Here is a 115,756-nt window from a genome sequence, read left to right as displayed (position 1 = left end):
TATGAGTGGAGCAAGGACTGGGGTGGCAGTGGGGACAGGCAGTGGGGATGCTCTGTGCTGTCCTCACACAGTCCCAGATCCCTGCTTCATCCTTGTCTCTGAATACTCCTCCAATGGGCCTTTTGGGAGCAATCCCATAGCTCCATCTTGCTCTCCTCTCCCGTTTCCCCAGGAGGGCACCAGCCGTGGCCTCAGTGGGCAAAGGGTTCTCAGACTTGCAGCCCAAGAGCCCCGCAGTAGCCACTGGGCACCTCTGCCAGCCCCAGTATGGGATGCATGGCTTTGGGATTGATGCCATCCTCCAGCCCCATTCCTCTGGGACTAAAGCTGTGAATGGGACCCACAGAGGAGGAATGCAAAGGAGGAGGCCCAGCAGCAGCAGGAGGAGATGTCCCCCAAAGCTGCTGAGAGGCTGCAGGGTGGAGAAGGACATGCAGCTGGGGACGGTTGTGCCACAGGGCTGGGGACATGGAGGAGGCTCCCATGCTTCATGCTCCCAGGAGCTTCTTGACCATGTAGCCTGGCATGCTGTAGAGGAAGAGGGCGACCATGACAAGGAGCAACAGGGCCAGCACGATTTTGATGATGAGCCACTTGTAGCGTGTGCAGATGAGGTATTTGATGGACTTGAGTGGGTTCAGGAACCAGATGAAGGACGTGTCCGGGCGGCTGCAGGGGAAACAAACAACTCATCATTAATGCCATTGTCATGGAGAAGGGATGCATGGCCAGCAGTGCAACAGTGGACATAGTGGGCAAGCCCTAGGTATGCCTGCAGAGTTAAAAGAACCCAGCCAGGATGAGGAGGGTGGACAAGAGGACTCAGTACAAGATGTGTCAGATGGAGTAATGCAGGTTTGTGAGGGAGCATGAGGATTCCAGCTGAAGCTGGGATCTGGTGGTGAGGACTGGAGGGGAGGAAGAGTTGGTGGGAGGCCACAGAAAGGGGATGGAGCCAACAAGAGAGGCAGAGCAGGAACAGAGTAAGGAAAAGCAGCAAGTCAGTGAATGGTAGGCACTAGCGGAGATGGCTCTGCTCATGACCCTCATTCCTACTGGAGGATTCCAGTGAAAACCTCCCTTACCTCCCCAGGCCTGGCTCCCACCCCACAGCACCCTGGTCCTGCTGGGGAGCGGGGTTTCCCACTTACTTGGGTTTCTCCAGTGGATCAGGCTCATTTCGGGCCAGCCCAGCGGGGGATTTCTCTGCCTCTTCTGCTGTCAAAAGGTGCAGCTCAGCCTCGACTTTCCCCTGAAGGGAGCAGAAAGTTGTGCTGAGACCTAGGAAACGCGCCCCACCTCAGTCCCCAGGGACATGGTGACAGAGGGCACCTGAGGGATGCAAAACGCCTTCATTTCCCCCATGCTTACAGTGACCTCCAGCTCATCATTCTCATCTCTGGCCACAAACGGCCACCAGCCCTTCACCCGCTTCTGCTTGAAGATGGAGATCATGGGCAGCTCCGCCTCATTGGTCACCATCTCCAGGCTGCACTGTTTCGATGTCTTGGCTCCTCGGGGGAAGCGGTTTAGGTCCAGCTCGATGGCCCCTGGCAGGAGAAAGGGGAGCACAGATGTTGGCACCCGCAAAATGCTGAGTCTTGGCTGGAGGTGGGCTGGGCAGCATATTCTCTGGAGAAGAGAAGGCTCCGTGGAGACCTTAGAGCAGCTTCCAGTGCCTAAAGGGGCTGACAAGAAATCTGGAGAGGGGCTTTTGACAATGGCCTGTAGGGACAGGACAAGGGGGAATGGCTTTAACCTGACAGAGGGGAGATTGAGATGAGATCTTACGAAGGTGTCCCTGCCTGTGGCAGCGGAGACAAGGGCTCTCATCCTGTGTGCTCTTAACAGCATCATCTAAAGGGGTTGGTAGGATGTTGAGGATGTTGTGGACTTAGGAACAGAGATGCCCTTCCAGGTTCTGTTCCTGCATAGGCTGTGTCCCATCCCACACTGCTCTTTACCTGTCCAGCCATGGGTTCCTTGCTGGCTGCCTCATTGCCCCAGCTCAGTGGACCCTCACTTACCAAGGAAATCGTCGGCCGAGAAGTGATCAGCATCCCAGACCTGCAGAGTGAGGCGAGCTGGGATCTTGTATTCAGTCTCATCCCAGGAGAACATAGACTCCTTCTTGGAGATGACTATCTTCTCCTCCGCCATCAGGTAGTCAAAAGGGAAAATATAGCGCCAGTTGAAGTTGCCTTCACCAGTGAGTGAGTGGTAATGGACATCTGTGTCTTGCTTGTCCTCCTGTTGACCCTTCAGCCACCTGTGAAGCCCAGAGGGATAGCAGACATTATAGGAGGTAGGAGTGGGCACAGGACTATCCTGTCTGTGCAGCCAGGATGCCTCCAGGACAGACTGGAAGGACTTAAAGGTGTGAGCAATGGGCTGGTGCTGCTCCAGCATCTCCAAAGGGCAGGATGGGCATTGGGGGTAGGAGGATCATTTCGGGCTGGCAGGTGGCTTATGGTGTGTTTAACAGACTGGTGAGAAATCACCCCATAGACACCCACCAGCCCGAAATGCTGATGCATTGATACGAGGTCCTGCGAAGAATTTGGCTATGGAGGTGTGGGTCCCCTCATCTGTGTACAGGTAAGTTTTGGAAGGGGCTTTCCCCAGCTGCTGGGTGAGAATGAAGCGGAGATGAGAACTAACCACTGTCTGGCTCTAGACGCTGGAATTGGAGGCTGTAGGGCTGAAATGCCAAGTAAGGTCATCAAGACAAGGTCAAAAAGTGGAAGAGAGGCAGGCATGAACAAGCAGAGAGGCCTTGGCTATCAACCCCTGACATAGATGTCAGACATCTTCTTTTCTACCAGGAAAGCATCATCCAAAACCACCTAATTGGTGTTCCAGATTATAACCTGCAGCTGAGAGCTGGGCAGCCAGGCCAGGCACACACAGGGGGTCGTGCAGCCAAGAGGTGAAGAGGCAAGAACCCAGCAAAGAGGACAACAGCAGCATTGGTGCTATCTGACCCTGAATCATAATCCATGTTGTACCTTCCTTCCCACCCCAAAACCCCCATAGGAACCCCAGAAAGCACAAGCACCCAGCCCAGGAGAAGCAGAGGAGGTGACACTGGCAGGCCAATGCTGTACCTACCCCCGGACAAAAATGTCACTGGATTTCTCGCCGGTGAAGTAGTCATCGTCCTCCAGGATGACCTCGTCTGTGTTCCACACTATCACTCTGAGCTCGTACCTGGCAGGAGGAAGGGAAACAAGGAGGTGAGGCACAGGGGAAGGGGCAGAAGGGATGGGGAGACACTGCCAGAGTGACAGAGGAGATGGATTAAACCCCTAGGATAATAACCAGGCATAACCCTGCTTGAAGCAGGCTGTCTACCTGCAACCCTCTCATCCAGCTCATAGAACTGTAGAATAGTTTGGGTTGGAAAGGACCTTCCAAGGTCTTCTAGTCCAACACCCCTGCAATGAGCAGGACATCTTCATCTAGATCAGGTTGCCCAGAACCACATCCAGCCTGGCCTTGAATGTCACCAGGAATGGTGCATCCACCACCACTCTGGGCAACCTGTGCCGGTATATTACCACCCTCATTATAAAGAACTTTTTCCTCTCACCCAGCCTGAATCTCCCCTCTTTTAGTTTAAAACCATCACCCCTCATCCTGTCAGAACAGGCCCTGCCAAAAAGTCTCCCTCATCTTTCTGATAGGCCCCTTTTAAGAACTGAAAGCTGCTCTAAGGTCTTCCCAGAGCCTTCTCTTCTCCAGGCTGAACAACCCCAACTCTCTCATCCTAGGAACATCTCAGCTTCAGTTCATGGGGAAGTCATCTCTCTATGACTTGGGATCTCTGGAAATCCCAGCATGGTCAAGGGATGCAGGCAGAGGCCTGGGCTCGGCCATGGAGCAGCAGAGGAGAAGGGAGAAACAGGGTTCCATCCCCAACCTCCAGTTTTCCATGGGGTTAGTTGCCTGGGAGGTTCCTTACTTCTTTGGTTTCCTGGGAGAAATATCAATGGCAGGACCAGGTGCTGGCATGTCCATGGGGAACATGTCCACCCACATCTCCAGGCGGCCCTGCAAGGTTGGAGAGGCGCAGTCAGCTCCCCTTGTCCCTCGCAATGTGCAGTCCCTCCCTCCCTTGCCCATCAATATCAGTCTGGCCATGCCAGATGTGCTGCACCAGTGAACCCTGCCAGATTGTTGAGCAGGGCAGCATTCCCCCATGCAATGAGTTCTTTCCCCCTGCCTGCAGAAGTGTCTCATGGCATGGTGTGCTGCTGAGCTGCATAGGATGAAGGGACTTCGGGGTATGAAATGGATGCAGGCTGGAGCAGGAGAGGCACTGATTTAGTCTGCTATGGTCAACAAGTTAAGGGCTGTTGATGCCCAAGTGCCACTCTTTGCAGGATGCCTCCCCTGCCTCTGCTGCCCACAACAAAGTGGGTTATAGCTGGTCTACTGAGCTGAGCATCTCTGCTCCCTGCTCAGAGGGGCTCTGCAGCATGGGCAGCCTCCACCTCTGCTCTGGATTTTTGAGGACCTGCTCGATGCCCGGCTTGTCGGGGTTCAGCAGCGGACGTGTCTCCACATGCTCGGGGACCAGCTTGCAGCCTGCCCATGGGATGTCCTCCCAGTGACGCAGCACAGCCAGGGCCAGGTGCTCATCCGTCTGCTTCTTCTGACCTGTGTGGGCAAAGGGAGGGATGAGCTGGGCAGAGACACCAGGGACAGAGAGGACCCTGTTCCTCTACCCCTACCTACTCCAAGGGTGCAGCACTGCCTATTAGCTGTTCTCCATTTCCTTCCATACAGTTTGTCCTACAGCCAACACTTCTTAACTCCTCTCCTTCTCTTCTCTCTTCATTTACAGAAGGTCCAGATCCCCTGACAGTCTACCTTTTCCCAGGCTTAACAAGCTCCACATCCATCTCCTCCCCTTCTGCACCCCTCCTGGCCTGCCTTCATCTTTCTTTGGCACATCTGAGTGTGTTGGGACACAACCACTGTTTGGGGATGTAGTTACATGGAGAACAGATTCCTAAACCCTGGGAAGGACAGAGCGGGCTGTTGTCATTGCTCTTTGGGCATATGCTGCCAGGAGGATGTTTTCAAAGGCTGTGACATGGACACTCATGAGCGATTCTGAGAGCAACCCTCTGGCCTGGGTGGTCTATAAGACTCTAACTGATCTCATACTGGAAGGTTCATTTAAGGTGGTGGATGGAAAGTGACTGCAGTGCTGCTCTGGGGGGATAGGACCACTGTTTCTGTCTCCAACCCTGAATGATGAGGGGACACCCCAGACTCCTGCTTCCCTCCACAACCTTCATCCCATGTGGCAGATACCATTTTCATCCTCAATCTCAGTGGGGCCAGTAAAGACCCTGTTGGCAACTTTTACTCTTCCTCCTGGCCCATAGTGCGGCCCATCCACTTTGCCATCTTTGCATAGCTTGGACAGGATCTGGGAGGGCTTCATGGGGTCACGCCAGGTGTTGTAACCATGTCTGTGAATAGGAGGGCAAGGTCAGTGAATCAGCAGAGAAATCTGGAGGAAAAAAAGCATTTTCTTCCCCTCTGCCAGCAAAACAAATGTTGCCATGAAGGACCCAGGATTTACAGGGAAAGGATCTGAGGCAGCAAATGTGAAACTTGAGAGCAGACTAAGTACCTCTATGCCACCACTCTGTGCTTTGCTAACACCCTTCCACCCCAGCCCTTTTACTCTGCGCACCCCACTTGACTCCTGATGCTCAGCACTGCTCCTTTGGCCCTGCTGCTATTTCAGCTCTGACCTCACCCCTCTGCCCATTCCTGTGAGTGCCCCTCAGTTCCTTCCTCCCTGTCCTGCGCTCCTTACAACCCACTCCATTGCTTCCCTGCTGTGCTGGTCACAAAACCTGTCTTAAGGGTGAGGATACAGCACAGACTCCTCTATTAGCAGGCAGTAAAGGAGGGAGATTCCTGCAGGTCTAGGCTTGGCATGGAAGATGAGGCAGGTATGGGTGCAGGCAGAAGACTGGGCAGAGACAGCATTGCTCGTACATGGAGTAAGTCTGTGAGACTCCACAAGTAGCTCGGTGCTTGCTGTAGTAGCGGTTCTCCAGATCAATCTTGGTCTCTCCAATGAGGTCGTCAGTCCCCACCAGGTCCCAGTCGTACACGGCCACTGTCAGCATGGACTCCATGGGGAAGGTGGCCTCGATGTCAAAGGATCTAGGCCAGGGGAAAGAGAAAAGCTCTTGAAGAGAAAAGGCTTGGCTGCTACTCAAGACCGACATATGGGTGAGGTGGGTCTGCTCCGATCTATGAACAGTGTTTAATTTTCGTCTACTGCTGCAGGACATTCAAGGTAGGGGCTTTAAAACTCTGCATGGTTTGTTTCACATCCAGCAGCTCTAGACAAGAGGTAGCACAGGTAGATTGCTTGACCTGAATGTCTCAATGGCCCTGAAAGAGAGTTTATGCATCACTGGAGAGCTAGGCCATACTCTCATGATTCCTAAAGTACACTTAACCTTAATCATAGAAGGTTTGGGTGAGAAGGAACCTTAGACCTCATCCAGTTCCAACCCCCTGCCATGGGCAGGGACACCTTCCACTAGACCAGGTTGCTCCAAGTCCCATCCAACCTGGCCTTCAACACTGCCAGGGATGGGGCAGCCACAGCTTCCCTGGGCAACCTGTGCCAGGGCCTCACCACCCTCACAGGGAAGAACTTCTGCCTAAGATCTCATCTCAATCTCCCCTCTGTCAGGTTAAAGCCATTCCCCCTTGTTCTGTCCCTTCAGGCTCTTGCAAAAAGTCCCTTTCCAGATTTTTTGCATGTTTATCAGATACGTACATCTCTTAAACACCCTTTACTATATACAGCTGGCTGAAATGAGGATGCCTATGCTGCTTGCAAGAGAAGTTCTGTGTGATGAGTCCCATCTATTGATCTCAAGCAGCTGTGTGTGTGACAACCAGGGTGCAGGTCCAAGGACTAGCAAGGTTGGCTCAGGCTTTGCTCATCACTTTCAGGTGCAGAGAGGTAACAGGCCTGGGGCAACTCACTTTCCAAAGACAGGGTTCAACTGCTTGGAGATGTAGTTCTCCTTGTCTTTGATGTCAGTCTTCCCCAGCTTGATGGCAATGTAGGGGTCAGCTTTCCCATTGATGTCAGCCGGGTGGAGGTCCGTGGCCTGTAGAGAAGAGGTGAGATATATCAGTGCCATCTGCTGTAGGGAAGAGTTCAGGGATGGCTTCATTCTCCATCCTTGAGATCATCTGGCTTTGCCTGGCCATGGGCATGCAGCTAAACACTTTGGGCTCCCTATATAGAGTGTCTTGGTTTAAACTGCGGATAAATCCTGCATTGTGTTAATCCCTGTCCTGGTTTGGGCAGTGGTTTGGGGCTGGCTGTGTCTCCTCAGAGAGACATAACCCCAGTTTCCTTTTGCATCTCTTTCATCAGTGGAAAGAAACAGGCTCCTCTAAACAAATACCCAGAGGAACAACATGATCAAGATATCAAGAAGACCGTTCCCTTCCCCTCTTGTTCTCTCCATACTAGTGCCAAGGGCTTCTGGCTTCTCCCCATAAAGGAGATAAGTATCCTTAAACTCTCCAGTTCTGACCTCCATTATGGCACACAACAGCAGGTGCCTGTGCTAGGACACATTCAGCCCATCCTAGTGGTTGTTGGTGCTGATCAGATTGATATCTACTGTTGCAGTCTCAGTCTGGTGGTGATCTACAAGAGAGTTCTTGCCCCACTGGACAATGGGATGCTGCACTAGATGGAGAATCAGGTTAGTGGGAAATGTAGCCAAAAGTAGGTTCCATTTGTAAAACACTGGAACAAGGTGCAGCCTAAGTGCTTCCAGCAGGACTGAGATCCTTTTCAAGTGCCTGGCTACAGTACCCCACTCACATGCTTCAGGTGACAAGGATGACTAGTTTAGGGGTCAGGAAAAGACTTTTCCCAGAGCATGCTCCATATATAAAGAAAAGTGCATTAGCTGGGTCAGATCAATAACCACACAGCACGTGTTCAAGGAGGTGCCATGCTCTTCCACCAGATCTACTAGACCCTGCTCCCATTGCTCTGCAGCAAAGCATCACTGAGGTGTTGTGGCTATGGAAGGAACCAGCATCTCACAGTCTGAGCTGATCCAAATTATTCACTTGAGTTAAGCACTATGACAGACATTCTGGTCCATCCTACACACCAGAAGATAGGTCTCTGGATCTGGCATGAGCTTGGATGCATCTTGCTCCCACTGCTTGGAGCACACAGCTATGGAGACACTAACAAGTACCTGTCAATGAGCTGCTTCAGTCCTCATGCTGCATCCTGGGCCCTCATGCGCTGAGAGCTAAAACCAACACCCTACAGCTTTGGGACCATCTCCTGGAAGGGAGTGCAGGATTATGCCTTGCCACACCACACTGTTATACTCACCCGCACAACATAGACTCGGACCAGCACATTGATAGGGTCGTTGCTGGGGATCCCCTGGAACATGCCGAAGTTGGGGTCATATCCTGCCTCCTTGGTGATATCATCTGGGAGAGGCATTTTGTAGACACATATGGAGCCCTGGTGCAAGGCAACACACAGCCCGATGAGAGTCCTGCTGCCCGGGGCTCAGGGTAAGCAGATCCATCCCAATCCACCCTTCCTGAGGACCCAGACGATATCCTTGTTTCTAGCCATGTGTTGGAGCAGACAGGCCAGACCTGGAAAATTCCTCCACCTCACAAGCACCTCTTCAGGGGTTGCAGCCATGAGAAGAGAAATTGGACAGAGGAAAGGAGGCCTGCAGAGGAATCAGGCCAGCAAGGTGCTTGTGGGAGCCTGGCAACCAAACTCACTTTGAACCTCCCCACGATCCGCTCCTCTTCTGTTGCATTGTCGTCGTTGTCCCCGATCTTCCCACGGAGCAGGTTGAAGGTGTGCAGCCAGTCTTCAAAGTTATCAAACTCTGTTTCCAGCTCTTTGTTGAAAACCTGTGATGACAGAAGGTTAAAGGAGGGGAAAGATATGGTGACTGCCCAGGTCAAAGCAGAGGGAACTTGGACACCTCTGCTCCCAGTGTCCAATTCTCTAGGAAGTGAAAGGATCTCCAGGGTCATTGGGTTGGATCTTGACGCCAGAAGCATCAAAATAATGTACAAGAGGGAAGCTGAGTGGTCCTCTCCTCTGTGCAAGACCCAGGCTCAACACCCTGCTGGACACCAGAATCACAGACTACATTAATCCTAATAAACATCATGGGTGAGATGAACCAGACTGCACCAGAGCCCATTCTTGCCCTTTGTCCTGGCTGGGCCTGCCGTAGCCAGGCTGGAAAACTCTCCTTTTTAGCCAGGGCACATCCAAGCTTCTCCAAGGATGATCCTGTCCCAGGGCAACCCCTTTCTGTAAAGCTTGTTATCTCTGACTCCTTCAAACTATGGAGAGAAGCTGGCAGTCCCTAGGCACATCTCACCTAGGGTTAGATAACCCATAGGTAGCTAAGGTGCCTCATGCAGGGTTGACCTATCCTGCTCTGATTTCCAGGTGGCCAAACTGCCATCGGGCTAGAATTCCAGCCTGGCACTGAGCAGGCAAGCCCTTCTCCTTCCCTGCTGACACACATACCTTCAGTTCATCAATCCTAGGCTTGTTCTTCTTCTCAGGAAGCTCAGGGGCCGACTGTTGCTTCTTTTTCTTATCGTCTTTGGGTGCCTTGGACTTCTCTTTGTTCTTTGCCTGAGCCTTGGAGCCTTTCATGGGAGAGTCATCAAGTTTGATTTCTGAGTCTCAGGGGAAGCGGCAGGGTGGGAGCAGATGGAAATGAGGGTGAGGAGGGGTGGAGGAGACAGGGATGGGGGACTTTGATCGAAGTCCTTCAGACAGGAGGAGCATGAAAGCTGACAGCAGCTACTGCCTGCAACTCCCATCCCATCCCAGCCCTCTCCTGTCTTCCTTTGACTCTGGCCACTGCTGCCCAGGTCACGTCATCTCTAGGATGGTCTCTGTGCAGAAGTCATTTGGAGGACTACAAAACAAGGACACAGTGCTAGCCGCTGGCTGCCTTGAACAGCAGTGAGAAGACCTGGTCCTGCCCACTGCATCTCCTTTTTGCCCTTGTAATGGAGATTTTGCCTGCTATATGCAGTCTAAAGAATAAAACCCCAGCCTGGGTATTGCAGAGGGGGCAGTCCTTGATGCTCAGCACAAGCTGCTGCCCTTAAGGTGGTGCTGCTCATGACCAGCTGCAATGACACATTGTTGGGGTCTGTATTGAGAGCAACCACCAGCCGTGGACATCAACTACACTGGGAACAGATTGTCCTGAAAGGTACATTCAAAGAAGACGTTTCCCACACCCTCTACAATCCCTGTCCCTCACTGCCTCTGCCAGCTTTCATGTCTGCTGGGCAATGCAGATGGGGACACACAGATGACAAAGACTTCATGTGGAAGAGGAAAGGAGGAAGGAAGGAATGGGAGTGCCAAGGGGAAATGGATTTTTCACAGAAGGCAGAAAGAAAACAACGGGAGACACAAGACACCCCCCAGCAGCCCTGCCATGACAGCAGTGCCCCGGCATGACAGCAATATGGGGACAGCAACCCATGGGGACATGGAATGTATGGAGGGTATGGGTGAAAGTCCTCAGGGAAACCCCTCAAAGCCCCACTGGTGGGACTGGCAAGGAGCCTCCAGGATGCAAATAGACAAAGTCACCCTTGACCAACACGTCCCAGCTCACCAGTATTCTTGGCCCACACCACTTGTGCAAAACTTGTCTCACCAATTTTAAACATCTGCAACACCCCAGCTGAGCTACAGACCCCTGACTTCCTTCAGAGAAAAATGAATTTTGGCACAATTCATCTTACTGTAACATAGTAAAGACAGGTCACAGAACTTTCCCTAAAAGTGTGTATTTTTCTTCACTGTCTCTGCTAGAACAGCAGACAAGGAGGCGTCTACATGAGGGTAAAAACAGTCAGATAAGAAGAATCCCAGACTTTCTGTCTGGCTGAATATTCCTATGTAAAACTGAAGCAAAATAAAAAAACCCAAAGTACTTCAAGCCTTCTGCAAAACGAGGATGGAAATCCTCATGAAGGTGAGTTAGAAGTATCTATTACTTGGTGTGATCAACAGAGTTCAGGAGCAGAGTCTTATAGCTACCACATCTGATTGGCAAAAGCAACAGAGGATATACAACACACTGTGAGCACCTACTTTGGCAGAAAAGCAGCAGCAGGCTCTGAAAGGGATGCTCAAGCACCAGAAGGAGCCCTGGTCCTACCTTTCCCTGCCATGCTCCCTCTCTTGTTCACAACCTGCTTACCCTCTGCCATCTCCATTTCTTCCTTCTCCTCTGCTTCTGCTGCAGCTGCCTCCTGCTGCCGGAGTTGCTGGGGGAGAAACAGAGAGGACAAGGAGTGGGTGCTTGTGCTGGGGTCTCTGTGGTTGCTGGGAATACCTAACTTGGGCTTCAAGGCCAGGTTGGATGGGGCTTGGAGCAACCTGGTCTAGTGAAAGGTGTCCCTGCCCGTGGCAGTGGGTTGGAACTGGATGAGCTTTAAGGTCCTTTCCAACCTAAACCATTCTCTGATTCTATGAATCCTGCTCAGCTCTGCCAGTTGTTAAAAATATCCTTGCTGACAGTCAGGCAGGGTTAGCAAGGAAAGTAGCAGAGCCTTTGGAAGCAGCTGGAAATAGGTGAGACCTCAACAGGCAGGAAACAGCATTTTCCCCTTCCCCCCTACAGACACCATTCTCTGCTCTGCACCCACCTCTTTCATAGTCTCAATTGAAGCAAAATACTTGGACCACCAGTCCAACATGCTGTCATCCGGCTCCTCCTCTTCTACTTCCTCTCCTCCCCCTCCTCCTCCTTTCTTCTTCTTCTTCTTTCTCTCTTTCTCTTCCTCAGACTTCAGGGACAAGGGAAGCGAAGACAGAGAAGAACAGGGATCAGATGCAAGCAAAATATCTCTTGAAGTGCAAAGGTGGTGGGTGAGGCATCTGAGAAGCCAACCCCTCCATGCTGGGTTGCCTCATTAGCACTTTCCCCCTTTACAGCCGCGGACACTAAGGCACAAAGCAGCAAAGCAAGATGACCAAGGCTCCAGAGGGACACAGTGTCAGAGTCCTGATATATCCCCTCCTTTCCATCATCCCTTCCATCCAAGCATTTCCCAGGCTACCGCTCCTGAATCTTACATGATCGCAGTCCTCCCTGTGCCCCCCAAGTACCCTGGGTCTACTCAATGGTGCAATAAAACCTTCTGCAGGGAGTATCAGGTTGTGTTGGGAATAACCAGCACCTCTCCCACAGGGTGCTGCCTGTCCCTGGGACAGCTGGGTTGAGAAGTGCTGGCCCAAAAGAGCTTCCCAGTGAATAGGAACCAGGCCACTGCATATCTGTCAGTGAGACAACGCTGCTCTGTCTGTGCCTTGGGGTGAAAGGGTGCTGGTCGCTGCCTGTCTTTTGGTTGGTGAGGATGTATGGTCCATTGAAAGCTGCCCAGAAGGGTTGGATAGGGATTGCAGAGGGTTGGGAGCAGGGATGCGGAGCAGATCCATCGCTTACCACATCCACCTTCACCACTGCATCGGAGTTCTGCCGCCGGTGGTGGAAGCGAGTAGGGAGAGGGAAAGCCAGTTAGCAGCAGAGCCTCAGCCAAATACAAATACACACTGGCACACACATGTTACGAGTCACAGACAGCTCCCCAAGCATGAAGGAATTAAACACCTTGAATGAAGAGCCCTGACTGGGAAAGCTCTGCCTGCAGGGAAGATGTCTGTGGTGATGAACCAAACCCATCTCCACATGGGAGATATCTCTGTCACTGCTGAGGCAGAGCAACCATCCCAGACAGTGAGAGATTGGGTCTGGAAAGACACTTTGGCATTCAGCATGGGTAACAGCTCTCTGTGCTCTTGGAGCATTTCTTGTCCATTTTAGGAATGCCTGCAAGCTACTGTGGTAGATTTCAAGAAACATGTGGGCACTGGGGCGCTCCAGACACACTCATGCACGCATGTCCTGTTGCATGAAGCTGTGTGAGCAGAGGTACCTGATACAGCACATATGAGGGATTCTACATATAGGTACATATGTGAAAGGGCCTTCACAGCGTGTGTATGTATCTGTACATGTGTGCTTGTGATGCTTTGTATGTGCCATGGCCTTTCTGTAAACGCACACACATGAGACGCCACGGGTATTTGGAGCCCACAACATGCCTGTAGGCACACATAGGTTGTGTGTTCATCTTGCTGTAAAGGGCCTCCTGCAAAAAGAAATCCGCTTCTTCTTGTGAGGAAGCTCTTGAGCCTAGGGGTATGAGAAGGGGCTGGAATTCCTGTTCTGGGCAAGCAAATAGGCACAGGCACATTCAGCATGGGAACAAAGCCTGATGCCTCTGGGACACATTGGCTGTCCAATGCACACAGTGCCAAATTTTCAGGGTAAGCACAAAAGGTCTAAAGAGCTTTGGCTGCCTCAGGCTGATTCTGTGTGCCTGAATCAGCTTGATACCGTGTGCATCTGCTGTGTCCTGTGTGGCTCAGACTTGCTGCAGAGAGGTTGTGCAGTAACACCACACTGACCACCCATGAACGGGCATTTCAAGGAGTTGAACAGGTATTTCAAAGAGCTGATGTAGCCATTTGAATGTCTTGAAACTATTGCAGGAAGGGAAAAAGGGAAATCTATGTGAGCCTGGCTGCTTGTAGAGACTGTGCAGTGCTTTGAAAGGGCAGGGTTGCTACATATGGGGAAATTCTGATGGGTCGCTTGTGTCTGCATTGGTCACAGACAGGGACAGGGCTGTGCTCATGGGTGCTCATTCCCCTCTGACTATTTATGAAGGAAAACATAAAGATGTCTAATTTGCATAGACCAGGACAGTTCTCTAGGCATCAAGCTCCAGCTAATTTCAATCAGGACAGAAAGAGGCAATTTGTAGGACTATGACCCAAGGCCCTTCATTCCAGGCATCAGCCCAACCCCATGTACAGCAGGACAAGGTGGCCTCTGTTTGGGTGGAATCACTCGGAGGTCAGCAATTCAGTGAGGAGAGATGCTAAAGCGCTGCTGACATACAGATACTCACAGCTTCCAGCTTCACCATCGTCTCCATCTTCTTGATAGGAACCTCAGGTTCCATGTTGACAACGATCTCCCCTGTGGGGCGAGACCGATGGGCCCTGTTGGTCATTGCCACATAGCCGTTGAGGTGTTTGGCTGGACAGAGAAGAGAGAAAGAGAAAGAAGAGAGAAGGAAGTGTAGAGGAGAAACTGAGAGCTTAGGTGAGATCATATAGGACTCATGCAAGAGTGATGTGTGCCCAGAGAAGAGCAGCAGTGGAAATAAGCACAGACCCTTACAGCACAACTAAAAAACCCCTTCCATAGCAAAGGAAAGCAAATGATGAGAAAGGATTGGGGTTTTCCACCTGCACCAGTGTCCAGAGGAGAAGAGACAGAGAAGGTGATTGCCCCAAAACTATCAGCTGGTGTGGACACAACCACAGGTCCAGACCTCTGGCTGGAACCCAGGATGGGCTCTGGCAATCCCCCACAGACCTCCTGTCTCTGTCCAGCCAAGGGTGCCTCGGCTTCCAGCAAGGACTAGGAGGAGATCAGCAATCCCTGTGGCTCACCAAGCCCTTGACTGCTGTGCTGGGTGCAGGGAAAGGGGCCTTGCTGTGGATGTGGATGAATGGGGTCGTGGCTGGAATTGAAATGGATTGAAATGGAATTGAGTGGCCTCAATCTGTAGCTTCATAGTCTTCACTCAAACAGCAGCAGTATGGCAAATTCCCCTTCCAGTCTTGAAGAACATTTGGGGAGTCTAGAGTCATGAAACTGCAGAGGTGTTAGTGATGAACCAACCTTTCTTTCTTACAGGTTTGCAGTTACTGCAGTGAGAGCCACAGATGAAAACATCAGAGGGGATTCATGGCCTCACACCCTGTGGCTTCTCACCCCCTTGACCCAGATCCAGAACCACTGCTTGCTTAACCAACAAGCATAGTCCTTACAATCCTCTACCCATCTCTTTCTTCTCCATGCACAATGCCCCAGTGACCCATACCAGCCAGGTCCTCCTGGTCCAAGCCTGGTACCTGTCATATTCCAGTGCTGGGCTTTCTTATCTGGTGGGCGGTAGATGAACTTCCGTAGGGAGCTGACAGCGTGGGACCCCACTAGGGTGTAACGCCCGAAAGCCCGGCAGTCCACCACGCGGATGTTGAGTGGAGGGTGGAGCAGCTCGTTCTCCGGGAGGTCCTGGGAAGCAAAGGTGTGCTGCTTGTCAAGGGATGGCAAGGGGCTGTGGGATGCCTGCTTCGGTGATTGGAACTAAAACAAGGATCATGCTGGAGGAAGCTAGAGCAGCTCCAGCAAAGCACAGAGTGGTTTGGGTTGGAAGGGACTTTAAAGCTCATCCAGTTCCAACCCCCTGCCACAGGCAGGGACACCTTCCACTAGACCAGGTTGCTCCAAGCCCTGTCCAACCTGGCCCTGAACACTGCCAGGGATGGGGCAGCCACAGCTTCTCTGGGCACCCTGTGCCAGGGCCTCACCACCCTCACAGAGAAGAACTGCCTAAGATCTCATCTCAGTCTCCCCTCTGTCAGGTTAAAGCCGTTCCCCCTTGTTCTGTCTCTACAGGCCCTTGTCAAAAAGCCCCTCTCCAGCTTTCTTGTCAGCCCCTTTAGGCACTGGAAGCTGCTCTAAGGTCTCCCTAGAGCTTCTCCAGGCTGAACAAGCCCAGCTCTCTCAGCCTGTCTCCATAGGAGAGGTGCTTCAGGCCTCAAAGCATTTTTGTGGCTCACTCCAACAGCTCCACATCTTTCTTATGTTGGAGACTCAGAGCTGGATGCAGGACTGCAGGGGGATACTCATGAGAGTGGAGCAGAGGGGCAGAATCCCCTCCCTGGACCTGCTGGTCATGCTGCTCGTGGTGCAGCCCAGGACACGGTTGGTTTCTGGGCTGCAAGCTTGTGAAGCTGCATGTTTTGGAGCCCTCAGAGAAAGGCCACACCAACTTGGATGGTGCTTGTCATCTGTTGCTGTAGGGAAACTGAAGCAAGGGGCTAGGAACCATGATTTCAGATCCAGAAAATCTGGGCTTCAGCTAGGAGCTCAGAGGGAAGAGGAAACACTCACCACTTCGAACCACTTGACCAAAGTGCTGAAGTTGGGGTTTTTCTTGTAGTTTTGGATGAGGGCTGACTGGACCCCCTTCCCAGCACACTCAATGTCCACACGAGGCCGGTCCACCTGGGCCAGGTTCACTCTCTTCAGATCCCTGAGCCCCCAAAACAAGACCTAGGGAAGGAGGAGGAGAATAAAGAACATAAATATGAGATGGAGTGCTCCATGGATGGAGCAAGGTAGAGTCAAAGCAGTTGGTTCTCTGTATCCGCCAGGAGCAGTGACACTACTAATGTCATTGCCTGGGCAGCGGTGGACCCCTGAGGTATCTTCTCTTCCACCATGTGGCTCAAGGCTGCAGCAGGGTCCCTCTGCCACCCCACATCTTATCTATAACAGCCTAAGATCTCCAGCCTGCTGCCCTCGACACTCCCTTTTCTTCCTTTCTCATCTTTTTCTGCCATGGAACTCCATAATTCAGAACCAGACCAGCCCTATCCATCCACAGTGGCTCTTGATTCAGGACTGACATCTGGTGCAGCCAGTACAGACAGATCCTTGCAATGCAGACATCTGGTCTTAGTGCCCAGCTAACCATCAGAGCTTCAAAGATTCCTCCTGTTCTTCCAACACCAATGGATGGGCTCTCCTGCCCATGCAATGCTGAACATTGACATTTGGTGCTCCAAGGCAATTACCTCCACTCTATATTTACTCAGCACTGGCCGAATCCCCAGTGGCACTGGCAGGATGGGGCCGCGGTCCATATCCGTGGGGCCGTCGATTGGGGGCAGGTCTGACTTGCCCCCAGGGCCAATCTGGAAGAGATGCAGTGTGGGTTAGGATTTGTTCCTTTGAGCTGGTGCTCAACTGCTGGGAAGCTGGCTTTTTGGCAGTCCCTGGTCTCGTGCATTGGGTCTGTGCTGTCTCAGAGGGTTCAGGAGCAGCAAAGGGTTGCTGAGTGTCCAGCTGACCCCACAGTCCAGGGACTTTTGGAAAAGGTATATACATGAGTGGAAGGTGCTGGGAAGCGCTGTGCCTCCTCACAGGACAGACCCAGCAGCAAAGCAAACTTAGCCTACCAACACATCCCAACCCCAGGGATGTTCCTTTTCTTCCTGCAAGGAGTTGCACCTGCCTGGGCTGAGTACAAACTGATGGAGAAGTGTTCCGAGAGCTTAGCCCAGAGCAGGTTTCAAGTCCTGTTTCCAAACCCAGGGCAGATCAAATATCCCATATGAGCTGTTCCCCTCTCACCAGGTTAGTTGCTGTGATAAACCCTTCTGGCTTTTCTAGGATGTGTGAACTCCTTGCTCTTTGCAGCAGCTAAGATATACACGGATGGGTTAAAGCCCTGTTCCCTTGCAACATTCCATCCCATCCTTTCCCTCCCTCAGTGTGGGGTGGCCTTGGCAGCGGGTACCTGGAGCAGCTCGAAGGCAGCCAGCAGGTCGCCTGCAGTGGAGTTGCCACGGTAGATCTGGTAGTACTCTAGCTGTGGGGGGAAGCGTGGGGGACAGTACTGCTCGTCTGACATCTTCACCACTGGCTTCGCAAAGGTGCGGCCCATGAAGTCAGCTTTGCCCTGCGGAGGCAAAGAGAGCACTGGGGTTTGCTGACCCAAGTCATGGCCATGAGGTCTCTCCAGTTAGCCCCGCAGCTCTCCCCATCGTGGTCATTACAGGACTAGCCCACTGCACCTGGGACACCAAAGCTCAGTGACTGCTTTCACTCCTGGCTTCTTCAGACAAGGTGGAGGAGGTGGCTGAGGCTCAGCATTGAGGCCAGGGCTGAGCCACTTTTCAAAAGGAAAAGACTCTTGTAATGTCGCCTTGCCTCCAGCCTCACAAAAGCTCTTGCTTCACACTCCGAAAATAAGATGTCATTGCACTGAATCTGAGATCTAATGAGCAGCAGAGGTTGATCGTGCCATGGGAGATCTGGGGGGGAATATCTTCCAAGGGTCGGGAGAAAAGCTGCTTCTCGCATCCTCTGCACTACTGGCTTGCCTCTGAGTCAGGGGTGATCGCAGCACCTAAAACCGTAAGCATTTTCCTTTGCTGCGATTCCTCTTACCACTGTGTCCTGGTCATAGATCTCAATGACAATTATGGGAGGGTCATCCCGCATCTCATGAGCTTCTCCATACAGCTCCACATTGTCAAAGACAAGCAGCTGGTCCCAGGTTGGGCAAAGGGTCTCATTGAGAACCTGGAAGAATGGCAGAGAATTATTGCTCCAGGCAGGGACTAAGGGCCCGTGCAAAGGCAGCAGACTGGGCACTGGTCTGAGTTGCCCAGCAGCACTAATGGGCTGCTGCATGGTTGTTTGTTTTAGACTAGTTAGGTATAGAGTATCTCCCAGGGGAAAAATCCCAACAGCAGGCAAACAGATGTGAATCACTGCCAGTGTCCACCAGGCCTGCTAGTGTTTGGCAGCCTTCAGCCCTGGGAGGGAGACACAAAAACCACTCCAACATGCTCCAGTTTCTCCTAACCAGGCAAGTGAATCCCCCCCGGGATGTGGGAGAGCTGTGCGCTGAAGTGGGAGCACATGTTGTTGTCGTGAGACAGCCTAATCCTTGATTTACTGGCAGTCATGAGACCTGTGGCAGGGGAGCAGGATGAAGAGCTGATGGAACATGCAACACCAAAGCTCAGCTCTCCAGGTCAGGAGATGGTGTTTACCTCAGTGCATTGGCTCTGGGAGATGAAGAAGACTCGTGCAAAGGGGTCTGAAAGGCCACTGCTGTCGGCTGCAAATAAACTTCGGGCTTGGTACATGTGGGCTCGCAGCTGGAAAACCTGCTTCTCTGCAAGACAGAGGGTGAGACAGCTTGATACGCAGCACTGCAGCCCAGCTGTGGGGCTCAGCCTGCAGAGCGAGGTCTCAGGGGCTTGCTTTTTGCTCAGGGCCAGCACTAATGAACGATATAGGCTCAAAGCATGAGTCCTGAATGGGCATGGGGACTTCCTCAGCATCCATCTTGGCATGTGCAGGATGAGAGCTATGAACAGGGTAGGGAAGAGGGTTCATGATTCCCATACCCCATCTCCCCATCGGAGCAGTGGGAGACCTCAGACTGGGACAGCTGGAATGATTTCCCCCTTAGCTCCTGGAAGCCCTAGGTCTAAGGGCTGCCTAGCCAGGCTCCCTCTGGCCCTCTCCGTATCCTGTCTCTAGACCCACTTCAGGCAGGAAGTTCTTACTGGTGTAAAGGAGGCTGATGGGTGGGAAGGATGGCAGGTTTTGGCCTCTGGCAATCTTCTTCTCCTCAAATCCACAGGGCAGGCCACTCAAGAAGTCTTTGCGCTGTTTGTTGAGGCCCAGCCACAAGTATATCTCCATCTTGGCCTGAACTGTCCACCCAGCAGGTCCAAATCCCCTCTTCCCAGGTAGCTAAGCACAAAGGACAGAAGAGTTTACATGGATATAGGGAAGGACTTAGAGATGGACAGACCACTTTTTGCAGCATTCAGTTCCTTCTGATGCATTGCTTTTACCACTGTCCCTTCAAAACAGGGACCCAGCCTTCATCATTTTAGATCATGACGCTACCCTGGCCCATGCATTCTTTTCTTCCCACCATGCTGGCATCCTCTTTCTAAGCCAGCATTTTCTTTTGTGGCAGCCGGATCAAACACATCTCCCCTTCCAAACATTTCTCACCTACTGGACGGGGTAAGACCAGTGGCTGATGCTTCTTAACTTTAGACTTCCACCCCTACCAGTAGAGCAGGGGTCTATTTTGTCTTGTATACAAAACTAGGTACACTGCTCTCTCATCTTCATCTCCCATCCTCCCAGTGTGTCCTTCCTCCACCTCCCTCCTCTTGGCTGCAGTTCCCCCGGGAAAGGCAGATCATCACCTTGAGGAAGATGGTCTTCACTTTGGCGCAGTCCTTGCCCATCTCCTCATCCACAATGGAGTAGAGGATATCCTTGGAAGGGACACGGGCATAGGCAATGCGCTTGTTGTTGCTCATCATCCAGATGAAGATGTCAGGAATACTGTGCTGGGGCTATGAAGAGCAGCAAAGAGCTCTGTCAGTGTCTCAGCTCTTTCTGAGCACTGAGGCACCAGCACATCTGGAGACCTTCTGAAGGCAAATTCAACAGATGCCACAGGAGATTGGTGTACCTATTGCCACATTAGGGACACTGAAATGGTTTTGAGCCTCCCATTGCAGAAGCTTGTCTGCTTAAGGAAAGCTGCTCAGCTAGGGTCAGCAGGGTGAAGCCAAGCAGGAAACAAATTGGGATTTATACTTGTTCTAGTTGAAAAAAAAAACCCACAACATTTTGAATTAGAAGACTAAAGATTTTTCTCCTTTCTTCATTCAGCGGACATGGGGACTGTAAGGCCAGAATTCTGATTTTCAACTTCAATCAGAGAAACACCGCTGATAATTTCTCATGCTTTCCAAAAATCTGTTTATATTTAGACATTCTAAAAGGCAGCAGCTGCAATCACAAACTTCCCTCTGAAATCTACAAGGTCATTTTATACCAAGTAAGATTAAAAAGAATTTATGAAACACACTATTATGTAAGAGGTCTGCATGGGAAGTCTGTTTTAAACTCCTTTCAGCTCAATATACTGCACACACTACTGCATTTTAACACTGAAATGCCAAATTACTAAAATCTCTTCATGTGAAGTCCGGATACCAGAGCCTCTCTGGGAAAGGCTTTGCAACTTTAGGGGAGAATCCCCGTCCCCAGAGGGCTGTGCCGTGCAGGGGCAGGAACCAGGATAGCACTTGCTAAATGGATACATTCTGCACATGCAACCAAAAAGGAAAATTAAACCCATACACAGCTCCTCAGAGAGCCGCTTACCATTACCAAGTGCTTCATAAATGTGAACTAGAGGAAAAGAGGCAAAATCAAATGGAGCTGATCACCAGCAGCGTGACCAGCAGGTCGAGGGAGGGGATTCTCTCCCGCTGCTCCACTCTCATGAGTGCCCCCCTGCAGTCCTGCACCCAGCTCTGGGGCCCCAACGTAAGAAAGATGTGGAGCTGTTGGAGTGAGTCCAGAGGAGGCCATGAAGATTCTCCAGGAGCTGGAGCACCTCTGCTATGGAGGCAGGCTGAGAGAGCTGGGCTTGTTCAGCCTGGAGAAGGCTCCAGGGAGACCTTAGAGCAGCTTCCAGTGCCTAAAGAGACTGACAAGAAAGCTGGAGAGGGGCTTTTGACAAGGGCCTGTAGGGACAGGACAAGGGGGAATGGCTTTAACCTGACAGAGGGGAGATTGAGATGAGATCTTAGGCAGAAGTTCTTCCCTGTGAGGGTGGTGAGGCCCTGGCACAGGTTGCCCAGAGAAGCTGTGGCTGCCCCATCCCTGGCAGTGTTCAAGGCCAGGTTGGACGGGGCTTGGAGCAGCCTGGTCTAGTGGAAGGTGTCCCTGCCCGTGGCAGGGGTTGGAACTGGATGAGCTTTAAGGGCCCTTCCAATACAAACCCCTCTATGATTCTATGACAGATTCCCTGTCTGGACAGGTCCCATCACACCTTACAGTCTAGTTTATGTTCTGCTGTGATGAGCCAAGGCCAAGGAAGTCCTTGCTGTAACAAAGGATATGTAGTCGAGGCTGGGAGCCTGCCATGGGAATTAAGAGCAGAAGGTGCAACAGCTGCAGCTGCCATGAGGGCCAGTATCCTCTTAGTGACTGACCCAATCCTAAACTGTAAAAATAGCGGAGGAAAGGTGTATTTCTCCGAAGGAAGGAAAAAATAATTTGCAGCTACAGCATCCCTAAAAATAGCAGAGGAATGGTGTATTTTTTTTTTCTGAAGGGAGGAAATATATTTTGCAGATAACAGCATCTTTTTGGAAATGCTGTGAGCACCTCTAATATACTGGGCTACTATCTCTTACCTGTGAGCTGGAGTGAAGCAAGAGTATGCTGCAGCAGCAAAAATCAGAGGGTTTGAGTTCTGTGAGAGGACAGGGTGTTATCCCACAGCCCTTTGAAGAACAACTCCTTACCCAAACAGGATCAGAAGCAGCTCCCTGCTGCTGAACTTAATGCTGGGTTGATATGTGCCACCTTCTGATGACCAGTTCCCCAGCGAACTTCATGGCTTCCCCATGGCTCAGGCTGCCAGGAATGCGAAAGGCCCCAGCTCTGTTTATTGGCTGGGAGGAAGGGGTTTTAACTTGGTTTAGCACTAACTTGTTCCAACCACACAGGAGGCATGTGGCAGGGTGTAGACCTGAAGTGGCTCCTTACACAAGACCTGTGCTATTGGGGACCTCTCCTGCCCATAGGGTTTGCAGACAGGTCTCCATCCATCCCAGGCTGCTACCACCATGTGCTTACTCAGCTAATCTCTGTATGTGGAGGGACTCACCTCGTCTGCCAAGAACCGGAGTTTCTGCAGGAAGTTTTGCACCAATTTCAGCTTGTCTTTCATGGTGTTCTTCTTCACCTGCGACCTCAGAGTCGTGGCTTGCTGTCCCATGTTCTCCTGCGGTTAAAGGGGAGCCCAAAGCTTCATGTGAGCAAGAGCAGAAGGGAGCACAGAGAAGGGAGCAGCACCAGGCATGTCCCCAGCATTTGGGAAGGGATGGTGAGGAGGCAGATTCTTTAATCCCACCACATGCATCCTGATGATGGCACTCCTGACACCTGTTTGTTAACCTTGGCATGATGCAGGGAGGGCCCCTAACAGTGCAGAGTATCTGCTATAGGAGAAGATGCAGAGGGTAGGAAGGTGTCACCTGTGCTTAGGGCATTTTGGGGTGCTTCAAGCCTGGACTATCAAGGATAGTCTCTCCCTTTCTGCTGACCCTGCTGTAATTCAGCACTTGACCATTCAGGAAAAGGGACATGGAGGCTTTCACATGTTAAATTCATCCCTCCGCAGGATTCAGATGGCTGCTGAATCCAGTGTCCTTTTCTGTGCCAGCTAAATAAGCTTCCCTGGTCTTTGCACATCTCTTTTGCACATCTAAATCCTTTGCAAGGAGCGGGTCTACCAGTCCCAAACACCTAGGCCTTATCTATCCCTGGAGCAAGCCCCCTCTGAATTCCTCCTTCCTCAGCCATTTGATAGCAGTGTAGCTCCTCCCCTGTGTTCCCATATTTCTTTCCAAACCAGAGTGTGGTGGAGGGAGGCAGCAGCATAGACCTAACTGCCAGCTAGGACCTGTGCAACACCCAAGTGGTCTTGGGCTCCTCTATTCAGAAATAAACCTCAAACTCTCAATCCAGAGGCACTGGAAATCAGCATGCCTATGGACCAGAGCTCCCCACCACATTGACAAGGTCTGGACCTTGCTCATGAATCCTCCTCCCTGCCTGGCTGAATCCCACTCACCAGCTCCCGCATGCAGGACTTGAGCCTCTCCCGGTCCAGCCTCGTGCGTGAGGAATGGTGCTGGTCCTTGTCAGCCAATGTCACGAAGTGCCTGGTGGGAAAGGTGGGCAGCATGAATCCTGTGGGATCCTGTGTGCTTTCTGCAAGGAGCTGTGGCTTGGTGGATCTCTGCCAGCAGCAGGGCACGTCACTGGAGGAAAATGCCCTATTTCCCTGCAGCCCACAATGCAATCGTGGCCTGTTTGCACCCAATGCTGAGTGTCACGCATGGGGAGTAAGTGTCCCTTGGGTATCAGCCTGTGGAGACCACAAGACTGAGGCTTTCACAGCTGGTTTGGGGTCATTGAGGTGCAGATGTAAGCATCACCTCACCCATGCTCCAAGTCAGTAGACAGAGGATATAGCATTGTGCCAATGCAATGAACTACTTGCCCATCATCCAGAGGCTAAGGCAAGGTGAGTTTAATCTCAAAACCTTGCCCACAGCCCTGCAGGAAGCAGTGATATGCAGTGTGCCACCTCTGCCCATCTTCTACTCACAAGCATCCACTGCTCAGCTCCTCAAGGACCCCTCGGAGCCGGCGCTCCGGATGCGGCTTCTCCGTCTTGATCATTTCCTGCACGTCGTTCAGCCCTTCCTCCTGCAGCATCAATGGTGGGAGCAGTGAGGGGTGGTGGGACAGTGGGCAAGGTCCCCACTGAGGTCCAACCACACATAGAGCAGGCCTGTGGGATGTGCCAGTGGGAAACATATGGTGCTACTCCAGAACTGCCAACCTCTGGGCTCAGGTCTGGCACACATTTGGCTGCAGGGACCTGGCTCTGATGGGAATGGCTCCACTGCCCTCCATGTGACCAGCTGGACAAACTCCACACTGCCTTGGCTGGACCTGCCAGGCTCTCTCTCTTTGCAGATCCTGCTGTGACCCTGAAGATGTGGAGCTGTCAGAAAGGCTCCTTGGGAATTAGCTGAGAGTATTAAGGAGTCTTCATCCTGCCACACAAGTGGTTCACCCTCACAGTCCAGCGGGACAAAGCCTCCCTGCCCCAGCTGCCTTCAGTGCGGACACCTGTGTCCAACCCATAGATAATTCAGTGAGCCCCTAGGATTTGGATATTCACCTTATGGAGCATTTAGAACTGTGATACTTTCCCCTTTCTGGCACAAGTTTGCTTGTGGGTCCTTGCACTGCGTGTCCCTGCTTTGTGGCAAGCTGCAGAGATGCACAGAGAGCCTGGAAGTGCCTCATACCAGCCCCATGTCCCAAGCCATCTCCTTTCCTCACTCCCCAGCATGTACTGACCAGCTTGTCTGCAATCTTGTCCATGATGTTGGCATTATACAGTCTGCGGCGCTGGTCCTGCCACCAGCTCTTGATATAGATGCAAGGCTTTTTCTCAAAGTACGGGAGGTGAAAGTAGTTCCTGCAAGAGGAGGCAGAAGTGATGTTCCATGGTGGTAATGCTCCTGGCCAGGAAGAGTGCCTGTCCCAAACCTCTTCTGGGGAGGCAATGCCATGATGGGGGGTATAAAAGTGGTCAGGTGTGGGAGAGAGGGAGCTGAGGTGAATTGCACCCTGAAGAACAGAGGCTCCATCTTTCCTACACGCTTCCCAATGTGAGACCCAGGGTGGATGGGTGCAGTGCCCAGGGATGCTCTAAGGGCTGGAGCACCTCTGCTATGGAAGACTGAGAGAGCTGGGCTTGCTCAGCCTGGAGAAGGCTCCAGGGAGACCTTAGAACAGCTTCCAGTGCCTAAAGGAGGTGACAAGAAAGCTGGAGAGGGGGTTTTGACAAGGGCCTGTAGGGACAGGACAAGGGGGAATGGCTTTAACCTGACAGAGGGGAGATTGAGATGAGATCTTAGGCAGAAGTTCTTCCCTGTGAGGGTGCTGAGGCCCTGGCACAGGTTGCCCAGAGCAGCCGTGGCTGCCCCATCGCTGGCAGTGTTCAAGACCAGGTTGGACGGGGCTTGGAGCAACCTGGTCTAGTGGAAGGTGTCCCTGTCTGTGGCAGGGGATTGGAACTGGATGAGCTTTGAGGTCCCTTCCAGCCCAAACCATTCTGTGATTCTGTGATTCCACCTGCTGGTGGGATGGAGAGGTAATAGTCATGGTACAGTTAAAGGAAGGATGACGCTGAAGAACAGGTTCATCTTCTTGGATGCCTGAGCACTGTCCAGGAGCTAGGACCCATCCAGTCCAGCCACTGCAAATCCTTCTGCACCTGGGATCACCCTTAGTTAAAACACAGCTTCAGCTCATCCTTTCCAAGCCATCAGGATGTTTCCAGCCAGAAGATGTCAGCAGAGCCCCACAGTTGGTCATGAGGCCCCCAGCACCCTGGGTAAACAGCATGAGAGTCAGAGCCCAGGGAGAGGTTCCCCAACCATCCATGCTTCTCATCCCTATTTGACATTCACCTTGATAAGGAGCCAGTAAACAAGTCAGGGAACCCAAGATAGACTTTCATCTGGAGTGCAAATATCTTCAGTTCAGTGAGGTTTGTTTCATTTCCCAATTGAATTAAATCAGGCAGTTGTATTTACATCTATCTACAGGTATAACACAGCTAAAATCCACTTGAAGAACATCACATCAAGTTAATCCAATTAGCTTTCCTTAGTACTAGTCCTCTGTATTCAAATCCAGACTGTGACTGAAGCCCAGCCCAGCCATCCCAACACGTGTTGATCCTGTTCAGTTTGGGGCATTCTGATCCAGCTGCTTGGGGTGGAAAGCACCCACCAGCATCACATTGTCTGGATCTTGCCTGTATTTTAGGCAAGTTGGATGGGGCTTGGAGCAACCTGGTCTAGTGGAAGGTGTCCCTGCCCATGGCAGTGGGGTAGTGGTGTGTGGAAGTGGATGAACTATAAAAAGTTCCTTCCAACTTAAACCATTCCATAATTCTATTTTATATGTCAGGCATATAAAATATGAAATTATATATATATATTATATATATATTATATGCATTATATATATTATATTATATGCATATATATATATAATATATATATATGCATAGAGAAAGCACAGATGCAAAGCCCAGACCTCTTCTTCCTGATGTGGAGTGATCCTAAGGAAGGACCCATTTATAGACTGGTTTCCTGTATGTACAAAGCTTGTATGTACAGAAGTTAAACTGATTTTGTTTTTTTCAGTTCCCACCAGTGATTTTTTTGAATCCACTGGTTAACTTTGTCCCTATTTGCCATAGGTGAAGAACACTGAAGGTATTGATAGCCTTGAGTTTTGGGTGCACATCTGGCCAGGTGGATGAAGGATGTCCTTTGTAGGGTAGCTTGGGAGCTGACTTCAGCCTTTGTTGGAAATCAGAGAATCCACAGGAATGCTCAGAACTGTAGGGAATGGAATGGGGGTTCAGCTAGCAGACTGTAGTATCTAAGGCAAGGTATCTACATGTGGTATCTAATCTCCCATTACAGGGCATGGAGACCTTGGTTCCCATGCTGCTCCCATGTCTGTTGGCTGAATGAATCCAGGTGGGAGCTCCAACACCTGCAGACCACGTCTGATTTGAGTGCCACATCTCTGCGCAGCAGCACTTCAGTAGCCAGGTGGGCATGCTTACCTGTCTGTGACCAGAGGCTTCATGGGTTGAGATGAAGAAACAGAGACCATCTCTCCATCCTCATCACCTTCATCCTCACTTGAATTCTGGAGCAGCTCAGACTCCTCCTCATTCCCATCCCCACCCTCTTTCTTCCTCCATAGGATGGGTTTGCTCATGCCATCAATCTGGTTCCCATAGTTACCTCAAGAAAGAAATGTTAAATAAACTCACAGGAGTGTAACTGCAGTCAGGCTCAGTCTCTTGGCTTTAATTCAGGTTGGGGACAGAGTTTTTTCTAAACTGAGCACCCTGCTTGTCTAGTATGTGTTGGTATTAAAATGGGGAAGAAACCCTGATAGCATCCTTGGATCCTGCATTCCCCACCAGGCTTGCTTCAAAAGCACCCTCCCAGAAAAACAACCAACCTATTGTGACTTCAAAGTTGATGGGTTTGTCACCAATCTTCCTGTCGATCATGGTAGCTTCCAGGAATGCTCCAAAGAGAAAGAACTCCTCCATCTTCCCAGTGCAGTTCTGCTGGAGAAATCACGGGGAACAGGGTTGATGTCAGCTGGATGCAGGTCCCCTGGGACAGAGGGGTGCAACGCCTCTGAGCACCCTCATGGGCTCTGTGAAGGCAAGGTGCCACCATCTGGGCTTTCAAGGGGACCATGAGGGTTTTCTCTCCTCCAGTGTGAACCATCTCTAGGGTCATTGCAGGGAGAGTTTAATTAAAAGATTTTAGCCTAACTTTTAAATGTGTTGAGATCAGTCACCCCCTGCATGAGAGAGTGGCTAAGGGACATTCAGGAATACAAGACTGAGTTCACTCACAAATTGAATTAATCAAGCCACACTGCACCACTCAGTGCACCCTGGAACACTGTGTTCAGTTTTGGTCTCTGCTGTACAAAAAAGATGTGGATGGGCTGGAGAGAGTCCAGAGAAGGGCCACAAAGATGATCCAAGGACTGGGTGGCCGTGTGAGGAAAGGCTGAGAGAACTGGGCTTGTTCAGCCTGGAGAAGAGAAGGCTCAGGGGAGACCTTATCCCCATGTTCCAGTATTTAAAGGGTGACTACAAGATGGAGACTCCCTTTTTAATAGTGGTCATGTGGAAAAGATGAGGAGTGATGGGCACAAGTTACTAATGGGGAGATTCCGGTTGGACACAAGAGGAAAATTTTTCGCAGTGCAAACAACCAGCCATTGGAATAATCTCCCCAGGGAAGTGATGACTCCCAGTGCTGGACATTGTTAGAGTTCAGCTGGACAGGGTGCTGGGACATCCAGCCTAGGTCATGCTTTGCCTAGAAAGGTTGGACCTGATGATCCTTGAGGTCCCTTCCAAGATGGAATTCTAGGATTCTGTGATTTGCCTGAATGCTTTTTCAGAACTGGAAGGGCTTTGTTTCCAGGTAGCTTCATTTCCCTGGAGCTTAATTAAGGCCACTTTATTTCTGAAGGAGAGCTTTCAGACAGAGGGTGCACTGCCATCAGATTTTTCCATTTCTACTTCACACCTTTGGCTCATATGGATCGACATATGTAGCATCCCCAGGTAGGACAAGCCTAGATCTGGCTGTTTATGCAGAGCACAGACAGCAGCCTTATGGGCTCCATATATCAGGGTTAAAGCTGTGGGGCTTCTCTTATCAGGGAACAACCATTCGATTTCTCTGACCACTTCCACCCTGCCAGAATGGCTTGGGAAGTAGATTAGATTTTTGGTTTCTGTTTGAAACCTATCTTCAGGATAGGAGTGAGACAGCTGTCATTAGGAGATTGCTCTCTTTGAGTTGTCTAACTGCCAGCTGGAAAAAGATCTCTATGATGCTCAGTATCCTCCTTCACTTGGATATTCCTTCTAACCAGCACTCCTGAGAGAGGTGAACATGTGAATGATAATAAAATCTGAAATTTTTGCAAGATTTTATTCCATCGTGCTGAGGACAACACTAAATGAAATCTTTGGTTAGTGAGACCAAGGATAAAAACCCAAGAGGACTGAGACATAAGACTCACCACTGGCTGCTGTAGGGTTAGGGATGACTTACATCAGCAACTGATGTGGCCTGCTCAACTTGCACCTCAGTGGAGCTGTTGATCTCTGGGTTGGTGGTGTCCAAGATCTCCACAGCAAGACTCATCAAAAGCCTGGCCCGGAAGGAGACGCCTTCACCCAGGCCCTCATTCAGCTCTTGGTGCTCATCCATCAGGGTGTAGTTTCGAGTGGAGCCATACATGTTCACCCAAGCAGGGCCAAAGGTGGGCAGGAAGCCTGCAGCAGACCAAGCGTGCATGTAGGGAAGGGCGGGAATGAGAAGGAGGGAATGTCTTTGCCTCAGGTGCAAACTCACTCATGGATTGGCATCACTTCCCTCGTCTGTGCATGGTGATGCAGGCTGGAATACGCATGTGTGTGCATGGAGGTGCATGCTTGCAATCATACATGGTGACAGTTTTGCAGTGGTGGAGGCTGTGCAGTACACCAGCCCAAAGACAGAGGGTAACAGAGGTGAGTCTCCCATTGGGCAAGTTATCCAATGTGAGAGTCAAGAAAAAAGGAACATCCTATTAAATCCTTTTCTAGAGCTTGTTTTGTTTCATGTTGGTCCTATATGCGCTGGTGTGTTCATGTATGTGTGAATGGGGGAGCCTGTCAGATACTCACCCATTCATGGCAATGAATATTTTGAAAGTGCAAATTGTTCTTGGGTGTCTGTTTTCAGTTATTGGACTGGAGATTTGTGACAGGGCTTGGTTTTCAAAGAGTGTGTGTCCAGTGACCTCAGAAGACCACTGCAATGAATCAAGGTCTCTCTGGCTGGGAACTAAGAAGCAGCTATCTCAGGGGGTGGGAAAGGAACTTAGGCTATTTTGCTAACTCTGCAAAAGGGATATCTCTCTACCCTGAAGAAGGTAGCTCAATCTGCTCCCCACCTTAGCTTTACCTTTGTCTCCTTCATTAGAGATCTTCCGCAGATCAATGAAATGAGTACCAATGGCCACATCATTGACTTTATCTGAGTCTCGGATCTGGATCTTTATCCGTTTGCACAACGGGGGAAACATCTCTGTGAAGATGATTTGCTCATTCCAGAGGGGCTCATAGCTACTTTTTTGTATGGATGTCTTCCCCTGCCAAGTGGGAGGAGATAGATGTTAGAGAGGGGTTTGAGCTCCCAAGCCATCCACCATAATCTGAACTGCTGCCTTGCTAATGACCACTGAAACACATTCTGTCTTGGGACTCTCCTCTCCAAGGTAATGAGCTCCTTTCCTCAACTGGAGAGTTCTGCAAAGCCATCATGATCTGAACAAGGGAGAGGAAACATAGCAAACAAGGTGGCTTTACCATGCATCACAGCATCTACATGATAGGACAACCAAGATAATCTCTGGCCTCCTGTACAATGGCTGGTCCTGCTCATGTTACCTCCCAGGGTCACCCTGGTACCACATGCAGCTTGCTCACCTTCTGCCCTGCAAAAACCACCTGCACATAGGGGTCTACCAAATCCTTGTTTTCCCCAGTGAGAGCCTTCTTCACATTGGCCATGATGCTAGTGTTCATACGGGGCAGTCCCTCTGCTTGATAGATCTTGATGTAGAAACGAGCCCACTGCCTCTCTGGAGGGACACCATCTGGGAGGAGTAGGTTCCTGTAACACCAACAGATAGGGTTGGAAACAGCTGCTGGGGCTGGCAGGTTTGTCAGGAGGCTTACTAAAGAGGGAGAAGATATCCCATTTTGTGAGCACAGGCTCTGTGGAAGTGCAAAGATGACCATTTCTGCAGCCACACATTTTATTGCTGTCCTGTTTCTGCCCAGCTTCCTGTTTTGGGATGAGGAATGGTGACTTCATGATCAAAATGAACCCCTTCATGAGTATTCTTGAGGTGCCCCTGGGACAATGTGCATTCCATTGAAGGGATATAATTATTGTCAATGGAGTCTAGAGGACAGTTAGACTCAGCCTAATTTAGACACCTAAAGCAGGCCAGATGAATGGGATGTTAGAAGAGCCTGCTTTCTTCATCAGGGTGCAAGCGGAGCTGGGGCGATTGTTTTGGGGAAGAACACTGAACTCCATCAAATTGGTTTTCCTCATATACGTGGCTCTCTTTTTTGCAGGGAAGAAATGAGAGCAAGAGGGGATGGTGTGAACAAAACGATTTCTAGAGGAATTGCTGGGAAAAATGAGATAATATCACCACTACAGCATGGAATGATGGCCCAAAATAGTTTAGGTGGTGCCTCAAGCTCCCTGGTCCCCAGCAAGTCCACAGAGCTGCACTGGTATTTTGCCACTAGTCTGGGTTTCTGACTACGTGGTGAGAGACTGACAGGTAGGCTTGAAAGCCTGTGGTTGCACTTGGAAACATTTGATTAGTCTGAAATATTTGGGGGATGGAAATAAGTTTTAAACTCTCATGATACTTCTCCCATGACCTTTCAGATTCTTTGGGGAGTCAAAAACCCCTGCCCATCCATGCAGCCTGGGAAACCTCATCCAAACCGCTCTGCTCTGCCCTGGCAGCAGGTTATAAGACTCCATCCCATCGCCAACAGGAGCATTAAGTAAACACTGGGAACACCAAGTTGGTTGACATCAGGCTGGTGTTAAGCTCAACAATCAGCAGATGGTCTGACCTGTCAGAAATAACTGGTCTGTACTTGATAGCATCTGGATTTGCACCAGTAATCTGCCATGTGTTCTCTCTTTCTCTCTGAAAAGCAACTTATTGCAACTTATTGGTCCTTTTGTTTAATTGTACAAGGTAGGTGTACTAGAGAGGATGCAGGCCTGATGTGCTCCTTTAACAATCCAAGGTAAAGAGATGTGAAAAGTCATTCCACAAAGTCTATGTGAAGCTGGCTCTGGGGATCCTTACCCTTCAATGTCATCTTCCTCTGTCTCATTGGCTTTGTGTGGTGTCTTGATGTTGTCCCCTTTCCCTACCACAGCAATGTCACACTTCAGGTAACCTTTCAGCCCAGCGGTGAGATCTTCAGGGTCAGAAAGAATGGCCCATTTGTGGTAGAACTGGTGCTCTGGAAGCAGAGAACAAGACATTTATCAAATGAGACAGCAATTACCGTGAGGACAGAAAACATCCTTCCCTTGAGTGGGATCTTCAGATGTGAGGAATTCAGACAGAAACCCTGAGAAATTCATTAGGAAAATGGGTCTCATGTTGAAGACAGAAGTAGTGGGATAAACTGTCCAGGGTGTGGTGTGGTGGTGGATTCTCTGACACTGGAATTTACCATCCCTGGAGGTAGGTATTTAAAACACACGTAGACGTGGTGCTTAGGGACATGTTTTAGTAGTGGACTTGGTAGTTTGTTAATTGTTAGGTTAACAATTGGACTTGATGATCTTTAAGGCATTTACCAACCTAAATGATTCTATGTTTCTATGCCTATAAGGTCTCCAACGCTTTTTAAATGATGTTAGAAAGATGTCATCCTTCTGCAGAGCAAGGAATCAGACCAGAAGCAAGCTTAAGGTCCGCCTCATCATCTGCTGACCTAAGCCATTCAGGACTCTGGAGGCTTCATTCACATCTTATCTCTCAGGCTTATTTACAGGGGCAGAATGCTGCAACAGGTGTGATATAGAAGCAAGGTAAAAACCGAGAAACACAGCAGTGATTTTGGAGGTGTATTTTCTGAAGGGGTGTTGTGTGTTGACCTCCATCATGCTGCAAGCACCAGGCCCTTACATGGCAAGCAACATGACAGCAGCTCTAATCAACCTCTTTCTCTTCCCCATTGCACACTAGACATCTTCCTTTCTTGGTTTATGCCAGACGCAGAGGGCAAGATCCAGTCCATGATCTTCAGCTATCGGGAAGATTGGTATGTTGCCTAAGCAGGCTGCCTTGGGCTTCCTTCCTCAGAAGGTCAGTGAATAGGGACCAGCACATGCAGAGGGCATCACAGCCTCTTCCTGTACCACCTTATTTCAGTCTGGGATATCCAACCTTCTCTGGAGGTGTCGAGTGCTCTTTCTTGACGCTAGAGGGAGCCCAGGTGATGTGCTTATGTCTAAGGTACTAACATTAAGTTAGATAAGCATCACCCAAGGGAACTAGCACCTGCCTGGCTACTTGGTAAAGACATTCATTCAATGGTGCAGGACAACACAGGACAAGCTGTAAACAGCATTTACATACCAGGTTGGGTATAAACAGTTCCTACATCCATCTTGAAGGAGCCTACCAAGGTCCCACTGCGCAAAAGGTTTTTTGAGTGGATCACCTGGAAATCAAGATGGGAAAACAAATCAGACTTTTCCCATGCCCTGGGAGCCATAAGGCTCTTCCTAGAGATGTTCAGTGTCATATGGGAAGGGAGCTGATGCATCTTCCTTTTTTCCGTGCAGGACCTTGGCCTGTATAAGGGCACTAAATGGCCCGGTGGGGTTGACAGCTCTTGCTTAGTGATACTGGAAGCATATACTTGTATTTAATACCAGAAAAAGAGCAAAAAATAAACAATGAAGTTTTTCAGCCACTATGGCAACAAACACTGGGACATTTATCTGGAGGATGAGTCTTTAGGATGCTCAAAATCTACGGTCTAATTCCCTTTGTGGGAGAAATTATACAGCCAATCTGTGCATGGGATTGATACAGATACTCCTAATTAGTGTGCTTTGGTCAGTGAAACTGCAAATCATGTTCATCACCCTCCTCTCTGGCTGTTGGGGGGGGCTGCAGTCTCTGCTTTTGCCTCAGCATTTACAGTCCCCGATTTCCACAACAGGTCTGCCAGTATCATGCCCTAGGAAATCCTCTGGCAGGCTCAAGAAGGTCTTTCTTCTCCCCAAGCCTAAATACACCCCATGATGAATTTAGTTCTGCCTAGCTCTGTAATACCAGACATCATCCACAGAGGGAGATGGCAAATGCAGGAGTGCAGCCGTGTGGACTCAGCAATGAAGGTCAACAACTGAAAGAGGGACTGGGGGTCTGCAAGAAGAGGTGAGGCTCGTAGGACTGAACACTTTGACTCCCACTGGAGGTCTCACATTAAATCATCACTGTAAATCCATCCCCAGTGCATATGCAGAATGGGCTGGTTCCTTCCAAATCCCCATACAAAGGACAACACAACCATGCTCACTTACGGACAGCTTGATGATCTTGTCGAACATGACATCTGGCGGGACATGGAAATCGAAGACGAAGTACTGAAAGGGAAAGAGCAGTCAAGACAGCAGGACAGCTTGGGCGGCTTCCTTTGGGATTGAAAGGCAGTATTACAGTGCATGCTGCAGCCAGCGAAGCTGTGACTGCCTGGAGAAGCATTTTGCAGTACATGCCACAGCAGAGATGCATCTGCATGAGCCCCATCACTGACAGCCTCTGCAGTCTGTGGAGCTAGAAAGAAGCAGTAACTTAGAGAAACTAGCACAGAACAAGGGAGTGCACTTGTTAACATTTTTGCAAAATACCAGAGGGCAAATCTTCATTTCCCTTTCTGCTTTGTTTGACATTTCATCTTATTCCAACAAGAAATGACAGAAGACAAAAAAGAAAACAACCTAAGTGATGAGAAGTAGCATTTAGTTGATTATGGCAATGTAGACCCTGAGAAAGGGGCAGGCATGAGCATCACCAGATGAGAGACCTACCTCATTGTAGTAAGGGCAATTGGTTGACTCCTTCATGGACGTGTATTTCTTTTCCTCTCCAACCTCCACGCAGACCACGGGGTCCATGTTGAGCCCAACAAGCTGCCGGGCCTCGATGATGGTGATGCTGACCTGTGGAGCGGTATTCGTGTACCTTTACCTCCTGAGAGCAGCATCAAATGACGCTCGCTGCCTTCACCCCCCTCTCCTCATCTCTCATTTTTAAGGGATTTGCAGTGCAATGGCGGAAACTCTGGGGTCTACTGGTCACACCAAAGACACCGGGCTGCTTAGAAAAAGCCCAGGCAAGCTGCAAGAGAGTGTGGGATGCAGGAGACCCTGAGCATCCCTGTTGCTTCATCCCCAGAACATGGGTGGCTTCACACAAGGTCTAAAGTCAAATAGTTTAGCTAAACTGTGAGAGTGGACCTTGGTTGGTGATACCCTGATGGCTTCACTTAGTTCTGGTAGAAGACACTGTAGGTCTCTTCCAACTGAAATATTCTATTATTTATTCCTTCTGCAGTATTCCCCACTATTTCCTGGCCCAACCCTCCTATATACATGAATAGACATGTGCCATTATATTTAAATGAAGTACTCCTCTATGTGGTATATGAAGAATAAATACTTTCAACAGAATCACCCAGGTGAAGCATTTGCATATATTTACAATGCAGAAGTCTGTCATTCACAGTTCAATCCACCTTGTGACATTAGATTAATACTAGGTACTTAGCTAATATCTAAATTACTTCCTTGCAATATTACATTCATCTAATGAAGGTGTCCCTACCCATGGCAGGGGGTTGGAATTAGATGAGCTTTAAGGTCCCTTCCAACACAAACTCTTCTGTGATTCTATGATACTATGAAATTTCTTAACTTTCATTAAAAACATAAGGTGTAATTCCATGCAGGTAACAAATCTTTTCAGTTTCCAGCAGCCATTTTTCTGTTATCTCTAAGGATAAATTTGGGGAAATTTTGTTTTGGTAACATATTAAGAGGCTTGACTTTCAATCAGATTTCTTTAAAAGAGGCTCAGATTCCAGATAGGGTGTAAGAGATAAAGTCCTTTCCTCTTAATTCTCAGATGTTCCACAAAATCTGGTTGTCAAAGGAAAGCAGATATATGGAGGTCAGCCAGGCACGTGCATTGCTCATGAACCAGCTTAGAACTGCAGATCCTGTTACATGCCAGACATTAGCCATGCCCCGTAATGCCAACCTTGTGGTCTTCCTGTTTACAGTGACCAGATAACAACCTTGTGTTCCTTCTGCCTCTTGGCTGAAATTTGTTTTGCACCTTCCCCTCTTCTCTATGATGTTCTTTATGTTTTCCCCTCCTGTACCAAGCATGATCACTCCCTGTAAGCCTCTAAATTTGGTCTGCAGTGGATGCTGCAAATGATCTGCAATAAATCTCTAACAAAAAATCATTACTTGCAGTGTTCCCAGATGTCCCCAGGAGCGTGTTGCTGTGCTGAGAGGTGTGAACAGAAAGCTGAATTGCTGCTGGATCAGCATGACTTGGTGAAAAGGAGAAGAGGAATTTATGAATCACACTGGCACCAACTAGTATCATAAAAGGGAGCAGCATGGATCCTCTGAGCCTTGGGAAACTGAACATCTGGTTCTTCTAATTCTGGATACAGTGGCAGGAACTGAACAGGACAACAGCAGCCACGTATCAGCCTATCTGAGGAAATCCAGTGAGCAAGAAACTGCGAGACAGGGCTCACTGATCTTGAATGCTAAGCAGCATATAGAAAGGTCTTGGGAAGTAAGAGAAATGTGTTGAACACAGCCTGTTTCAATCACAGATTAACATGGGCTTTCTGGGCTCCACATGATTGAAAGCAAAACCACTTAATTAATCAATCTTGACTTTATCATAGAATCATAGAATTGTTTGGGATGGAAGGGATCTTCATTCAGTTCCAATCCCCTGCACTGGCAGGAACACCTTCCACTAGACCAGGTTGCTCCAAGCCCCATTCAACCTGGCCTTGAACACTGCCAGCGATGGGGCAGACATGGCTTCTGTGGGCAACCTGTGCCAGGGCCTCACCACCCTCACAGGGAAGAACTTCTGCCTAAGAGCTCATCTCAGTCTCCCCTCTGTCAGGTTAAAGCCATTCCCCCTTGTCCTGTCCCTACAGGCCCTTGTCAAAAGCCCCTCTCCAGCTTTCTTGTTGGCTCTTTTAGGCACTGGGAGCTGCTCTAAGGTCTTCCTGGAGACTGCTCCAGGCTGAACAACCTTGACCATTGCCAGTTCTTGTGCTTTGTGAGCTCAGTGTTGAAACTCGGCACAAATTACTTCCCTGCAAAACATCCCCCATCACCTCCTGTGTTGTTACCCTTGTAAGCCAAGGTTGGAGGCACAACATTGTCACCTACCTGGTAATCCATTGGCCTCCCAGCACTCGGCTCCATTTTGATGTCAGGCTTGGACCTTTGGAGGGGCAGAAGAAACCCTCAGTGAAACCACAGATGGACTTGCTGCAAGCTGTGATGCAGCATTTGCAGGGTCACCTCACTGAATCTCCTGTCCTCTTCGAACCTGAGGAACATGAACCTTGGGGGCTGTGAAACACCACTGAACATTGGTGCCCTTTGTAGCAGGTCAAGTATTTCCAAATGGTTGCATGGGGCAATGTGATTTCCAGCATACCCATCTCAGGGGACACATGGTTGTGCCCTCACCTCCTGGCTTGCACAAGCTCACATCCAGACCTCACCTCTTATTCGAGACATTGGTGGTGACAGCTGTAACAGAAGCCAAGGAGATGGTGTCTGGCTCCAGTCCCTGTAGCAGGGCTTTTCGGTCCAGGTCTTCTGCTTCCAAAACAGCAGGTTCATCTGCATAAAGGAGACAAAAGAATGTCTCTTACTGTTTCCACTCAGTGAATAATTAAAGGAGAAGAGAAAGGTAACCAATACAGCCTATCAACCTCAACTGATAATAGAAAGAACAATGGTCACTGAGTCAGGTCACAGACAACCTGCTTTAAAAAGAGATTAAGAACAAGGTTTGCCTCGTGTGACACATTATTCCACAGGCAGTGTGCCTCTATATGGGTTTGTGGAGGTAGAAGGAAAATGTAAACTGACAAACACCTCAGACTTTAGGGGGTGAAAGAGCATTTGGGCAAGTGTTGCAGTTCTGCATACCAGAAGAGTGGTTGCAAAAGCAACCAACTGTCTGGTTTTGGGGAAGAGAGGTCTGAAAAACAGGAGAAAGGGGTCATTTCCCAAGATGAAAAACTTCTGCAGGGAGAGTCAGGACACCAGATCCCACCAACTTTGAGACACAGCTGCTTTGTTCACTGGTCTGCATTTCTGTTGGAAGTTGATGGGATACTACTTTCCCGCGTGCAGTCCATGTGCACGTTGTGCCTGCCCATCCTACCTTTGCTCTGGTCAAGAAATGATCACAAAGCAGCAATGATTTCTTTTTCTTCTGGGGCCAGAAGCACCAGTATAGCTGCTGGGTCACTGGTTTGCTTTGGTGCCACAGCAGGGTATTACCAAATCCACTCCTACAGCACAGATGCTGCTCCTGGGACACAGGTTCCCTGTTTCTTTACTAACCAATGCAAGGTTGTAGCTTGCTCCAGGAGACCAGAAATAATTTTTTTCAGCATAGTCTGGCCTGGCTTTCTGCAGCAACATGGGCCTCAGTTGAAGAGAGGGAGATCTAGGCTGGGTGTTAGGAAAAGCTTTCCGTCAGGTTGGAGAGACAGTGCTGCAGGTTGGGCGAGGAAAGGGTGTCCTCAACTCAACTGGGAGTTCTTGAGATTGAGTCAGAGCCCCACCAGCTGGGAAGCACCTCAGCAGGTTCAATCCTACAAGCTGCATGTGGGCAGATGTAGTAGCACTCTCCCAGCTTGGTTTTCAGCGATCCAGTGAGTCTGACCTGAGCAGAACAGGCTCTGTATGGGAGGAAAGCAGCTCATGGCAGAAGAGGGGTGCTAGCTTGGCCAATAAGTAGTGGTTGCAAAACATCCACCCCACCTCAACACTAGCTGGCCAGACCAAGGGTAGGAATCACAACCAGTACAGTTTTAAGGCTGAGAGAAGAGGGTGGTGCAAAGAGAGCAAAGCCCCGGTAAGGTGAGTAAATGCCAGAGGTATCTAGGGAAGGTGGAAGAAGGAGCCCCATAGTTGTGCAGCACTGACCACGCCATGCAGTACAGCAGCTGCACTGCAACTATTCCCTGATCCCAGGTAAGTCCTGATCTGTGCAGGCACTTTACTACCTGTCTATGCACCCTGTCCCTCCCTGCCTTCGCATTCCAGCTGTTTTCCCCATGGTCTTGCATGGAGCTTTAACTACGAGATGAATACCGAGGCACTGGAGAGAAAGGGAGGCCACCCAGGTTTCAGTGTGCCAATGCCTCCACCTGTGCTGGTGTCCCAGGCCAAATTTTCCTTTTCTTGTCCTCAAATCAGGCTGAAAAACAGTGGATATTTGCCCAGAAACACTATCTAAAGCAACAGTTTGTCCTTGCTGCAAACACACATTCCTCCGTTTCTTTGCCATTGAAACCAAATCCTTTGGTCTGAATGGAAACAACAGTGAATTTCCAATTGCTGATCCCCTTGTGCATTTCCAGAAAGGCATCTGGTTTCAGCACCAATGCTGTGCTGAGCCCTGGGTACAAGCAACTGAGTCCTTCTTCCCATGGTGCTGCTGCGCTGTACACCAGGCAAGGAGCAAGGGCTAAGTCCTGCTTTGCATCACTGCATCTGCAAATCACCCCTCAAATAAAGCCAGAAGCTGCCTGTATGAGTCACAGGGATGCCACGGCTGTGATATCACAAGGTGGGTGATAACTGGCCAGGCCTTCAGCAGGAAACTCTTTCCATCAGTTCCTACTTGCCATTTTCCCATGGAGACCATCTCTCCATCTGTCCTTCTGAGCACTTACTGCTCCCTGTCTAATCTCTGAGTTACCAACTGGCTGTGCTTGATGTCATCCACTTTGGAGACAGACTTTTTAGCAGGGCCTGTGGTGATAGGACAAGGGATGATGGTTTTAAATGAAAAGAGGGCAGATTCAGCTTAGATATAAGGAAGAAATCATGTATGATGAGGGTAATGAGGCGCTGGCACAGGTTATGCAGATTTGCTGATAAATGGTTTAGTGTGGGGTCCCTACCCATGGCAGGGGGGTTGGAACTAGATGATCTTAAGGTCCTTTCCAACCCTGACTATTCTATGATTCTCTTCTATGTCCCATCCCTGACAGTGTTCAAGGCCAGGTTGGATGGGGCTTGGAGCAACCTGCTCTAGTGGAAGGTGTCCCTGCCTGTGGCAGGGGGTTGGAACTGGATGAACTTTAAGGTCCCTTCCAATCCCAGCCTTTCTGTGATTCTATGATCTCTCAGGTGCCTTACTGGGATGTGGAGGACAGCCAAAAAGCAGCACTGGAGCAAGGAACAACCTCCTCCCAGGAACAACATACCTTGTTTCCGATGGTCATCCTTTGATGGACGTGTCTTGCCAAGCTTCATGGCTGAAAAAACTCCTTTCCCGGCTCTGGAAGAAGAGAGGGGAAAAAACACCCATCAATTACTGTATTTTTTCTTGTTGTTTATTAGGACTCAGGGGTGGGAACAGGAGGAGCCTTTCACAGCTCAAAAGCAAGTCAGGAAATAATAGCTTGAAAGAGTAAGCAAGGGCTGCTGCAAACATGCCCCAGAGCAGAGTCAAGTTTGCTGCTAAATGCACTGCCTTGAGTCTTGGGTCTCGTTTGTTTTTCTCAGGGAATGGCTCAAGTTGGGATAAAACATGAGGCAGGAGCACAGTGTTAGCAGTCAACAAACTGCAATCCATGCCTCCTGTCTCTGCTGCTGGCCCCTGCTGTGCACAGACTTCTCACCTCTCCTGGCTTGCAATTGCTTCCCTAGGCAATTACCTAAAATCATTTGCTAAAAATTAAACCATTCAACCACCTTGCTGTGAGAAATCAATAACCTCTTTTTCTAGATCAGCAGCAAACCTGCGCAGATCCTAGGCGTTTCCAGCAGCCCATTGCAGCAACATGATTTTTCCCCTTCCAGCATGTTAAACACCAGCACCAGGTCAGTCTTAGCTGCCCTTCTGATTCCAGGCTAGGGTCAAATTCACTTGGGGCAGTTTGGGCTGGATTGGCTGATAAAATCATTCTGTGTAAATTGCTGGCCAGTTGCTGTCTAAAAATACCCGTCATTTCAAGATAAGTTTAAGAAGTACAACTTGTAGCTCCAAATGTTCCAGTGGGGCTTGGACCGCTACTCCAGCCCAGAAATCAACCTATGCAACCACAAGTGCATTGACAGTCTGAACTCCGACATTACTTGGCATTTGTTCCATACATGTACAGCAAATACACACGAACAGAGGATTCAGTAAATAACAGGATTTCTGCACTGCAATCTGGCATGATCTCAAATGCAGATCTAGCAAATGGGCAGAGGTTGTTAAAAACAGTAAGAGCCTTGCAGGTACTTTCAGGAGACAGTTCCCTGCTGTCTGAGGGTAAGCCCATGCTGCTGTTGCAAAGAGGTGGAAGGTTCTGAGTTACCTTGGTGAGAGTTATGGAGTCGGGGGGTAATGAGGATTTTTAGCCTGAAGATTCAGCTGAAAACCTCAGTAGGAAGAAAATCTTCATAGCATCAGTAAAACTGAAACCAGTGAGAACAAGTCAGACCATGCAATCACCTTGTTCTAGTAGTAAAGAGCAAATAGCAATAGTACAGAGCAAACAGCTGGTGAGAGGCTTGAAGGCAATGGCCTGTGACTGCCCCAAAAGCAGAAAGTGGCAAAGCTGAAAGGAAATTTTTTTTTAATTGGAAAATTTCCATTGCCTGAAAGCGTTGCTCTTTGCAGAAACTTTGCAGGTTTGATGGAGATGTTCTTGGGCCAGCTTGGAAGCAAGAGGGAACCTTTCCTCTAGCCTGGACCTCACCTCCAAGCTGCTGCCAGGCTCAGCACCATCCCTGGTTGCAGCAGAACTAGTATGTGCTGCCCACGATCCAGACATCAGCATAGAAACTGTGAGACCCCCCAGTATCCGCTTTGATCACAGCTGGCTGGGGCCAAAGGGTTAAGTTGTACCATTTTTTATATCTCTTGCAAAGCAAAGAAATCCTGGCATTGCAGCCACCCTGATGCATGTGTTCTTAGGTCACAATTGGAAGATTGCAGGCTGCTGACAGAGCCAGAGCAAATGAGAAGAAAACAGAGGAGAATAGGAGACTAATGTATTCACCAAAGGAGGGGGAATTCAATCGGGGCAGAAGGCCAGCATAAGATACAGGAACTACGTATAGCTGAGGTTTAATTGGGATTAATGCAATGCTTAGGCCACAAGGCAGTCTCTCATAGCTGTGATTAATCCATGGGATCCTCAGTGAAAGGGCAGACGCTCAATGGATAGAGGAGGAAAGATGAGAGCTACGTTTCCATATCTGTAATCCTGCCAGGGAACATCTGCCTCGAGGTGCTACAGGGGAAGTAACACTTCTAAGCTACTTGCAAACTCATTTTTCTATATGAGTAAATGCTGTAATAATAGCGCAGGCTGTGAAACTCTGCTCTGAGACCGCTCCCTACCACCGAGTTCCCTTCCAGCAGACGTACAGCCCCTCTGTAAGACAACACACCTCCAGGGCTGGTTACATTACATTCCCTTCTTTCCAATTAATTTATTTGAAATGGAGAAAGAAACACCCCACTAGCCCCAGAGCTGGCATGCTTTGCTTGCAGATGCTTAGTGATAAAATCACTGTATTTGTCCTGGAAATTTCTGAGGTTCCTTGGGAAGTACAACAGAGCAGAAGGGCAGCAGGATGCTGTGGAAGTTGTGGCTGCCCCATCCCTGGCAGTGCTCAAGGCCAGGTTGGATGGGGCTTGGAGCAACCTGATCTAGTAGAAGGTATCCCTGCCCATGACAGAAGGGTGCAACTGGATGAGCTTTAAGGTCCCTCCCTATCCGAACCATTCTGTGATTCTATGATGATGGAGTCAGTAGGACTCTGCTGAGAAGACACTGGCAGTGCTGGTCCTCTACCAGGACCCAAAATAACAAGATCCTTGCGTGATCCCGAGGATGCATTTGGTCCTGGTTTAGGTCCCTAAAAGTAGTAACACTGCAGAAAAGGCCCCAGAAATGGGAAATAGCCTCTGGTACATCCACAAGACAAACCTCAGCACTACCTGGTTCAGAAAGCAGAGTCCAGAGGGCACAAAGTCTCTTGGTGGCATAAAATTTCAGGTGCTGCCTCCATGCCCACACCTTGGCCACATCTCCCTGCTGCTCATCTCAGACCCAGTTACAACTTCTGGTGCTGCCTCCTTCCTTCACCGCTCCCCTTACTGGTATTATCGCAGTGGACTGGAGCCTAAGGGAGGCAAATATCTAGGAATCCATGGAGTTTGGAGGTCACCAAGGAAAAAAAAAAAACAAAAATAAAGGAGAAAAAAGAAGAAAGGAAAAAAAGAAGGGAGAAAAAAGGAGCAAAAGATAAGAAGGAAATCATAGAATCACAGAATAGTTCGGGTTAAAAGGGACCTTCAAAGATCATCTACTCCAACTCCCATGCAATGAGCAGGGACACTTTCCAGTAGATCAGGTTGCCCAGGAAAAAAAGGAAGGAAGAAAAAAGAACAAAAAAGTGGATTTTGGTGAATTTTGGCAGCATATTCGGTATGTGATGAGAAGAAGGGAAGAAGTGATGGATGAGGAAGAAGCCATCCCAGATGTTTTGGAGGCAAATGCCCAGTGGCTCACCCTTTTCCCCCAGCCCATTCCCAAGCCCCATCTGTCACGTTTTCCAAGCCAGGTGAGCACCGACACACCCCATACACCTCCTGTTTCCCATCCCTTCACCCACCGGCTGAGCAGGACTTGGCTTCCCCCAGGAGGAGATGCTGGAAGAGCTCAGCTGAGATGGGAGAGCAGCCAGAGGCTTGTTTATGGTGGAGCAGCCATCCTGGTGCCTTGGGCAGAGTTGTGCTCGACGTGCAGTTCAGGACCAAGCAGGGATGGAGACCCTGGCCAAGCCTCCTCTCCAGTCACAGCAGGGTTTTTGCAGCATTAAACAAAGGTCGCCAACCCCGCTGCTGCTCCTGCCAGGCATCCGATGGCATGGATGGGAAGCTGGCACTGGTGGAGAGCTGACACCGTCCACACATGAATATTACATGAGGAGCCGTGAACCTGAGATACCGACACAGGTTGTGCAGCAGCACCAAGAGCCCCCCTTTGCCACAGCCTGGGTATAAGGCTGGTTTCTTAAAGAACTGAGACACCAGTGAGGATGCTGCTGCCTGCTGCTCCCCTCCAAAATGGTGCAAGCTGCTGGATCACTGCAACCCAAGTGGCGGCAGGGTCAAGACTGGGTTCCTGCAAGTCATGATTTAAGACAACAAATGCTGGTTGCAATATGGTTGCCAACCATGTTCTGGGCCACATCAAAAGCAGCGTGACCAGCAGATCAAGGGAGGGGACTCTCCCCCTCTACTCTTCTGGTGAGACCCCGCCTGCAGCCCTGGGTCCCAGCTCTAGGGGCACCAACATAAGAAGAACATGGAGCTGTTGGAGTCCAGAGGAGGCCACAAAGATGTTTGAGGGCTGGAGCACCTCTGCTATAGAGACAGGCTGAGAGAGCTGGGCTTGTTCAGCCTGGAGAAGAGAAGGTTCCACGGAGACCTTAGAGCAGCTTCCAGTGCATAAAGGGACTGACAAGAAATCTGGAGAGGGGCTATAGACAAGGGCCTGTAGGGACAGGACAAGGGGGAATGGCTTTAACCTGACAGAGGGGAGATTGAGATGAGCTCTTAGGCAGAAGTTGTTCCCTGTGAGGATGGTGAGGCCCTGGCACAGGTTGCCCAGAGAAGCTGTGGCTGCCCCATCCCTGGCAGTGTTCAAGGCCAGGTTGGATGGGGCTTGGAGCAACCTGCTGGAGCCCCTGTGGCAGGGGGTTGGAACTGGATGAACTTTAAGGTCCCTTCCAACCCAAGGCATTATATGATTCTGTGATTCTAATATTGGATTGAGCAGACAAATTATATTCAATTGAAGCACTTGACTTTGTCCTTTAGGCTTCCACCATGTGGCTCTCCAGGAGGGGAGTATGGAGGGAATGATGGATTTTGAGACATGGGCAGCAAGATGGAAGCAGTCTCTCTCCTGGCCAGCTTCTAGTTAAAGATACAGTTGCAGGTTGCTTATTAATTATTCATAGCTTGAAGGACATTTTAATCATTGCTCTTGACTGAGGAGTTGGGAGCAGGGAACATGGTTTGCATGGCTCATTTCTTTGCAGAAATTATATCTGTCAGATGGGTGCTGCCTCCATCACCCTTGTGCTAACAAGACTTCCAGTTCTTCTACTTGTACTGGGGACAGATCCCACTGCCAGCCCCATGGGGTCATGCTACACACACCAGCCTCGAGCTCACCACCAACCCTCAGACACAGTCTGTCTCTTCCCTCTTCCCTGCACAGCCAGACTGGGAATGGCAACCAGCAAGGACCAGGCTGTTCGGTGCAGGGTGATCTCTTCCCACCTTTCCTTGAGTCTACTCCCTCCTTGCTGACTGCTTGGAGACATTTTTCCCTCTCCTGATCTCATCTCTGCCTCCTCGCTTTACCCCATTAATTAGGAGGGTCCATTAGGAAGATACGACCAGAAACTGGTCCTTAAGCTGCAATGCAATCAATACGAGCCACAAGAGACCTCACTGACTGGGAAGTGCCCCGCAGTGGTTGCAGGGATCATCCCCTGGGCAGCAGGAGATTACCCAGCAGTCACAGGAGTAGAGAGCTGGAGGATGCTGCTGTTGGGAGAGAGCTCAGACACAGCCTGGTCTGGCACCAATGCGAGCAGCTGGGGATAAAAGGAAGGCAGGAGCTGAAGAAACTTGTTCACATGGATGATGCGGCAGCCTGATCTGTAGGCACAGGAGCTGTAAATCTGGTGCTAAGTCCCATTTGCCCTGTGCTGATGACCTGCACCGAGACTCTCTCCTGCAATGAGCCCCAAACATGCTGTCCATGACCAAGCTGGGAAACTCTTTCCTCAGCCAGGACCCATCCAAACCTGATGGGAGCCAGGCTTCTCTAAGGACCTCACAGTTCCATTCCAGTGCTACCAGGGGCTGCTTCAAGCCTTTTACATTGGCTTTTGCTCTAGGTAAGTATTCCCTCCTAAGCCTAAGGCCACACATCCGAGAGACCCAAGTTCCTCCAGGGTTGACAAGGCCCAGCTATAGAGAAAGAGCAAGCACATCATATACCAGATCAGCCACAACATGAGCTAGGAAAGCTGGAAATAAGGAGAAGAAGGAGCAGGGAGAGCAAACCTACTTGTGCTCCTTTGTCTTCTCTTTGCCTTTGCTGGAGCCGGTGGCCGTGCATCAAGGGAAGAAAAGGCAAAAAAACTTCAGTGCACTTCAAGTGCTTCAATCAGACCACAAAACCATAGAGGCTGCTCTTCCTTTGCAGCTTCCCTGCTCCTCACACATGCTCAGAGTGCCCCATCCACAGGCTGTGGTCATGGGCAACCTTCCTCAGCAGGGCTGGCCCCAAACACCCCTGTCCTACCTACACCTGTAATTTAGGCGGATAACATTGCTGCATGACCTCTGCTGGGCTAGAGGGGCTTAGGAGAACCACAGCTTCCTGCACTAGGAGGTGGAGGTGATGGGCATTCAGGGGATGTGTGTACATGGCCAGTAAAGCAGCTAGAGCTGTGCAGGCATACGTGTGGGTGGGTACATACACAGGTCTGAGATGCTGTTGGGGCAGGAGATAAGGCTTATTCTCCTTTTTGTTGGAGGGGGTGGTCTTCCTTATCCTCCCACAAAGGTGTATTCATATCCTCCCTCCAGAGAGGACTATTGAGATGGGCTGGATCTGGGAGTCCTCAAACCTGCCCAGACTGACGCTGCATCCTCCTGCCATGACACCGTGCAGGAAACACTGACTGCTCACCTCCCTGTTTCACTCTGCAGCCCTCTGCTCTGCTTTCTGGCTTTTCCAACCTGTTTTCCTTCTTTCAGGGCTCCCACATTTCTCTATTTGGAACCTGCTTCCCTGTTTATTTCACTCAGTCACTCTTTCTTCTCTGGCTAATCTCCCCCATTGTGCATCAGCAAAGTGGGGAGGAGAAAGCAATTAACTAGCTCTAGAAAGTGATTAGGAGGGCTGGTTTTTAATTACAGCCTGTTACTCCGCCTGGCCCCATGGCCATATCTGTGCTGGGAATGGGTGACAGGAGGGTGGCTTCAGAATAAGAAGCTCCAGATTCCTGTGCACTGCGTTGTTGGAAAAGCATCCAGAAAAAACAACAGCAACCCCCCAAACACATTGTTTAATGTGTTACAGGATCGGTTTTTAGAGAGGTGAAGTCCAGAAGACCAGCTCCAGCACAAGATGGGGAGCAGGACCCAGCCCTGGGTGGAAGGCCAGGAAAAGCAGGGTTCTCCTGTTCAGCCCAGCATGAGCAGGGATCAACTTGGAGCCTGGGTTGGAAAACAGCCAAGGAAACCCACCTAGAAGCTCCTTCTGAAGCAAGTGGTCCTGTTGTCTCCCTGCACGGACACTTGCTCTGAGGTCAAACCATCAGAAATTATACCCTTGCCAGCTGAGCTTGCCATACGAGCAAAGAAACACCAATGCCAGGAAGCTCAGCTGGTTCATCTGCATTGTAAAAGCTGCCCTGGTGCCCCTGCCCAGTGCTGGGAGAGGATTTAAATCACTCCATCCTTTCTCCCACAGCTCATGGATGTGGTCTGAGCAACCTACAAAGCAGTAGCTCATCCATCACCATCTCATCTGAGCATGCTGCTTTTCTGGGTCCTAATGCTGTAGGGACAGGGACCAGCAGCTGCATCTCCTTGAGCACCTCAGTGGTGCAAGACCCTTCCCTGCTATAGCCCAGCTGGGAAACTCCCCCTCCCCACCATCACCCTTCCAAAGTGCCTTGGGGTGCCACAGTGTCTGGTTTCCCCATGCCAGGATGGGAGCAACCTCCCTGGTGGGGGCGGGACGGGACAGGACGGTACCTGAGCCTGCATCCTTTCCCTGTTCATTTCGCTGGTGTAAATGAAGCCTGGATGAGGGAAGCAAGAGCATATTGTGACTGCCCTCTTGCTCTGAATGTCTCCCTCCTGCTGCATATCTCTGCTTTCCTGGCTCCCATATGCAGCAGCACATGGTGCTGTTGGTCCTGTGCTCTCATAACATCAGTGCTTGGGTGAATGGGGCGATTGCACTATGTGAGAGATCTGGATATCCCACTCCAAGGGCCTGGTGGAGCAGCTAACACCAGAATACACTTTCTCCCTCCCCTCCTTTTCCCTTGCCCCTTCCACAGCAGCCCTCGCAGCAAAAGGTGCCTCTCTGACGGCAGACAGCCACAGTTTGTGCTCTCGGTGCCTGAAAAAGGCACCACCAGAGAATTCTCATTTTATGCTTTCAAGTAACTTGGTGTTAAGCACTTTAGATAGATAGCACAAAGGAACTTGTGGTCCTGCCCCGCAGCTGTTTCAGGGGAATGCAGTAACACAGCTTAAACTTGAGAAGAAACTTCTTCTCAGTGAGGGTGACAGAACACTGGAACAGGCTGCCCAGGGAGGTTGTGGAGTCTCCTTCTCTGGAGACATTCAAAACCCGCCTGGACACATTCCTGTGTAACCTTATCTAGGTGTTCCTGCTCTGGCAGGGGGATTGGACTAGATGATCTTTTGAGGTCCCTTCCAATCTCTAACATACTGTGATACTGTGATACAGCTGCAAGGGGCCAGCAGCTGGAGCTTGGCACAAGCAGGGGCAGGAGGAGTTGGGGTACCTGAATGGTAACACGAGGTGTCTTTTCTCTTTCCCCTTAGCCTTAGCTCTGCAATCACAAAGAGCAATTCATTCAGACATGGCTCATCCTGCTGCTGCAGTGACAAAGATCCTTGCCCACCTTCTCCCCTCAAAACCCCCATCAGCAACATGCACCAAGCAATCAACCAAACCCGATTCACAAGCGTGCCAGAGGGAGATCTTGATGCAACAGAACTTCCTAACCCACTGGCATCCAGGGAACTGGGTACGGAGATAGAGACAGTACTGGTGGTGCTGGAATGAGGAGGAAGGAGAGATGGAAGAAAGAACAACTGACAGAAAAAGAGCATGGCTGGATAAACTGTATGGCACTGGGCTCTCTGGTGTGATGCATAGATGCATGGACAGATAGTATCACAGTAGGATGGATGGATAGATGGATGGTGAGAATTGCAGTGATGGATGGAAAGATAGTATCAGTAGGATGTGTGGAAAGATGGATGGATGCATAGGATTGTATTGAGAAGGATTAATGGACAGATGGACAGATGGTGATGGTGATAACTGCATTGGGATGAAGGGATGGGTGGATGAATGGGTGGATAGCTAGGCAGACAGACCAATGTTATCCTCAAAGCTCCTTTGGAAGGCCCTGACTAGAAGGAAATTTGTCCTTGCTGGGCATAGGGGAGAATAGACCAAATACAAAGAAGCCCTGCTCTTTGGGGATTAGGGGATGGAGTGAATACAAGAAAGCTCCCCAAGAAGAAGAGGGCAGGAAGCAGTTAGGACCCTTCCCTGGGTCTAAATGCCATGCAGGGATTGGTATGCAAACACGCATGTCGCATACATGCACACACCATGCCCAAGGGGCCTGAGAGAAGCAGGGATACCATGCCCAGTACCTGGGGTCTTCAGGGTCTTCGCTGTTTGGAAGAGACACAGCCAGGAGGATGAACGTGAGGAAGAAACAAACCCACTCAAACAGATGTACCCTCCCACAGCCCACTGGAGCTGGTCAGGACAGGGAAGGGGCTAATGGATGCCACCACCCCCAGGGGGGGTCCTGCCAGGAGACATTGTCCCACAGCTCTTTGCAACCACCCAGGTCCTGCTTGCCAGTGTGTGGACAGCACTCTTCTGCAGGTTTCTTCTGCATCTTCTCCACCTACCCCAGATACTGAGCAGCAGCGATGAAGAACAGACTTACAGGGATGGGTTGAGCTTGGGATCATTGGCCTGGATTCACCCATGACAGATAAATTTACTTATACAGATCTATTACTATTGATCTGTATAATCGTAATTCTACATATCAATAATTATATTATATATAATAATTATTATGTATAGCATTATCATTATATATTATATGCAATCTTATGTAATTATGCAATATAATATATTATTTATATATATAAAAATATATTTTATATAATCTTTAGGAGTCCACCAGCCCTAGAGATGGGTTGAACATCATCATCATCATCTTATATGGGATATAGCTTTACAGGGACCAGAGGACTTGCTTCTTCTTTGCAATGTGACATGGAGGAGGCTTGCAGGTGTGGCTGGGTCCCATAGAAAGCTCCTGGAGCACAAGGCTTGTATGCTGCTGTACAGCTCTTCCTCCCTTGCAGGCTTCAGCTACAGCTTCAGAACACTCAATGTGTGCTGCCCTGCACTTGCAGAGAAGTGCTGTGATAGTGATGCATAAAGCATTGTCTTCACCCAGACCTGGACCACATACCCTGCTCCCCTAGTTTAAGATTTGGGAATTAATTTGAATTAATGAAGATTTGGAGCTTAACCCAGCCTGTATCCCAAATTCTGGGCATATTTATGCCTGGACAGTCATGTATTTGGGGGATGTGGGGTGACTGGGATGGGCTGGGATAAAGAGCAACCCCCCTAAAAAAGCCCAGATCCCATCATTCATGACATTTTGGTACCTTGCTACTGACTTGTATCCATCGTTAAACTTAATCCTGAGTGAGGCACCAAAGAGAAAGAGAAAACAAAACAAAACAAAACAACATAACAGTGTCAGGCTTCTTGAAGCAGCCCACCAGCAGCAAGGGAAACATTGATCTGGTGAGTGCAGGGACATCCCTTCCGAGAAGGCCTAGTGGTTTGTCTGAGTCACAGCCCCTTGCCATGGGGTGCTCCAAGACAGCTGATGGGTGGCAACTGCAGCTGTGTGCACCCAGCCTATTGTGCTCCACTCACACTGTCCCCAGGAAAGGCATGACGGGTGACGGGATCTGCACTTCTGACACATGGCACAGAAGCTGTCACCATCCTGGCACAGCTAGCATCATCCATTGCTCCTGCTAGATCTGGAGATCTCCTAGATCAGTTTGAGGTCAATCCAGATTAGAGATGCTAACAGCTTCTCAAGCTGCTGGAGGCTCTGCTTTGGGACTCACGGCAGCACCCATTCCATTGCTTTGAACAGCTTTTCACTGCCCTTCTCCTGCTTTTCAGGGTCCTTAAGATGCATTTTTTTTCCCCTCTAGCAATTTAATACTACATTAGAGGGGTTGCAGAAAGGATGGGGCGATCTTGACAAGGACTGATATTCTTTGGGAGATCTTTTCCCTTTTCTTTGCTCAGGATGAAAAGGAACCCAAGACTTGCCTGGTTATGCTGATGGGAGGCATTGGTCTGATGTGTGACATCCCTAAGATCTGTGTTCAAGTGCCACACCTGAGTTAGCAATTTCAGACCCTCCTTCTCTACTTAGACACAGAGGTTATGAGCTGTACATATTGCTCTTCCACCACAACCAAAGGCTGAGTTAGACCCTATGTGGGTAAACATCCTTTGGGAGATTCCTCCCTCTGTTGACTGTAAGGGCAACCTAGGAGGACTGAGATCATAGCAAGAACCTTGCTGAGCTTCCCAGGGCCATGCAGGATGGTGCTGGGAGGCACCTCACAGCACTGTCTGGTTTCTATCTCTCCATAGCCACACAGCAGCTCTGGAAAGCTGAGCAGCAATAGTGCCAAGCAAACATGTTTGCACCATTGACCAGCACAGGCTGACCAGCGAGGTGCCCAGGCCTGACAGAAGCAAGAGGTCTTGCCTCTCCCAAACTCCTGTCATGGGTGTTTTCATCACCAAGTTCAACTCCAGTGCTTGGCAATGACCCCAGCTTTGGAGCAAGTGACCTGTGGGGGTAATTAGTGGCCGGCAGAGGGTCGAACCCCATCAGACATGTCTTGGATCCACTGGGTACTCACAAGAAAAGACACCATCAATAATTCACCATGACCAGATTGCTTTCGGCTGCAGAGCTCTGTCCTGCCCATGAATATTTCAAGGTCAACAGCTATCAGGTGACGCTTCCTCGGATCTCAGTTTCAAGGTGGGCAGGAGCCATGACATGGACAGTCTTACGCCATCCAAATTTTGGCAGTTCAGAGAGGTACCTGCTCTCCATGAGCCACCTGAGTGCCCATCTCTCTTTATGTCCACAGGGGGAATCTAAGGATAAGTCTATATTGGTAAAATAGATGGACCAAGGCTCGTTCTTTCGCCACGACACGGCTTGTCTCTGTATAGGTGAAGTTCCTTCCCTCCCAAAACTGCATCCAGGATACTTGTTGGGTGTAATCCCTGGTCTACCATATCATAGATACGTTCTTGTGCTATTGTAAACTATCCCAGACATATGCTGAGCCAAAGCTGTGCCAAGGACCACAATACTGACCTAGCAGATGAGAAGGTGCTACCGCCTGTGTCCTGGCCTGCTTCATCTAATGGATTCTGATAGGGTGAGCAGGCTACTAGCCTGTGAGGCTCAGTTAAATCTGGACTTAACAGATCTGGGCTTCCAAGTTTTGACATTTAAGCTGGATTTAAGGGAGCATTCTCTGAAGATCAAGACTTAGAATGTATCTCAGCACTGCAGCATTTCAGGGGACCATCTGAGTAGGGTTGGTGTGTGTATTTACCTAGAGTGCTGCTCTTCTGCATCATCTCCAAGGCTAGAGCATTTACAGAGAGAGAGAAAAAAACCCGCTGAGATATGAAGATAGAGGGCTCTTCTATTGTGTCAGTATTGTGAAAAACAGGATTATTTGTTTCAGCACAGGAAGAACTTCAGAACACACCAACACTGCAAACCACTCCATGCATGTCTGTAAACCCACAACCACTTTGCACTGACCTGACCCTCCCTCTGCCACCCACACTACTGCCTACTGTGCCCGAAGGGTCTGTGCACAACCCAGACTGGTTTTCTGTGCCTATTTGGCTGGTCAAGCTCCACGCAAGGGTGGAAGGAACCTGGTCCTCTCCACCCCAGCCTCCTTCTTCCCCTCTTCCCTTCTGCTTGGGGTGAACTTGCTCAAAGAGAAAAGATGCTTAGGCTGGAAAAAGCTGTGGTGGGTCAGTGCTGTGCCCTCTGCCCTGTGCCCTGTGCCTGGCAGGTGGTAAGCTGAATTACCAGCTGCTTTTCCCTTGGAAATTCCTGATGTCACCCCATGCTGGCTCACTGCATCATTACCTATCCTAAAACCCACCAGCTCCCTGCCCAGAAGAAACACAAGGCCAATATGACACAAACAACTATCACAGCTTGAAAGCTCAGGTCCCATCCTGCAAACACTTGCACAGCATCTTCAAGGGGCACAAGCACTACTCCAAGGGGCCTGAGAACAAAGCTTGGATGGTTTTAGCAACCCTGGTACAAGGCATTTCTGCTTCCAGCTCTGTTGAAGCTGCCTCCCTGCCTACAGCGAAGCCTGTAGGTTCTGAACAATGGGGTAGAGCTACTACACATCGTGATTTGTGCTTGGCAAGCTGTGGGATTGCTTTCAGATAGCTGCTTCAAGCAAAGCACAGGGGTCCTGTTTACATCAGTGACAACAGTCCCGTGCTTAGCATCAAGCAGAGATGTTTGTCTGTGGGAATGCAGACACATGAGAGTCAACACACATAAAGACACCCTGCAAAGGTGGGAGAGAAGATGAAGATGCCTTCAGTCAGAGCAAGGGATTATCCAGGATCCAGCACTAGCCAAGGAGGATGCCCTAATAGGTATAAGAAACTAAAAATAAAAGAAAAGTAAGTCTTTTTGCCCTGAGTCCTTGTGTTCCCAGCACACAGCCTGCTTTCTCAGATGCTCCTGCATGCTGAGCTGCATTCATAGAGACCAGATTGCTCCTGAGCCAGAGCCCAGCATGGTGTGTCTGCAGTTAAGCCTGTTTCTCCCCAGCCATGTCTCTTTAGCACATTTTCATGTGCGAGACCATCTTGCTGGAGGCTTTTTCAGCTGGGATGCTAATGGCTTTTCTCCTCCTCACACGTACCGGCTTCTTGTCTCCAACTGGCTGCCAGCTTGCCCGGCCACTCAAAATCCATGTGTGAAACACTGAGGCAGCCAATGTGGGGAAAGGCGAGCAGTCAGAACTGCTGGGTTTTAGCTTTGGTAAGGTTTTGTTCTGCTGGTAGCACTGAAGTCCAGTCACCTGGTGCAGAGATATCGATGTAGCTCTGCAGGAGCTGCATCTAATGCAGTGCGTGGAACCTTTGCTGATGCAGATGGATCTGGCTGCCCTGGTGCTGGCAGTGCAAGGTGAAGCCCTAGAGCATGATCCCCAAAAACTCTGATGAAGATTTGCAGGCTGGGGCAATGCTGTGCTCCATGGGAAGGTGGCAGAACCACCCCAGATCGTGCTGGTTCTGCTGGGGCTAGAGAGGGCTTTACCTCTGCTAGGAGACCTGCCAAAGCTGTGTGATCTCTGGGCTGACCTATACTGAGGACATTTATATTTGACTCCCAGCAGACTGACCAGGAGGAAAAGGAGGATGCTGGGTCCTGAAGCTGGGAGTGGGGTGAAAGAAAGGCAGAGCAAGGAAGGAAGACTCCTCAGAAAAAGTCATTTGCAAAGATGGGAGTTAAACCAGGTCCCCATGTGTGGGGACAGACTTTTTAGCAGGGCCTGTAGTGACAGGACAAGGGTTGATGGTCTTTAAAAGAGGGGGCATTCAGACTAGATATAAGGAAGAAATGTTTTACACTGGGGGCAGTGAGGCCCTGGCACAGGTTGCCCAGAGAAGCTGTGGCTGCCCCGTCCCTGGCAGGGGATTGGAACTAGATGAGCTTTAAGATTGCTTACAACACAAATCAGTCTGTGATTCTATAGCTGCAGACTGACTTGGCCCATGAACTTCATGTGATATTCAGGGGGACAGAAAGGGCCACTTCTCTTGTTCTTTCCCCACCTGCTCCTTTGCCTGCTTCGGAGTTCAGATCTGTCTGGACAGGCTGCTGGTCCATTAGGTCTAGGTCATGCTTTGCCAAGAAAAGTTGGAGCAGATGATCTTTGATGTCCCTTCCCACCTGGGATTCTGTGATTCTATGATTTTTCATTTGGGCAGCAAAAACTAAATGCCTTCTCCAGGCTGAACAAGCCCAGCTCTCCCAGCCTGAAGCGCAGGGGTGTTTTAAGAAGAGTATTTCTAGTAAGCCTCCCACAGACTGCTTCCTGCAGGTCTATTGACTGAAGCCTTATTTCTCAGTGTGCTACTTGTCTCTGCTTGAATCATCAGCAGGGAGCTGGGGCCCTTTGGGTACTTTTCCTCATCATGGTGGGAAAATAGCAAAAAAGACCTTTGCATCTGTGCTTCCTTGCCAGGAATCCTGCTGGGACTTTATGGGGAGCAAATGTCCATCCCTTAATGATCTGTTCCTACTTTGAGGGCAGGCTGGCCCCTGCACAGCACACATTAACACAGAGCTCTCAGGTCTTTATGTTTTCAGGTAAAGCACACACTGGCAAACAAAACTGTCTCATTCCCTCACTCAGTATTTTGTCCAGAAAACAGGAGAATTCACCTTGTGCAAATGTATTCTATGAACCAAAGTAGTTCCTCTGGGCACAGAGGAGTTACGAGAGCAAATATGGTATTTCTCTCCAAGGTGTATTTCTTCTCCCGAGAGAACAGGGGCTGAGCCTGGCTTCAAATAACTCTGATATAATCCCCACTGATGGCACAGGTTTCCAATACTTGTCTTGCCAGCATGGCTGGCACCTCTATTAAGCTGCAGGGAAATGTCTGAGAAGTGCTTGGCAAGCCCAGTGCTATTTATATATTCCTTGTTGTTGCTGTTGCTTTTCCCATTTCAAGGTCCATTTGTTTCTTCCCTTCTGCATCCCTTCAGGAAAGGGAATCAGCTGAATAACAAAACAGTGTCCCTAATGAACCAAGGGAGGAGGTAAACAGCTTTGTGATGGAGATGACACTGACAGAAGGCCTCTGGGAATCCAGGGAGATCTTCCCACTGCCTTCATTTGAATTCAACCCCCGCCCAGGGGGACACAGGGGATGGAAACAGACTGTGAAGACACACAGAGCTACAGGCAAAGGGGCTGTCAAGAAGATTGCAAGTCCAACTTTTTCCCCAAGGGGAAGAGCTTGCCCCAAGCTGTTCCTTGCACGTGCATCCAGCTTGTACTTAAGCATCTCCAGGCAGGGAGCTGACTTCCCTCCCAGTCTGACCTGGAGTTTCTCTCCCTTACTCCTACAACACATCTCATTGCTGCCTTGCAGAAACTTGTTTTCATAGAATCATCGAATCACAGAATGGTTTGGGTTGGAAGGGACCTTAAAGCTCATCTGGTTCCAACCCCTTGCTGTGGATACCTCGCTCCACTACAGGTACATGTCCTTCTTATGTTGAGGGCCCCAGAGCTGGACACAGTTTTGGCTGTCCTGTTCCAAAGTTAAGAGCAATTCATTCAGAATCCAACCCAACCCTCAAAGGCAAGGCAGGAGCTAGACTTGGCTTTGAACTTGGCTTCCTCAGTTTGGCCAGGTCCAAATGAATACGTGGCACAGCATCATGGCCCATCTCAGTCCCCACACTGAGAAGTGGTACCTATGGAAAGCTGAAGGCATTGCACAGCCATGCCTCATCCAATGCATGGAGTGACAGCTCCCACATCTGGGCTTGGCCTGAGTGGCATTTGAGATTTTGGGGGACACCCAGTAATCCAACATCCTTGTGAGAGCACTTTCTCATCATCTCCAGGCACCTAAACATCCCAGATGCATCTATAGCCTGGGGCCTGTGCAGGAACAGATGTCTTCTGGAGTACCCTGCTCTCTGGCCATGTGCTACAGCCACTCACCTCTATGCTACAACATCAAAAGTTCCAGGGCATGCTACCTGTCTTTGAAGCCAAACTGCCTGTCAGCCTCACACCCATGCTAATGCTTCCCAACCAAATACAAGGGTTTGGATGGGCAATCCCTAATCTGCCCTTTGGGACTGTCCCAGGGCTATGGTACCTCCTGACTCTGCCTGGGTAATGCCTGAGTCAGTGCTAGGTAACCAAAACTTTCTCTGAGACTGTCCTAATAATTTACTAAGGTTATGGCCATTTAGGTGTTTGGCCTGTCCAAAATGAGACTTGACAAAGGTGTTTACTAACACTGATATGGCCATAAGTTCCCATGACAGAGAGTCAATATTTTCATGCTACTGAAGCTTGAGGGACTTGGTGAAAAGCTGCATGGGGAGCCGCTACAAGAAATGAGCTCCCCAGAAGAGTCATGTGTAGGAAGAACCACCCTCATGTACTTTCTGCCATCACTGGAGCCACATGAGTTGAGAAGTGACCGCCAAAATGCTCATTCCTTCGGCTGAGCCTCTCCCAGAGGCATTGGGTTGGTCCCTGGGTTTTACTTGAACTTCTCTTCTTTGCAGCTCCTCCCCAAACTCTTTCTGGCACACGGTGGGGAACAACTCACAGCACCACACTGCAAGAAAAGCCACTGCAAACAGAAATCAGATTGTCATGCACATCACAAGGAGCTCTTCCCCATGCACTGGACATGGCTGATCTCTGGTTTTGAGGACAGCTGTGCCTGACGTGTGGTGGGACCTGGAGAAGGAAGAGGGCCCCAACAGGGAGGCAGTACCCCAGATGCAGCCTCACCCCAAGGCCTTTTCTCCGTCCTGGATCCCAGCACTCCTCTGGAGCATCCTTTCTGAGGATGCATTTCCACCTTCTGCATCACTGCTGCCCACCAGAAATGCTCCAGAAATCACTGCTCCAGCCAAGAAATGGGAATCCAGAGGCAATGCTTGTGGAACATCCATAGGACAAGTCAGGAGCAACACAGCACTGCAAACCTCACTGCCACCAGCACGAGTGGGTGCTGACTGGCTCCCTACCTTGTGTTGAGGGATCCCTGGCTAAGGGTGTCCCCCTCTCCCAGAAGTTCATCTTCACTGTGATAATACATCTCATCCTCTTCCATCCTGTGAGGGTGGTGACACAGGAAACATCAGACTTTTCCCTCCTTACTGTTCCTAACAGTTGTGGTGGTGACATCAATGACCATGGTCCTTGGGGTTGGCAGAGGTCAGTGAAGGGCAGCAACACAGCCAAGGCTGAGATCTGCTTGTGCTCAAAATGACCTGCTGTGGGACAAGACCCCAGTCCAGAGGAGATGAGGAAGCTCCTTGGTACAAAAGCAGCAGCTGAAACCAGTTATAGTGCAATTGCCCACATGCAAACTTCATAGAAACATCGAATCACAAAATGGTTTGGGTTGGAAGAAACCACCTAGATTTAAGCCCCTGCTGGGGGCAGGGACACTTTCCACTAGACCAGGTTGCTCCAGCTGACAAAGGGAAGGTTTAGGTGAGATCTTAGGAAGTTCTTCCCTGTGAGGGTGGTGAGGCCCTGGCACAGGTTGCCCAGAGAAGCTGTGGCTGCCCCATCCCTGGCAGTGTTCAAGGCCAGGTTGAACGGGGCTTGGAGCAACGTGGTCTAGTGGAAGGTGTCTCTGCCCATGGCAGGGAGTTGGAACTGGGTGAGCTTTTGGATCCTTTCCAACCCCAAACATTCTGTGATTCTAGGATTCTGTGACTTTCACTGAACTGTGAACACCAAGTACTACTCTCCCATCTGCTAAGATGCACTGGCCTTGATAGGGGGAAATGCAGTGCAAGGATCATTGCCACAGTAGGTCTGAGCAGAAGCCACAGCTAGGATATTTTCATCCCTACTTGTCCCTGCTGCCTGTTTATAAACTACTACATTTACTTCATCTCTCCAACAGGAAGGATTCTTCACCAGCCATGTACAAACCAAACTCTAGAAGCCCTTCTGCTCAGCACTGTCTGCATGCCACCAGCACAGCTCAGCAGCCTTCAGCCATGATGCGTCTCTGCAAACCTGGGCAGTGATGCTCAGCAAACCACACATCTCCTCCTAAAAACTGCTCTGTCAGGTGAAATGTGGCTGTGCTCAACCTCCAGCTGAGCTGGTCATCATAGACTTACTGTACGGTCCCTGGGGACCCAGTACAGAGCCTCAATCCATCCAACCGCCTGCAGATATCTGCTGCAGGCAATGCATCAGCCACACAGCATTACTGCATCTTGTGGCACAGGCAGGATGCTGATCTCCCAACACACAGGGCTGACGGACAGACTGGAACCCACCCCATCAGCACTACGCAGCCCTGCCACCAGCCTTTTAAAATCCTTCAGCATCTTCCCTGTTCAGCAGCATCACGGTTCACTGAGCTGGGAAACGAAGCCGCGCTTTCAATTTGCTTGAAAATGCACAGGTTTCAGCCCAATTCACACAGTTAATTGGCTGCCCAGGAGTGATGCGAGCGACTGGAGATAGCTCCCCTCAATCTCGCACCATGGAGAAAACTAAAGTTTGCTCTTATATGGCCAATGAAGTGCTAAATCCAGGCAAAAAGCAAGCCCTAGCGAAGAACACTATTGCAGAAACCCTGAGTGGGAGTGTCGTACTGCTGCAGCAGCAACTGGGATGTAAATGCTATTAAAACACAGCCAATTCCCGACTGTATGTTTGGATTCATACCTCCAGGCTGGGCTCCTGTGTGCATTTGGAAGCACAAGGGCTGTCCACCTTTGACCCCCCAGCACCATGCAAGCAGTTGAGCTGTAGCCCTCAGACATGTGTCGCAGCCATCATACAAGGATTATGCTGGTCCCAGGAGAGGGGTGGGTGACCTGAGACCCCACCTCTGCCTGGGCTGCTTGTGCTCCCTACCTGTCCCACTACATCTACCAGTTTTTCTCTTTCCACAAAACTTTAGCAAGTTCAGAACTTTGATGTCTCCACTCTTCCAGCTGAAAGAGGCCAATGGGTTCAAGAGCTCCTGGAACTGAGACTGACAAAGTCGCTACCATGGGCAACACAACTACATAAACTGTGTAAAGCTGCCTAAAAATCTGCCTTAGCAGCCCATGAACCCCATATATTTAGACACAAATGGTTTCAAGCTTGCAAAACTCCCCTGTTGCCTGACATGCAGGATGAGTATTTGAGCACAGGGTTCAAAGTGCCAGTGATGTGTTGGGCTGAATTTGGCCCAGCATCACTGGGGCCTCAGTGCCTATCCATGCCTTGGCCTCACAGCTGCATGTAAGGCAGTAAAGGGGCTGTTCCTCCCAGCAAGTACTGAGCCCTGAGCATCTGTAAGCCACAACTCATGGCAGAACTGGTCCCAGCTTGCACTTCATCCCAATGGACAGCCAGCTGCAGCATCACCGGCCCTGAGCCCTCTCCACCCATCCCAATCACCAGGCTGGGTTTGCAACTGATTACAGCAGCTTTGTGTAAAGAAATGGAAGGATACAGCCCCTGGGCCTTTTTTTTGTCCAGTGACAGGTCCCATGAGCTTAGAAATACACGAGGACGATGTTAAAGACCCTTAAATAAATGGAAAGCTGGCAACAGCATCCTTTAGAAGAACTGGAGGTGCCCCCACCTGCCATTGCAGAGTGAAGGGTCCCTCAGATAACCTAAGCAGGCACTGCCTTCGGTATGTGATTTCATTTAAGCCTAGTGAGGTACTGAGATCCTAACAGATTGCCATGGAGAGAGCTTTGACAATGTCTTTGAGAAGCTAAGTGCTTGCCTGTTGAAGGATTAATGCTGCAAGGGAGGCTCATCCCATGCCACAGCATCCTTGCTTTCTCCTCCAGCCTCTGCTGTGTCACCTGCCTTGCCATGGGTTATGCACAGGCGTTGTCACTGTCACCTTCCACCCCAGAAGCACTGGTGCTGTTTTGTGACCAACATGCTGTCCTCCTCTTGCCCCTGGCTGCAGCTTCACCTCCACCTCCATCTCCTGCCCTGAAGGGAACTCAGTCCTGAGGGCACCATGAGCTCCATCAAGATGCAAGACCTCACACATCTGCACATGTGGGTCTACACTGCACGCATGGCTCTAATCCCACCCAATATGAGGTGTGACCAACAACCAGACCCTTAATCCTCTCCGAAGCTGTACTTAATTACATTTGCTCTCCAGCATCTGCCATGTGCTCCAAACCTCAGTGCTTGCTGAAAGACTCAGCTCTGTGCTAGGCAGGCGTGGTGGAGCATCAAGGACTGCAGGCACTGGAGGGTGGACACTTGGAGCCCATCCTCATCTTGAGCTGATATTGGGTCTTCTGATGTCCAGGAGATGTGATGCATCTCAGAGGAGCACTTGGGCAATGCTGCCCCTTCATGACAAGCCGAGCCCTCCCCAGCCCCACTGCCATCACACATCTCCAAGTGCTGAGCATCACTTTACCTCCTGAAGCTCCTCTCTGCAGATTGCTGGTTGGATTTTCCTGGAGAGATGTCCAAGCCCTGCCGGTGGCTGGAGAGGAGGCTGTCTGTCTCTAAGGGGTACCTGCCATCCCCCTCTGAGTGGACACTGGGGGTCTCCAGGAACTCCTTGTCGTTCCATGCACCCACTGTTCCGTCCAGAGCCTGGTACCTGATCTCTATGGAGATGCTGGTCTGCAACACACAGGGAAGACACAATCAGCCCTCGTAGGCAACACAAGGAGGATGGAAGGCCCTGCAAAATCAGAAAGGCAGGAAGAACTGTTGCATCAGCTGGCTTCATATCTGAGCCTTATTGACCCCAAAGAGTAGTCTTTCCTAGGACATGAAACAGTTGGAAGGCAGGTCTTTGGCTTCAGAAGGTGGTCTGACCCACCTCAGGCATGGTGCTGCAGCCTGCATCCTGCTCAGACACCTGATCAATTTGGAGCTGCCGGTGCATGTCAGACCTGGGTGCTGGTTCATCAGATATAAGAGACATAAAAAGCCTCGAACAGCAGACAAAACACTCAAGTATCTGAAAGCACCATGAGCAGATGAAGCCATCCTGTGCTGGTGTATTTCCCCTGTGGTGCATCACCTTGTAAGAATTTGTGCCTTGCTGTTAAGTGCTTGACTGCCAAACCCCACAGATGCATGATGCCTTGCTCCTACCTGACCCTGTCCCCAGGCATTCTTGGGCAGGCTTAGATCAGTCCTGGTTTGGGGAGGGAGTCTCCCAGCCTGGCCATGAGCAGACCAGTTGGGAGAAGGATGGAAAAGGATCTGGCACTGGGTCTGTCCAAGCTTTATCTCAAGCCTCTTCTGTGTGCACCAAGTAAGAGTAAGGTCCTCTCCCTCTTCTATGTGGTCATTCTCCACTTACACACCGAAGGCAGCATCAAGCTGCTGCAGCAAATTCAGGCTGGAGCTCTTGAATATCTGTCCCTCCCCTAATCATAGAATCATAGAACCATAGAATGGTTTGGATTGGAAGGGACCTTAAAGCTCATCCAGTTCCAACCTCCTGCCATGGGCAGGAGCACCTTCCACTAGACCAGGTTGCTCTTAAGCCCTGTCCAACCTGGCCTTGAACACTGCCAGGGATGGGGCAGACACAGCTTCTCTGGGCAACCTGTGCCAGGGCTTCACCATCCTCACAGGGAAGTTGTGCCTAAGATCTCATCTCAATCTCCCCTCTGGCAATTTAGAGCCATTCTTCCTTGTCCTATCCTTTGCATTTGATTACAGGAAGATGAAGTTATGTCTGGAAACTGCTTTTATGTAAAATCTTTCTCTGGTTTTAAAATGCCATCAAATATGTGAGAGTTCATCTTGATGCAAAAGGCTGTTGGCACTACCTTTGCCCTGATGTCCAGTGTAATTCTAAACCCACAGCTTTGGTCAAACCAGCCCAAAAAATCTCTTCCTTAAAAACATATCTATTTTGAAATGCAAACAGCTGCTATAAAGATCAAAGCAAAAGCAAAACCCGTTCTCCACCTCCAGCTTCTATGGAGAAATTATAATTTATATTTGATGCAGAGGCAATTGATTTTAGACAGAAGGACAAAACCAAAATGCTAACAAACTGGGAGCAGGAAAGTTTATTGCAAAATCTCCCTTTTTTCATCTTTATGCTTAAGAGGAGGTTCAGCATCCTGACTTGCTCCAACTGCAGCTGGTCAAAGAGATGGTGAAAGGCTAGAAAATATGAGATATGGCCTGGAACGATTCTGTGTGTTTAGCAAATGACAGCTAAAGGGTGACTCCAACCCAGCTGGAAACAGCTTTGTGGAAGGTTTTGACTGATTTTGGTCTTTCCATGGCAAAATATGATTTTGAGTCAACCAAAGTGATTTGCCACCCGTGTTGACGTCACCAACGTGTTTCAGGTTGTTTATAAAAGCAAATGCAAAGGAGAGACAAAGATCCATGTCAAAATATTAATTTCTCACATTTTCAAATCCCCTCAATGCTGTTGTGAAACAGATGCTCTTGAAATCTCATTTTTGAACTATATTTTAATCTCATTTATCTTAATTTATGTCATTTATCTCATTTTTAAACTATATTTTATAGAATACCAGGTTGGAAGGGAACTTCAAAGATCATCTGGTCCAACCTTTAAAAGTTTAAAAGCCCTTTAAAAGAAATGAAAAATTGTAGGTAATAAACTGAAAGGTTCTGGTTTGGCCTGAATAAAATCATAACTGGTTTGAAGGGAAATTCATAGGTTTAAGCTGAAACAAAGAGAAATTCACGCTGGAAATGAAAGTACAAATTTAATAGTAAAGAAAACTAACAAGCAGAATGCTGCAATGAAAGGCTGCTGGATTGCTCTGCCACCGGCATCTAAAAATCATTTTTATTTGTCTGGGGTTTTTTTTTGTTCACTACTTGAGATAACAATAATGAATTCTGAGACATCCCAGAGCCTCTCTTGGAGGAGGCCACGATCTTAATATCCCTTCTGGCTTTACAATTCCTGGCTGTTACAATCTCTTTGCTAAGGCAAGTCAATGATGTTACTAGGGATGGCTGGGAGCTGCCAGTGAGGTTTTGCAGTCAGCCCAGAAAAGCCAAAAACAGTTTTCAACCCTTCCTTCCATAGAATCATCGAATCACTGAATGGTTTGGATTGGAAGGGCCCTTAAATTTCATTTGGTTCCAGCCACCCTGCCGCAGGCAGAGACACCTTCCTATCCTTTGCATTTGATTACAGGAAGATGGAGTTATGCCAGGAAACTGCTTTCCATGAAGCTGTGGCAGTGAAGATGCATCTCTGCCTACACCCAGAGCGCATCAGAGGTTTTACGGAGGAGAGAGAGGAAAGATGGGATTGCCAAGAGGGGACATATTGAGATTGCTTACTTTCAGCCTTCCAGTACCTAAAGGGGCCAACAAGAAAGCTGGAGAAGGGCTTTTGAGAAGGGTCTGTAGGGACGGGACAAGGGGGAACGGCTTTAACCTGACAGAGGGGAGATTGAGATGAGATCTGAGGCAGAAGTTCTTCCCTGTGAGGGTGCTGAGGCCCTGGCACAGGGTGCCCAGAGAAGCTGTGGCTGCCCCATCCCTGGCAGTGTTCAAGGCCAGGTTGGACAGGGCTTGGAACAACTTGGTCTAGTGGAAGGTGTCCCTGCCCATGGCAGGGGGTGGAAATGGATGATCGTAAGGTCCCTTCCAGCTCAAACCATTCTGTGATTGTACAATTTTCCTACTTCTGCAGGCAACCCTTTCACATTATTTTTCTTTGAGCTTGCTCAATGCAAGTAACATGTTCTTCCAAGCAAAACCTTTTTCTTTGTGTCTCAAAGGAGGAGGAGTGCTGACATTCAGTTATCTCATCTCAGAGGATGGGCAGTGGCTTTCTGTACCTCTGCCTCCTCCATATGTTTGATTATTTTTCACTCCCTCTCTGCTCCTGCAGCAGCCCTCACTGGCTGTGCTCCACTCCTAGGCCTACTAATAAAATCTTTCGAGGCTGGGAGAAATTGGGTTGCCTCTTCACAAGGGCCGTCTCTGCTGCACATCAGGAGCTATTCCGGTTTAGGTTTCCACTAATATTTCTCCATGCAAAATGTCCCAGGTGTTGCCCTCTGGATTAGCTCTTCTTCAGGCTCCCTCAGTGCAAATTGATTATCTTGCTGGAGCAAAGGCTGGCAGCAGGAAGTTCAGTTATCTCTGTGCCTCTGTTGTTACAACGGTTACTACATGGGAGAAGAGATCTGGAATCCTGCTGGAAGGCCAAAACGCAAGTTTACACCCTCATGTCCTAGCTCCAGTTTGAACAAGCGTGGCCTGAGGCTAAGACAATGTCCCAGAAATGCAGGGGAAATAGACGGATGAGGCATTTCTGCTCACAGCTAGCTCTGGAAATGCAGGATTTGTGCATGAGCATCCATGTGGCTTGTGCTGTGAAGGACATAGGGGGATTTTTTGTCTTGTCCAAAGGAGATCTGTGGTCCTGTAAAATCTGCCTTGCCCAGGCTGCGCTGATTTTGTAGCAATAGGCAATAGCCAGTATTTATGTTTTCCAGAGCACTCTGTAGATGCCAACTAAAACAACTCCAGCAAAGCTGCTGTGACACAGAGGAGATATAGACATGAGGTCCTCAAAGGAGAGGTGATGAGCACAGATTATCCAGCACACAAGGCATGGCCTGGGAAGGTCATTTCTCCTTCAGGTTCTTCCAAGTTAGAAGCACATGGCTTATGTAGAGGTGAAGGGTAGCAGACCATTTGCTTTGACCTGCTATGTGGCTATAGCACAGCCAAACAGCAAGGCACCAGGCAATGCAGGTACCTCCTCAGTCTTAGGTTAGTTCAATCTAAAAAGATACAACATTTTTCACATCAAGAAGTTGCATGTATTTAATTCTTAATTTAATTTTTTTTGCATTGATTTTCATCTCTCCCCCTTGTAACACTGAAGGGTCTCAAAAATATGGGACTTTCTTCCTTTGGAGGATCCCATGGACTTTAATCAGGTAAGTTCTCCATCTGATAAACCAAGAGAACAGCAGGAGCTATTTTTGCTGGCATCATTGCTGCATCCCAGGTCTGCACCCCCTTCATTTCTTCTTCCTCCTCAGAACAGTTTCTTGTACTTTCATTGGTTTCATTCCCTCTAATCCCACAGGAGAAGTCACCTCCTGTCGGCTTCTAATGAAACCACTCATCTTTTCATTGCTAATTGCCTGTTGTTAGCACAGAGGGTCACAAGCAATTGCACTTTTCCTTTATGCTGAGTGTAGGAAGCAGCTTATAGAGGAAAAGGGGGGAGGTTGAGGCTTTATTTCTTAATTAAAACACCAGGGTTTTGATACTTAAGAAGATCATAAGTAGCTGTATTTCCAAGTGTGTTGTAAAACTCCATGGGAAGCAGCTCCCATGAGATGTGTTACGGGAATGCAGATGGGAATGCACAGAGTTACACAGCAGCTGCTTTGCCTTTACCTGGCCATCAGGGGCTCAGGATAAGGGGTGCAGATGCACACCAGCTTGTATGTCTTATCCTGATTTTCCCCAGGGGGCTATAAAGAATGGGACTTCAGGTGAGCTGCTGCAAGAGGTATGTCTCATGGGCTGCAAGGGGCACAAAAGAAGCAGTGTTGAGGTCAGAGACAAATTGAGCTTTCACTGTGCACCCTCAGGACAGTCCCGGCTGCTTTATTCCTCCAGACCAAAAGTAATGGGATGAAGGACAGCTTGAGGGTTTGGGAATTCAGGAGCATAACACAGACTTCCCTCTTCTCACAGTCGGCAAAAATATGGACACAGGGACCAAGTCTGAGTGGCAGCACCAGCTGCTTATTCCTCTTGACCTACCTGAATGGCTGAATTATTGTCATCTATGAGCGTGTCCGTCACCTCTACCTGCCCTTCCTCCACCACCTTCTGCAGAACCATCTGGAAAGTGCCAATGAGCCTATGGAGCAAAGAAGAGAAAAGTCAGGCAAGCTGTGCTGAGCACCCAGGTTCTGTTTTTAATGGGAAAGGGCTTTGATGGCCAAGTTGCCCAAGCATATGAGGATGGTTTTGCTTCCCGTTTGCCTTAAGAGGAGGTAGAAGTGACATGGAAGATCAGAGGATGGCAAAGACTCTGGCAGCTGAGCCAGTGACCCCAGCTCTGTGGAGACGGTGAGCAAAGGAGAAGCAAGGAAGGAAACCATTTCAACGGAACACTGTTGGTATAAGAAGAGGAGTCTTTGGGAACCATCAGTCTTGTATTACTGAGATTCAACCAAGGGAACCCAAACTGGCCTTTTCCATCCTGAGTATCTGCAGCTATGTCTGCAATCATGAATTGAACATGGCAAGAACCAGGGCACTGTTCCCCACCCGTCTGCACCAGGACATTGTCCGCACAGGACACGACATGGGAAGATCCCAGGAGAACACGCCTGGCCCCAAATCACACCCCCCAAGGAGGAGTTGTGCTGGGACAGGACATCCCTGGAGCACAATGGATGTGCCTGGTTATGTACAGAATGCGTTGAGTGATGGTTTAACACATTATTTGCTCCTTCCCAGGCTGCTCCCACACTTGTGCTGGATGCTACTGCTCTGACAGCAGGGCATTCACATCTTCTCTCCAGTGGAAAAGGGGCTGGTTTCTCCAACCCCACGGCTGCACTGAGCAGCCTGCCTGACCTACAGAGGAACAGGTGAGGAAGGCTCACATTTGTCCCAACCAGACCAGCTGGTCTGGTTTTTGGTGACCTCATTAGCGTATATAAATATACAAAGGGGGAGTGTCACGAGGATGGAGTCAGGCTCTTCTCAGTGGCAAACAATGATAGGACAAGGGGTAATGGGTACAAACTGGAACACAAGAGGTTCCACTTAAACTTGAGAAGAAACTTCTTCTCAGTGAGGGTGACGGAACACTGGAACAGGCTGCCCAGGGCGGTTGTGGAGTCTCCTTCTCTGGAGACATTCAAAACCCGCCTGGACACATTCCTGTGTAACCTTATCTAGGTGTTCCTGCTCTGGCAGGGGGATTGGACTAGATGATCTTTTGAGGTCCCTTCCAATCTCTAACATACTGTGATACTGTGATACTGTGATACTGTGTGCTGATACCCTCCATGGGCTGAGATGGATGCTGAGAGGGTATGACACCTTCCAACCACCATGGCCATTTCTCCCCTGAGCATCTGATCACCATGTAATCTCCTCCAGGATGAGCAGGATGAAGGCATCTGATTGCTCTTAGTGGCTTTTGCTTGGGTTTACTGCTGCTCTTGTAGCCAGGGTATGCAGCACTGTGCATGCTGAAAGAAGCCACATTTGTTAAATTACAGGTCCAAATAGACACCACAGGGAGCAAAGAGGCCTGGCGCTTCTAATAACAGTCATTACTTATTTGCCAGCTCATGGCTTGTCAAGGAGCTGTAGCTTTATGTTCTTCGTGTTCTGCTGTGGCACCAGACGAACCATCACCTGAGAAGACCCAGCTGTAAAGCAACAAGTGACTCCCGACGTGGAAGAAGCCCTGAAACGGTGAATATGCTTTACCCCATCTGCCTTGCAAAGCATGTCCAGTGCCATGATCCCAGATGACAGTGAAGGTATTACATGGCACACCAGGAATACGCCTGCAGTGCTCTGCTGACTGGGGCCAGCGAGAAAGCTGCTGCTGATTAAACTGCTTCGTTGCAAACCTTAAGGCATCGCTTACCAAGATGCTGATTTATCAAGACGTGATTTTAGAGTGGGAGACAAGAACTCCCCGTGATGGGTGGTGGGATATTGGAGGCTCCTCTGCCTCTGCCCCTGTGTAATCCAAGCACCCAATGCTGTTCCTGTGCCACAGCCTGGAGACCCAAGGTAAAAGCAGGGTCAGCAGATGTGCCCTAGGTCAGTCTGAGGAAGGGGTTTATTTTTCCCAGCTCTTAAGACATCCCCTTAGGTTTTGAAGAACCCTCTGAAATGGAAGAGTAGGGTTTGCCCAGCCTTGCTCAACGTCCTGGGGTCTGCACTGGCTTTGGGGATTGATGTGCTGGGTCCTGTCTCTGCCAGTCCTCTGTTTTCAATTTCCTCACCCCAAACAGTCTTTCTTTGCACAGGTCTCTGTGCCCCTTTGTGCACACACCTGCATGCCTGGGGATCAGACTGTACTGGCATAGGCATTTCCCTGACCAAAGAAATCAAACTGTGCTGTGCAGTTAATCCACTGTACACCACCCATTTATAATAATAAACTGCCTGAGAAAATTCATAGAGTACCTGAAAAATACAGAAAAATTACTTTACTCTTGCTCATCTGCTTATCTACCTCTGCCTGGCTTGCAGCACAGAAGTCCTGCTTTCCAGCAGACCTCTGACAGATCCTGCTGGTGATGCTTGATGCTCCAGGAGCAAGGGAGAGCCAGGGCAGATCTGCCCCAGTGTGCTCTGCAAGATGGGACCCTTCCTCCTCTCCTCAGCTCCCATGTGTTGCGCACAGGTAGTTCCCAGCAGTGACCTCCTGCATCTCCAAGATGCTATGAAGGACACTGAACATGAACACCTTTACTTTGTGCACTTTATATTGCTTCATGCACTATAAACAATGCATCATTGCTGCTCATGGAGACCTGCTGATTCACCTAGATGGGCTTATCTAGGGGAAAAACTGCCATAACACCCTGCATTTCAGGTTTGCAAACTAGTGATGTTTGCTGTTTGCAAAAGCAGAAGCTCTCTTGTTTTACAAAGGCTTCCTTAAGGGAAGTCTGTGCTTTCTTTTATTTTTTAGGGGTTTTAGTTGCCGAGAAGCTCACCATGACCCAGCAGTGTGCGCTTGAGCCCAGAAACCAACCGTGTCCTGGGCTGCATCACCAGCAGCGTGACCAGCAGGTTGAGCGAGGGGATTCTCTCCCGCTGCTCCACTCTCATGAGTGCCCCCCTGCAGTCCTGCATCCAGCTGTGGGGCCCAAATATAAGAAGGACTTGGAGCATGTCCAGAGGAGGCTACAAAGATGCTCTGAGGGCTGGAGCACCTCTGCTATGGAGACAGGCTGAGAGAGCTGGGCTTGTTCAGCCTGGAGAAGAGAAGGATCTGCAGAGACCTTAGAGCAGCTTCCAGTGCCTAAAGGGGCTGCCAAGAAATCTGGAGAGGGGCTTTTGACAAGGGCCTGTAGGGACAGGACAAGGGGGAATGGCTTTAACCTGACAGAGGGGAGATTGAGATGAGCTCTTAGGCAGAAGTTCTTCCCTGTGAGGGTGGTGAGGCCCTGGCACAGGTTGCCCAGAGAAGCTGTGGCTGCCCCATCCCTGGAAGTGTTCAAGGTCAGGTTGGATGGGGCTCGGAGGTGGGGGTCCCTCCTGACCCCCCAGACTGACTCTACAGACACCTCTGTGACCTGCTGCGGTGTTGCAGGGTCTCTGGGCCAAGTTTACCCAAGAGAAGCCCAGAGGCTGCACAGCATCACATCCATCTCCACCACAACGTTCTCCCCAGGTATCTACAGTCCAAAGTGCACACTGCCTGTGAGTGCTCAGAATTGCAGGCTGTTGCTGTCACAGGAGCTGGTAAAAGCAGGTATGTCAGTGCCAGTCCTAGCCCTGCGGCAGTGTCTTCCCAGCCACAGTATCTGGATGGTGACACCTGACAAAGAGCAGATTCTCCCATCTCCTGAGCAGACGGTGAGATGCAGACCCTTCCACCATCCTCCTAACATGTCTTTGCAGACCTTTCAGCCTGACTTGTGTGCTTCTGCACTCCCTAGCTCAGCACACAGACCTTGGGCCAGCTCATCTGCCAGTATGTAAATTATCAGGAAGATGGATCTGTGTTAGGCTTGGGGTAATACACTCCTTCCTCAGACCCCCCCCCAATGGACTGCCCCTGGCAGGCAAGAGCCAAGCAGGAGAGAATGAAATATTCAGGACTTGTCTACACAGCCTTTCATTTCCAAGTGTTTCATAATTCATCAAGTGCCCTGCTCCCTTCCCTGGCATTTCTGCTGATGGAAAGAGAGGGAGTTTTTCTGGGTCACTCGTAATTTTATCAGACTGTAGCTACCTCTCTTGTTTCAAGCCCAGCTTGGCTGATTTGGTGTTCAGAGCTTGCTTAAAGCCTTGGATCAGGACAGCCTGGGACTGCTGCATACCCCCTGATGTGGCTGCGGGTGACAGTGAACCTGGCCAGGCACGGCCAGCACTAAAGTCCCACTTTGTCTGAGCAAGGGCTCTGAGGTTGAGGGATGCATCTGGCTTTGCTAAGAGCATTCTCCAGCCCATGAAGTCCTGTCCCCCTTCCCTGCCACTTCAGCCCTTGCATGATGTTTTGCTCCCTGGGCAAGTTCTGCTTCTGCAGCCTAGATGAGCTTCTGGCAGGGAGTGGCATCTCATCCATCCATTCATACATCGTCAGATCCTAGGAAGTGATGAAAAAGAAATCACAGCATTTCTGTCCTGGTTTGGTCCCTGCTTCCAGACATGCCTTGCAAGGTAGTGTGGGGAAACCAGAGGGGTGCCACTGATTTCAACCCATTGCCAGGCTTGCAAGAGCCTGGGAGATTGAAATGAAGGCTCAGCTGCCTAAGGAAGGATACAATCTGCACTAAAAGACCTATGGGAGAGCTGGTCTCCTGCTCCTGAACCACTTGGAGTTGTTGGCTCCTTCTAAATTAGCTTAGAATTAAGCCTGGCACTGTCCCTCACTCATCTACACTGGGATGCTGCCTGCCAGGCTTGGCCAGGCCAATACACCAACCCTGATCCATTGTAGGGATGCAGGGGCAGGAGCTGGGCAGCCCCAAAGAGTTTTGGAGAGGAGAGCTTCCCCATGTGGCCATTGCCAACCCAGCTGGGTGCTTGGGACAGGAAAAGACCCTGGTGTTGTCCGCGTTGGGTACTAGGATAGATGGAGAAAATCAGTCAGACCCAAATCAAAGATATGGAATTGAAATTAGGATTGTGATCTAATATTCAACTGGGGGAGGCGGGGAGGTTATCATGCTGAGCCACCATACAACCCATCCCTGTAGCCTTGCCTGCTCCCCACCCAAACACCCAAACACCCAAAAAAATGCTTGTCATAATTCAAAGTGATTGAGAGAAGACCAGGAGTACCATGGGGGATGTAGGGCAGGCAGGGAGTAGCCACTGCATCTCCATGCACTCGCTTGTCAGGACACCTTCCCACCCCTTGGCACTAAGAGCAGCAAACACTGAAGGGTTTGGTTACACCCCCCAAACCACAGCAGCATCTCCGAACTCCTGCACCCAGACTACAGCCCAGATTACACACTGAGCACTGCCTTGACCATCCTGACACTTGCAAGGAGGGCAGAGGAGATCTGGGGGCTCTTAGTCCATGGGGACAGCTGGGGGTCACAGTCTCCAGCAGGGAGGGAGAGCAGCTCTCCTGAATGCCTACCCAGTGCACAGTCTGCCCTGAATTAGTGAGCTTCTGCAATGCAAAACAGGCAGCACAGGGACACAACCAATGCCCAGGCTGCCCAAAGAAGGGATTGTGGGAGACGCTAATCTTTTGGGTTGTCAAGGGGGCTCAGATGACCACGTGGCTCAGCACTACTCAACTAAAATCTGCTGAGGTGGTGAACCCTGTGGATTTGTCAGTGATTTGTCAAAGTGATGGCCACAAAATTCCTGCTTCTTGGTCCATGATCAGGCCATGTCTTCCTTTCCTTACCAATAAGACAAACAGAGATGATGATGACATCAGGGTAGGCAGATCTGCTAAGATCCCATATGAAGACAGGCTAAGAAAGTTGGGGCTGTTGAGCCTGGAGAAGAGAAGGCTGCGTGGAGACCTCATAGCAGCCTTCCAGTATCTGAAGGGGGCCTACAAGGATGCTGGGGAGGGACTCTTCATCAGGGACTGTAGTGACAGGACAAGGGGTAACGGGTTCAAACTTAAACAGGGGAAGTTCAGGTTAGATAAAAGGAAGAAGTTCTTTACTATGAGGGTGGTGAGGCACTGGCACAGGTTGCTCAAGGAAGTGGTAAATGCTCCATCCCGGGCAGTGCTCAAGGCCAGGTTAGACAGAGCCTTGGGTGACATGGTCTAGTGTGAGGTGTCCCTGCCCATGGCAAGGGGAGTTGACTAGATGATCTTAAGGTCCTTTCCAACTCAAACCATTCTGTGATTCTATAACTCTGGCTGTTCCTCTCTAATCAATCCTGCCTTTCCAGTTCCTTTCTGAAGCAGTGGGCTCTGTAACTAGACACATTTTCTTTTCAGACTGAGGAAATGCATGACAAGGTCTGGTCCCGCAGGGCTGCACTGGCCGCCAGCATTCTGGATGATGGATCCCTGCCTGCAGTCACTCCCAAGCGTTGCTCACAGGCATAACACCTCCAGCAACCGCTGTGTCAAGTTTTCACTGAACTTTTCATCTCTTAATCAAAATATTGCGTGACAACAAGTCAAACACAGTGCAAAAGTCTGACTATATCCCAAAATTGCCTCTTTATCAAGAAATCTTATCCCAAATTAGTTACCTGACAGGGCTGACTGGCACTCGCGCTATTCCACTTGTCTTCCAGGGTGAAAAGAAAATGCATTTGTATTTAATGAGAATTTTTGCAAGAGTTTGATGAAAAAAAAATGTTAATTCACTGAAGCAACTTTTGCTATCTGGAGGCTGCTGAGCTGGAACAGCTGCGGTGTCCTACATTTCATTGGGTTATCCAAATGATAACAAACCGGTAATAATTGCATACACTTGGGAGTGTAGGCTCTGACTTGTGTATCACACAGGCTTGGTGCAAAGGGGGTAATTAGGAGGGAAGTGATTTAGGGAGCTTTAACTTAAAGAGTCAAATGATTATTGATGAAGCTGCAATTTGGCCAGACAGTGAAAGAGGCTCTTCATTTTCATCCAAGCTCCGAGGCAATCATTGTGTGAGCTGCAAGAGGTAACAGTGTGCATTTATCAGTACTGCACAAACACAGTGGATGTAGAGATTTTGGAGTGAGTCCAGAGGAGGCCATGAAGATGCTCCAAAGGCTGAAGCACCTCTGCTATGGAGACAGGCTGAGAGAGCTGGGCTTGTTCAGCCTGGAGAAGACTACAAGGTGAACATAGAGCAGCTCCCAGTGCCTAAAGGGGGTGATAGGAAAGCTGAAGAGGGGCTTTTGACAAGGACCTGCAGGGACAAGACAAGGGGGAATGGCTTTAAACTAATAGTGGGGAGATTGAGATGAGATATTAGAAGAAGTTCTTTCCTATGAGGGTGGTGAGGCCCTGGCACAGGTTGCCCAGAGAAGCTGTGGCTGCCCCATCCCTGGCAGTGTTCAAGGCCAGGTTGGAGGGGTCTTGGAGCAACCTGGTCTAGTGGAAGGTGTCCCTGCCTGTGGCAGGGGGTTGGAACTGGATGAGCTTTCAGGGCCCTTCCAACCCAAACCATTTTATGCTGATTCTGTGATCATCACTTGCTGGCCATGTCTACCTTGAGGTGAGCCAGCCATCCCAGCTGCCTTATCCCCTGCTCATTTACTCTTGTTCTTGGTGCGCCAAGATGACTTGCAGCTCCCTCTGGGAAGTCTGGACTCTGCACAACTCTGCCTCTGCAGCTTCCCTCCACCCTGGGGCTCAGTGTTCCAGCTCTTTTTCACATGCCAGCCTTGCCTGCAGAACTGGACAAGTTGTGTGACATGGTATTACTCGCAGAAAAGCTGAGCTGACACCTTTGTAGACATCTCTCTGATTAGCTTGCACCTCTGACATGATATGGAAACTTCTGCCTTTCCAGCTACCTGCCCCTGGGGATATCAGTCCTCTCAGGTCATAACCAAGCACACCCTGTGCTTTTATCTTTACCTTCCATGGAAGCTGATGCTAGAAAATCTTAATGAGACTTCTAAAGACCCACTTCATTCTAAGCCTACTTTCTACTGTCTTCATTTTCATGTCTTCCAAGTTTTTCTACTGGAATAGATGATGAATAACTGTTTCCTCCCCAGTTTAACCTCATGGCTATTTATTATGTCCTTTTTTGAATTGAAGAAGATTGATTTAATTTGTAGTTCCTATTATAAATCTTTTGCCTGTTCTGCTGGATCCTTTTTGCTCCTGCACAGTTAATAATATAAAACCAAAGGAGTCAGACAACCAGCAGCTTGTTGCCAGGAGAGCCTAGGACAGCACTGGTGATCAACTTTCTGTGTGTCCACTGCCTAAAGGATTAGTAAAAAAACTTGGTTTAATGATGTTTGGATAACTAAGGTTACTGCATTGCTCTCAACTACTAAGGTGTAACTTCATCTTACAGTAGCTCTGTTGGACTTCATGTAATAAAGTTTGGGGATCCAAATCATATATGAAAATGACAAAAATAAACCCTAAATTGTCCTGGTGGCCCCCAAATTGTTCCATAAGATTTTTGTCTTAGGTTAGAAAGGGACGCTAAAATCTTGGTTTGGATAGAGAAAAAGCAAACCAAGCATGAGGCCAGCATCGTGTGATTTTATGTGAACATTCTGTCTGGGTTACAAGTGCACTCAGTTTCACTTGAAGAGATTTAATTTCTGCCTTTTAGCAATTCTCCAGACAAAAATAACATCTTGATGAGTGCATCTGTAGCATCACTCATCCAGTGGTGAGTGGATGTGACCTCCGGGCGTCCCTAGGATCTTCCACATTGAGAGGGAAGCAACTGGGGAGAGCTGAACCTCCTGCATCACTGGTGATGCTCCAAAGCCTGCAGCTCAGACCTCTGCAGTGTTTAACCAGGCTGGGTAGCAGCAAGGATTGCCCAGCTGAAGTCCAAGCACTGTCTCAATAAAACGGGGGGCACCTTCTGGTTTGCAAAACGCATCTCTTGCAACCTGAGTTTGCTCTTCAAGCCCTGCCCTGCTCAGGGAGGGCAGTCAGACAAGAGGGGAGCCTTACTGCACCGGAGTTAATAACTTTTTCCATGATACTCTTTCTACAGTGATTCTACAGAAGATCGTTTTCTGAGGGTGAAATTGTGAGCACCTGGGTTTCTGCAAGTTGGAGGCACTTTCATGTAAGACTTGAATTGCACAAAGGCCTTAGTTGCTGAAGAAGCTGGAGTACAAAGGACAAAACAAAGCTCTATTTTTATCCTGGATAGCACAATGCTGTATTAAAAGCCTTTGGTATTAGTCTCTTTGTCTCTCTGTCAGGTAAGGAGAGCCAGCTCCTGCTTTTTCCCTGTGGGTATCAGCTTTCTGCAGGGGGATATTATCTGTGCCCCCTCCCATACATTGTCCCTCAGAAGGTGACCAGTTTGTAATGTGGCTTTCACCCTTTGGCCAGATCCAGTTACTGCTGCTTGCCCCAGAAAGGAAAACAGTGACATAGAGGAAAACAAACCACCCTGAAGCAAAAGCTCTTAGTTTTTGGGCAGTGTTCCTCATCCTTAAGGGATGTGGTCACTCACTGGAATTGTCCTTGTTTTATGCAGCAGGCCCAGAAAATGCTTGTCTAGGGTGATCCAGCAGGTCAGGAATGGGAGCAGCAGCAAGGAGCAGACCTCCTGCCTCAGAGATGATGCTCTGGGGCTGCTGGACCACACAGCCATCCTCTCTGATGTCTCACCAGCACAGCGTGCTGCCCTGGCTGCTGCCTCCACTTGCTTCTTGCATCTCTGCCCTCTCCCGTCCATATCATCCTCTACCCCACACCACTCATACCTGCCCCACAGTGTCTTCTCCTGCTCAGACACACTCAAAATCCACTTCTGGGACCTCACATCTCACACTAGCCTGCTTGTATGTGCCCTCTCCCAAAGCCTTTCACTGTGGGATCATGTTATGAATTTTAATACCCTTTTGGTCCTACATTTGAATGGAGCATTTCCAGTCCGCATCTACACCAGTAAACTAACCATGGGCAGGATGTGGCACTGTCCTTCACCCACCTGCACTTGGACAGGGCATCTGTGGGGTGGTTTAGATGGGTCTTGGCTGAAGAGGAGAGTTTCGAGCCTGGGGATGCCCTAACTGCTGAGGTGCTAGAGACAGGCTTCTGGGCTGGTGGCACTGCTGGGCTGGTCCATTTGAGCTGTCCTCATGCATTAGCTCCCAGCTTCCATGATCTGCCCCTTTCTTTGGGCACTCAGACACCGTCCCAGAGCCACAACCCATGGAAGCCCGCAGCCCCTCCAAGGAGCCAGCACGCAGTCAGCTGCTGTAAGGAGGATGAGGCACCTGGCCAGGGCCAAGATAGGGTTATTTTACCAGCTAATTAGCTGCACGCTGATGGCCACTAAGGTAGGAAACAAAAGCAACTCAATGAGCCACCAGCCACGTCTGGGCTCCTGCCCACTCCATTATTCAGGGTGGACCTGCATCAGGTGTCATGCCTTTATCTGGGCCTTTGATAAACAGCACTAATCAGCTGCATGTGAATTATTCACAAAGGACACAGCTCACTTTCCCAAACCCCAGCACCAGCGCTCTGCTTCTCCCCACACCTCTGCCTCCTCTCCAAAGGTATGGCTGTCTTTCCTCCTACAACTCATTCATGTGCAAGAAGGATGGGCTGTAGCTGTAGCACTGGCTTGTGATCTGGGACTTTAATTTTGTTATTTTTGTACACCACAGATTCCCTGTGTTCCCTTGAGGAAGGTGCTCAGCTCCAGCTGCCTGGGAGTGAGAGAGGGCCAGGTACATCGGCTGTGCCTTGGCACTAATATCATGGTGTAGACATTTCTGAGCCAGCAGGGAAATGCTGTGAGTCTGAGCACAAATCCCTGGATAATCCCTTTATATTTATGATTTGGAGTGGTCTATTCTGCAGGTTGTTTCCTGCCACTGATGCTCACATCTGAAATGTATTCCTTCCTCCACCAGTGAGAAGCTTATAGGGTTGGAATAAGGCTCTCCTATCACTGCATCCTTTGGACTCCTGGTTGTCTTATGCTTCAGGGAACTTCAGGCTTTTCAGCCCACCCTTCAGATGAAGCCTGCTCTCAGGTCATAGAATTATAAAATCATGGAATCATAGGATCACAGAATGGTTTGGGTTGGAAGCCACATAAAGATCATGCAGTCTAACCTGCCTGCCATGGGCAGGGACGCCTGCCATTAGACCAGGCTGCTCAGAGCCTCATCCAACACAGCCTTGAGTGTTTCCAGGGATGGGGCAGCCACAGCTTCCTGGGGCAACCTGTGCCAGGGCCACACCACCCACAGCATAAAAATTTTCTTCCTTCGTCGTAATCTCCCCTCTTTTGGTTTAAAACCATCACCCCTTGCCCTGTTCCTACAGACTCTTATAAAAAGTTTGTCCCCGTGTTTCTTACAAGCCCCCTTTAAGGACTGAAGAACAGAGCTCATCCTCCCCAGACACAGCTGGACTAGTCCTTCTTCAGAACAGCATCCGATCAGCTGCCCAAGGCAGTGATGCAGTATCCAGCACAGCAGTGGAGATCCAGTACCTCCCTACAGAGCTTTTCTTCAGGTTAGACAAGAGTTTCCTCATCCTGGCATTTACCGATGCTGTAGAATGAACCCCGAAGCATGTCTGTGGCAGTGAGTGTTCAGCCTGTCCTTCAGCAACTAAGAGACCACCACAGCATGCTCTCGTTGCTGCCCATCTTTGCTCTGTGGGCCACTGGAGCAGCCAAGCCCTGCAGCCCAGCCCAGAAAAGGAGGTGGGATCAGAGGCCCCCTCCAGCAAATGTCAAGGAAGACATCTCCCCTGGCTTTGCCTTGACAACAGTGTGAAGCAGAATCCCAAAACAGCCTCTTGTGACTGCAGTTTTAGTGTCCATGGGGAACTAGGGCTCACCTCAGGTTCCCTTTGAGCATCCAGCTTCTCAAACGACCTGTGTTTCCTGTTAGATCCGAGGTTGTACCTTCCAGCCCTGTGTTTGTCCCAGACATTCCAGGACATGTGCATGGCAGCAGGTAGTCATGTTTAGGTTATAGAGATGAGCCACCAGTTGCTGGAGAGGGGTCTGAGAGAGCCAGGAGCAGGGAGGCATGCTCTGCCCCAGAGCAACAGGCTTTGGGCACAAGGGACTTGGAGAAGAGAAGGTTCTAGGGAGAACTTAGAGCAGCTTCCAGTGCCTAAAGGGGGAACAAGAAAGCTGGAGAGGGGCTTTTGACAGGGGCCTGTAGGGACAGGACAAGGGGGAATGGCTTTAACCTGACAGAGGGGAGATTGAGATGAGCTCTTAGGCAGAAGCTCTTCTCTGTGAGAGCAGTGAGGCCCTGGCACAGGTTGCCCAGAGAAGCTGTGGCTGCCCCATCCCTGGCAGTGTTCAAGGCCAGGTTGGACGGGTCTTGGAGCAACTTGATCTAGTGGAAGGTGTCCCTGCCTGTGGCAGGTGGTTGGAACTGAATGAGCTTTAAGGTCTCTTTGCACTCAAACCATCCTGATTAGATGATTCTATGATTTCAAGGCAAATGCACCCCAAAACCAGGAGCAGCAGCTGCTGTTCCACCCTGTAATGATGTGAAGCAGATGAACAAGCTGGATTAAATATTTCTGTTGGTTGTTGCAGGCCAGGGGTAGTTTGTGGTAATCATCGCAAAGGAACCAGCAGCTTCTGATCCACTGATATAAATTTTTAATGAAGTTAGAATAATAGAGAAATCCAGGCACAGCAAAGAGTTCATACAGGCTGGATGAAGAGAGCCAGGCTAATCTGGCTGCCATCCTAGGAGAAGAATAGGAAAGCTTGTACAGGATTCAATGAATAAGCAATTAAAAACTGGAGTGTAATCAATGCCATTCAAGGTAGGTTTATGAGGACATAAAACCTGTCAAAACAAGCCTGGTTTGCTGCTTTGGAATTGGTTTGTTTGGTAAGTGCATGAAAGGAGCAGGTTCTCACAAAATGTTTAGTTTAACATGCCTGCTGTCAGTGCTACACACTAACAGGAGCAGATTGGTGGAGATACTATAAAAATAGGATATGAGCTGAGAATCATCTTTGAATGATAGTGCCACGGTGAAATTTTGCCATTAAACCCACGACTACTACACCAGTGACTGGGATGCAAAAACAACTTAGAATCAAATCTTCAAATAATGTGAAGATTGATAAAGCAGTCAACCAGGAGTGAGTGGAGGCAGCAGCCATGCAGAGCAGTGGGGACCTTGGAATGAACATGACCCAAACAGAGAGGGCACTCATATACCAAAAGCACTGCCAAGGAGCAGCATCTGCACCAAAGGCTGGCAGAAAATTGACTTGACTTCCATGAACATAACAGCTCCAGAGAGTGTGGTACACCAGCAGCCCAGCACAGTGGATAAACAACCAATTACTCTGTAACTGCACAAATGGAGGAAGGGCAGGGAGAAGAGAGATGAGTTTCATCCTCAGCCTGCAGAGCTGGGGATATGCACTGCATGTATCTAGTCTGTGCCTGTACTTTAAAGGGAGGATGTTGAAAATTGAACGTTAGCAGGATAAAGAGCTGCAAAGACAATTTGAGATGGTGAAAGACACTGTGCAAGCTCAGCGGGACCTGGCAGTTTATGCTTGCAGCCCAGAAAGCAGCCATGTCCTGGGCTGCATCACCAACAGTGTGACCAGCAGGTCGAGAGAGGGGATTCTACCCCTATATTCCATTCTTTCCAACCCAAACCATTCTGTGATTCTATGATGAGAGGTGACAAGAACAGTCTTCTCAAAAACAAGACTGAGGGGTGCTCTGAGTATAAATGTGCGAGATCTTTTGAGGGCAGAAAACACAAGGTAAGCAATGGGCAGAGATGCTCCTGGTTTCATGCACTCTAGACACCACTGTGGGAAAGCCCAGCTGCCTCAGCTCAGACTCCTGGGACAAGAGCCACAGCACATGAGGGTTACTTTGTACTGAGGGGGAACTAAATTGATGGAAGAAGCCAATTCCCATGGGGTGCTGGAATCAGATTGCGGCTTGCTGTACATCTGGCCATCTCTTAGTGGTATGGAATAAAACTAATGGCACTGCTCGTTCATGTTGAAGGTGGGGATTACAGCACACAAGTATCAGTTGGGCTTGCTGAGATTGTAGCAGAAGATTAAAGAGATGTAGGCTTCATCCTGGGCAGCTCAAGCCCAGACAGGACACTTCAACACAACTGCTCCATTGCAGCATCACCAATTGCTGCTTAAAGGAAGGGCTGCTCCTCTGTGGCTGCCCAGACACTCACCAGTCAAAGACAAACTGGGGAAAATATCCAAAGTGATGAAAATGAAAACAGAAAGTCATCATGGAAGTAGAAGTGGCTTTTGGCTGGCTGGTGCAGCCAACCTCTTTGCATGCACAGTTCACCAGGGGTTAAAAAAGGCACTTAAAACAATTTGGCTGAACTAGCTGGATACTTTGTTTGTGTGGGGTATTTGGAAAGCTGTAAGAGACTTTGGTCCCCTTGAAAGTGGAAGGAATTACCTGACTGTTCATTGTCTCAGCCTTTAATCTGTGCAACCTGCTGGTGTGGCCTTTCCAATTCCCAATTCCATGGAAGAACAGTGACAGTTCTTTATTTCCAGTCACAGAATCACCACTTTCTGCTCTCTATTGCACCTTTCAAGTGGATTTACTTTCAGATTTGAAGACAGAGAGAGAAGGGATTGCTTCTCTGTGTGCAGAGCATGCAGTATTGCTGTCTAGAAGGCAAATTGGGTACATCCTAAAGTGCAGCTTGTTAGAGCAAAAGCATCTGATTCAGCTGGCATGTTTTCATTTGCTATACGAAAAAGATGTGGATGGGGCTGGAGAGAGTCCAGGAAGGACCAAAAGGATGATCCAAGCACTGGGCAGCCATGTGAGGAAAGGCTGAGAGAACTGGGCTTGTTCAGCCTGGAGAAAAGAAGGCTCAGGGGAGACCTTATCCCCATGTTCCAGTATTTAAAGGGTGACTACAGAGAAGACAGAGACTTTCTTTTTACAAGGAGTCCCATGGAGAGGACGAGGGGTGATGGGCACAAGTTATTGCTGGGGAGGTGCCAGTTGGACACAAGAGGGAAATGTTTCACAATGAGAACAACCATCCACTAGAGTAGTCTCCCCAGGTGGATTTTCCAGCCTTGGAGTGGACAGGGTTCTGGGATGTGTAGTCTAGGTTGTGCTTTGCTGAGAGGTTGGACCAAATGATCCTTAAGGTCCCTTCCAACCTGGGATTTCAGGATTCTGTGATTCTATGACTTCTGCTAGGTAAAGAACATATGAAGCTTTAAGCCATCATGGATGGAAGGATGCTCTGTCCCTTCACATCGTCCAGCTGCTGGCTGCACTAAGCCTGTGCAAATCCATGGCAGTATCCCGGCTGCTTGCTCACAGCAGGGGAGTAGAAAGTGAAGGAAAGCACTGAAGGAGCAGCCAGTCAAATCAAAACCACTGCTGTCATGGATGCAACGTGAAGAACAGGTTCCAGAGGCCAGAGCTGACACTGGATGGGGAAGTAGGTGAATATCCTTATCTGTATCTGTCCATCTTGGGCTCCCATTGCCCGTCTGCTGCCCACAACCCCTCAGCAGTCTTTTCTTACAGGGAGCCTGATACAGTTCAGAAAGGATTCAGCTCTCCTATTCCACATGCCCATCACTCCTGAACTTAGCGACCACCACAGCTGTGCTGTCTCAATGCAGATGCCTTTAGAAGGCAGCCTGAACACAACTCCAAGTGACTTGCTCCTGTGGCAGAGATGAGATCTCTCACAAGCACTGGAACCCTCTTCTGCCTGTATCTGCCCCCCATTCCCCACACAACTCACCTACCTGGGCTGGGATCCTCTGGGGGCTCCTTGCCTTTCTCATCCCAGAGAACAAATTTATAGAACATGTTATCTCAACTCTCCTTATGCTACTCAAGCCCTTACTTAAAAGCAAGGCAAAGGTAACTAACTTTTTTCTCATTTTGTTTGAAGGGGTTTATTTTGTTTGTTTGTTTATAGGGGGGTTTTGTTTTTAATTGTCTATTTAACATGCCTGCCCCGCATGCCATCTGCCTGTCTCCTCATGTTGTTTTGTGGCTCTAAAGCAAGCTTTTGTATGAACATGTGCCTGGGAGATGTTCAGGAGACCCTGCTGAGATCCAGCTGGGGCTGACACTGGATTTCAGGGCAAAAATGTTAGTGTGACACCCAAACACAAGCAAAAGCCCTTCCTCAGCTCTCTTTTTCCTTTCCCCTCTTTAATGGCAGTGTAAATGCTCTGTAGGACAATTTATGTCTGCCTCTCCTGTTTTTGTGAAAAGCTCCCGTATTTTTGCAATGGCAGCATGGATAAATGTGTGAAATACAGGAGGACTGAGAGAAGGAACAAACTTTCCTTCTCTCTTGTTCGTTATTAATGTGGGGGCAAAAATTAGACTGTAAGAAAACTTGAGAAACTGTTCATAACATTGCACATAATGCATAGGTCATGGCAACAACCACAGTATCTATGTGAGAAAAAATTACAAGAATAATATAAATAAGAATAAATGAGATATGTATGTACATTTCACAGGCTTAGTGCAGCTGGCAGCTTGACAATGTGAAGGGAACGAGTATCCTTCCATCCATGATGGCTTGAAGCTTCTTCATCAACAAGAATTTGCAAAAGCTGAGGAATTACATTTAGATATGAACTTGTGAGGTTGATGAGGCCCTGGCACAGGTTGCCCAGAGAAGCTGTGGCTGCCCCATGCCTGGCAGTGTTCAAGGCCAGGTTGGACAGGGCTTGGAGCAACCTTCTCTAGTGGAAGATGTCCCTGCTCATGGCAGGGATTGGAATTAAGTTAGCTTTAAGGTTTCTTCCAACTCAAACCATTCTGTGATTCTATGATTCCATGAACTTCCACCTTGACAATTAACCAAAAGATTTCAAGTTGCATTGAATGAAACAGCAGCACTGTGGGAAAATCATGGCAGAGACATGGTGCTGCCTACCATCTCATTGTTGGTGGTGAGCAACCTCACTCCCTGAGCTGTATACACCACATTCGAGCTCCCTTGCCTTCCCAGGAGACATGAGGAAGACACCAATGTCTTCCTCACATTCAGGTCTTCAAACCAAACAGGGTTGTGGCTCCAGCACAAGCAGGAGCTCCCTCTTCCCACTGCAGAGGACCTGACGGGCCTCTCAGTGAGAGGCAAGGACACATCATGCTCTCACCTGTTGGTGAAGACTTTGCTGTAGTTGAACACCTGAATCTCCAGGATCTCATTCCCATCAATATTGCTTGCTACTGGCCAGCGGAAAGTCTGTGGAGAAAAGACAAGAGGGAGATGTCAGGCTTGTTTCAGGGAGCTGCGGCAGAGGGGATGATGATGGAGCTGAGATTGCCACGGAAAAAGTCTAACTACCCCTTCCCCCAGCAGAAAGGCAGGCAGGGCTGTTTGACATGGGTCTTGCTAAGAATGTGCTTCTGTGACAAATGTTTTACAGCTGGATAGACAGTATAAATATATACACTTTGTATAAATGTGTGTATGTATATATATATATATCATATACACACACATATAAATATATATATCCTTGTATTCATATAGCCATATAAATATTTGATATTTATGTGAAATATATTTTTATATAATTAAATATCACTTTCATTTGTGGGGCTTTTTGCTTCCCAAGGCAAGAAATCAGTCTGCCAGAATAAACCACTGAGCTCTCTCAGTTTTCCAAGTCACAGGTCTCTTGTGACCTCCCAAAGCCAAACACACTGCCTTGCCAAGCTGCTCTTGGTGCATAACAGCATGGGAACATGAAGACCCAGCTGCGAGGCAGCAGGGTTGAGCCCTGAGTCACTTACAGGAGTGGCAGGACTGCATTCAGAGTCTTGAAGAGAAAGTGCTTATCCAGTAACTTCACAGGAAGAAATTAGTGACTCTTCAGAAATATGCCAACACTCATTTTTAAGCTATTTTTTCCTGCTTTTACACTCTCTGCAGTGAGACAAGGAAGCCAATGAAAAAATCCTGAAATATAAAAGAAAACTAGAAATGTTCCCATGACAGAAATACCGTTTTGCACATGGTTCAGCCTCACTCTTCATTCTGCTCGGATTTACCCCAGGCTCTCCATCACCGGGATGTAACTCAGGCCGGATGATAGATGTTACCAGCAATCCCAAGATTAATTACAAGCTGCCTGTTCCCTCCTGCCATCACCTTGCCTCTGGCCTGAGAAGTTGTCCTGTCCTCACTGTTTAGGGCTCTGCAATGTATGCAGGTGGAGATTTGTCAGCCTAGTGCTCCTGCTCCCAGCTTCTCCTCTACACCACGGCCCTCTGACGCTGTTAAGGGGGACAGAGTCCACCACGTCACAAGCACAGTAGCAGCCCATCAACCTCCCATAATGTTCTGGGTGTTGAACTGGTCCCAGCTATTACCTGCTGTTTCAGTGGGGATAGTTTACTTTGGGATAAGCTGCACTTCCAGGATCAGGACTTCTGGTTGCTTGTCAGACAAAGACAACAAGCACAAGAGTAAGGGATATGATTTTTGCCTGGATCTTTCCTGATATGTGGTGTCTACACATCCTCACCATCTCAACAGAGCTTTGATCCATCAGTCCTGAGCCTTGGACAGCACACGACAAACCCATATCCCTCCACTATCTCTGCAGAATAAACTAAAGTCCAGGCACCATCTCTTTTCTGCTCACACGTCTGACTTGGAGCAGGAGTTTAAAACCATCTGGAAGCACCTCTTGAAGCCTCAGCAAAGCTCTGTTCCTATACACAAACAGGTCCTGTTTTGTTTTGGGGTTTTTTTCTTTCTTGGAAATACCATTCTCTGCTTGTCGTGTAGGCATGACCCCTCAGCTAGGGGTCTGTCAGGAAGCAAATAGCAAATAGACTAAATTCTTCACTATGAGGAATTAGGCAGAAGTTCTTCCCTGTGAGGGTGGTGAGGCCCTGGCACAGGTTGCCCAGAGAAGCTGTGGCTGCCCCATCCCTGAAAGTGTTCAAGGTCAGGTTGGACAGGGCTTGGAGCAACCTAGTCCAGTAGAAAGCGCCCCTGCCTGTGGCAGCGGGTTGGAACTGGATGAGCTTTAAGGTCCCTTCCAACCCAGGCCATTCTATGACTCTGTGATTCAATGAAATAAGGTCATTTGAAAGCGTGGTGGCCTAGAAAGGCTTCCAGGATCCCCACTGAACAGTTTTGCTGACAGCTTTCTGCACTAAGAAGCTCGTCCAGGGACGCTCACGCCACAACCCATCCGCTGCTACTATGGCAAACCCCAGGGAGCCAGCAAGTGGAGGAGCATGCTCCCATCTGCTGTGCTCTGCAACATGCCATATCATCCCGGGAGCACACCTTGCACGTGTGCCTGCACATGTGCTTGCACACTTCCAGTTCTAGAGAGACTCACCCGTCTACAGCCACCTATGCAATTTGGTAAAGCACTTGGAGTTTTGCTTAACATCCTGGGGAATGCAATATAAGGTACCACTTTCTCTATCAGAAATCATCCTTTCATGGTGTAGTCCCTGATTTGTTGATGCTGGGCTTTGGAAACAGGGGGCAGTTCTGCATTCATCTGCAGATCCTCTGAATTTGTTTAAACCATTCAGGACAATTTAGACAAATCTGCATCAGGAATGCAGATGCTCTTGATCTGAGGCTTAAAAATCAGGGTTGGGAAACCTTCACCTTGATTTAGGTGCTTAGAGGTTACCTACCTAAATAAACACACCTTGCCTGGACTCGCATCGCTAGAGAAACTCCTGCGTGTCCCAGGTACTAACAGAGACATGGATTACCTTTGGGAGGGGGTCACACTCTTCTATCCATTCTGGACAGATTATCCAGCCATGATTATACACCTTAGATTAAAGGAGGGCACCCTGCTGTGGAAGATGTCCAAAATCCACTCCCAAAAACACTAACAGGACAAGAGCACACAGACCCCTAGGCTTTGTACAAACTTCTTGACCATGTTCCTCCGCCCATGTCCCTTGGTCTTCCCAGTCACTATCAGTCTCCTCTTAGTTTTATCCCAGTGTGTGGAAACCTGCTCAAATCACCTTGGAGCACCCAAACATGAGTTTTACAAACTTATTTTCTCCCCCTTCACTTTACAGACATGCTGTCCTGCGCAGTAGTGAATTCCTGGGCATTGCTCCCCCCAAGGCCGCTGTCAGCTTCTCCAGCTGTTGTTTGAGTGTTCTGGATAGGTGCGTTGCTGGACCTGGAGCACCCAGACCATTCTAGCACCTTGTGGGTGGAGGTCTGGCAGTGCCAAGGCAGCCTGGCTATGAAATGAAAACACAAGTGCTTATCTCTCCAAGTTACAGCCACCTCAGCCTCAGCAGAAAAAACCTCAGAGGAACTGGGTGATTCACTCTCCCTCCTAAGACAGGTATTTTCTGTTATTATTATCTTTTAAGCCTGGAAAGGATTATTGCAGTCGCTCAGCCTGACCTCTTCAGGCACCCAGAGCACAGAATTTTACGTTTCACTCAAAGGTGCCTAAATGAAATGCAGATATGCCTCATAGCTCAGTCAGAACATATTTTTAACAGCGACAAAATGGGGAAAAAAGACATCCCAGAATTCAAGCAACAACATTTAATTACACCCTCATATAGTGGCTTCCACCGCTGGTTCCCTTTGGTGATAAACACTGGCACTGTATTTCTGCTTTGAATTTATGGGCTTCAGCTCCCCAGCCTTTGCTGTATTTTCTCCAACCAAGCTAAGGTGCTACCTAAAATCTTTTATTCGGCTTTTTAGATTTCATTCCTCACTGCCTGTGAAAATGAAGCAAGAGAATTGTCCTTGGGCTGAAGCCAGAGCTCCCATTGCAACACAGAGAGGGAAAGCAATGCCCTAGCACTTACCTTGGCTCTTTCCGTGCTGGATTCCCTTCCCTCAGCACCCTTGCAGAGAGCAGTCTTTCATGTAAATGAGGAAATAGAGCAAATGTTTTGGAGCTGGAGTTTTCTTGGTTAATTAATAACTGTCCCTAAGGGCGATTTGCTCCCATCAATTCAGAGTGCCTGGACTGAGGGGAAGCACTGTGAGGCAGGTAACATGGGCTCCATGGCACAAAGCATGCCATGGAGCAGTTCTGTGTCAGGGGCTGCAGCGCCTGCACCAAGCGCCATGCCTGACAGAGGGGAGATTGAGATGAGCTCTTAGGCAGAAGTTGTTTCCTGTGAGCGTGGTGAGGCCCTGGCACAGGTTGCCCAGAGAAGCTGTGGCTGCCCCATCCCTGGCAGTGTTCAAGGCCAGGTTGGACAGGGCTTGGAGCAGCCTGGTCTACTGGAAGGTGTCCCTGCCCATGACAGTTGGAACTGGGTGAGCTTTAAGGTCCCTTCCATCCCAAACCATTCTGTGATTCTATGATTCTGTGCAGGTCTATACATCCCAGAAGTGTGCTCCAGCCTCAGGGGTTGGAACTGGATGAGCTTTGAGGTCCCTTCCAGTGTGTGCTTTGGCACACTGTGATCTTATGATTCCATCAAACTGCTCTTACTTCACATTTTTGTGAGAAAGGAAGGTGTGGTGGGCACAGCGGTGGGAGAAAAGACAACTGTGACGCACAAAATAAAGAGGTGAGAAGTGACAACCAGATGGCATTTAATGCCCGATGGAAGCAAAGGAAGGGAAGAACAAGCTCCTGAACTTCACTGCTGTGGTAAGTGTGTGTGTTATAGTGGGATGGCTGGAGGAGCCAGCTAGTGCTACCCCATCATGCTGCCAAAGAAAACTGTTCAGAGGGTACAGTTATGCCAGTACCCCCCATCAGGGCTGGTCCAGCTGTGTGCCAGTTGTAGAAGAGGGAGGAAGGGTGAAAGTGTGCAGCTTGAAGCAGTGTCTCACAGAACCTGCACTGCTGTTGGTAGCCAAGTTGATAGTGAGGAGCATTCAGCACAGGAGTCAGCAGCATCCTGAATGCCTGTGGGATACTCTCCCTGCTCCCTACCCCCCATTCCCATGGGGAAATGCTGGGATCACCGCCTGGGAGCACATCCGCCATTGCAACACTGCTCCGGGCTGAGGCTGCTCCCAAAGATGCCCTACTTTCACCAACCTTCCTCCTTCCCCAGCTGGCTGCCCGTTTATTTTCCTTACTGGTTTTGTTGTTAAAAGCCTTTTTAAAAGCCCTGTGAAAGCTAAACAAGTGGTATCTGCTGGGTCAATTTTATCTGTTCTACTAATGAAGGGAAAAAGAAAAAGATAGAGGCAGAGAAATGCCTTGGCAGAATGCAGCAGCCAGATACTTCCAGTGAAACAGCATTAAGGAAGTTTGGAAAGGACATCTTTGCATGCCAAGTCTCCCTTTTTTAAGCCATGTCACCTCTTTCTAAGCTGTGTCTTCCATTTTTAAGCCATGTGTCCCTCCTACAGTGCCTGGGAGCCTTGGCTGGGTGCTCATCTTGCCTGTCATCCCCCCTGATTGACCATAGCCATTTCCAGATGTTCGCGTCACGGCTGCAGCTGTAGGTCTCACCTTTCTTGGCAGCACCACCTGAGCTTGTCCTGGTCCCTTGAGGAGAGACTGAGCGCAGGCCTGGAGGACCACACAGGACCCCTCCACAGCTCTCTATGCCCAGTGCCATCACTGGAATTCCTTTCCCCTCCCTCCTCCGCTGGGTGCCTGCGGGAGAGCTGCAGGATAAGCCCCTCCAAGAAGAAACCCTTTGGGGTGCAGGCAGGACACAATGCAGCTATTCCTAATTAAATAAAACACAGCTCTGGAATAGCCATCATCTCACCTTCCACGGGCTCTGGAGAAGCATGGGCTTTGAATAATTCATTAACCAATGAATACAAATAATTGCAAAAGAAATAGAGTGAAACTAAACAAATGGAAACCACTGAGGCAGCCCAAATTCAGCCTGGTAGTGGGTCCTCATGAATGCTAAGCGGTGGCAGGGAAAGCTCATGTCCTCATTAGTGCTGTCAAAACCCCTTTGGCTTTACCTGAACCTAAGGTGAGTTTTCTGCTTGTCCCCAGCTCTAAGATGAGGCAGGAAGCATCCTCATCATCCTCATCCCTTAGAGAGATGAGAGATCAGCCAGCTCATGTTCCAAACCCCTACATGGGGGATGAGACACCCCCCCCATCCAAACCACCCCCCAGACACAAGGTCGCCACCATACCCCATTTTGAGGGCAAAGCAGCAGAAAATGGGGTAATTTCTGAAGCTTCTAGTTCATAAATAATCAGTGCAAGGAGCCAGCTGAGCACTAGGAGGATGCAGAGGTAACTAGAGAGTAATGTGAAATAACATCCCACCTCTTACCCCATGGGTATTAAATTCATCGCAAAATTCAAGAACTAGGAAGCTGAAGAGGGAATAAAACCATGCATGCAGAGGGACTATCAGAGGGCATCTTCAGCTGTCCCAAACTTTCAGTGCCCACAAGCAGACCACTTGATACTGCCCCAGCCATCAGGGCTCAGACAGAAGATGCCTCCATGTTGTTCATCACAAGCATTACAGACCATGGGCATCCATCACCTCCCTTTTGGAATAGCCCCTCATATGGGAATAGCTGGGGAGTACTTGAGTGCTGCAGGGATGCAATAATAACATTTACTCAATAAAATTCATCATCTGCGCTTGCCATCAATGGTGTGATGACTTGCCTTGTGTGTATACTTAAAGGGAATTATCTTCTTTCCCGGATAGCCTCATCAGCTCATTACTCCAGGCAGCACAAAACACATTTCCTTGCTCACATCAAGTTTCTTGTCCATGGTCATTGACATCAGGGCATTGTAGAATCACAGAATGGCTTGGGTTGGAAGGGACCTTAAAGCTCATCCAGTTCCAACCCCCCTGCCACAGGCAGGGACACCTTCCACTAGACCAGGTTGCTCCAAGCCCCGTCCAACCTGGCCCTGAACACTGCCAGGGATGGGAAAGCCACAGCTTCTCTGGGCAACCTGTGCCAGGGCCTCAGCACCCTCACAAGGAAGAGCTTCTTCCTAAGAGCTCATCTCAATCTCCCCTCTGTCAGGTTAAAGCCATTCCCCCTTGTCCTGTCCCTACAGGCCCTTGTCAAATGCCTCTCTCCAGCTTTCTTGTCAGACTTTTAGGTACTGGAAGCTGCTCTAAGTTCTCCCTGGAGCCTTCGCTTCTCTGGAGTCCTTCAGCAGCAAGAGTTAGCAAAAGATTTAAGAGAGGAAGAGGAAAGAGGACTGTACCTTTGCCATCTCTTACTGTGGCTTGTGCTCTGTCCTACATGATAAAGAGGATGCATCTACACCAGCAATCCTGTATCTCCAGCTGTGCAGAAGCAGGGACCAGCATTCAGCCTCCCAGTGTGTGACAGGGCTGCAGCACTGCTGTTACAGAGCTCTCAGCAATTTATGAAGAGAAGCAAGCAGCAGCATCCCCATTTCCACCCATGCAGGAGGCATGGCCCACTCAGGCTCATTTTGCAGATGTGGATTAATTCTCAGCAAGCTTGCAGTAGAGCTGGAAAGGTGAACCCAGAAATGCAGCCTTGTTTTCGCCTCCAAACTGCAGTGTTGTAGATCTCACTGGCCTGCTCCCTGTGTGGTTTTTTCTGCATCACTCACTAAATGCCATCAGAATGCGTAAGCCATTATGTTTTGGGCCAATTGGGATCATGTCGCTACTGGTGCTACAGTAGGAACTGTTTCTGACCTTAGCACATATTTAGGTAACTGAATGCCTCCTGGAGTGGCTACACACATCTCATCTGTTAGATGCTGTGAAGACCTTGCAGGACTCAAGGAAAAAAGCCTGACTGATGGGGCAGTCATTCAGGAAATTAGCACTCTCCTGCTGGCACAGAAAAAATTTAGGAATAGGCTTAACCACTAAAAACCACTTGGATTATTTATGTTAGAGAGGTCCCAAGCACTGGAGGCACTAGAAGAAAATACGCACATTTGTGCTCAAGACTCTTATACCCACTGTCTTTTAAGCTCTCTAGTCCTGACATGCACCAGTGCTCATTCTCTCCAGCACACTGCCTGAGCTCACAGCTGAGCTGGGATGCTCCAAGATCACAGTGATGCACCAAGCACTCAGAGCGGCCAGCCTCTGGTGTACCACCAAGCATAAGACCGCAAGCAGAGCCTCCAGCCTTTCAGCCCCAGCAGGGAAGGATGTCTTCATTCAGATCACAGGGAGTTTTGAGACACAGGCAGCTCCACCAGTGCACACCTCCGTGGCTGTTATTCAAATCAGTTATTATACTAACAAATTGCTGTGTGCTGATCCATAGAAATCTGCATCCTGTTAACAACAGCAGCTTGCCCTGGCTGCCTTGGCTTTGTAGAAGTGGGGTTGGAGCTACATCTCCAGCCACCTTCTCTCTGTGCCTCACTGACCCAGTGCAACCCTGGAGCTATCAGGTGCAGATTCCATCCTGCCTGCACCCTGGGTTTCTCCTGCCCCTTATTCCTTCCCAGTTCAGGGGAACCTGAAATTAGGCTCTCCCCCATAACCTGGAGCAAGGTCTAACCCGTTTCCATGGCTGCAGAGGGGCATGGAGGAGCTGGATGTGCTTCTGGCTGTGCAAGCTGGGCACACCACAGGAAAAATCCCCCCTGAAATGCATTCCATGCCTGGAACCAGGATGAAATTTACTCCCAAAGATGAAAAATGCTTTAGAAAGCAATAAACAACTTAAAGATCTTAATATTCCCTCAGCCTCTTGTATTCTCCAGCCCCTGGGAATGGGCTATCTCCTATAAGAAACACAAAGCAATGAGAGGAAACATCCATTCTCTTTTAGAAAGCGTACTTCCATTTTGAATGTGACTTCATAGCAGCACCTCTATTCCTTGCTTGTGTGGGTGACTTTATTTCAGTCATCTCAGAATATTTTCTTGGTAACTGCTGAAGAAAAGGCTGTGTTTTCAAACCACAGGAAACTTGGGTTGCAGTTCAAACACTGAGGAACCAGAGATTTGAACCAAGGAGGAGTTTTTCTCCCTAAGGCAAGGAAAGAGAAAGCCAAGAGCCCAGCAGCCCTTGCCCTGTAGAGACAAGTAATTTTTCCTGAAACTTCCATGCGAAGAACATGGAAATTTTTTTTAATTAATGAGGAAATGGTATTCAACTGTTCCCATGACATGGAACACCCTGCGTCCTCAGCCACAGCCAGACCACAGCCAAGAGACCCATTTGGTACCTGCCAGGAGAAACCCTGGAGCAGACAATGAAGATGCCAACACACTTTAACTTAGGGAATGGGGATATTCAATTGGACAGGGAGTCACAGCGAAGCACACCAGCTGTAGGAGGCAGACCAGGAGGAAAACACAACTTCTCTTACCTCATCAAACCTGGCCTCATCCTCGCAGTTTTCAAGCACTCTGGTGTAGAAGGAGAGCCCTGGAGAGGGGAAAGGAAAACCAGGTTAGTCCCAGTGGAGCACAGTCTGCAGGCATGGCCTGGGATGGGGAAAAGGTGTTTGTGAAGGTGTGAAAGCACCACAGGCACACAGAGTGTGCAGAGGGGGTGTAGCAGGGACACAGTACATGCAGGAGGGTGAATTCAGCTATTACAGGCACTAAACACCACATTAACCTGCTTTAGGGGCTAATTAAGGAGGTTTTTCTGGAGTGTGCTTAATGGGGATGGGGATCACAGCATTTTCTGCAGTGGCTTTTACACTGGTTGAAGAGGGGCTCCTCAAGCTTTAGGGTACTGGGATTTAACCTGAGAGGGGAGACTGAGATGAGCTCTTAGGCAGAAGTTCTTCCCTGTGAGGGTGGTGAGGCCCTGGCACAGGTTGCCCAGAGAAGCTGTGGCTGCCCCATCCCTGGCAGTGTTCAAGGCCAGGTTGGACAGGGCTTTAAGCAACCTGGTCTAGTGGAAGGTGTCCCTGCCCATGACAGTTGGAACTGGATGAGCTTTAAGGTCCCTTCCATCCCAAACCATTCTGTGATTCTATGATTCTATGCAGGTCTATACATCCCAGAAGTGTGCTCCAGCCTCAGGGACGAGATTTAGGAATGGTCACACCAAGAAAACCATCGCAGCTCCTGCCCAGAGCACAGAATCTGCATATTGAGTTCAGCCACACGGATGTAGCCACACATGGCCACCCTGACAGCAGCAATCCCTCTATCACTGCATCCCCAGATGTGCCTGAACAATGGAACCTCAAAAGCCCCCAGTCAGCTGGGAGCAGGGACGGGACAAGAGGAGTAGATACTGTGGAGGGGAAGCCCAAGAAGAGCAGCCAAGCATGTGCACTAGTTACTGAAATAATCAGGTTTCCCCAGGGAGCCCCAGCTCCTGGTTGCCCCATGCTTTTACCTGCTCTCAATATGATCTTACCCACCTCCCCCTGGAATCAATATTTCTAGTTAATATCCACTTCACAACACTGCAGAGAGAAAACATATAAAAATGCTAACATTTTATCACTGATTCACATTGAGGCTTTCCCTTCCAGCAGAGAAAAGTTTCTCCTGGGTAATTAAAAGCATCTCTGTGTGTGAGTCCGGTTTGGGCCCAGCACTGCACAGAGAACCTGGGACTAGGGCAAGCGGATGCCAGGTACCCTTACTGCTGCATGTCAACTTCTGCTTTATCTTACCAAAAAATGAGATATCCTGATGACACGGCTCTTGGCAGGGAATGCCCCATCCCTGTCTAATTTAACCATTACACAAGGAGAGCTATCATGTTGTCAAACTTTCTGCTGTCTGCAGCAGCCAACCTGGGTAAAGTAAACCCAAAAGGGTTTATCCCAAAACACCCTCCCAGTTCCCTGCTGTGAGTCACTTCACCCACAGATACATGAGTTTCTCGGGAGCGTAGGCAGAGCACTGCATTTATCTCATGCAGGTGACTCTGGGTAAGGGTGGAAGAGACCCACATGGGCCATGGGACAGCCACCCACTCTTGCCCTGTGCACACTGGTCACCTCTCAGTGCAAAGGAACCTGGTGCTGGTTCCCTCCTTGCCTTTCATGGGATGGGATGTTAGTTGCAAGTGGAATACAGCCCAGCCTCTCTTCACGCAAGTCAGGGGGACCCAAATGTGGAATGGGACTGTTACTCCATCAGGATGGAGCCACAAGGAGCAGCACCACAAAAATTATCAGAGGGCTGGAGCACCTCTGCTATGGAGACAGGCTGAGAGAGCTGGGCTTGTTCAGCCTGAAGAGAAGGCTCCTTAAGGGGAGACCCTAGAGCAGCTTCCAGTGCCTAAAGGGGCCAACAAGAAAGCTGGAGAGGGGCTTTTGACAAGGGCCTGTAGGGACAGGACAAGGGGGAATGGCTTTAACCTGACAGAGGGGAGATTGAGATTAGATCTGAGGCAGAAGTTCTTCCCTGTGAGGGTGGTGAGGCGCTGGCACAGGGTGCCCAGAGCAGCTGTGGCTTTCCCATCCCTGGCAGTGTTCAAGGCCAGGTTGGACAGGGCTTGGAGCAACCTGGTCTAGTGGAAGGTGTCCCTGCCCCCCGTGGCAGGGGGGATGGAACTGGATGAGCTTTAAGGTCCCTTCCAACCCAAACCATTCTATGGTTCTATGATGTTTCCTTACAGCGATACTATTATCCACCAGTGCCCCATGGTGCTCCTGGAGCAATCTGTGAATGATCTCCCTCATTTACACACACCAATCCAGAGAGTAAGCCTCACCAAGAAGCGCTTTATAACTCCATCTGTGATTAATTAGTGCTCTAATTGCACGGGGACACAATTCCCCTCCTTGACAAATACACTGCATTAGGCTGGCCTAAGAGTGAAAACTGCTGCAGGCAAGTGACCCTGCACAAGCTCAGGCCCTGCTGGGGGACAGGAGCAGGCACCCCTAAAATGGGTAGCACTGAAGAAAAAACACCATTTTTCTGCTTTTCCCCTGCAGCCAGCCTGAAGAGCATGTGCAGAATATCCCAGTTACCCCTGCCTGGCTGAGTTTCACTTGCAGAGCACTGAGGTGGAGAGATGGAGAGCTGCAATCACAACTGATCTGGAGCCCCCAACCTCAGAAGGTATGAGCATCCCCATGGTGTTTGGTGAGCCAAATCCAATGCTATGGTGGGAAGTGAGTCCCTGGTATTCAGGGATGGGAGTGAACTTTGGCCACCCATTCTGGGACAGATCCCACCTCTCCATCCACTTGCAGACTAGGAGCTGGAAAGTCTGGCACCTCTCCCTGGTCCGGACCTGGGAGCTCCTTCTCATGCCTCAGTTTGTCTTATTTGAAAAATGTGGATATTGCAGCTATGCCTCACAGAGACTGCCCAAAGCGTGGGAATCCCTGGGAGAAGAGGAGCAGCATTATTCCATCCCACACAGCTGTCAACCTCAGCCCGTTCTCAGGAATGCTTCTATCAAAGTTGTGATTTATTCATCTCCAACCTGAGCTGAAGTGGAGCAGTGTTTCAGAGCACTGCACACCTGCAGAAACGCACCCTGCTGCCTGTCACACTGGAGTCAAACTCTTTCCTTCATTTCTTTACATGCAATAATAGATGCTTTCAGCTGAATGAGCACATACCCTCTTGGAGAGCTCTGCCTGAACCCCAGGCTGTGCTGTTGGCGGGTGACGTGAGGGAGGAGCCTGGGTGGCAAGTTGATTAGTGGAGAGCATCTCTTTCTGCAACACTCAGGAACTCCAGTAAAGCCAGGATTTTGGGGAATATCCGCACAGCGTTCAATCTACGGGTTGCTGTGAGGAGCACTGAGGGATGCCAGGCTGGTGGAGGTCACCTCACACCACACCAAAGGGGTCTAAAGTTCCTTCTATGGTCACTGGAGAAAGGCAGGAAACTTTCCCCTGAAGACTTTGGCACCAAAACCCAGCCTTCCACAGTGGGATGCTCTCCCAGGCCTAGCAACAGGGATCCAGGTCAATGTGCCTGGCTACATCCTGTCCTGTCCTGTCCCAGCCCAGCCCATACCACTGCTCCACATCCTTCTTATGCTGGGGCCCCAGAGCTGGACAAAGGACTGCAGGGGGTTTCTCACCAGCATGGAGCAGAGGAAGAGAATCCCTTCCCTCAACTTGCTGGTGATGCAGCCCAGGACATGGCTAGCATGCAGACTGGAGGAGCTCTGCCCCATCCACATGCCAAGTGTCCAGAGTGCTGGGACACTTCACAGCCACCGCCAGCATGTCATGGTTGGGAGCAGACCCTGCTCCCAGCTCCGAGATGTGCTTACACACCCGTAAGTACAATTGCGCTATGGCCATGTCCTAAATGCCCCAGAAGCAGGGAGCCTGCTTGCAGAAGGCAATGGGATGTAGTGCTGGGCATCCTTAGAGCCGTGTGTTGAGACCCACCTGAAACCCAGCACTGAGACCCACCAGCGAGAGCCAGGGGCCAGCCCAGGCATCTGTAGGACCTGGCCCTGCCTCATCCAAAGCAATCAGCAATCTGGCATGAAGCAATTCTCAAAGCACTACCAAGCACACCAAGAAAAGTCCAAATGAATGTGAAAGCTCCTATCTTATTATTATTACAACTGTTGAAATCTATGATGTGTGAGAAAAACCACCTACCCATAAGCATCATGCTGCTTCTGTATCCTTACAGTGTGATAATTCCAGTCCCTTCATCCACAACAAGGTCCTGTCCTGGATTCACATCTCATGTTAGCTGGCACCCCAGGCTCAGTGCTCTCCCACAGCCCAAAACTACACTGCTATTTGTCAAATAGTTACCCAGGGGGTCTGCCTGTGCACTTCCCTGTCCACAGGGAAGCTGTCCCCACTTTTTCCCCTTTTGGGACAAGGAATGTAGACAGGCTCTGGAGCTAAATGTTAGCATAAGATGCTAAAATACTGTTCCTGTGCAGGAAAGGCTTGCTGCAGCTTTGGAGACGCACACCGAGTGGCATGAACAGGGCACACCACCAAAACGCTATTGACCACCATCCCATTTAAGGGAAGGATCCTACCTAACCCACCTCCCTGCTGCCTTCACTGACCCAGCCCTGCATGGGATCACATCCTAACCCACCTCTACCACCCTTTAGCAGTAGGATTTTGCTAGCCATGACCTCAGAGTCCAGTCCTGCTGAGCCTGGTCACCAAGAGCCTCCCTGCTAGGACTGAGCTTGCAGAATACAGCAGCATCGAGTGTCCCAGTTGTGAGCTCTGCAGCTTCCCAGGACAAGCAGGGGAAGAGATATCCCCACTTGCAAGTTGCTGATACCTGCTGCATTCCCAGCAGGGGACTGAGCCCTCTCCGTGCACAGAAAGTGACAGAAGCAAACTACCAGGCAAAAATATTCTGTGATTCTATGAACTGCCCCTGGGCTGAGGCTGGGAAGCAGTGACAGGGAAGTAAGGGGGTAATTGCGCTTTTCCAATGACTCTACGGTCATTAAGGCAGTGCAGGGAAAGCCATTTCAGGCAGTGCTGGTTGGCCTGGCTTGGAAGTGATGAAAATACTTGCTCCCCTGCTCTCCCAAACATGTTTGCAGAGAGAAGGGATTGCTGTTCCCAACTCCCGGCACTGATAAACCACCCCACAGCTTCCTCTGCCTGCTGGTGGGCTCCCACATGCTAGCACCACACAGCAAGCTCACACCAAGCCTGCCCCAAGCCCCCGTTGGCTCAAGAAAGGTTTTGCTCCGTTTGCAGCTTCCATTGGAAAGCTTTGGAGCTGGCGTGGAACTGAACCAAAGCTGCAGCATCCTTAGAGGAAATCCAGGCGGATGCTGAGTCCCAGCACAAGGCAAGTTCTCCTCCTGGCTCTTCCAGTGGCACCTTCTTGGTGGCACAGACTCACCACCAAGCCCCTGATGGTGTGGTGGGAGCTCAGCTCCCTCCATCTGTGGCAGGGTCCTGGCAGCGGTTTGTCACCCTGGGACTTCACCTGCTTTCCCTGGGACGAATTCCTCTCCCCAGGCCTGCCCGTGGGAAGGGAATGGGGGCTGCAGTGTCCCAGCCCAGGGGCAGGCGGGCTGGGGGGTCCAGGACAGCCGCTCTGCGTGCAGGGTGGGCAGCCCCTGCAGCCGGCAGGCTCGCACCCCCTTTTCCCAACCCAAGCGCGGCCGAGGTGGGGAAACTGAGGCAGGGAAGCGGCGGCAGGGAACAGCCCACCCGGGACCACCCGCTCCCCGCTACCTCGGAAAACAGCTTTGGCGATGCGGTCGGCTTTGCCGCGGAGGCCAGTGACGGTGCGGAGCTGCAGCAGCAGAGCCATGGGGAGCGGTGGGGCACGGTGGGGTGCGGAGAGGTGCGGAGAGGTGCAGAGAGGTGCAGAGCGCGGAGCGGTGCGGTGCCGCGCTGTCAGCTGCGCTCCAAGGCGCGGTGCGGTGTGCGGAGCGGTGCCCCCTCCGACGCTGAATTATTCAGCAGAGGCACCGCCCCCAGCCCTCCCTTCCCTCCTTCCCCTTCCCATCCCTTTCCTCACTTTCCTCTTCCATTCGCTTCCCTCCTTTCCCTGCTGCTCTGAAAGAGCTGCTCGGAACTTCCCCCTCCATTTGCATGATGTTGTGAGTCGGGAAACTGAGACAGGAAACATCCCTCCCTCAGCACACTCAGGTGTACCCACTCCACAGACCCCCAAATGTATGACAGGGGAGGGGAGATAGGAGGATGCTCAGAGAGACCTGACTTCACTCACTACAACCTGGGACCCCCAAGGGCCAGCCAGCATGAGGGTCCTGTGCTGTTATCAGCATCTCCTGGAGTCAGGTGCAAGAGATGGGTGGGTCATTATCCATGTGCCCTCTGTTGCCAGCCAGCGGGGACAGGAGACAAAGGTAAGATCACCCCACCTGGCTCATGACCATGGCAGTAGGGCCACTACATCACAGACCTTCAGCCAGACCGTAGCCAACTTTGGACAGAGGATGGAACATGTAGTGCTGTGGGATGCAGCAGGGTCCCTGGCAGCGCAGGCAGTGTGGGTGCTCTGTGGGGCAAGGCATCCCAGCCTGGAATGCCATCAGCATCATGCTCTGCTTCATGCTTATCCAAGCTGGAGAGTGCTCCACACTACGCGTTTGCTGTGTTCTGGGCTGAACCTCAATAGGATCAAGTGGAATTTCCAGATATCAGTGGTAACTTTACAGTCTGGACTTGTGGACTCTGTTTGGAATAGGTCTTGCCTGTAGGGTTGCACATGAACACATTTCCCAGGGTCTTAAAGCTAGCTGTCCTTTATTTCAAGGAAGATGATTAATGCATGCATTTGAGAAGAGCACAAGGGTCTTCAAGCCTCGCATATCTGCTTTTCCTGCTTGAGCACTTTCAGGAAGCATCCATCAGTGTTGAGACATGAACCCAGGAGAGCTTCATCATCATCAGAGAGAGAGAAGCAAGGATGAAACCTTCAGAAGTGGATACTAAACCACTGGAAATAAGACAATTGGGTTCTGTTACAGAGCCTGGATTGCTGTCATCCTGCCAGCAGAGAAGATCATTATGGTCATTCCTAAGTGCGTGAGGGTGAAGAAACTTGGGATTAACAGCGTGTGCCATTTCTCTTTAGGTTCATAATTGCCTCCTGGCAGCATGGCCTAGAAGCAAGAGGGCTGTTACAAGGAGATAGGAGGTGGCAATGAAGGCAGCAGCTTGCTGAGGGCTCAGGTTTGTGGCAGGTTTTTGATAATATTGGGAGATGAAAATGCAGCTGTGCCCAAGCTGGTCCATGACATGCAAGTGAGAACTAGTGCCTATGCAAGAGCTCAAGAGGTGATATCATGCATGACCCAGAGATAGGTCTGATATGTCTGATGCTGCTGAAAAGAAAGCATTTTTGGGTCTCTAGTTGGTCTTTCCCAGCTGAGCCATCCAGGCTGGTGCTACTTTTCATAGAGTCATAAAATCACAGAATGGTTTGGGTTCGAAGGGACCTTAAAGCTCATTCAGTTCCAACCCCCTGCCACAGGCAGGGACACCTTCCACTAGACCAGGTTGCTCCAAGCCCCATCCAACCTGGCCTTGAACGCTGCCAGGGATGGGGCAGCCACAGCTTCTCTGGGCAACCTGTGCCAGGGCCTCATCACCCTCACAGGGAAGAACTTCTGCCTAAGACCTCACCTAAATCTGGGGTGGGACATAACAGCCATGTGAATCCCCTCAGTCAATTACTGCTCATCTGTTCTGACCCAGCAGAAGATGTCCTTTCCTTCATCTCTTCCATCTCCATTTCTCAAATTTACTTGATTTGAGAGCAAGCAAATTACACCAGCATCTCTAGGAGGCACCTTCAGAGCAACCCATGCTGTCCTAAAAGCACAAGTACCACAGAAAACACCTTCTACATCATGTTGTCAATTTAAAACCTCTTACTCAATATCAGAGAGCAGGTAACGAAGTGAAAAAATCCAGTGTAAAGGGTATTGACTGAATTGTTCATCTCAGAAGACAGCATCTCTTCGAGCTGCACTGTGCAACTGGGTGAGTGGTGCTGGGTGCAAACACCAACCTGAAGAATCTGGCAAAGACTGTGACTTCTCTTTTCCTGATTTTGTTTTATCCCAGATGTGATTTAGCTGTGAAAGCACAGGTGGAGGGTTCCTGGGGAGTGGTAAGCCGTAGGTTTACCCCCAGACTTAAAGAGACATGGCAAAGCAAGAAAGAAGAAATTAAGACAGAAGATTATATGCACATCAATCTTTAATACTGTGCATTAAATCTGACCGTGATCTGTCTGCTGTAGCTGCTGAAAGCAGTGTTAAGAAACTATTGCCCTTCATCTGCTGGACATGAGCTTCCTCTTAGCATGCCACAACTCAGCAAATTTCACTCCTACCTAAGACACCTCAAGAGCTCAATGCTCTTCAGAATGGTGAAAGATCTGCACTTGCCCCCCTTGTGATTTATCCACCCATTATACCTGTAAATTGGATAATGAAGATGAGGAGGAGCAAGATTGGAACCCAACTGCAATGAAGCCAACAAAACACAAGGAGTGTTAAAGTGTGGTGCGTTAAAAATGTTCTCTCCAGCTTGAGAGCAGAAGAGGCCTGCCTGTGATTAACAGCGGAGGTGAGAAAATGCCCTTTATAAACACTAATTTCAGTTTTCCACAGTGCCTCTGCAATTTTCACATCGCTGCATGTGAATAAAATTACACACCCACCTCTGAATCACTGATGATTGCTCTTATTTACTATGGGTTTACACCAAAAGCAAGGGGGAAAGGGCTGCTTGCCATGGCAGAATCAGGCCTTAACTAGTCCCTCTGTATACATCACCCACAGCAGTGGTATTCCATTAAAATAAATCCAATTGCACATGCTGAAGCAATAGTCTTATGCTGATGCTACAGCGCGTTAAGTCCAAAATTAATGAGATTTTCTCTTAACTATTTTGCTCATTTTTTTACCCAGCTCTTCTCTTCCCACGCTTGGAAAAAATCACATCAGCCTCCCCATTTGTCAAACCACTAAAATCTCTCCTATTAATTACAGAAAATTGCTGTTGTTTTCTTTCCCCTCTTTGTTTTTTGTTGCCTGAAAGTTGGACCGAGGTTTCACACCTGGGGGATGATTTTGACTCCTTTCATCAACAATTTTGACCCTTTTCATCAACAGGAATCACTGTGAGAGGCTCTGAGTTAGGTTTAAATGCTAATGGTGGGTGATAGTGTATAGTGTAAGTGCATGTTTGTGTGTGTATAGAGCTGTACATTTTCCTGTATAATGTTTCTCTCCTTACGCCATCCAATCTGCTGAATAAAATCCTCAGGAGCACAATAGCCTGCTTTGATCCAGGCTATGGTAACACAGCCTGAAGAAGGCAGCTCTCCTTTCAGTAACATACCCACAATAAACGTGCCAAATGACCCACTCCAAATTGTCTTCCAATTCCTAGAAATAGATAACTGAACCATTCCCTTTCCTTGTGTCTGCAGATCTGCACAGTGATGATTCTTGAGTCTCTCCCAACAAGAATTTGATGATTTGATGAAATCAGCTATGAAACCCAGTCCTGCACATGGGTTGGGACAATTCCAAGCACAAATTGGAAAGCTACTGGATTGAGAGCAGCCCTGAGGAGAAGGACTTGGGGGTGTTGGTCAGTGAGAAGCTCAACATGAGCCATCAATGTGCGCTGGAGCCCAGAAACCAACTGTGCCCTGGGTTGCATCACCACCAGCGTGACCAGCAGGTCGAGGGAGGGGATTCTCCCCCTTTGCTCCACTCTGTTGAGACCCCCCTGCAGTCCTGTGTCCAGCTCTGTGGCCTCAGTATAAGAAGGATGTGGAGTTGTTGGAGCAAGTCCAGAGAAGGCCATGAAAATGCTCCGAGGGCTGGAGCACCTCTGCTATGGAGACAGGCTGAGAGAGCTGGGCTTGTTCAGCCTGGAGAAGACTCTGTGGAGACCTTAGAGCAGCTTCCAGTGTTGACTAGAAGAGCTTTAAAGCTGCTTCCAACCCAAACCATTCTGTGGTTCTATGACTCCATGATTCTAATAACCGGGGGATTCCTCCTGCCAGATGTGAAGAGGGAGATGGTTCTCTGCTAGAGGTGCAGCCATCAGATATCCCAGCAGGTTCCATTTCACCTTCTTGGTCCCAGGAGAATGCAGTCAGCACAGGGCAGAGCCCACTTGTCATGGTTTAAGCCCAGTCTGCAAGTGAGCCACACAGCTGACTGCTCACTCCTCCTGCTCACATGACAGTGCTCACTCCTCCCCTTCCTCCCCCTGCTCCCAGATGGATGTGGAGGAGAATCGAAAGAATGCAACTCCCACAGGTTGAGATAAGAACAGTCCAGTAACTAAGGTATAACACAAACCACTGCTGCTACCACCAATGAGAATAATGATAAGGGAAATAACAAGGGAAGAGAACACAACTGCTCACCACTCGCCGACTGATACTCAGCCCAACCCAAGCAGTGATCTAGCCCTTCCGGGTAACTGCCCCAGTTCTACATCCTGGGCATGATGTGCTGTGGTATGGAATACCTCTTTGGCTAGTTTGGGTCAGGTGTCCTCTCTCTGCTTCCTCCTGGCTTCCCTTCCTCCCTGGCAGAGCATGAGACTCACAAAGTCCTTGGTCAGAGTAAACATTACTGAGCAGCAACTAAAACCATCAGTGTTATCAGCGCTGTTCCCAGGCTGAAACTCAAAACCACAGCACTGCACCAGCTACTAAGAAGGAGAAAAAATGACTGCTACTGCTGAACCCAGGACACCACTGAAAGGATGAATGAAGTCCCGAGGAGGGTCCTGGTCCCCCACTGGCTGCAGGCAGTGTGCACTGGGGACAATGTTCTTTGGGAACCATGAGCTTTGGGGACAGCATGTTGTTAGGGCAGCGGTGCTGGGCAATGCAAAGGGGAAGCAGAGAACAATTACACAGCCCTGGCTGATGGGCATCTTTTAAGTGCAGAAAATACCCTATCAGAGAGCTCTTGAGCCAGGACATGCAGCAGCTCTGTACGAGGATAGACAGGATTTCAGTTTTCCAGTGGGTGATTTTGCTAAGAGAAATATCACCTGCCTTTTCCTCCAAGCAGCTTTATTTAATGCCGAAAGCCTGCGGTGCTCAGCTCTAGAGATTCCCATGCTGGGTCCATGTCTGCAAGGTCACTGGTGGCCACTGTAATCCTCTCCCATCATCAGTCCCAAACCCTGCAGAACAGGAGCAGCAACCAAACCAGCTTTTCTATCAGTGCATCAGCATCAGCCTGGAAGGGAACCCTGGCTGGGTGATAAAGGAGAAGTTGTGGAAGACATGACAAAAAGGAGCAAAAAAGACCCTTCTCCTGCAATGCCAATGATCCTCAGCCCAAGTTCAGGGCCCATGACCACAGGAGCTAATGCCAGAACCTCCTTGCCCTGTGGAGCAGGTGCCAGAGCCTTCTCTCCCTGAGGGTCAGCAATGTGCATTTCTTCATTTCTCATTGGAATCACTTATTTTTTGGCCAGGCTTTTCCTTGTGCAGCCTCTTTGCCCCAACAGAACTGAGCTAGACCCTTAGAGAAGGAATAACAAGGAGATCCTCATGGGGGGGGGGAGGGCGCAAATAGCCAAACCAAAGCACTTTTCTGGAGCTTCTCCAGCCCTTTTCCTGGGGAGCTGTCAAGTATCACTTAACCCACAGCTCTCCAGAGTGCAGTCACACTAATTTAGCTGCACACTGAGGGACCTGAAGTCCCCACTGATGAACCACCCCATGGAGCAGTAGCTGCGCACTATAGGTGCATGGAGAGCATCAGAGAGACTTATTCATGACTGCTGTAATTGGGGCAAAGGAAGGAGCAGAGAAAGGACTGGGAGCAACCCTTGTCCCTTGCCATCTTTCACCACTCTGTTCACAGACTCCATCCTTGACATCCCAGCTCTTCCCAAACCTGGCTGTGCCAGAGCAAGTCTCCTTCCATCTGCCATCTGTCGCCCCTGCAGTTGAGGCTCTTTCACTTATAAGAATTTCAGGGATGCAAATGTCAGAACTGAGGCTTTGTGGGATAAAGCTGCTCATAACATCATCTGTAATTTTGAGTGCTGCAGTAGGCGGCCCTGCTTGTGTGTATTGGTCTCTGAAAGAAAGGGGAAAACGCTGTGGAGGCAGTTTTTTGTACAGAAGGATAAGTGTGAGCAAGGAAAAGGGGGAATGCTGAACCCGAGGCAAACCAGTAAACTCTCCTGTATAAATCAGTGCTTGTAAGGTGTCCTCATGAGGTCTTCTGGACTGAGTGTCCTACCCTGGTGCACTAAGGGAGATCTGCACCCTTAGTACCAGCAAGTCCTCTGTCATAGGATCATGGAACTGTTAAGTTTGGAAAACAAATTTAAGATCATTGAGTCCAACCATTAACCCAGCACTGCCAAGCCCACCACTTAGAATCATAGAATCATAGAATAGTTAGGGTTGGAAAGGACCTGAAGATCATCTAGTTCCAACCCCCCTGCCATGCGCAGGGACAACCCCACACTAAACCATGTCACCCAAGGCCTCATCCAACCTGGCCTTGAACACCGCCAAGGATGGAGCATTCACAACCTCCCTGGGCAACCCATTCCAGTGCCTCACCACCCTCACAGTAAAGAATTTCTTCCTTATATCCAATCTAAACTTCCCCTGTTTAAGTTTGAACCCGTTACCCCTTGTTCTATCACTACAGTCCCTGATGAAGAGTCCATCCCCAGCATCCTTGTAGGCCCCCTTCAGATACTGGAAGGCTGCTATGAGGTCTCCACACAGCCTTCTCTTCTCCAGGCTAAACAGCCCCAACTTTCTCAGCCTGTCTCCATACGGGAGGTGCTCCAGTCCGCTGGTCATCCTCATGGCCCTCCTCTGGACTTGTTCCAATAGTTCCATGTCCTTTTTATGTTGAGGACACCAGAACTGCACACAAGACTCCAAGTGAGGTCTCATGAGAGCAGAGTAGAGGGGCAGGATCACCTCCTTTGACCTGCTGGTCACTCTCCTTTTGATGCAGCCCAGGATACGGTTGGCTTTCTGGGCTGCGAGCGCACACTGAAGCCGGCTCATGTTCATTTTCTCATCGACCAACACCCCCAAGTCCTCCTCTGCAGGGCTGCTCTGAATCTCTTCTCTGCCCAACCTGTAGCCGTGCCTGGGATTGCTCCGACCCAGGTGTAGGACCTTGCACTTGGCATGGTTAAACTTCATCAGGTTGGCATCAGCCCACCTCACAAGCGTGTCGAGGTCCCTCTGGATGGCATCCCTTCCCTCGAGTGTATCAACCAAACCACACAGCTTGGTGTCATCAGCAAACTTGCTGAGGGCGCACTCAATCCCACTGTCCATGTCACTGACAAAGATGTTGAACAAGACCGGTCCCAACTCTGATCCCTGAGGGACACCACTCGTTGCCGGTCTCCAGCCGGACATTGAGCCATTGACCACAATTCTTTGCGTGTGGCCATCCAGCCAGTTCTTTATCCACCGAGTGGTCCACCCATCAAATTGATGTCTCTCCAATTTAGAGACAAGGATGTCATGTGGGACAGTGTCAAAGGCTTTGCACAAGTCCAGATAGATAACGTCAACTGCTCTGCCCCTGTCCAGCAGTTTCGTAGCCCCATCATAGAAGGCCACCAAATTGGTCAGGCAGGATTTCCCCTCAGTGAAGCCATGCTGGCTGTCACCAACCACCTCCTTGTTTTTCATGTGCCTTAGCATGCCTTCCAGGAGAATCTGCTCCAAGGTTTTGCCAGGCACAGAGGTGAGACTGACTGGTCTGTAATTCCCCGGGTCATCCATTTTCCCCTTCTTGAAAATGGGGGTTATATTTCCCTTTTTCCAGTCGTCGGGAACTTCACCTGACTGCCATGATTTTTCAAATATGATGGCCAGTGGCTTAGCAACTTCATTCGCCAGCTCCTTCAGGACTCGCGGATGGATTTCGTCAGGTCCCATGGACTTGTGTACGTTCAGGTTTTTAAGATGGTCTCGAACCAGATCCTCTCCTACAGTGGGCCTAGGGTCCTCATTCTCACAGTTCCTGCGCTCGCCTTCCAAGACATGGGTGGTGCAGTCAGAGACTTTGCCAGTGAAGACCGAGGCAAAGAAGTCATTAAGAACCTCAGCCTTCTCCAAATCCAGGGTAGTCAGTTCTCCTGATAGCTTCCAGAGGGGGCCTACGTTGTCCCTAGTCTGTCTTTTACTCGCTACATACCTATAGAATCCCTTCCTATTATCCTTAACATCCCTAGCCAAGTTCAATTCTAACTGGGCCTTAGCCTTCCTCACCTGGTCCCTAGCTTCCCAGACAGCATCCCTGTATTCTTCCCAGGCCGCCTGTCCCTGCTTCCACCTTCTATAAGCCCCTTTTTTCCATTGAATTTTCCTGAGCAGCTCCTTATCCATCCGAGGAGGTCTCCTGGCCCTCCTGCTGCACTTCCTTCTAGTTGGGATGCAACACTCCTGAGTCTGGAGCAGGTGATCCTTGAATAACAACCAAGAGTCTTGGGCCCCCCTGCCCTCTAGGGCTGTATCTCATGGAACCTTACTAAGCAGGTTCCTGAAGAGGCCAGAGTCTGCTCTCTTGAAGTCCAGGGCAGTGAGCTTGCTGCACGCTCTTCTCACTGTCCCGAGGATCTTGAATTCGACCATCTCGTGGTCACTGCAACCAAGGCTGCCCTGGAGCATCACATTTCCAACCAGCCTTTCCCTGTTGGTGAGCACAAGGTCAAGCATGGCACCTCTCCTTGTCGGCTCCTCTATTACTTGCAGAAGGAAGTTGTCTTCCACACAATCAAGGAACCTCCTGGATTGCTTGTGCCGGGCCGTACCTTCACTCCAACAGATGTCAGGGTGGTTGAAGTCTCCCATGAGAACAAGGGCCTGCGAACGTGAGGCTGTTCCTATCTGCCTATAGAGCACTTCATCCACAGATTCCTCTTGATCAGGCAGTCTGTAACAGATCCCCACAATAATGTCCCCCATCGCTGCTCTCCCTTTAACCCTGACCCACAAACTCTCTGTCGACTGCTCACCTGTCCCCAGACACAGTTCCATACTCTCCAGCCTATCCCTAACACAAATAGCAACTCCCCCTCCCTGCCTGCCAGGCCTGTCTTTTCTATAGAGCCTGTAACCTTCCATTCCAACACTCCAGTCGTAGGAGCCATGTCCCCAGGCATCACATCTACATGTCCTTTAAACCCCTCCAGGGATGGTGACTCCACCACGGCCCTGGGCAGCCTGTTCCAGTGCCTGACAGCCCTTTTGGAAAAGAATTTTTTCCTGATATCCAATCTAAACCTCCCCTGGTACAGCTTGAGGCCATTTCCTGGAGTGGTGTCTTCCCCCTGGACTGATGACAAGACCCTCACTCATTTCCAGAGAAGCTGACACTTCCACCTGGGGTTTTCTGGCAGGGCTGAGCTGGTTGGTGCATCCATGGAGGGTTCAGGCTGTGTTATAGTCCTCGGATCTACAGAAGAGACACGTGGACTATGACTCTCTGTCATCCCACAAAAGCATAATTTCCAGGCAGATAAAGAAGACTTTGGGGAACCCAAAGCTTTGCTGTCTGAGACAGCAGCTCCAAGCACCCTGATGCAGTGCTTCTCCCAAGAACAAACTCCATTTAAAATCCTGAAAATTTTCTGCCTCTGTGGGTGCTGTTGGAAAGCCATTGCTTCTGCTAATTCCCAGCTTCACCCTGGTCATGGTTGTCTTCTTGCTCCTTCTGTCTTCCCCTTTTCTTCTCCAGATTAATTTCCTTAGTGCAATTCTCTCCCTTCAGCCTCTCTTTTGCTTGCCCAGCTCTTCCATCCCCTCCTGATGGACAGGACCTCTCTTCCCTGATGGTCTTTATCTTCAGCTCCTCATGCCAGGATAAGTACAGCGGTACCAGGTGCTCCATATCACCCCCTGGGCCATGTTCGAGGTCACAAACACTATCACCTTGCAGGTCTGGGACCCACAGGCATCCTCAGTTCCTTTTCCTCAGTCTTTAATGCATGGCTTTGCATTTTGCAGGTAGCCCAAGAGTGCTTCCATAGAATCACACAATGGTTTGGATTGGAAAAAACAGAGCACAGGGGGAGAATCCCCTCCCTCAACCTGCGGATCATGCTGCTGGTGATGCAGCCCAGGACATGGTTGGTTCCCTCCCACCAGTGCACTTGTTCCCCAGCTAGCAGATCTGTGGCTTTCAAAGCAGGTAATCTAAGCAGTCAAGCAGGACTGACTTTTGGCAAATCCATTTGGCCTTTTGCGTCATTTTCCATTTGCTTTTGTATCTTCCCATTTTGTCCTCTGAGACAGATTGGAAAGCTGTGCCGATGCTGGGTCACAAGCCCGCAGCGACCCAGACAACCTTCTGACTCCTTTTGAAATGCCAGAGCTGTACTTGTTACTCCACAGCTGTAGCAATGCAGCAGCTCCCAGTGAGTGGAGGATTTCTATTTATTTATTTAATTTCTATGTATGTATTCTTTATTTGTTTATTTATCATGACACAGAGCTTTTCCCATTCTCTTGAATTCAGTGCAATTAGCAAACCGAGGTTTCCTCATTTCTCCACCCTGCAGAGAGGAGCCAGCTTGTAAAGACATGCTCTGGGTCTCTGCATGAGGTCTCCTGTGCCTGTAACAAACTCACTGGGGATCCATCCCAGGCAAAACTCCACGGATCCCACCCCTCCCAGCTTCTCCCCAGTCCCAAGGTGGCTGAATCTACATCTTACTGGCAGCAGGAGCCCAGCAGTGCTGGGAGAGCAGGCGGCTGGCAGACCTTTGCAGGGCTGGCACTGTAATGTCCAAGTGTGAGGGGGCTGCTGAAAGCCCCTGGATTTCTCTTTTGTTTCTTTTCTTCAGCTTATTTTTAATTTGAAACACCTCACAGCTCAGATGGAGATGCAAATAAAGAGCAGCCCCTCCAATTCCTGCACCTCCCAGTTCCTCTGATGAGCAAGGATCATTTATAAGGATTATTTTAATAGAATGTGCAGATCTCTGTGTGCAATTACATCTTTTTACGTTGGTTTTTTATAGGCAACTTCCCAAAGCTGTTCCAGGACAGGTCCCTGGTTGCTCTCCTGGGGCAGGAACAGAGCCCACTATTCCAGTTACACAAAAGCCTAAAATATGCAAACCTTGGGACCTGGCCTCCATTTCAGGGGATTTCTGAATCCCCTGCATCAGGAGGGGAGAGGGCAGGGGAGCAGGGGTTCTTGGGGAGGGGTGCAGGCCATGGTGCCAGAGTGGGTGCAGACAGAGCGTGCTGGAGTGGGTGCAGGTGGGCTGGATGGATGCAGGTAGTGGGTGCAGGGGATGTTCAGAAGTGGGTGCTGAGGGGTGCAGGGGAGCTCAGGGTGCCAGAAGGTCCAGTGGAGGGGTTCTGTGCTCCTCCCGTTGCCTGGTGATGGTGTTTGTGATGCTTCTGGGGGCAGCTGTAGCACAGGGACGCTCCATATCCCTGGCACAGCTGGCAGCAGGTAAGGGCTGAGCATGGCTGGACTGGCACCCCGGGGCACCCCACCCTGCCCCATGAACCCTGTACCCTTCCTATTCCAATACAGCTTTTAACCCAGGATGCAGGATGCAGGCACTGCAGACACTCCATCTCGGGACTGCTCTGCCCCTGCAACCCCATGTCTGTGTGTTTCCTCAGGTGGTTTTAGAAGGATCAGGGGTTGTCTTTTGCATCGGTGACTGTAGAGGGACAGCAGAGCATTTTCTCACCCCTTCATGCATATGACATGAGGGCAGTGAGTAATGCATGCAGCCTTTGGAGGGGCTTCTCCTGTGCAATGAGAGACCCCAAATGTCTCATCCAGATGAGCTGTGATGTGTTTCAGCTCGTCCTCCCTCTGCCCTCTCAGCTGAAGCGCTTTCCCCAGCTCCTTGCTGTCATTGCATACTTTCTCTGCCCTTCTCTTGTTTTCTTTCACATCTCCTTTTGTTTCATGTAAGCAAAGATTCATGCTGCAGCCAGGGCTGCTCCTGACTGCCAGGCAATGCCCTTGCCCGGAGCAGCCCTTGCCCTGAGTGGACAAACCTGTCCAGCAGCTTTCCCCTGATATAAAGCCAGCCTGGGTGCTAAAGCTGGATGTCCTGTGCACCCAGGAGGTGCACCCATGGGCTCCTTGCTGATGGGGTTATGTTGTGGCTGGCATCCCTCTTGCTGCTGCTCTCCAAGCTGCTGGAGTCTATTTCTCTCTTACAGTCAGATCTATGCTTGTAGGAGTTACACAGTTTAATGTTTATATGTATATTTACATATCTATATACTTACCTATAGATATAATTTTTCCTCTGGTGTTTGAGGGCATCATTTTCAGCCATCCAGCGCTCTGGGGTTGGGTTCCTGTCTGAAGGATTCTCACCACTTTAACCATTGGCAGCTTTGCTGCCAGATCTCTCACCTTCTCCCTTTTTTCAGCTGCTCTGGCAAATGGCAAACTGCAGCCACACTATGGGTAGGAACATCAGAATGCCCCGAGCTGTGGGGCCCAATACATGGGTGCTGGGCTGCACTCTGCCTGGCTGCATGGGTGCTTGCACCCTTAAATCACACCCCACGTTTTTGACACCTGTATGGGTTGACACAAGTATTCCCAGCAATGTGGAGTGTGGCAAGCAGCAGGGCACACATATTCAACGTCTTTATTTACTGCTGGACTTTGGGTTTGTGGCCTATTGATAGCAGTAGAGGTGAACAGCATTGCTGTCACCATCTGCACATCTTCCCCTCTGTGTTTCAAGAGGCTCAGATGAGAGAAATCCTCATTATTTGGCTGTTAAATCAGAGCTCTGTGCAAAGGGAACGGGCTGGCATGGCTCTCTCATCCTGCAAATTGGTGATCAAGGGTGTCTTCAGTCAAGAGCAGGTATAAAGTATGTAAATGTGCTGAGGATTAGGATTAGCTTTGGCGAGCTGTGGCCTGTTAGATCTGGCCACTGATGGCATTATTGTGGCAGTGGCTATGGCAAGCAAAATCTATTTAACAGAGAGATCAGGATTAACAGCCTTATCTTGTGGAAAATCTTGAATGAGCAAACCCCTGGTATGGAATCTTACTCAAATATGAGCAAAGTTTGTAGTGTGCAAATCTTCATTCCTGGTTTAAGCTACACCATGGAAACTGAGCAGCATAAGATTAAAAACCCACCTTCCTTGGGAAAGCTGGAGGGGGTTTTGTGCTGTGTTTGCCCTAGAATCATAGAATCACAAAATGGTTTGGGTTAGAAGGAACTTTAAATCTCATCCAGTCCCAGCCCCCTGCCACAGGCAGGGACACCTTTCACTAGACCAGGTTGCTCCAAGACCCGTCCAGCCTGGCCTTGAACACTGCCAGGGATGGGGCAGCCACAGCTTCTCTGGGCAACCTGTGCCAGGGCCTCACCACCCTCATAGGGAAGAACTTCTGCCTCAGATCTCATCTCAGTCTCCCCTCTGTCAGGTTAAAGCCATTCCTTCTTGTCCTGTCCCTTGGGGTCAGGGGCACAAGACACAGGACTCTGAGCCTCGGGGTCTCATTGAACAGGGGATGCACTAATTAGTTTGTCCTTGATTTTTGCCTTCAGTTATCTCCATTTTTCAGCAGCTCTATTTTCTCTGCCCTGGCAGCAAAAGCAAAGGGCTGTATTTCCTTCTTTTTCCTTTAAAGATTCTTTTTCTTCTCCTGGCTTTTGCAGAATGATACAGCTCTGCAGCTGAGACAAAGCCTCCCGCACCAGCTGAAATGCTGGTTTCAGGTTATAGGCAGAGCATCTCAGACTGCAGCAAAATTAACTCCAGTACGCCTTGGGTGAGCTTGCCTGGCTGAAAAGCAGTTTCCACTGGCTCCTGTGAAACACAGCAGTGTCTCAGCACATTGTGCTGTGTAGGAAAGCCAATTGCTTGCAGCCATTGCAAGAAGCTGAAGGGAGAATAATGACATATTTCCACTTTCTGGGAACACACTGGGACTCCTACAAGCTTTCAGGGGTGGCTGAAGTGGAAAAAGCAGCTTATTGTTTTACCACTCCTTATTAGGGATAAATGGATTTTTAGCCCTGAATATGCAAACTACTAAGGGAACTTCCATTTGTGGGGCAGATGAAGTGGTAGGAACGGGCCTGCGCAGCCCTCCCCAGCTCTCCAGGCCAGCCAGTGCCATGTCCTGGTGAATTCCCAGCCTGGCACCATGTTTTGGAAAGGGGCACCTGTGGGGCTATTCCCTCCTTGAAGGGAGCTCCTGATTTCCTTATGGGATCATTATGCAGAATCTGGGACTGTCCCAGGAGAGAACGGTCCTATCTTGGTCCCCCAAGATGCTCTGCAGCATCTCCCCATCTAGCCCTCAATCCCCTGCAAGCTGCCCAGGAGGAATGAGCTGAGTTTGGTACCATGTCCTCAGCCCAAACCCCCACGTTTTTAGGAACATGAGGCTATCAGGAGACATCTGGCCAGAATGGATGCTGACCTTTCCTGGATGCTGGGGGCTGTCTGCTTGGAATAGAGAGGTCCCGTTTGTTCTCACTCTTTCTAACAGTTTTCTGCCAGCAGAGGGACCAGCTGCTCCCCTTTCCTGTTCCTCAATGCACAGCTAGACAAGGATGTGGTGAACCTAGCTCTACCAGCAGCAGCCCCCTGCACGGGGCACCTTTAAAATGCAAGGAATGGGGCTTAAAAAGGAGAATGAAAACATTTCCTGGGTCATGAAGTCAGTGTTCTGTCCATCACCATAATCCCTTGAGCAGCAGTTTATTCTCAGATGCAATGCTGGGCATCAAGCTGGGGTTTTGCTAAAGTGAATCATGGACTACCAGATTGGAAGGGACCTCAAGGGTCATCTGGCCCAACCTTTCTTGGCAAAGTATCACCCAGACTAGATGGCCCAGAGAGATGGATGCTGCCTCCCATGGGCATTTTACAGAGCCATAGAGGAGAAGGGAGCTCAGCATGGCCCTTCTTAATGACGTTTCCCATGCAAGCATTGAAGGCACATCCCCAAACCATCATTTTCCTTCAGAAACACCTGTGGGAAAATCACCATGAGATACCCCCTGGGTCTCCGGATGGTGACAATGTGCCAAGCAGAGGACCAGGATGTCTACCCACACATCCCACTGCAGACCAGCTTCAACCTGGATGGCGGCCGATCCCAGGAGCTGAGCAGGTTTTACCAGGTTAGGACATGGGGCACTGTGGAGAGGAACCAGGGTGGCCACAGGCTTGTGCGGGGGGCTGGAGGTTGACGACCATTCCCTAACAGTAAAGAACTTCCTTATATCTAACCTAAACTTCCCCTGTTTAAGTTTTAACCCATCACCCCTTGTCCTATCATTACAGTCCCTGATGAACAGTCCCTCTGCAGCACCCCTGTAGACCCCCTTCAGATACTGGAATGCTGCTATGAGGTCTCCACGCAGCCTTCTCTTCTCCATGGCAGGGGGGTTGGAACTGAATGATCCTAAGGTCCTTTCCAACCCTCTCTATTCTATGATTCTATGATTCTGCTGCACACATGGAGCAAGGCTCGCTCGCTGTGCCTGAGGCCCATGCACAGGCAGCAGCCAGGTCTGCCCCTTCCAGACCCCCTGTCTCCAGGCCTGATGTAACAGAGGGCACAACACAGGGGAAAGTTCTTGAATGCAACAGAGCTGCAGACAGAGACCTGCCCTCAGATAGCTCCACACTTGAGCATTCAGCTGCAGGAGTCCCTGCTGCAGGCACCATACTTGCCCCATGCCTCGGCCTGTGTCTTACTCACATCTTCCGATGCAATACAAATACCTTACAAGCAACACAAGCCGAGCTGCCAAATTAACACAGATTAAGCACAGATGCTGCTTATTAATTTGCCTGAGGGTCCGAGGCAGGGCACCTTAGGAGCATGACTGTGACCCGCATTTCTGCATGATTAGAGCACGAAGGGATTGCCACGTGCTTTGCAATAGTAACCCCTGCAACATCCTGGTGCAAACAAGACGTAGGGCACTGCACTCATCTGAAATTCCTGGCTATGTGCCTTGATCTGCAGCTGGCCCAGCAGCACCGTGACTTTTACCGGGACAGGAGCGGGATGCTGTATATCCATCCCTTCTTTGTGCTGCCTGTGAAGGAAAAGGAGAGATACCCACTTCCACTTGACATGTGAGTACCAGCGTCCCTGTGAATAGTCCCTGGGATGTGGTGGCACCCAGCTCCCAGGGCTAGTGGGACTAAACCAGAGAGGTCTTGTGGAGAGCCAGCCCTGCACTGAACCCCCTCTTTTTCACCCAAACATTCCTTCCTAAGAAAAATGAGAGCAGAAGAAAGCAGATTAACCTGAAAGGAAAGAATAGGTGGGCAGAGTGCCAGGCTTTTTTCTCAGTTTAGAAATCCCAGTTGTTTTGCATTGTTTTGTGGAGTTTTTTAAGCAAGCAACCTCCTGGCTGTGTGTTTGTTATTCGTTTCAAAGCCCTCACAAAGCTCTTTAGCAACCAAACATGTGAGCTGGCCAAAGGTGAGTCCCCCGCGCTGCCAACTGGCCACCCAAGCCATCACAAATAAGAGAGGTCTCCAAGTCACTATGGCCATGAATAGATGGGGTAATGCCAGCCCCATCCCATAGCTACCTCCTGCCTTCCCATAGCTGGGCATGGGCAGTGCTGGGGTTCCTCTCCTCTGAGCTGGTGGATCCAGTCCTCCGCTGACTATGTGCCTCCACAATATGGGGCCCTGGAGAGGGGAGGAGGTCATAGAAACTGAAAGGCAAAAAGAAGACATTACTGAACAAAGGTCCTCGGTATTCCTTATCCCTCCTGGATCTCCATTTAAGTTCCTTGTGGAAGAGCTGTGGTGGCTCTGAGGAGCCACAAAACACCTCACTGAGAGAGTCACAGAGCATCTTCTCTTCCTGGGGATGCCAGGATAGATGCTGCAGAGGTTGGACCATGCAGAGGAGCTTGTCAGCATCTCTGGGGCACAGGAGTGGACAG

The 115,756-nt window shown here is 49.7% G+C and overlaps 1 protein-coding gene across 3 annotated transcripts; it reads right to left on the bottom strand.

Moving 5' to 3' along the window:
• Window positions 1-488: 488 nt before the first annotated feature.
• On the bottom strand, window positions 489-98,609 carry OTOF (otoferlin; the record flags this gene model as incomplete). 3 transcript variants are annotated; one of them, XM_080616324.1, is made up of 52 exons in its annotated part: window positions 489-669; window positions 1,152-1,252; window positions 1,372-1,550; window positions 2,028-2,269; window positions 3,112-3,210; window positions 3,965-4,053; window positions 4,520-4,662; window positions 5,326-5,486; window positions 6,025-6,195; window positions 7,036-7,163; window positions 8,426-8,563; window positions 8,839-8,973; window positions 9,608-9,762; window positions 11,316-11,382; window positions 11,764-11,904; window positions 12,564-12,593; window positions 14,095-14,225; window positions 15,110-15,272; window positions 16,155-16,316; window positions 16,841-16,960; window positions 17,566-17,727; window positions 18,219-18,353; window positions 18,830-18,954; window positions 19,352-19,541; window positions 20,012-20,164; window positions 22,501-22,617; window positions 23,470-23,560; window positions 24,010-24,110; window positions 24,774-24,894; window positions 27,067-27,250; window positions 27,474-27,582; window positions 29,105-29,328; window positions 30,002-30,188; window positions 30,526-30,712; window positions 31,947-32,106; window positions 33,234-33,318; window positions 34,190-34,252; window positions 34,697-34,828; window positions 37,100-37,154; window positions 37,441-37,561; window positions 40,171-40,244; window positions 46,060-46,089; window positions 48,545-48,592; window positions 49,431-49,451; window positions 50,478-50,513; window positions 52,485-52,517; window positions 57,719-57,805; window positions 61,117-61,328; window positions 66,465-66,564; window positions 83,664-83,752; window positions 92,771-92,829; window positions 98,531-98,609. In XM_080616324.1, the coding sequence occupies 52 exons, from the start codon at window positions 98,607-98,609 to the stop codon at window positions 489-491; spliced, it is 6,306 nt and encodes a 2,101-aa protein (XP_080472450.1). The 3 variants fall into 3 exon arrangements, with proteins under 3 accessions (XP_080472450.1, XP_080472451.1, XP_080472452.1); XM_080616325.1 differs by lacking the exons at window positions 46,060-46,089; window positions 52,485-52,517; window positions 57,719-57,805; XM_080616326.1 differs by lacking the exons at window positions 46,060-46,089; window positions 48,545-48,592; window positions 49,431-49,451; ... (1 more) ...; window positions 52,485-52,517; window positions 57,719-57,805 and having other exon boundaries at window positions 9,608-9,732.
• Between the last annotated feature and the right edge of the window lie 17,147 nt (window positions 98,610-115,756).

Source organism: Psittacula echo (genome assembly GCF_963264785.1).
Source record: "Psittacula echo genome assembly, chromosome: 4".
Taxonomy (NCBI): Eukaryota; Metazoa; Chordata; class Aves; order Psittaciformes; family Psittacidae; genus Psittacula; species Psittacula echo.
This window is presented reverse-complemented; position numbering and strand designations above follow the sequence as displayed.